Source organism: Ictidomys tridecemlineatus, unplaced genomic scaffold, assembly GCF_052094955.1.
Source record: "Ictidomys tridecemlineatus isolate mIctTri1 unplaced genomic scaffold, mIctTri1.hap1 Scaffold_40, whole genome shotgun sequence".
Classification (NCBI taxonomy): Eukaryota; Metazoa; Chordata; class Mammalia; order Rodentia; family Sciuridae; genus Ictidomys; species Ictidomys tridecemlineatus.
The window spans coordinates 314,839-459,017 of record NW_027522604.1 but is presented as its reverse complement, the minus strand read 5'-3'; the positions used below and the strand labels follow the sequence as shown (position 1 = coordinate 459,017).

At 40.7% G+C, this 144,179-nt stretch overlaps 1 protein-coding gene across 1 annotated transcript; it reads right to left on the bottom strand.

Moving 5' to 3' along the window:
* Window positions 1-65,877: 65,877 nt before the first annotated feature.
* Window positions 65,878-122,191, bottom strand: LOC144373456 (leucine-rich repeats and immunoglobulin-like domains protein 1). Its single transcript, XM_078036525.1, is given in 21 exon segments — window positions 65,878-66,182; window positions 66,789-66,904; window positions 66,906-66,933; window positions 67,880-68,005; window positions 68,621-69,034; window positions 69,686-69,967; window positions 71,401-71,724; window positions 86,860-86,928; window positions 86,931-87,022; window positions 91,513-91,584; window positions 92,329-92,400; window positions 94,093-94,173; window positions 94,610-94,753; window positions 97,281-97,424; window positions 100,443-100,586; window positions 101,800-101,818; window positions 101,821-101,872; window positions 101,874-101,943; window positions 104,569-104,706; window positions 113,880-113,954; window positions 122,082-122,191. Coding segments are annotated over 21 exon segments (2,877 nt in total).
* Between the last annotated feature and the right edge of the window lie 21,988 nt (window positions 122,192-144,179).

The following is a 144,179-nucleotide window of genomic DNA, read 5'->3' as shown; positions in this document are numbered from 1 at the left end:
TAATATATTTTCAGCCACACAATATATTGTTCAAAATTTGTCGTGCACATACTTGCCGATTGGCAGAGCCACCTGCCAGAGATGAGAACCTTTTAAGTTGTTGTCAAATGTCATAAAATACATTCCATGATTAATTTTGTGGGCACAGATTGGTTTTTGCATAGAGTCCAAAATTTGGGATATGACACAGTGACTAAATGGCACCGGCATGCTGAATGAATTTGGTATTTGTTTTGTCAAGTGTGGGAGCAGGCACGCAGATAGGCTTTGATCCAGTGATACTGCTTGGAATTCTCATTATAGCAATGGTGTCACTTGTCATGTGGAGTTGGTGATAATGCTGCCAAGTTATGGAAAAAGTACCACAAATAGGAAAGTACAAAGGCCAAGTAAAAGGGCTTAGATAGCACAGAAAGCTTTCACTATTAGCTGACTTTTGTTTAAAGGACATAAACATTATTTCAGACCTGTCAAAATAGGTATAGTAGATAGATATACAGGCAGAAAAGAAAACTTCCAATTGTCAGGGTCCTTTAAGAATGGTTCTTGTTAACCTAGGCTGAGAATATGAAGTAAAACAAACATATCCTTGATTTTTCTATTAGGCGATGAAAGAAAACTTTGAGCTGCAAAAGAATCTTTCTGCAATATGTAGCAATACCCAAGGTATTTTACTTTATAAGAAAAGCTTTGTCTATTCAAAAGGTCAGCAACCATTGGGAAGTAGACACACACACACACACACACACACACACACACACACAATGGCAAAGAAGTACGGCATAATTTTCACCAAATCTGCACATCAGAATTCTCCACAGGACTTTGTGAATGTATTTATGAGGCAGCTAAAGCAGTGTTTGGAGGAAAATTTATAGCTATATATGCCTATATTTAAAAAGAAACAAGATCTCCAACCTCCATAGAGGAAAAGACTAAACACAAAACTAAATATAAGGAAGGGAACACAAAGGCTACAGCAGAAATAAAATATAAGTAGTATAGAATAGAAAAAAGTAAAATAATTGAGGGAATTGGTGAAACCAAAATTTGGTTTTTTGGAAAAGGACAACAAAATGACAACACTTTAGCTAGACTGAGAAAGGAAAAAAAAAGATATTACTAACATCAGGAAGGTAATATCAAACTTAAGGGAATTAAAAGAAGTATAGCGAATATTATGAAACCCTCCCCCACATGCGTGCACACATATACACATTAATATGTGCAAACTATATATATATATATATATATATATATATATATATATATATATATATATATATATATATATAACACACACACACACACATATATGCCATTTAAGTTATCTAGTTTGCTGACACACGTAATGGTGTGTATGTATGTATGTGTATATATATGTATTTATACATGTATTAATGTACATATGTGTATATACATACACACATATTCATTATGTAAATTGTGATTCTGAAACTCTCCATGGGTATAAACCTTTGTATTTATAAAAATTTCAAAATTTTTTTGTGTGTGTGACATGCATTCTTTGTTGAGAACTACTGGCCTAGCACATAGTAAGCATTAAAAAAATGTTGACTAACAAATACTTATGTATCATTCAGGATCAGGTAAAGTTGCATATAAACACAAAAGTCCAAAATAATAGTGCAGTTTGTGTAGGAAAAGGAAATCCAGAGATAAGTAATTTGGAACAAGTATGATAGCTCCACAGTGACATCAGAGATCCTGGTTTTTGTTATTTTGTACCATTATTCCAGGACATGGCTTCCATAGTCAAATTTACTAATGAGTTGGGAAGTTTTCACGAGCTGCAGTCATTACATGTTAATTATACATGAGAAAAAAAGAATAAGGATTTGCAGAAGGGTAAAAATTGCCCTTCTCAGTTGAGTCAGCCTTTATGAAGCTATTTTCCAGAGGTTTCATGTAATATTTTTACCTTTATATCAATAGCCAGAACTTAGTTACATGACTCCATCTGCTGCAAAATAACCAGAAAATAAAGTCTTTATTTTTGTCTTACCTTATTTTATTTTTGGTTCTGGGGGTAGAATTCAGGGCTTGGATGCATAATAAGCTATACTCTACCACTTCCAGCCCTAAAGTCATTTGTTTATTTGACTTGGGGCACTAAGGATTAAACCCAGGGCCTCACACATGCAAGGAAACCACTCTGCCACAGTGTTATACCTCAGGCCCCTGGAAGTCTTTTGTTTCAAATGATAATAGATGCAGCTATGAAATCTCAACTCTGTCCCTAAGGAACAAGGGGGAAATGGACACTAGGATAAGTGCTTCCCAGCTTTGCCATATCATATCCCAACTTCTACAACTCACCGATAAACTTAGTTTCTAGAGCAATCTAAGTCGATGGATTGATTTTCCCTCACTGGAGTTTTTCAAAAAATTATCTCAAGAGTACTTACTAAGTAGGTGCTGTTTGAGAGAGGAGATATAGCATGTTTCTGCTCCAGGGAACTTTTAAACAGTTTGGGCAAAAGAAACCCATATAAAAGGAACAATCCAGAATGCTATGTACCAGTATGTTCTGGAGAACTATTTTGTGGTTTGAACAACTACCTTAAGCTTAAAAACTTATTTGATCTAAAAACAATCTCAAACTAACTTTAAATGAACCACATTACTATGTTGACCTATACTGAGGAGGAAACTTAATATTTGTCAACAATAAAGCATTCCAAAGTGTGAAGGTTAAAACAAACCAATAAAAAATGCTCCTCAGATCTGTTTTTCTTAATGCTTCTTGTAACTTTTCAGGTATAGATGAAACCTTGCAAAATGATATTAGAATAATTTTTAGTTTCTTAATCTTTCCACTGATGTAATCATCAAATGACTGGTTGGAGGAAAAACAGACCTAGACTATAACCTTATCAAATCAATTTAGCAAATATGTTCTTATTACCCAATAGAGCAAGGCACTATACTGGGCCCTAGAGATACCAAGACACTTCTGTCAAACAGCTCACAAACCAGGGGAGGAATCAAGTATACAAGGAGAGATGGTGCTAAAGGTTTTTCAAATTATTGCTGTTCATCTTGTTGCTTTAGTCATAGGGATTTTAAGAGAGGTGTAATGCGTGGTAAAATAAAGAGTGGGAAGAAATGATTCCTCACTGGAAGCAACCAGAAAACACCACAGAGCAGTGGTTCCCAACCAGAGGCAATTATGGAGCCCAGAGCACATCTGGCAATATTTGGACATATTTTTAATTTTCAGGACTGTGGACAGTGGGCAGGGGTGAGGATTGCTATGAGCTCTAGGGAGCAGAGGCCATGGATGTTATTAAACATTTTACAATGCACAAGACAACTACTCACAACAAAGAAAATATAAGATTCTTGTAGTAGCAAGGTCGAGAAATCCACTTTAGTAAGAAAAAAAAACATTGTACAGGGATGATTAGAATTTTCTCAAGCAGAGAACAGGAATTCCAGAGAGAAGGCTGTGCGAGCAAAGCTATGTGGGAAAAAGAAAAAAAATCATGTACTGTTTGGAAATTGCAGAAGGGTTCCATGGAGGTGTAGGGTACCAACTGGGGTATGGTAAGGAGAAAGAATGGTCACCTTTGAGATTGAGGCAGATTGTGGAGCCTCCTGCATTCTTGGGTTTCATTTTCTGGACTGGCGTAAGCCACTAAGGGTTAAAAAATTTGAAGCAATTAAATTAAAACTGTGTTTTAGAGATATAATCATAGGGAGAAGAAGCATTGATTCTTAGCATATAGTAAGAAAATTATTCTTGAGGAAGACAATCACCTTCATTTAGGAGTTGTCTGTTGTGAAGCACTGGTTGTTGCAAAGTCCCAAGGAGAAAGAAGAAGGGATTCTGTGTCATTGGACTGAGGTGAGATGGGAAGCGAGGAGATAAGGAAGGACAGTGGGTAAAAGAGGTACAACCCTGGAATTTGCACCACCACCTTCAGATCTTCAGTAAAGTTTACAAAAATCACATGTTCACTGTTTGGAATTCTTTTTTAAAATTTTTTTAGAGAATTTTAATATATGTCTTTTTTTAGTTTTCAGCAGACACAATATCTTTCTTTGTATGTGGTGCTGAGGATTGAATCCTTGCCTCATTCATGGCAGGCGAGCACGCTACCACTTGAGCTACATCCCCAGCCCTGTTTGGAATTCTTTTGGGAAATGATTGCATTTGGTTTGACTAAGAATTGGCAGGGACGGTGGTGATAATGGGGCAATGGCAGTTGGAGATAGAACACTGAATTGGGAGGTTTCTGTAATGGGCAGTTTCACCTCCCTCTACTTCCATCTAGGTGTTGTCCTGCTCCAGAAAGCTGCTGATGCTCTTTTGATGTGCTGTGTTTATGCACACCTTCTGCCTTCTCTTGTGCCTTTCTCTCAGTTTGGTATACTTTTCTTCTCTTTCCTTCAAACTTGTGTTCACCCTTCAAGGCCTACTTCAAACTTTCCATTCTCCATGCTATGTTTTATATCAATTATGAATATGTAGTAGTGAGTATTCATGAAAAAGTATTGGTGGGATAGGTACAGATAGAGAAAAAAAGTGCTGTGAAGGAAAGAGAAAAAGAATGACTAGCTCAAGAGTTCAGATTTAAAAAGTCTAATGGTGGATCAATGATAGTATGAGGGTAGGTAGAAATAATGTAGAAGTAAAAGAAGAAGGAAACTCTGGCACAGTCACCAAGAGAAAGAGTCAAATGAACACTACCTCTCTCTCTCTCTCTCTCTCTCTCTCTATATATATATATATATATATATATATATATATATATATATATATATATATATATATATACATAATGCAAACTTCTATAACATTAGATTAAAGTCAACCCGCCTCAGCAACTTAATGAGGCTCTAAGAAAATCAGCAAAACCCTTTTTCTTTATAGAATATTTTATTAAAGGCTGAGAGTGTTTTTTAGAAAAAAAGCATATATGATTTCAATTTGTCATATGGGAGAGAGAGAGAGAGAGAGAGAGAGAGAGAGAGAGAGAGAGAGGGAGAGGGAGAGGGAGAGGGAGAGAGAGAGATCTTGAAAAAATTTTAAAAAAAAGTAATCAGTGACACTGTTAGTGTCAAGGATGTAAATAGTAATAGTGAGCTAGTTGGAAAATTCATCTAGGTTATTAACTACTGCTTGGGAAGTTAGTCTCCTCTCCAATATATAAAATGAGAGAGAAATCCTTTATTAAAGTGTATATAAGAAAAAAAGAGGAGTTTTGACACAGCTTTTAGTTGACCCTCAATTTTAGCAGGTGATTTGGGTTCTGCAAAGATGATAAATACTTGAGTTATTTGGAATAATGTGATTTTATCTAGTCTTCATAAATGAAGATTGAGGTCTAATATAAATCAGGCTTGGCAAAGGAAAAACATTTCAATGAAAAGTAAATATATGAATAAACACATAAAAAATATTTAACCAAAAGTCAACATTCAGAATATTTATGCAATTATGTAATCACCAGTAATGTAAAAACAATGACAACTAAAAAAAGTGAATTAATAAAAAACAAATAAATAATGTAATGAATTAATTAATTAATGAATAGCTAACAAGTGCAAAGATGTAATGTGACTGGAATTGTCAAAGTCAGCTTGTAGCCATGAAAAAGTGTAAAGGTACATAGAAATGGTGTTTTGCTACTTACTGAGACATACCCTATGAAGTATAAATTCCACTCCTAGGTGGTAAGAGTTGAACACAGAACCCATTCACCTGGCTCTCTCACTTGGGAACTGTGCAAAAAATTACCTTTTTCTTTCCCTCAAATTTTATTGCTGCTTCCAAGAACACTACCATTTATATTCACACTATCATTGTAGACTCGTAGCATATGAACCCCTCTACTGTTCAAGTTTTTCTTCTTTTTTTCATTACTCTTTTTCTCCCTACCCCCATATCATCCACCAATACTTATTTTGTATAGCAAAATCTACATAATCAGCAATCACCAGTCTTATATCTTACTATATCCATTTCCTACCTTGTGCATGACCACTTTGAGATCCCCTCCATAAAAACATCAATAGTCCAAAGTGATCAGAATGGGGGTAAAGATTGCAGAATATTAAAGGTCAGTTAAACAACAAGAAAGCTATAAAAGTGTGCTTCATTTAAAGGTGAAAATAAACAAAATCTTTAGACTTCATTAGTTAAAATAAAAGATCAAAAATTTATGGGTCTCAATAATTTGAATTATACTTGTGAGTCACTTTTTTGGGGAGAGGGATATAAGAACATTGCTAAAGAGTTTAAAGTTCAAACTGTTTTTTTTTAAATGATACAAAGAATAGAAAAATTAAAAAAATATATTAAAGTAATTGTGATATCATTTTCATAAAAATATATATACATATTTATTCATAAATTGCTTTAACCTTATAAACAGTTATAAGTATCAATATATTTCTCTCTGGGCTAGGTCCTATTATTGAAAGAAAACTTTGCCTTATAATAACCCCATACAGAGGCATTTAATGCAATTAACAGGCCTCTAATAATAATAATAATAATAATAATAATAATAATAATAATAATAATAATAATAATAAGTGAGGTGGGGAGAATTTCAGGTTGTGAAGCATACCTGTAATATAAGTTACTTGAAAAGACATCACAGAAGAATTTTATACATTGTCTGAAGACATATATGTATATATTATTTATAAAAAAGTGTTTATGAGTTCTGTAGTGAGGGTGCACAAGTCCAATACAAAGTCTTTTTTTTTTTCTTGAATTTTTTTTGTTGTAGATGGACACAGTATCATTAGTAGTTTGTTTATTGGCTTTTTAAAAATATTTATTTTTAGTTTTTGGCAGATACAACTTCTTTGTTTGTATGTGGTGCTGAAGATTGAACCTGGGCCGCCCACATGCCAGGCGAGTGTGCTATAGCTTGAGCCACCTCCCCCTCTTGGGTGGCTTTTTAATGAAGTGCTTCGTATTCAACCCAGTACCTCATGCATGCTAGGGAAGTTCTCTACCACTGATCCATAACCCTAGTCCCCAAAGTCCTTTTGAAGCTAGATTTAAAGTTAGGTAGTCAGTGTAGTTGGGTAAATCGGGTCTAATACTGAGTGAAATCTAAAATGGAAGCCATACTGAGAATGACTCAGGGAAAACGGGACAACTCATGGAATGTTTATGAAGTCCTGAAAAGGCTCTAGGCCAAAGTCCACCTCAAAGAAGTGTAAACCAACAGCCCCAACAGATTTGGAAATAGCCCATCGCAGAGAAGTGATAATCCCATCCCAAAAGGTGATAATTAGGCCCACTTGTGTCCCACCCCTCGGACCTTTCAACCTACATTCCATCACCAAACCTATAAAAAGGGGAAACAACTGCACTTCCACGGATTCCACCTCTTGGGTCCCCTTCTTCCTCCGGGAGAAGTCTTTTCTGCTGTCCTTCAATAAACTTCTAATTTCTACTCTGACCTTGCCTCAGTGTGCTTCTTTGGTGTTATTCTTCAACATCGGGGAGCAAGAACTCGTCACCGGTCAACAGCAGTAACACTTTATTTAATCTTTTTTTTTTTTTTTGGGGGGGGGGAGTGTGTGCGTATAGTGCAGGGGATTGAATCCATGGCCTTATATCAGCAAAACAAGAACTCTACTGACTAAGCTATATTCTCAGCCCTGATCTGTAGTCGGTTAACAATGACAATGGAGCAGTCTGTCATTCAGACTTTGATTCTATGCCCACTTGGCTCAGGTTGGAGGCAGTGCCTGAAGCCTTGACCAATCAGTCACTTAGGTGAGAACTGTCCAATCCTCACGCAGCCAGTGATGAGGAGGAGGGCTTCCACAATCTTCTGTTCCCTTTGTGTCTGAAACCCGCCATTTTTTTCAATCATTTTGTAGGCTTCTGTCCTGGATCTGGAGCCCAGGTGTCTGTGTTATGCAGAATCTGAAAACAAACCACAGGGAGAACGCTGAGAACCCTGAGAGTCAGAAAATGGTAAGTGTGCCTTGTTATATTGAGACTGCTTAGGAAGGTGGCTTAAAGCTGACAGGAGTGGCAATGGTGGAAACTGGCAGTAATGGCTAGGGACTCCTCGTGGTCCTCTCCAGAGTCTTGTGGCCAGAGCGTCTCTCTGTGGTAGCTTAGCCTTCACCTACCTCTGACTAGTCTAGTGAGGCTTAGATCAGCAGTTGAAAACCTGGGCATTTTATTCCATAATTGTATGGTGTTTTCAGCTTCTTTCTAAAGCCCTTTGTGGGCTTCCATGTGCCATGAGTCCAGCATGTCTCCAGATTGCATAGTGAAGACTGAGATAATTACCAGGAGAGAACTACAAATCCATTTATTGTATTTATGCATGAGAGAGGCTGTTAATTTTAGGGGTTGTTACTCATGAGGGTTTGTTTGTTTGTCTAATTACTATTATTATTATTATTATTATTATTATTATTATCATGTGTATGTTGCTTTCTTTTTGGTACCAGAAATTCAACCCAGAGGTGTTCATCCACAGATTCACTTTCCCACACCTTTTTAAATATTTTTATTTAGAGACAGGGTTCCTTTGAATTTCTTAGGGCTTCACAAGTTTGATGATGCTGGCTTTTAACTCTTTTTCTTCATGAGTCCTGAGATTTTTAAATGTAGCAGAAGCAGTATCTCAAATCCAAAACAAAAATCTGAAATCCAGAACTTCAGTTTAGCTCTCCATAGGTCTTAGAATAAACCCCTAGTTTTCTAGCTCTCTGTTCACATATCTAAAACTAGGGTTCTCTGTTCACCGAAAATAAGTATAAAATAGAATAGATAGTATAATGACCATGTAATGTGGATAATGGGCCTCACTCAAACACACCTGGTGGCTAACCAAAAGATGTTAATGAGCACCATTAAGGCCTATTTCAAATGTAAAAGACCTTGAAGCCTACTTGTGGGAACATCTTCAACAAAGTCCTTTGTCCCAGGGGTGATTCCTGATTGAATTTGAAGAAAAAAGGATGGGTCATAGAAATAATGGAAGTGAACCCATATGGTAGTCATGATGCCTTTTTCAAAGCCTATTATTGAAAGACCCCAGCCCAACAATGTCAGGCCTAGTTGCAAAACCACCGAGGCATGTCACAAACCTACACAGGCACTAGAGGTGTTTTTCAGATAATCAGTTAGGTGTAAACCAGGTCCCAAGGCATGCCTGAATAAGCAGGAACAAGAGGACCAGAGTGCAAATATGTAGCTTTTATGTGGTTTTTCCAGTAACATAAAGTGAAAAACAACTTTGCCCTTTAGGAAGCCTATATGCTGGGTTTAAAATTAACTAATAAGAAACCTATTGCTTACCTTGCACGAAAACTGCCCCTTTACCCTATAAATATCTCTGTATCCCCAAGCCCGGTGTGCCAGCTCACCTAAGCTCTGGCTGGGGTTCTGCTGGGCACCCACAGGCGCCTGTGTCTTAATAAACCACCTCATGCTTTTGCAGCCAGTGTTTCGTGTGATTCTCCTTGGACAGGGAAACGGGGGCCTTTCATTATGAATGCATTATGCTTCCTGTTCTGCCCAAAACCATCAGTAAACTTCTAAGATGGCTCACAAAGATGAGTTTGTTTTTTTTCTGGTATCATTCCTCATACCACATGGTACGCGTTCTATTTCTTCTTGCTTAAATAGATATTTTTTTCTTCATAATTTATGAGACAAGCACCCAGACAAGCCCCCAACCAGAATAAAATTAGGTGACATTAAAAAGAATGAATCTCTCCTAAATGAGGTTTATGTGTCCCAATTAAGGATTTTTAAAAACTGTAATGGGTCATCAATTGAGGGTTTATTTATTTATTAATTTGTTTGTTTATTTATTTATGGTCAGACAATCTGGGATTGTGGCTCAGTGATAGAGCATTCACCTAGCACGTGCAAGGCCCTGGGTTTGATCCTCAGCAACACATAAAAATATGTAAATAAAAAAATAATAATAAATAAATAACCCACACAAACACTCCAAATATTTCAGGAAACTTTTATTCTGGTGTGGCAGGAAAAAATAAAAGTGGGACTAACTTGAATTTAAATTACATGCAATTTCAATTTCTCTCTCTCTCTCTCTCTCTCTCTCTCTCTCTCTCTCTCTCTATCTATCTATCTATCTATCTATCTCTCTATCTCTCTATCTCTCTCCCTCTGTACTGGGGATTGACCCCAGGGCCTCATGCTAAGAAGGCAAGCACTCTACAAGCTGAGCTATTTACTCAGCCACATTTTTTTTGGGTGGGAGACCAGAGATTAAAGTCAGGGGCACTCTATCACTGAGCCAAATCCCTACCCCTATTTTGTATTTTACTTAGAGACAGGGTTTCACTGAGTTGCTTAGTGCCTCACCATTGATGAGACTGGTTTTGAATTCATGATCCTTATGTCTCAGTCTTGTAAATAGCTGATATTACAGGCATGCACCACCATGCCTGGCCAACTTCAATCTTTTTTTTTAAAAAAAAGAGTGTGTGTGTGTGTGTGTGTGTGTGAGAGAGAGAGAGAGAGAGAGAGAGAGAGAGAGAGAGAGAGAGAGAGAGAGAGAGATTTTTTAAATTTAATATTTATTTTTCAGTTTTGGGCGGACACAACATCTTTGTTTGTATGTGGTGCTGAGGATCAACCCCAGGCCGCACATGCCAGGCGAGCCCACCACCACTTGAGCCACATCCCCAGCCCCAACCAACTTCAATCTTAAGGGCTAAAGTACATGCAATTTAGATCAAAGTCCATGTTAATATCTTGGTACTATATATATAAAGTTGTTGATAGACCTTATATTCCAGTGCCTCACATGTGCCAGACAAGTGAGCTCCACTGAGCCCCAGCCCCAGCCACCTAGTACATTTTTTTATGGGAAATATTGGAGATTGAACTTATGAACACTTGACTACTAAGACAAATCTCCAGGATTTTTTTTTACTTTATTTAGAGACAGGATCTCACTGTGTTTCTTAGCACCTCGCTTCTGCTAAGGGGGCTTTGAAATTTTGATAATTCTTCCTCAGCCTCTTCAGCAACTGGGATTACAGGCTTGCACTAACACACCCAGCCCCTGGTACATTTTTAATACCTGTTTTATGTAGATTTTAACCAGTAGCCTTAACTTTTTTTTTCTAATATATATTTGATTTTAATCCATAACCCAGAAATCAGTGAAACAGAATCTATTTTTTATCTGCAACTCTGCTTTTGGTTATGTCAGTGTCTGAGTTAATATTCCCCATTAAAGAATTTACTATGTCTTGTGTTCTCATTCTGACCTCCCATCTGACCTAGTTCTGAGTTTTAGAATATCTGAAACAAGGTGCCTAGAGATTCCAAATTTTTTGGAGTATTTAGAAAATACAACTCTCTGAGTCTTGTCTTCTAGAGACCAGTTTGAATTTTAAGTGTGTAGCTTCTGAAGGGACTAATTAGATGCTTTGCAGCTGGAAGGCATTTTTTGATATACTTTCTATCTAAAAGGTACTTTCTTTGTTTCCTTTTATTAGATACTGTGAATAAAGGTACAATAAAAAATAGATGTGTGGCAATATATTTAGCAAAAGGATTCCAATGTTTTTACATATATACCAAAGTTATTATTACTGGATTGTATGGCATTTTTTTTACCAACAATTATTATTTATTTATTTTTATTTATTTAAATACTGGAGATTAATCCCAGGGCACTTTACCAGTGTGCTACATACCCAGCCTCCAACACTTTTATTTATTTATTTATTTTTGAGAGAGGGTTTTACTGAGTTTCTTAGGACCTTGCCAAGTTCTTGAGGCTGGTCTTTAACTTGAGAATAAATCCCTAGATTCCTACCTCTTATTCTCCAAAGCCACTGGAAGTACAGACATGTACGATTTTGCACTGCTATCCGAAATTATTAGTAGTGGATTATGTGGCATTTTTATTTTGGGCTTTTAAAGAACCTTAACACTTTTATACAAATATATTAAATTTATATTGTCACCAACATTTTTACATATTTGTGTACCCTTGAATCCCTATTCATTATGAGATATTTGCTTGGTTTTGTATGGTTTGGTGCTGGATATTGTACTCAGAGTTGCATACCACTGAGATACATCCACATTCTTTTTTATGTTATATTTTGTGACAGGCTCTCATTAAGTTGATTGTAGCCTTGTTATATTACTGAGGCTGTCTTTGTACTAACAATTCTCCTGTGTCATTTTCTATAGCTTCTAGAATTTCAGGCATAAGCCACCACAAATGACAATTTTAGATTTTTATAATAGCCATTCCTACAGCACTGCATAGGCTGAATAAAATCTATTTTATTATTGCATTGAAACTCTGAGGCAAGTTTATGTGAAGTATCCAGTTTAGGAGTGTTATGTAAACATTAGCAAGGATTGTGGAATGTGATAGACATTATTATCTAAAGTACATATATGGGTCTCGGGATGTAGCTCAAGTAGAAGTGCACTTGCCTGGCATGCATGCGGCCGGGGTTCTATCCTCAGCACCACATACAAACAAAAATGTTGTGTCCACAGAACACTAAAAATAAAAATAATAAAATTCTTTCTCTCTCTCTCTCTCTCTCTCAAAAAAATAAAGTACATATATGAAGACAGGAATTGATGTGAACATACTTTATATACAAACAGAGGTATGAAAAATTGTTCTATATGTGTAATAAGAATTGTGATGCATTCCACTGTCATGTATTTAAAAAATAAAACAACAAAAAAAATCTTTATATGTATTACTGAGAATCAAACTCAGTGCTTTGCACATTCTAGCAAAGTAATCTACAACTGAGACACAACTCCAGCCCATGCACCTAGCTTTTTATACTCTTTGTAGTAATCAGAAACAACTTTAAAAATTAAAATTGTATTTATATCACTTTTCCTAGTACGGTAATGTATTACTAACTAAACATATTCTTAGTATTTTTTAAAAAGTAATCTAATGGATGACTGTTATATTTTCCAGGGATTATTTTATCACTTCTTTAGGCCTTGCTGAAGGGTATTTTTTTTCAGAATATAGATTTCTTCTATTATCAAATGGGTCCATGCTAACTGTGTTGAAAATAGTGATTCTAAAACTTCACACAATCCTCACATTTGCAAGACTATAGGGGAAAGGGAAAGACAATATTCACAACCAAGAAACCATTTCCCATTGAAGCATAGTATTAGTGTCCAACCTGGAGTGTAATCCAGATCTTTCAGTGGTAAGGTTGTTTAAGAACCACAACCATAGGTTTTTGGGATCCTCTAAAGTACACTGAATGGCTTTAAATCACTTACTCTTCTTCAAAATAAAATTTCTGCTACCTACTTAAAAAATAAAGCACTATGAATGAGAAAGGTGAATGAGACTTAAGTTCTTTGGAGGTACCAAGGTTGACGTTTAATTATAGTTTATAAATAGTCAAATAAGAAGGGCCTTTGAGTTGCCTCAAGTTTTCCAACACATGATGTAGAATATTTAGATGAACTGACATGAAATAATGAAAATGCATTTCAGGAATAAAAATGCATTTCAGGGAAGTGATATCACAGAAATTTTCATGGTAGAATCTTGGAAATGTGGGAAAAATATATTCATATACATATGCATTTCTATAGAAAAAAATAAGTGATAAGTACATGAGTATGAGGGTAAACTCCGTATGCCTCATGCATTGTAGGTTAAAGGTAATGATGAAGTAGTAATTGAGGAGATCCAAAATTCTATAATCCTGGAAGCTATTAATAGCAATTTAGAAAAAGAAAATATATTTAAATCCCTTTAGATTTACCTCTGTTCCTCTTATGAATTTGATTCTGTCAAATGAGATCATGTGGGTATGGTTCTCTCTGAATTTATGTTTTCTTTTATGTTTCTTTTATGTTTTCTTTTGTTTTCAGGATTTTGTCAGCTATGTCATGTAAAGCCCTGTCTTAAACTCACTTTGAGGGCTCTTTTACATCCTGTTCTGGACTGTAGAGCAGAGACTCACCTCACTCATTCTGTGCAATGAATTGACTTTTGTCAATCTTTTGTCAACAATGGTTGAAAGAACAAGCATATTGCAGGGTCTTTCATATCCTATAATATAGTTGTCAGACCCTGTGGGTTAAAGGGTAATTACTTGCTATGTTTGAAAAATCGTCTCTATGAGAAGGGCTTATCTATATTTTTTGTTTTGGAAGCCCCATAAACACAGAAGAGAAGCATTTATGGTCACAACAAAGGAATGCCAGAAGCCATTAGATATGAGAAAATAAAAAAATAAATAAAATCTTCTCTTAGAGCTTTTAGAGGTAAAAAGTTTATTTCTGTTTTGTGTAAGAAAACTAAAATTTCTCTTTGGCCTGACAATATTGTGATTTTTAAACTTGCTTGCAATTTCTTCCTGTGTTTTGAATTCATCTATGCCTGGCTATCCCTTACCAGATAACAACCCTCTCTAAAACCTTACTGGTGCCTCATAAATTCTGGCTCCTGCTGACCAAATAACAATTCTCTCTAAATCTCAGTGGCAACTTATAAATTCTAATGTCTGGAGCTGAATTTATTTTCCACCTTGAAATGTTAGCCACATAGATCCTTAACCTGCTATTTGCCTTTGTATTATGATTGTCAAAATCTTGTTAGCTGTAAGTATCTTAGATACCCACCTCCTTTGTAACTTTTTGTGCTGTAAAAACATTTTCCTGAAGATCAGGGGGATGATCTCTAGCATAGAATCTTGTAAGAGGCAGTCCTGGCCAGCTTTTGTGTACACAATACAATCTTGATTTAATTTGATTTAAAATTTGAGTTGGTGGTCTTTTTGTGTTTTGGTTTAACATTAACCTTTTTTTTTATGTCACTGTAAATAAAGCCAAAGAACACAACAAAACTCCTGTAAATGAGCCAGGTGCATAAAAATAGTCATTCTTTACTGAAAACACAGTATTCATTATAGAAATGATATAAGCTTAAAAATTAAGAGATATCTCAAATATCAAGTGAGTTTAGGAGTTAGAAATTTTTTTTTTCAGAATATAGGTAGTAAAATAGGACAAAAGAGAAAATGTGAAGCATAAATATATTAAGTAATATGCAAAAAATCACCAAAATATTTATTACAAAAAATCATATCTACAGAAATTATTCAAAAGAAGCAGTCTTTTTGTCAGGAATAAACATTTGGACAGGAATGGAAGTTTTGGTTCTCTTTTTAAGTAGTTTTACTTCTGGTGAATAATCTTTACACTATTTCTGCATTTTACTGGTTGGAATTAATTATAATTCATATATCTGCAAAAAAGGTACTGAATGCAGAAAAATATTATTGTTCATGTTTAAATCACCTCCATTATTTGATCTTTCCCTTTTTAAACCAAAAATCTGCATAAAACCATCTCTTAATATATATCTCTATTTGTGTATATTAGCAGCAACTGAGTTATAAAATTTGCTATGATCACTTGTCTCTTCATGTACTTAAAGACTATGAACTTCCTATTTAGCACTTATGTATAATTCTCTATGATGTTCTTTAGTTATTTATGTCTCTATGCCAAGTTTTACACAAAGCTCTTAGTATGTGCTTAATTAATCTGTGTAGCATTTTAGGATTTATGTCTTATTTGTGACACTTTGTTCCCAGAACTGTGTCCAAAGGGAAATACATACAAAATGATTATCCAGGAAAAAATCTAATATTATATTTTCTTTTATATTTATTTATATATTAATGTATACATATTTTTATTATTTAGAAACACCTTTGGTCTTAAACTACAGTGATACTAATGTATTTTAGCTTGAATTGTTTGTGAGAATCAAACTAACAAGACTTTTATCTGTGTTAGGTGGTGATTTCTGCAACCTCAGGAACCTTGTGAATAATAGCAGAAATAAATAAATAACTCTTTAGTTTGAGGCAGAACCACCAAACTAGATGATGTTTTGCTTCTGCTTTCTATTTTGAATATTAGAAACATACCTTTAAATTTACATGGAACACTTTTGGAATTCTGTTCTGTTAGTTCTTCTAAAAAAATCAATGAAACTGAAAAATAATGCAGGAAAGATAAATAATTAATTTCAAACAATTTATTTTTTAAAATAAATATTTTTTAAATCACCAGAAATTCTGAAAAGTTAGAAAAGTTAAAAGCTTTAGAAATATCCTAAGGCAATTTCTCTTTTGCTCAGGACAGTAGACTATATCTGCAACTCATTCATCTCTAGAATTGGACTGTGTGTAAATATGAAAACAAAGTGCTAAGATGCCCTAAATGGCTTATAAGTTTAAGAATCCTGAAAAGAGCTCGAATCTGCCATTTTTCTACTTACAAAATACAAAATCTTAAATTTGAATACTTAACAAACATTTGCAGAAGTGTAATCCAAAATCACCTAAAAAAAATGAAAAATATCATTGAAGGACTGACCCACTGAACATGAGGGACTTATAATATTGAATCCCTTATATTAAATGTATTTTTATCATTGTCAAAATTTTCCATATTTATATTATAAATATATTAATCAAAATTTTTATGCATTTAAAAACAAATATCTTAGTTCCTATTCTATTCAGTCTTTTAAAAATTAGTAATAATTAATATTAATAATTTAATTCTCATACTTGTTAAAGTATGAAATATATACTTTAAAAGCTATGGCTATAGCAAGTGAAAAATCTAGCCTAATTATCTTTTAAGATTGGGAGCTATGTCATCACAAAGGCATGAAAAGTTAACTTCTGCTTCATTATAAATTACTGTGATTTGCTTGGCATGCCTACCAGTGCCTTGAACTCACCCATGTCTGGCTTTCCCTGATGAGATAACAACCCTCCCTGAAACTTTAGTGATGACTCATAAATTCTGGCTTTCCCTGACCAAATAAAAACACAACTCTGAAACTTTAGTGGTGCATCATGAATTCTGATGGTGTGATCTAAATTTACTCCCTAAGTGCTAAACCATTTAGACCATTAACCTACTACATGTCTTTGTATTATGCTTGTGAAAATCCTGTTATTCATGTAAGTTCTCAAGTCACCCCCCTTTTGTAACTTTTTGTGCTGTAAAACTACAGTCCTAGAGAACTGGAGTGCTGAATTCTTTTTCCATGGGTTTCAAGAGAGACTGTTATGCTTAAATGCAGGACCCCAAAAGACCACTAGAGACCAATATCCATGTAAGCACCAAAGAGGTGTTTATTGCAAGCTAGCTCAGTCCTTCATGCACACAGAAACTGGTGGCATAGAGGCCCTGAGCCCGGGGTTTGCAGCAGTTTTATAACTCTTTGGGGCAGGCAGGAACCCCACATACATCATAGCATCTCGTAGCAAATCATCACACACCTTGGGAAAATCATAAACAACTCTAAAACATGATTAGCACATTCACTGGTGGGAACAAGTTGGGTAAGCATGATTGGTTAGTACAAATGGGGATTCATTTGAACAGATTGGCTTAGGCCTTGAGGGGATTATATGGTGAACTATATGGTTTCCCAAAATTTTATCAACCACCATAAACTACTGGAAGTTTCATTTGGAATTCCAGGAATTTTCCCTGTCTCATGCTGATTGGTGGCTGCTAGGGGGTTGCTATGGATCCCCACCTAGCCTGACTGAGTCAGAGACACCAGGCAGAGCAGATCTCTCCTGATATGTGTAGATAAAAAACTCAGCAAGTTGGGTATGAGCCTAGGAGTGCTCTGTGTGTCTTTCCAAGGACAAGAGTCATGCCCCCTACCTCAGCCTTTGTTCTGAAGTAGAGGCTGGTTTCTCACCTTGTACCTTATATTTTTTATGTATTTTTTTTAGATGTAGCTGGACACAATACCTTTATTTCACTTATTTATTTTAATGTGTTACTGAGGATTGATACCAGGATCTTGCACATGGGAGGTGAGCACTCTACTGCTGAGCCACAATGCCAGCCCCTTATGTGTTGTTTTTGTTGGGCATTTTTACTTTAGGGGTTTTCTTCCCAGGTCAAAGTTCAATCTGTAACCTAAAAAGAACAGAGATCAAAAAATAAAAAAAAATTGATAATTATTGTCATTATTTTATATTAATTCCTGAATAATATACAAGCATATATAATTCATAAACTGAAATGACTTTATACGTAAGTTTAAATGAAAATGTTCTGTTGGTTGGGTTAGTTCTCAAAAATGGGAAAACAAACCTGCCTTAAAATAATAGCATCCTGAGACTCTGGGGTACATTTCTCAGTTTAAAAACAACAACAACAAAAACAAAACAAAACAAAAAAACAACACTCAACGACCTGAGATTCTAGCCCTTATTCATGCCTGGATTGGATAATATTCCCTGTCACTCAAAAAAGGGCTCGCTTTTCTCAGATTCAATGTTCATGATCTGAAGCCCCTTCCAATCAAAAGCATTTTGTGGGAACTGTCCAATTGTGTGTCATCAGGGAGGAGGAGGGTGGGCTTACACTTCTTATCTCCTGAGTCCTCCATTTTTGCCATCTGTAGTCTCACACTTCAGAGTCACAGGTTGTTCTACTGTGCAGGAACTGAGGATCCCAAGTAGCCCTACTCCTGAAAACCAGGAAATGGTGAGTGTGCATTGGCCTAGCAGGCTGAGGGAGGAAGACTATTGGAACCACAATACTGGCTGTGTTGAAAACAGGAGCTAGCACATTGGGACTCCGGGCAGTCTCTGGAGTCTGCAGGCTTAACTCCTCCACTTGGCCACTATGTCCTCAGTCCTACTGGCCAACCAGGGGGGAACATGTCAGTGGCAGAGACTCTTTGTTGCCTTCCTTATGCTCAAAGGGCATCCTCAGAATATGCATAAAATACTATGTGGCAGGTGTGTTCCTGCAGCCCAGTGTCTTACCAGATGCTGGATATTGACAGGTGGAATAATTTTCAAAATCAAATCTTTAAGGTCCATTTTCCTGTAGGAAAGGAGCTGTCATTTTTGCATATCTAAATTCCTTTTGAGCTAGCTAATTTTCATTTTGACATTTTTTTTATTTTTACTTTCTTCATTATTATTATTTTGTAAAAGTTAGGTGAACTCAGGGATACTGCACTACTTAGCCATATCCTTTTTTTGGCAGTGGAGCCAGATTTACAGATAGGTAGTTAGTGTAGTTCGGTAAATTGGGTCTAATATCCAGTAAAATCAAGAAAAAACACCATATTGAGGATGGAGTCCAGGATAAGGGGAATTGAAAATGTCCCCAAGGCCCTGAGCCCATCCCAAGGAAATTTTAATGAAGCAGCTCACAGCAAATATGGAGATGCTAATCCAAAAGCCCTTCCCGCCCAGATTACTCCTTTAGCCCACCTGTCCTCCACACTTTGGCCTTCCCATCTATATTCCAACACTGCAAGAAAACAGAACAAAAGACACCAATGTGACAGGAATGCAGGATAGCTAAAGGAAGACCTTAGCTATAAAAAAGCTAAAAAGACCTTAGTTTTAAAAAAAATCCGTTTCATGGATTCTACCTCTTTGGTCCCGTTTTTCTTCTGGGGAGAAGTCTTTTCTACTGTCCTTTAATAAAGCTTCTACTTTCCGGTCTAAACTTGCCTTGGCGCCCTTCTCTGGTGATACCCTTCAGCACTGGGGAAGCAAGGACTCTTCACCAGTAAACAGCCCTAACAGGTTTAAATTTATTTTGAGAAAGGTCCTAGCTAAGTTGCTGAGATTATTTTTGTTATGATTTGATTTATCTAGAATTTGCTATTGCAATAAAGCATAGTGGTTTTACATACATATGTATTCATATGGGAATCTTATTTATATTGTGATTCTTTATTATTGTAATATTATATTTTCACAATATATATGAATAGTAGGCCATGATAAGTTCTTTTTTTGCTCTTATAATTGAAAAGGTTTTTGGCTAAAGTTACATATAACTTTGTAGATAAATTTTAAAAATTTATGCTTTGGTTTTCTACGTCATTTAAAGTAAAGCTTGATGATTTTTTTATTATTACATTATTGTTGTATTTAATAGTCAGGTTTATTTTGACATAACCATAAAACATGAAATATAATTTGCTCCCCTTCAGTATCCAGTAGTTCCCCTTTCCCTATTCTCCAAGTTTCTTCTATCATATTTATTTATAGTTTTTTAAATTATTGCTTTATAGAATACACATAAAAGTAGACTTCACTGTGATATATTCATATTTGTACATAGCAGTTTTGGTGAGATATATTGTTGGTTAATTTGGGGGAAAATTATCACCTTTGTAATGATGAGTTTTATTATTTACATGGGATGCATAATTCAGTCTTTTATGTGCTTTTTGTGACTTTTATTTTCTCATAAGTTTTACATATTTTGTTTCCAAAAATGTACACATGTGAAATACCACTTGCATAAGGCACGTATGTAAAATTTATACATAGTGTTTTATGCTCTTTTTTAAACTGGATATGTTATGAAATGTGACTGGCCCCAGTGATCATTTTTCCTACAGATTATTTTTTATCTCTTCCAAGATGTACATTGTATTGAGCCTTGCCCTTGGGCTTCAAGCGTTTGGATGAGTACCATTGCATACTTACATGTTATCATGATAACATATGCTCTAATTTCAGTAAGTCTCTGTGATGGGGAGTATCATGTATATTCAATAGCAAACTAGTTTCCACAAATAGATACTAATTTAAACTCCTTTTGAGTTAATGATTATTAATTTGTTTTAAATGTTCACCAATATTACTTAATTTTTCCCATGATAGGTTTTTATTTTGTATTTCTTAAATTTCTAAATATTTTGAATTTTTATAGTTAATTAACATATCTCATGTATAAATTTGAAGTTCAGTCTTCTGTCTTTTATATATATTTGGCTTAAAAGATGAGAAAAGGATCCAAAAATGCAGCTAGAGATTTATTTCAAAAAGAAAGTAAAAGGTTTAAATTATTTTTTAAAATTGACTTTTTTCTTTACTCATCATTTATTTTAGGTTTCTTGTATGATTGTAAGTGTAGGTTATTTAAAGTAGATTCTAGGGCTTATTTTTGTTAATTACTGGAGGAACAATAAATAAGACATTTCTCTTCACTATGGCTGCAGGAAAGTGAATAAATTTATTTAAAATCATATGGTAATAAAATTGTTAAATGACATACTTACTAAACGTCCACTCCTTAAAAATTTTTTTTCTGGGCTGGGGATGTGGCTCAAGTGGTAGCGCGCTTGCCTGGCATGCGTGCGGCCCGGGTTCGATTCTCAGCACCACATACCAACAAAGATGTTGTGTCCGCTGAGAACTAAAATAAATAAATAAATATTAAAAATTCTCTCTCTCTCTCTCTCTCTCTCTCTCTCTCTCTCTCTCTCTCTCTCCTCTCTTATTCTCTCTTTAAAAAATTTTTTTTCTGTAATATTTTTGGCAGTGAATCATGAATTCTATTATCTGGATTTTGGAATTTAATATAAAATAATATGGAATAAAATTTGGCCAATCCTAGAAATATTCATATATAATTTGTTGTTGACTTAATGACATGTTGTGGAGATAGCAAATAATGAACATATTTATTTTTAGAAATAGTTACTTTTTTTGCTTCTCAGTTTCTAATAAGCTTTTTAGATTTATTTCCTTCCTGAGTCAAGGGCCACTGATTTTTTTTTTTTTTTGTAATCTTCAGGCATTTACCCTTCTAAGAAATCTGTCTTTTGAGCTCTATTTCTGAAGAGTTTCTTAAAATGAAAGGAAAAAAAGTCTTTATGTTGCCCCTTAAATGTATTCTCAATGCACTCTCTTCAAAATGGAGAGAAAATAATATTTTCCCAGACTGACATCCCTGCGTAAGGAGCTAACAATACATTGATGGTCTTTGAAGAAATTTCATACAGTTCTGTCTCTGGGTAGTTTTCTGCTGGCTGCTGAATTGCCATTTAATATCCAGATACCCATGTTTTTTATGTGTACAGTGGGAATAATTTTAGAGGGCAAAGATGAATAATGCTCTTCATGAGGCTATGAATACCTGTATGTTCTGTAGTGCACAGGTGACAAAGGCCCTGGAATACACTGTGCAGATTCTGTTTGGTTAACCATTATCTGCCACTCACATGAATTTTCTTTCAAAAGCTTGTAATAACTTTTTCACTTTAGGCATCCATGTCATCCACATTCCCAAGTATAAAAGTTTGAATCTTTTCTGAATTTCAGGTTCCATTTCTCTTGTAGTTCAATAAGTGGTACAAATAACTATTTTTTTTCTTTCTTCTACACTGTGTTTCTAATAAAAATGTTCTCTGCCCCAAACCTATATTTCCCATGTCCAGCTATGTTTAGAAAATGACACAGATAATTTATTTCATAATTTATAAAAGAGAGTTGAGAATAATTCTTGCTCATGTTTCCCTTCCTTAGAAACTGAGCCAGAACTGTTCTTGGTCCTGAAATGTGAGGACCATAACCAATCAGATATATAAAAAAAATGTTGATTGATTGTATATCCTCTCCTAAGAACTCTCTGTTCAGATCCTTGGCTCATTTCTTGATTGGGTTATCATCATCATCATCATCATCATCATCATTATCATCAACATGACTATTATTATTATTTGTTTAGTTTTTTTGAGTTCTTTATGTACGCTAAAGATTGGTGTTTGGGCTGGGGATGTGGCTCAAGCAGTAGCACGCTCGCGTGCGGCCCGGGTTCGATCCTCAGCACCACATACCAACAAAGATGTTGTGTCCGCCGAGAACTAAAAAAATAAATGTTAAAAAAATTCTCTCTCTCCTCTCTCACTCTCTCTTTAAAAAAAAAAGATTGGTGTTCTATCTGATATGTGAGGGGTAAAATATCCTTCCTAAAATGTAGGCTCTGTCTTCACCTCACAGATTGTTTCTTTTGCTGAGAACAAACTTTTTAGTTTGATTCTATCCCATTTATTGATTATTTGTTTAAATTCTTATGCTTTCAGTGTCTTATTAAAGAAATTGGAACCTAATCCCACATGATGAAGATTAGAGCCTGTATTTTATTCCATTGGACACAGAGTATATGGTTTAATTCTTAGGATCCTGATACACTTGGAGTTGAGTTTTGTGCATGGTGAGAGATAGTGGTTTGTTGAAGAGGCTATATTTTCTCCAGTGCATGTTTTGACACCTTTGTCTAATATATAATAATTATAATTTTGTGGGTTAGTCTCTGTTACCTCTATTCTGTACCATTCGTTTGCAGTCTGGTTTTTTTTTTGCCAATGCAATGCTGGATTTTTGTTACCAGTGTTCTGTAGTATGGTTTAAGGTCTGGTATAGTGATGCCACCTGCTTCACTCTTTCTGCTAAGGATTACTTTAGATATTCTTGGTCTCTTATTTTTCCACATAAATTTCATGATTGCTTTTTCTATTTCTATGAGAAATGCCATTAGGATTTTGATCAGAATTGCAGTAAATCTGTAAAGTGCTTTTGTAGCACTGTCATTTTGATAATATTAATTCTACATATTCATGAGCAAGGTAGATCTTTCCATCTTCTAAGGTCGTTTTTGATTTTTTTCTTTAGGGTTCTGTAGTTTTTCTTGTTTAGATCTTTCACCTTTTTCATTAAGTTGCTTCCCAAGTATTTTATTTTTTTTGAAGTTATTGTAAATGGGGTAGTTATCTTCATTTCTTTCTCAGAAGATTTTTCACTGATATACAGAAATGCCTTTGATTTATGGGTGTTGATTTTATATCCTGCTACTTTGCTAAATTTATTTACTAGTTCTAGAAGTTTTGTGGTGCAGTTCTTTGAGTCTTCTAGGTATATAATCATATCTGCCATTTGAAAGTAAATGGATAGCATTAGAGAAGATAATGCTAAGTGATGTTATCCAATTCCAAAAAAAATAAAAGGAGGCTGACTCATTATGGGGTAGGGAGGGGGAGCACGAGAGAAATAGATGGATTCTCAATAAAGAAGAGGGGTGGGAGGAAAACAAATGGGGCAGGGGATTAGCAAGAATGGTGGAATGTGATACAGACCATCATCAAAAGTATATGCATGAAGACACAAATTTGTATCACCATACTTTATATACAAAAAGAGATATGAAAAATTGTGTTCTATACATGAAATAAGAATTGTAATGCTTCTGTTGTAATTTCTTTAAAAAAATTGATAGAAATATGAAAAAAAATTGTTCATAAATTATATACATTAAATATGTTATATATACTCATATATGTCTATGTATAGATCTAGGTAATGGCAAGTCTCTTTCCTGGATTTTTAAAAAGCATTTAAGTTATTAATTTGTTCTAACTTGCTAATAGAGCAGAATGCATTTCACTTTGTAGCACACAAATGGAGCACAAGATTTTATTTCTCCTGTTGTTCAGAAAGTATAGTTACAAAACCCATGTAACTCTACTTTGTGTACAACAAGATTTTCATCTCATTCCACCATCTTACCTACCTCTATACCGTCTCCCCTCACCTCCCTCCCCTTTGTTTTATTCAAAGTTTCTTCATTTCTTCTATGCTACCTCCCACTTCCCTCATTGTGGATCACCATCCACTTAGCAGAGAAAGCATTGTCTTTGGTTTAGGAGGATTGGCTTACTTGCCTTAACATGATATTCTCCAACTCCATCCATTTACTTCCCAATTCCATTATTTTATTCTCTTTTAATGCTCAGTAATATTCCACTGTGTAAATAGACCATATTTTTTAATTCATTCATCTAGGGAAGAGCATATACATTGGTTCTATAGTTTACCAATTGTGAATTGTTTTGCTATGAACATTGATGTTGATATGCCTCTGTATTATGCTGTTTTTAGCTCTTGTTGGTCTAAATTGAGGAATGGGATAGCTGGGTAAGTTTTGGTTTCTTTCCAAGTTTTCTAATAAATCTTCTTATTCTTTTCCAAATTGGTGTCACCAATTTAGAGTCCTACCAACAGTGTTAACAGTGGGCCTTTTTCCTCATATCCTCACCAACATATATTTTTGCTTGTATTTTTAATACTTGTAATTCTGATTGGAGTAAGATTACATTTTGGAGTAGTTTTGATTTGCAATTCTTTGCTAGAGATGTTGAACATTTTTAAATTTATTGATTGATTGTTTATCTTCTAAGAAGTGTGTCTCTTCAGTTCCTTAGCCCATTTCATTTAAGGATTGGGAAATTTGTTTTTTGTTATTAACTTTTCTAACTTCCTTATATATCCTAGAAATTAAGTTTCTATTTGATGTGCATTTAGTAAAAATTTGCTCCTATTCTCTGGTATCACTTTTTGCCTCACTGAGTGTTTCCTTTGCTGAGAAGAATCTTTTCAGTTTGAATTCATCCCATCTAGTGACTCTTGTTTCTATTTCTTGTGCTTTAGTACTATTCTTAAAAAAGCAAAATTTCAAATCCCCTACTTGAAATTACAGGTGTATGACATTATGATAGCAACACAATTCATCTTCATTTCAAGCCCACTTTCTTAAGGGACTTTCATCCTAGGAAGAAAAAGAAAATGTTATAGACAGGCCACTGGGTCTAAGGCCATGGCATAAAATAAGGAATATAGCATTAATCAACTTAAGTAATATACTCAAATCTTTGGATCTGGGGAAACACACACACACACACACACACACACACACAAATATATATATTATACACACACACACAGACCATAATACACTTTCTGGTTAAATCTCCTTGCCCTCACTCAGGGAAGTTTCTCTCTAGTTGTTTATATCTCAGGAAAAATATTGTTAAAAAAATAAGTTTATCTTTCACCTGTAGCATAAAAGAAGTGATCATGTCCTTCATCTTCTTGAACTCAGGATAAGCATAACTCTCAAATATGGTTCTGTGAACTGATATTTTCTGGAGTCTTGACATAGTTTTGAGGGTGCTGTTCCAAAAATATATATACTTTATTAGTAATAATATAAATACATAATGGTAATTTTCACATAGTGGAAATTATGGGTTATACTATAAAATTCAATTTTTACTATTTTTATATGAATTCTAAAATATAATTATCTTTCCACCTCATATAATTTTAATGATCAATCTGTTTCCATTCAAGAGAAGTTAACTGAAATTTTACAAGATTTTTCACTGTATTATTTCCATCAATAAATAACATATTTACATATATAATCTTCAAATTCAAAAGGCCTCATATGCAAGTTTAAATGCAAATGCTTTTCTGGGTTGGCTGGATTTTACTTCTCCAAGGATAACTTGCCTTAAATTTGCTGCAGCCTGAGGATCTGGGTTTCAATTCCCTGAGCCTCAAAAGAAAAATAAATAAATGTACAGACAAGACCCTACAATTGGACATCATTTATTTCTGGATTTGAGGTTATCTCCTGACTCACAAAAAACTCACTAGGCTCAGATTGAGCATATGAAGACATAAGTTGTGTCTAATCAGGATCCCTTATATAAGCATTGTCCAATCTACACATATTCAGTAAAGAAAAGCAAGTTGTGACCATCTGATGTGAAGTCTTCCAGAGTAGGTATCCATTTCTAGGCTTCCTCATTATATTCAGTGAACCTGATTTTTTCTCCTGTATCAGTACTTTGTGATTTATAGAGAGGACACATGGTTCCTAAAAATAGAGTAAATAATGAGTGTGCAGTAAAATCCTGAGACTGGATGGTGAGTCTGGTTGAAACTGGCTGCACTGACTATGGTGGAAACTGGCTACGGTTGGCTAGAATATCTGGTGTAATCTTTGGTTTCTGCAGTCCTGTGTCTTCTCCTGAGAAAAGTCAGCTATGAATTTCCACTGGCCAGTCAAGTGCACCATATATTAACAGTAGACACTGGAAGTCCTATAGTATCCTATAGAATATCTTCAGCCCCTACCTTAAATTCTGTGTGAGAACATTTGTGGCAATATTTCCGAATCTTCTCGGATTGTTTTGTGGATTCTTGAGTGAGGAGATCATCCCAATCACAACTCCATGTATTTTTTCCTCCAGGAGTGGGGTGAGATACTCTATAGGTATCTCAGTTTTTCTTTCTTCCTGAATTCATTCTTCTTCTTTTTGGAGATTGTGGTATTGTGAATTGAGCCAGAGGTACTGTACCACTTAGCTACATACCTGGTACATTTTAATATTTTTTAATCTTCAAACAGTTGCTGAGTGTGATTTTAAATTTATGCTCCAGTATTTTGAGTTGTATTTATACATAAATTTTAGCTTCCTGTTCAATGACAACTTCCTCCCTTCCCAGTATTATCAGTTACATTTTTGCAGTATTATCAGTTACTTTACCCATATTATATTTCAAATGAACATGGTATTTTCAATTGTTATACCAAAAACTGGATGGGACTTTAAAGTATTTTTTTTTCTCTCTTGGTGCAATGATACTTGCATATTAATTACAGAGACTCAAGTGGCTAAGTCAGTAAGATTGCAATTTCAAGGTAAACACCAGAAACTTAGGTAGACTAATTAGACATTTAGAAAAACCTGTCTCAAAATTTTATAACATGGCTGGGTATGTAGCCCAGAATTAACATGCTGCTGTTTAAAATCCCCAGTACCATAGAAAAATATCAAAAGCAAAATTTTTTGTTGTTGTTTATGAGCATTTTACATGATTGAAAAGTAAAAAAGAATCACTTGATCTTGGAAAAATCATGTGTTTCTAGTCTTCCTTTGTGTCTCCAAAGGCAGACAACCTGTCAGAGTGTCTTTATGCCCAGATTTCCTTTTGTGGAATGTATATGAGGGCATTCTCATTCCCTACTCTGGTATTCTCCTGGAACTGTGTTTCAGAACTATGTAATATGAGGATCCCACAGCTGGCACATCTAATGCCTCTCATAAGTCCAGACCAGTACTTGAGGCTTTTCTTGTTCAAGAGCAATATAAATGTAGAGAGCTTAGTTTCTCAAAGAAATAACTGAGAGAACTCTCAACTTCCATTTTTTAAATGTCTTCACTAATTTTATAGTCTAGCACACTGTTTCTTTCTTCCATATTTATATAATTGGAGTACTACTTACTATTCCACCTTTTGAGAGTTGCCATTCTAACAGCTGTGTTCATACAGAAGATCTTATAGTTGAATGGTGCACTAAAATTCTGATGCAAGCTTTTTAGATTCCAGGGTGCCATATGTTCACTGGAAAAAAAATTGATGTGCACCTATTTTAGAAATAAAAGGGATCTGTGATTTTAACCATTTTTCTTCACTAATATTCAAGATTTTAGCCCATTACAATGTTTGCACACCAATGTGAAAAACACTCCTTTTTGATCTAGGGAGATTTGCACCTGCACAGTTACCAGTGCTTTCAATGCTTTGAGGTTTCAGATGTAGTTCATTGAATGGAAAAATTTAATTTCGGGACAAATTACTTACAGAAAGAATTGGTTAGGTTTGGTGTTATTAGTAAAGTGAGCTGGGTGAGAGAGATCAGGAAGTGCTAAACTGCCACTTTGGCATTCAGTGGTAGTCTGCATTTCCCTGTTAATTTTTTGGTACTGTCTAGATAAAATTTCAACTGTCAGCAACAGCTATTTGCATTTTTAGAGAATGTTGACAAATCCCTCTAAAGGATTAAGGGATTGCCTTAAGATTTAACACCTCTTCCACTCTGGCCTAATAGAATAAAGCCCATGGGTCTTCCATGGCCATAGAAAACCATTTATCCCCCCCCCAATAAATACTCATGTATATCTTATTCCTTCCTCTGTGTGTACAGATAAATTAGCATTTAAACTACAGGCAATTTAGAGTTAAATAGTATATTTCAAACACAAATCAATCTTTCTTTATTTATATTAACACTGGATTTGGGCATTTTGTTCTAGTAATTTTACATATTGCTCAAATCAGAAAAGTCTTCAAGTGCATTCTACTTATCTCCTCCTGGTCGATATTTTTTTTTTCAGTTTTCCAATTTGTGTACCTCTAATTCCTTTACAGTTTTTAGAAGGACTCAAAACAGGAGTATATATATATTTGGTGTATCCATAAATGGAGGTAGGCTTGTATTCTGCTTTTATTTATTTTTATTTTATTTTTTAAAATTATCTTTTATATCTGCTCTTTTGTGGTTGCTTGTGTATAATTCCAGTGTCACACACATTCTGCACACAAGTTACTTTTGTAATCTATGCCTTTTATTCTAACATCTACCTTGAAGTTGGATTGTAGCATTCATTAACATTAAATATTTTATTGATATGTTTTGATTTATATACTTATAATAAATAACAATAAAAAGATATTTGCATACATATGAACTGCCCTATGTAGTTTTCTGTATTGTGATTTCTTTATCTTAAAATTACTACACTGTTGTAACATTATAGCATGCATTAGTGTCAGGTAATGATCACTAGTACATTTGTTCTTATATGTGAGAGAGTACTTGTCTAATTTTATATACATTCATCTTTCCAGGAAAATTTTTGAAGTTTTTGCTTTGATTTCTTCTTTAATATAAAGTAAAGAATGGTAAAATTATGACCAGTTATTATTAAAGGGTACCTTGGGAAAAATGATAATTTTTATAATAGTTCTATTCTTTGTAAATATGTTGAATATTAGAGTTTTTAATGTTCTTTTCTGTATTTTTATTTTCTCAAATACTGCATATTCCTTTTGTAAACATACTTGCATATGAAATACAATATTCATGTGACATCAGCATAAAACATACATGATATTTTATAGTATTTGTCAAACTGGATATAATACATCAACAAAAATTCTAGCTCCTAGAATTTATATTTTACAAAATTTAATATTTATTTTTTCCTCTTTAGCCATGCCCCTTGGTTTCAACTCTGGAAGAATATGGATGTATTCTCATGAACAGTTGCTGTAATTTTAGTCTCTGTTTCCTGTGTTGGTGTATCATATACACATGATTACAAAACAGTTTCTACAAATGGATAATAAAAGCTTAAATTATTATTTTCCTTTTTTGTGAATGCATTTATTCCACATATTCATCAATACTATTTAATTCATCCATATGATGTGATTTTATTCAATGTTACCTAATTTCTAAAGATTTTGAGTTTTTATGATTATTGAACACACACACACACACACACACATATATATATATATATATATATATATTTTAAAGCGACTCTTCAAGAATTTTTTGTTTTTCTTATGCATTCTATTTATTATTCTTATAAGTGTTTGATTATATGTGAGGCAATTAGGGTTTATTTTTAACTTGTCAGTTTTGCAGCTTTTAATGTAATCATTTGATGAATAGATTTTTTGTATTAATATTTTGTAATTCATAAGTTTAATTCTATTATATTGTATAATTTTGAAAACCAAAAATAATAAAACTTTTTTTTCTATTGTGATATTAGGGATTCAACCAAAGTGTCTTAATGCTGAGCATATTCTCAGCTCTGTTTTAAATTTTATTTCCAGATGGGGTTTTCTCAATTTATTCAGTTGGCCTTAAATTTTGAACTTCATGCCTTAGACTCCAGAATAGTAGATATTTCAGGTGTGCACCACCATATAAACACTATCTTTTGTATGTAAACTTTTGAGCTTTGTACTTTCTTATTATTTCAACATTATTTATTAATAACTTATATTCACCATTTAATGTGTCAAAATATGTTGTTAAGTTTTATGAGTGAAGGGATAAAATAGCATTTTATTATCATACTATTTTCCCAATATCCTGGCATGTTTTAAGAGTTTTGTTGTTGGTGTTTTCTGTAGTTCCACCATTTATTTTATTATGAGGCTTACCCTGATTGATTTTACTTCATAACATCAATCATGTGGCATCATGGTATTTTGGTCAGCAGTAGACTTTATGTACAACCATGGATCTAGCAAATATTTTAGCCATGTACTAGTCTATACCATCTAGATTCTGTCATTGCACTCAGAGTATTGGAAAATTGTAGAAGATTCTTAGGATAAATTTTCCAGAGTGTATTTCCATAAAGTGAGAAGTCATTATATATGCCTATATTTGCAATTATATACTGTATAATTGATATAATTTTTATAAATTGAATTTTCAAATTTGCTAGTGCTTTTTTAATTGTATCTGCTTTTTTAAAAATTTGTACTGAAGATTGAACCCTAGGGTGCTTAACAATAAACCCACATCCTCTGTCCTTTTTTATATTTTATTTAGAGATAGAGTATTACTGAGTTGCTAAATGCCTCACTAAGTTGCTCAATACAATATATATATATATGACAATATTACATATAATATTGTCTTAGAATTTATGATCCTTTTTTCTTATCCTCCTCAGTCACTGGAACTACAGTTGTCCATCACTAGACTGGGCTCATTTTCTTTTTAAAAGCACCAACATTGATACTGGTAACTCTGTGTTATGTTTATCTTTAATAGCTTCTAATTTTGCTCTTTTGCTTAAGACGTTCTTTACTTTTAGTTTTTAAATTTTACTTTTTATTGAGATGTATGATTTGATAATAAATTCTAGTCATTTTATGGCTTACTAATTTTTTTGTATGTTCTATTTTCACCTCAGGTATAGATGAATTCCAATTTTCCAGCTGTATGGAGGTCTAAGTGAAACATAATAACCTGTATAGATATTGTTAAATAAATAGAACTACAATTTTACCCAGTTTTTTGAATGCATTGTATATGGCCAAAGGACATAAAATCAGCATACTACATTGACACAGCCACATTAATGTTTATAGCAGCAAAATTCACAATAACCAAGATATAAAACCAACCATTCAATGATGAATGGGTCCATTCAATGATGACAGCATAAAAAATGTTGCTTATGTACACAATAAATTATGAATCGGCCATAAAGAAGAATGACTTTATGACATTTTCCAGGAAATGGATGAATCTGGAGATTTTATGCTAAGTAAAACAAACCATTTCTTTAAAATCAAATATTGAAATTATTGCTGATATGTGAAATCTAAATCTTATAAAGTGGGGAAGGGTAAGAAGAGAAGATCAGTAGATTGCACAATGGTAAACAAAAATAATTAAGTAAATAAATAAATAAAAGGGACAAGGATAGAAATATAAAAGATATATATCCATAAGTGAATCCTACCATTGAAGCCACCAACAAGAACAGAATTTTAATTAGAATAAGATATATCCCATGCTTGCATAATACCATAAAAATCAATTTACAGTCAGGTAGAACTAGAAAGAATCAATAAAATAATAATAAAAAAGTATATTTGTTTGAAGATCTTTATGTATATTGTACTTTACATATCATACAATATAAACATCGATCAAAGTTTGTGTATATATATATATATATATATATATATATATATATATATATATATATAATTTTGTATGTTAAAAAATGGAAAAAGGAAAATTCAAACAGGATTGTTGTTGCTATTTTTTATATTAATAACATACATAAAACCATAAAATGTTTGAACATAAATAAACTATTAAATATTTACATTAAGTGGTCTGCCTACCTTGTTGCATTTCAAAATTTCTCTTATACCATTGATATTGGAATTGCTAGAGATCTCACTACACATTCAGAATAGCTAGCTCTATCAGAAATAACAAATAAGATTCTACACATTAGTAAATTTCTGATTAGTGGTTGTACAATTAAAATTTGTGGATTCCCTTTCTTAATTAACATGATTTTCTCATCTGAAAAATATGTATAATTTAGATCAAGATATAAAAAATTACAAAATATATATTTTTGTGATAATGCCTGAGTTTTATATTGTGTTTCATAAATGTGGAGTATGTATACTTTTTTGAACTTAAATCACTTTTTCTGTAGATAATAGTATCATTGTGTTCCAAAACACTACCTACATGATAGTCTACTAACCCTAATTTCAACTGTATTTTCATTATAGACTGTGCAAATATTCCTGTGATCAATGTGTTATTTATTTACATATTCTTATTTTAAGAAATGTTAACATTTATGGATATAGCCATTGATTTTACTGAAGAGGAGTGGGAATGCCTTCAGCCTGCTCAGAAAAATTTATATAGAGATGTGATGCTAGAGAACTATAGAAACTTGGCCTTCCTGGGTAAGTTAAACTTCCCTTTAAAATTATTAATTACTAATTATTATTTAATTTACTTCTGTTGCAGAGCATCTTCTGGGAACTTCTTTATAAAAATGAGTTTCAGATTTGTGTTTCAAAGAAAAAATGACATTTTTAATACAGATATTTCTCTCTCTCTCTCTCTCTCTCTCTCTCTCTCTCTCTCAAAACTATTGTAGATTACACATAGCAGTGGACACAGTTGAGTCATTCAAATGTCAAGGAGAAAAACAAACTAAAAAATGTTGAAAGAGTAGTTACTCAGTAGAAGATATTTTCAGAAGCTTAGGTTTATTTATTTTGATTGTGATCATTGAACACATACTGCCCTATATTTATCACATTTTCAAATTCCTTGTTGTTCTCTGTTTTCTTCTTTAGTGATGTCCCAGTTTATTCAGATTAACCATCAAAACTTAGCTTTTGTTGTGAGGGCCAGCATGATCTGTTTCAAATATTCTTGTGAGGAAACCTTTAAAGGATCAAACAGAAGAGAGAGACACACACAGTGAAAAGAAAAAAAGAAAAAAAAACTGGCCACCCCTCTTAGAAGCTGCACATATAATATCCCAAAATTACACAGGTTCTGGTACCATGACTACATTCTAACCCAGTGTTTCTTTAACCCCATGTGCTAGCTAACCAAGATTAGGTCCAGTTAATACAAATATAGAGCCCCTTCTCCCTAAGGACATTACCAAAGAAACGAGGTAGTGCACCTGTAGAGTTGTCTTAATATCTTCAGTGAGAAACTGCTGGGCATTGCAATTGTGGGACTCAGGGTGCCAGTTACAATCACCCCCACACTTTCCTGTCAATTCCAAGATCAGAATACCTAATACCTCCCCTATTTTAAGGCCTTTTGAATAAATAATATTACTTATCTCCTTAATGCTGGTGGGGGCAAAAAATAGGTCAGGCATAGACAACAGCAAGTTCCAACATCAGTAAACATCCACCTATGAATATTTTTGACCCAGATGAAATTGAGTAAACATGAAGTTAACCAATCCAACAATTCCAAAATCCATTATCTTGTTGAACCTTATTAATGATATCTTTAAGGTAATCTAAGTGTTTTGAAATAAAATTACTATTATAACTTAAATTGAAGGAACATGTGGTATTAAACTTCTGATATTCTTTATGATGTAACAATAACAGACAATCAATTGCAGCATAATTGTCAAGTATGGCTTGACAATGTTGTTTTTGATCTTCATTAAGCATACTTACATCCATGGAGGCATGACTAATACGGTTTATGATAGCATAGGTTAGTTTCAAACATTTTAAAATGTTTTTACAAAAATCTTTATAGACATATATGTGTATATTTCTTAGTAAACTTTTTGTTCATATTTCTTTTTAAGAGTCCATTGCCTCTTTACCCTTGTTGAATATTTAAGGTATTATCATTCAAAAATCTATTAGTTATTTTCATGTCTCCATGTCATGATAGACAAAAACGATTTTTTGGACACTCTTTGAAAAAGCCAGAAATGTTTGTATATGATTTACATTTCTCTTATTCTACTGAGAGTGAAGGTAGCTGGTAGATATTTTCTAAATATGAAGGACAAAAGGCTGTTAATGATTCTTTTCTACACTTTATTATATTACTCTTTTTAATGATGTACTCCTCTTGGATACTATGGTCTCTACAAGAATTTGGATAATATTCTCAAGGTAATTTTTTCTGTACATTTTTATTGAACTAATATATTTTTTGGATTTATGGTGACTTTGGACTTACTAATCTGCTACACTCCTGATGTACTTATTTTACCTTAATTTCATGTTATGTATGCAAAATATATTTATCCCAGTCTAACAGGTATTTTTTAAAATTTTTGTTTATTTTAGCCATGACTTCTAATCATATCCAAGAATATTCAACAGAAAAGGGCCTAAAACATATATTACATGAAGTGATAAGTGCAAAATATGGAAGTGGTGATCTTGACTATTTACCACAAAAGAAAATATGGAAAACTACAAGTGAGAGTGAACATCAGAAATCATATAAAAAATCAGGCCTTGTTCATCACCAGAAAATTTATACTGGAGAGAAGTCCTATGAATATAAAGAATGTTGCCAAGCTTTTAGTAAAAAAAAAGGTCTTAATTACCACAGAGGAACCCACAATGGAGAGAAGCCCTACAAATGTAAAGAATGTGGAAAAGCTTTTGGTCAAAAACCAAACTTTATTCGCCACAGAGGAACTCACACTGGAGAGAAGCCATACAAATGTAAAGATTGTGGCAAAGCTTTTGGTAAAAAATCACACCTTATTTACCATAGAGTAACCCACACTGTAGAAAAGCCCTACAAATGTAAAAATTGTGGAAAAGCTTTTGGTCGAAAATCAAACCTTATTTTCCACAGCAGAACACACACTGGAGAGAAGCCCTACAAATGTAAAGAATGTGGCAAAGCTTTCAGTCAAATATCACACCTTACGTGCCACATCAGAACTCACATGGGAGAGAAGCCTTACAAATGTAAAGAATGTGGCAAAGCTTTCAGTCTAAAATCACTCGTAATTTGCCACAGCAGAACCCACACTGGAGAGAAGCCCTACAAATGTAAAGATTGTGGCAAAGCTTTTGGTCAAAAATCAATCCTTACTCGCCACAGCAGAACTCACACTGGAGAGAAGCCCTACAAATGTAAAGATTGTGGCAAAGCTTTTGGTCAAAAATCACACCTTATTTACCACAGCAGAACTCACACTGGAGAGAAGCCCTACAAATGTAAAGAATGTGGCAAAGCTTTTGGTCATAAATCACACCTTATTCGCCACAGCAGAACACACACTGGAGAGAAGCCCTACAAATGTAAAGATTGTGGCAAAGCTTTTGGTCGAAAATCAGAACTTATTTGCCACAGTAGAACTCACACTGGAGAGAAGCCCTATAAATGTAAAGATTGTGGCAAAGCTTTTCATCAAAAATCAATCCTTACTTGCCACAGCAGAACTCACACTGGAGAGAAGCCCTACAAATGTAAAGATTGTGGCAAAGCTTTTGGTCAAAAATCACACCTTATTTGCCACATGAGAACTCACACTGGAGAGAAGCCCTACAAAAGTAAAGAATGTGGCAAAGCTTTTGTTAAAAAATAGACCTTCTTCACCACAGCAGAACTCACTGGAGAGAAGCCCTACAAATGTAAAGAATGTGTCAAAGCTTTTACTCAAAAATCAGGCTTTATTTGCCACAAAGAACTCACACTAGAGAGAAGCCTTACAAATGTAAAGAATGTGGCAAAGCGTTAAGTCAAAAATCACACCTTATTTGCCACAACAGAACTCACACTGAAGAGAAGCCTCACAAATGCAAAGTATGTGACAAAGTTTTTACTCAAATATTACACCTTCTTTGCCACAGAAGAATTTACACTGGAGATAAACCTTACAAATATAAGGAATGTGGCAAAGCTTTTAGCAATAAAACAGGCCTTATGCACCACAACAGAGCTCACACTGGAGAATAGCCCTACAAAAGTGAATAATGTGGAAAAGATTTTAATAAAAAATAAAACTTTATTCACCACAGCAGAAGACATCCTGGTGAATTTGAAATGTGAATAAAGTAATAATACTTTTACAGAAACACTAAACCTTGGGGCTGGGGTTGTGGTTCCATGGTAGAGTGCTAGCCTTGCATTTTTGAGATCCTGGGTTCAATCCTCAGCACCACATAAAAATAAATAAGTGAAATAAAGGTATTGTGTCCAACTAAAATAAAAAAATAAGCATTAAAAAAAAGAAAGACTAAACCTTATTAACCACAGAATTTATACAGAAAACAACCCCTACAAATTGAAACAATGCAGCAAAGCTTTAAATAAGAAATCAATTCTTTTCACCACTAGGCTACTTATTCTGGAAAAAAAGACATCTAAATGTAGAGAATGCAGAAACATTTTAAATTATATATCATATATTACTAGGCATCAGAGAAAACCCACTGGAGAGAAGCTCTACACATGAGCCCATCGTACCATTACTCTAAGAAAGGGATAACATTTAATCCTCACCACAATAACCATAGCATAGAGAAAATTTTGAAATGTAAAAATTGACAATGTGACAATGCCTCTAAAGTTTATTCAGCAATACTCAGCACCTGTGGATACGTACTGGTTAAAGAAAATACAAATGGAAAAAAAATGTAGCTACATGTTTCTAAAACACTGCTTATTTTTGGAGAATTCATTGTGCCCAGAAACTCTAAAAAGTTAAATAATATTTCCAAAATGTATTTAAATTTTAAATTCATTGAACATCTGAAAACTCATAGTAGTAGTGAACATTGAACAGATTTTTTCCAAAATGTATGACATATATAACAATGAAACATTTTTAATAAATGTGAGAGTATAGTAAAGTTATTACCTATATGAGGATGAGTAAAATACAGAACTCATTTAAGTTTAGAAAGCAAGTAGTTGTATTTAAATTTTGCTTAAATTTATTAAGCATTGTCAGGTTATTTTGTAGAAATATCAGTCATAAATATCATATATGCATAGTGAAGAAACCTCATCTTTGAAAGAATATAATTGTTTTTCTAAATCAAAACTTACTATTTTCACTTTTGAATACTGGGAAAGAATTATATAAAATCTATTTTTGATGTTTAACACTCAAGTGTAATATTTTAAAGTTTTTGAATTTCAGTCTAAGTTTAGGTATTTTTATACACTGAGCCACATTCCTAAGCCCTCTCTCCACTTTTTCAAATTTTGAGGCTGTCTTGCTAAGTTGCTGAAACCACACTAAGTTGCTGAGGCTGAATTTAAATTTCAGAAATTACTCAGCTTCCCAATTTGATTGGATTACAAGCATGGGCCATCATGCCAGGTTTACAGTGCATTTTTAACCTATATTTAACTCATGTAGGCAATATGTCTTTATAACTGAATATTTGTTTATGTGTTAACACTCATGTATTGCATCCTGTTAAATGACAGACATCATAGTGTTCCACTTGACTAAATGTCCTATGTAACAGTAAAACATACTGTTGAGTGAATAATACTCTAGCATCTGTTAATACTTTTACACATTTTAATCAGACTTAATGTGGAACACAATTTGCATAAGTCAGATGATTATTTTTTTATTTATGGTGAAATTAAGAGTTAAAAGAAGGATATAGATATAGGAAAATAAGCCCCAGATTTTCATACATTCATTTATAAATTTTAATTTTTTAACATTTAACATTTCTTAGTGATTTTAATAGACTGAATTTCCACAAAATTAAAGGTAGCTCTTACATGAAAGAAGAGCTTTTTCTTTCTTGTGTGCATAATGGCCTTCTAGACTTCATACTCATTGGAGACATTTTATTTTTCATGGAATGAGGTCAATGATAATTTTTTCATGTATATTAGTAAATTCTGACATCCTTGTTATGCTATAGGTAGTGTTATTTCAGGGCAGGAATTAGAGAAATGCATGTGGAATCAAGGTTGAGTGAGGCCTTATACTTATGACAAAATAATCAATGAGCTATGTTTTATAGTCTAATTTTCTGAGGACCAAGTAGTAAGAGGTAAACTGAGAAGGTTGTTTGTAAAGATTAAGTTTCTTATCATAAAATGTTGGCTTTTCAGGTACAATAGGGTAAAAGCTTCTTATACACAGAATCCATACAAAAATCATATTGAATATCATTCACAATTTTATTAACATTACATATAATTTATGAAGAATGAGTTTACAGCAACATATGCCTAAGAACAAGGTCTGTGGACATTGTACACTCTCCAATATACGCATATTTATACCAATTTAATTACACATGAAAGTACACTAAATGAGAAGTAAAATCAATTGGATCAACACACAACAATATAAAAATAAAAACTTGTAAAGACTTAAGCAAGAGATCAATAATGGATGAAGTGTGGTTTCCAAATTTTAGGGCAAAAATTGACGTAATCAGTTAAAGGTAATTGAAGAATGATAAGTTACCCACTTTGAGCTACAAAAGCATTTGAATGAAAAAGAGTCACAAAGTAAGCAAAGATTATTCACTTCCATTTGTATGCTTTATAATATTTTCCAAAATTTTCCTGTATATTTTATTGCAGTCAAATTGGGAAACAATCCAGAAAGTTAAAAAAGACAAGTATTTCTCCTCTGGTTTTAAAAGCAAGAAAATAAATAGAGAGAAATTTATTGAGTTAGAAAAATTTACTAGTTAGAGTTAAAAAAAAAAAAACTGAGGTTACCAGAGTCTAAGTATAATGTATTTCAGCCATTCCTGGCTGCACAGGGCATTTTTGCTTAACAAAGATTTTGTTCACATATGTACGTACGCTTAAAGGACATTGCTGCTTTCAGTCAGTCTTTTTCATTAATAACAATGATGTACCATTCAACAGTTTCCAGCCACAAAATACACAATTTCAGAAATTTTCTGTTTCATCCTCCATATATTCTGCCACAATATTCACCAGGACAAGGTAATATAAACCTTTTGGAAGTCCTATCAAGGCATTTACTTCTATTAATTTTAAGGCCAAACATATTCTGCATAGAAAAGTATGATACATGGAACAACATAATTTTACTGAGTAAAATTTTTTTTTCATGAAAAATGTATCCCAACTACTTTGTCTTGGGATTACATTAGAAAAATATGAGGTAATTATACTGGATATAAGGACCTTAGGCTATGAGCCTTAAAATTACCTTAAAATACAAAGGAATATTAATGTTTATTTGTAAATATAGTTTTTATATTTTAAATGTTCAAAGTCCACAGCAATCAATGATACAAAAACATGAGAAAAACAACTGCAGTTTGATGTCTCATCATGACATTTCAATACCTGCTGAAGATTTCCTGTGGCTTCCACTTTTAATTTAAACAAATAATAATTTTTCCGTACAATTTGGGTGAAGTGGAGGACAAAATTTCCTGCATTGCTTTCCTGGGCAAGTCATAATACTTGAAACAAATCACAAATTAAAATATGTTTACTCTACATTCTAATTATATCAGTTCTTAACTCATCTACCATAAAACAAATCCACTTACTTTTGATTGAATATCTTGAGCTCAAAGATATGGAACCTGGGAGCTAAAAGAAGTATGACATAAATAATGAGGTCTTTTTTGCATAAGGCAAATTGCACTTTTTGTATTTGATTATTCTGTCTGTGAAGATCTACATTTCTCTTCCTACAATGATATTATTATTGATGGTGACTTGTGTGATTACAGGAGGCTTAAAATGCTGCTACATGTGTTTGAGTCCTTTCACTGGTAAGAAAAAAAATACTATAATTTGTACTCTATTAGGAGACTCAAAATGGTGCTAGACAAACCTATTTTATAAATCTGACTCTTTATTCATTGTTTTCTAATTGTTTTGATCTAGTCAGTTCAGACTATTTCTGATTAATGGGTGTCATCAAGATGTAAGTTCCCTCTATAATCATTAGCAATGAGACAATTCTTCCCATTAAAAATAAAAACATTCTCATAGAGCCTTTGCTATATTCTAAGGTACACACTCTTTTGCTTTACTAAACAAAACAAATTCCACATATTTGAGTCCCAAAGTAAATGGCAATACATTAACCTAAGCACCATGAGGAATATAAGAAATATAAGATATCACCTTTGAAATATAAAAACAAATAAGAATCAGAAATGCTAAGCCATTACAATCTAAACTATACCAGAGCTTTTAAAATGTAATCTTAGATGTTCTAGTCACTCTCATAGTAAGATGCCTTAGACTCAAATATATTTAATCACTCACTAAAGGTCACTCAGTGAATGCATAGCAGTTTTTATTCTAAAGCTTTTACAGAATTTTTTGATAGTACATTGCAAAGTCTCACCTGTCTTCTTTAGAAATAAGACACAGAGGTTGTTTTAGTCTGTTTTATAATGTTTTAGAAAAATACCAGAAGCAGGCCAATGTATAAAAAGAGATATAAATACATAAAAATATTTTCTGAGAGGCTGGGGTTGTGGCTCAGTTGTAGAGTGCTCACCTGTCACATGCAAGAAGCTGGGTTCAATTCTCAGCACCACATAAAAATGAATAAATAAATAAAATAAAGGTATTGTGTCCAACTACATCTTATAAATCAATAAAAATATAGTTTTGAGTACATAGTTCTGAAGATTTAAGTGCACTTTACCAAAATATTCTCAGCTCCTGTGACTGCTCCTTCACCAGCATTACACATGAGGTGGCATTATGATGAGGGCTCATTTGAGAGGTAGAGAAAACATAATGAGACAGGAAGTCAGAGAAATACAGAAAAATAAGCCATGTTGTAGGTGGGAAGTAAAAGAAGAAAAGAAGCAATAGTCCTCATATAAACTTGTATGTGCTGATACTACACAAGTTAATTCCAATGATGTCTGGTTTGAGATAGGGAAGCAACATTTCTTATACATTATGACACAAAGTTCATCAAATATGGTTGTTACAGACTTTTGGAGAACACCTAAATTTTTCTTAGTAATTTCTACATTGAAAAACTACTGTTACTTTTAAACAAAATTATCCACTGCAATAAATCTGAAATAGTTCTTTAATATTGCAAAACAGAAAATTGATGGCATTATTCACTGAATGCTAATATTTTCCAGTAACAACTCACACCACAATATATGTATCTTATATAGTTTAACACCTATAGGGGTTCTTAACACAATGGATAGATCATTAAAGTAAAGAGTGAAATGAGACTCAGAAACAACTAATTATAGTAAAAATTATTATTACCTTATTTCAAATACTAGTGCACCCTTTTGCTTTTTTCCCCAAAAAGTTATTTTTTAAACCTTTGGTATGATATTTCACTTTATTTAAATAACATAATAAATAGTACTGTTTTTTCATATGTACTCTCTAATGCATCTCAAATATATTTGCATACCCCAAGACCATAGCAGATTTCTATACACATTATTCACTAGAGAAACAGTAGTTACTTCTGAAATATATTGCTCTTTTCAAATGAGGTCTTGCAGTTTTTAAAATAATATCTGAAATAATTATAATGAACTTATTTCTAATTAGCATATAGTAAGTGCCTGTGGTATTTCATGATTTTAGCAACAACTTATTGAATATTATAACATTTTACTATGTGAGTAAGATATGGGTATGATGAACCAATAATAAATAAAAATTGCATGCTGCATTGTTAGTAATTCACCAAACAATTTTTTCAAAATCAGACACTCTGATGTGTGTTTTTTGTCAACTATTGTATTATGAATTAATAAAGCTTAGTAAATGAATAATGGGAACTACATACTTGCTTAGGGTGACTATCATTCATTGTTAAGAAACCTTTACCTATATAAAATTTTAATATTGTATGTACCATTGTGATATAGTGGAATTTTGATAAAATGTACATTAATAATGCTAAAGTCTTTCATTGAGTTTTATATCAGTTTATGAAATCAACTTACTATATGTGATTTCCTCAATTCAAAGTGTCTTATGTTTTCAGAAACTGTATGGACAATGCAAATTAAAGTTAACATACTAATATCAAGAGCAGAAGCACCACAGGAAAAATGAAAACAAAGAATTGGGAGATTCCACCATTATAGATGTAATTTTCTCAACATCTTTTCAATGTACCTAACCCACTATTGATACCAAAATTAATGAGCAAACTCTTCTCATGCTGATTGTGCATGATGCTATTATATAAAATGAAAACAAGCAAATGTGTCAGAGATGCCTTTTACAACATTAGTTGAAAATACAATTGATTGATCAGTATCTCACTGGCCCCAACATATACCTTCTCAGTGTGCAAGATAAATGAGTAAAAATTTTAAAATAAATCAAGTAAAATTTATGTTAAAGAATAACAAATATTTATTCTTTTTTTATTTTTTTTATTGGTTGTTCACAAACAACTATTTTTTTCATACGGAAAATGTTAATGTCTTTTTGAAACAACATGACAATAATCTGTGCCCTATCACATAAAGAAAAGCAACAATTCTGGTAAACTTCTTCATTTTATTCTTTGAATATGCCAAGTATTCTTTGGCAAAGTTCCACATATATCTTTTTAATTTCACAGGTGTAAATTATATCTGTTTTTCTCTAAATTGCTACTTATTTAATATAAATTTGTTGAGAAATTATTTCTGCATGTGCTCATAGTGAAATATAGTGAGGAATGAAAGTCATTTAAAGCTCTATGAATTGCAATCCCAGAATGGTGGGAGGAAACTGTATATAATCATGAGAACCATATTGAGTACTATGAATTTGTTCCAGATATTTATTTCCCTTAGTATCCTCTTTTCACATAAACTAGTGCTTTTAAGTGAAGCTGACTATTAAGTATCATAGAAAAGGCCAACAGAGTAATCAGAAGAAGAAATTTAAAAGAGAAACAATCAAATCATAAACATCTGGTTGAAACAAAAACTTGCAAACCGTTGGATGTCAGCTTTTGACTTTACTAAATTTTCTCCTATCATTTCTTTGATTATGACTAAGAGAAAGGTACTTCTATTAAAAGCATTACAAGAACAATTTATAGCAGTTTGTTTTTCTAAAACATGGATAAAATTGACTTGATATATCATGATAGAATCTAATGAGTGAATCTTGTTATGGTAAAAAAAAAAGTCTAACTACTCAACATAAATATTGGCCTTTTCAAGAAAAGAATATTAGGGTGAAAACCAATTTGTTAAGATAATATTGAATATTTTATATCAAAGAAAAGGCAGAATTATTTAAAATAATTTTGATTACTAGATGCATGTAAAAAAAAATAGTGTCCAGGCCTGATGTGGTGGTACATACCTATAATTCCAAATATCATAGAGGCTGAGGCAGAAGGATCACAACTTGAGATGAGGACTGAAATGTGTACTTTGTATATATATTAAGGATAATAGGTGTGATCAAGGGACTTATAATCAGAGAATAAAACAGACAGACTTGAATTGTTATCACAGTTGCACACACAACAAAGCTTGATTAAGTATTGGAAGGCAAAGTGCTGCATACATAAAGCACAAAATATCGTCTAATAAATATTTCACACGCTTAGCTGATTTCAATTTGGTTCTTACATTTAACTTCATGAAAGTCTAATCTAAAGAATATGTTTAAATGATCTCTTTTTCCTAAGACAAAATGATTCAAAGCTTTGTTAAAAACCACTTAACCACTGCATACTTTATCATACAAGAGAAAAAAAAAGAGATAAATGATTAATTTTTAACGTTACCCAGCAACTCCATTGCATCATCTTTGTTGTCAATGTCTTCTTGTGTTACAGATGGGGTAGGGCTGTGGATGGACTCAAAGGAATCCTGAGAAAGCATGGCTGCCAGAAGTTTCTAATGCTGCTGTTGCTGCTGTTTTAATCCTTTCGTCTTGGGCTCCATCTTCAAGCTGAAGAAATATTTACCATTAATTAGTTCTGGTGAGTAAAGAGAATTTACAATTTTTTCATTCATGTATTCTGTTATGCAAATTGATGGACAGATTAAGTAATATTTTCCCCAAAGATAACAGAGTTATAGAATCTCTCTGAAACAACCTGTGGTAATTCACTAACAAATTTCCAAGTGAGTGTGGGAAACCTGAAAACTCCAACACTCACTTAAAAGAGGAGGCACTATGTTCTGCACCTACCAACTGTTGCCATGTGAGAATTGATAGATTTTCTGATATTTTAAAATAAATAGAAAGTCCACACAATTATTTGCTGATTTATAAAACACATGATTGTCAAGCAAAATATAAACCATGGGATAAGTATTTTAACCTGACACAGTAAGATTTAAAGATTAAAAATAACAGCTTTAATTTCTTTTGAGTGTGTGTATACAGTTATCCCAGAACCATTTATTTGGAAACACTACCCTCTCCTCCAATCATCTTGCAATAATTAGAGTGATTTCAAGTCCACCCCTTTGCATAATTTCCTAGTTGACTGTTCTTTCTATTAATATATACATGTGTTTCCTCAAAGTCAGGAGACTGTTGTTTAAGTATCAACATTTACCACTTTGAGTGAAGTGTGGACACCTTACTTCTGCTTCAATTTCTTTACCTTTCTTACTTTTAAATATGATTGTTTTGAGTGTCCAGTAGCGCTGTAATTTTTGTTTCAAAAACCACTATATAAAATCCCTTGTATATACTCATATTTCTCCTTTCTATTCTTTCTTCCCAATGTTCCAAGATTCTCTTGTTCATCATTTCCTGTTTGAAAAACTTTCTTCCTTGTCTCATGTCCTGAGCTTTCTTTCTCCACCATCCACTTCCACCTTGATGTTCTACTTTACCTAGGGCCAAGAGCTTTGGAGTCAGCTAACAATGGACTGAACCTATGAAACCATGAGACAAAATAGGTTTTTCCTCCTCTAAGTTTTTCTTGTCAGGTCTTTTGGTCATAGTGATGCAAAATCTCTTTAACATTTGTTGTACTTGGAATCAATCTCAGGACCTTGTGAATGCTATAAAAGTGCTCTACCAATGAGTTGTAACTCTGATTTCTTAACTAAAATAGACACCACTTTAACCAATCAATCAAACTGAGTGTCACCAATTATGGAGCAAGGTGACATTATATACCTCTTAATATGATACCATGATGAAATATATAATAAAACTATAGAATTGATTCCAAAAATGTTTAATCAAGAAATAATTTGAGAAATACAGATATGGGAACATTTTTCAAAATAACTAACATGTAGGTAGTCTTCAAAATCCCAATGTCAAGAAGGAAAACAATGCCAGATGACTGTTCTAGATTTCAGAAGACTAAAGAGACCTGACAATTAAATTCTGCATACAGTCTTCATTGGACACTAGCTTAAAAAGTAATAAATAAATATACAAACAAAAGCCCATAAAAGATCTTACTGGGAAAATTTGAATATGTTATAAAATTATTATTAATATAAAAAGAATTTATGGCATCATTGTGAAATGTTTTGATATAATCATTATATTATAGCTATACAAGAATACATCCTCATTCTTAGGAAATGCACTCCAAAGACTTAGGGAATTGATAAGTGATAATAACTACAACTTGTTTTTAAATGGCTCAGCAAACAAAGATTGCAAAATTCTAATGAATATGAGTGGAATGTATGTGAATATTAATAGTCACTACTTTTAAACTTTCTATGATTAGAAATTTTTCAATGTAAAAAATTGAGGAGAAAAATATATGAAAGCACACACATGAATATTTATTTCATATCTGTCTTCTATTCCAATTAGGTTCCCCAACAAATAAAGGATTATTGCTGAGATATAAAAATGTACCCCTTTTAAAATAATTTTTACAATATCTTAATTACTATCCGTGTAACTTTAAATAATTAAAGAAAATTAGTCTTACTCAATAGTAGTATGGTTAAAACATAACTGTACATTTGTCAATTGCTGGAAGAAGTTTCTTTAGTCCCAATTTATTGTCATGGCATTGGTATCTGCATCATTTCTGTATGTCTTTTAACTGAGAAGTAATGTAATGATTTGAAAGTCTACCAGGACCAGTTTTATTCACTGAGAAGTAATACAAAAAAATCACACAATTTTAGTTTTGATTTCACAGTTGATAGATCTGACATGCAAATTGTAATTTACATCTGAAATTATTTTAAGTCAAATTATTTTAAAATAACAGTATTTGTGGGTTACTGTGGCCCCATTAGCTTTGGTTTAGGACAATGGACATACATATTATTTTGAACCAAATCTATTTTCAACATGAATAACATTGGGCAAGTTATTTACCCTTTCTTTTCTTGCTTTCATTGTCTGTGATGTAGATTATAGTATTGCCTACTATATAGACAATTTGACAATTTATAAGGGCTAATATTTGTAACACTATGGAAAGTAGCTAGATTAATATGTCTACTGAATAGAGCAACTGAAGTTCTCATCTATGATTTTGCATTTTATACTGTAAACTTAAATGACCACAAAATATTTTATTGAATAATGCCATATGCTTAACAAAATTACTTTGTTTTTATGCAAAAATACAATTATAGTTCCATAGAGATTTTCCCCTTTAGTAATAAATAATAATTCTCCAAGTATTACTGTTTGAAGCAGGTGTTTTATGAAGATTCTGACAAGTTTATTTATTATTATCTACCTAAATTATATACAATAACTAGAAATTACATGTTTCATGTAAAATTAAGATATATACTATCTTGAAGATGTTATTTGATATAAATAAACATAACGCCAATGTTTATTTTCATTCCCATAAAATAACATTGTTTTGTAAAGCTAATATATGATCAAAACATGCCTAGTTACAAATAAATTTATCTTCCTGAATGTAATCTTAGATTTATACTCCAGGTCCATAACTATTTTTCTAGATTCCTTGGGGCGGGATGTGCTCAGCTGCATAAACTGTATATTATGTAACACCTCCAAGGAGGATCTGAGGCATGACTTTGCTATCAATTACAGTAGTTTTCTATGTCATTATGTATCAGCATCACCACTGATTAGGTTAAATAAAGAATATACAGTGTTCAGATCTGGTTTTGCTGTCATAAGTTATGAAAACCATTTCAGTTTTCTTAGCAGCTTGAATTTAATAATTACAGATAAGGACTGTGAGGAACACATCTGAACACACAATTGATAGGTTCCCAAATGCTGCTGTTAGGTGGAGACTGAGCCTTGATGAGCCTTGATGAGCCTTGATGCTGGAATTTCAGAAGGCAGAAATTAAGTCATTGAAATGACAAGGGGAGACATTAAAAGCCTTCTGGTTGACATTGATAAAGATGGGTTTAAATTTTGGTGGAAATAAAATTCTATTGGGAAAAGATTACAAGTGGAGGGGGATAGTGAATAGAAACTAATGGCAGTGAGGAGCCTGGCTCTAAGAACAATGAAAATCAGAGCATTGACAGCTGGGGCCAGGGAGGAGGCTTCCTTTTGTAGAAAGGCATCCCATCAGAGTTTTATGCTGATGGGAATGATCTAGCAGAGAGAATAGAGGCGGACACAGGGAATAAGCAGCTTGCACAGTGGCTGAGACTAAGCATCTAGAACCAAGTGAGGGGCTTGCTTTGGGTGGGAGTGTGGGCTGCACCCACTTGGGCACAGGTGAGCCAAGCACACCCATGGTGCTGGGAGGGTGCTTGTGAAGAAAGAGTTTCTGAACCTATTTCCTCCATGAAACAGGAAGCAGCAGCATCAGTAGAGAAGAAGATGAGGAGAAGATTTGGGGATTTGAGGAGGGAAGTGAAGACGTGAAATCATTCCTGAGGAAAGTGGATATGTGGATTGTTCAGCCATTGGCAGCAACTTCACTGAGCAGCTCATCCCTCTTTTTCTTTGCATATAAGGTGCAATGCTATATTGTGTACAACCAGAGAAATGAAAAGTTGTGATGCAATTATATACAATGAATCAAAATGTGTTCTGACATCATATATACCTAATTAAGATTTAATTAAATAATTAATGAGAGAGAGAGAGAGAGAGAGAGAGAGAGAGAGAGAGAACACAATGTTGTGGGCAGCCAGAATGCAGAGAGCAGTGCTGAGTGAAATAAAAGGAAGAGAGGACTGAGGTCTTTCTAAGAGCATCTAAGGGTTCTCCGAGCCTTAATCTGGCCCTCCCTTTTTCACGTCTCAATCCTAGAACTCTTGTGCAGAGAGAGGCTGTAAATCATTTAAGGGCACAGAATTTGGAGCAAAAGAGTCGGGTAACCAACCTTGGAATAGAGAAAAAAACACTCTGGGACTTGGTTTCCTCATTGCTGCAATAGGGATAATAATAATGCTTTCATAAAGATAAAGCAAATCTTAGATTTCATCTCACTCCAATCAAAATGGCAGCTATTATGAAGACAAACAACAATAAGTGTTGGTGAGGATGTGGGAAAAATGATACACTTATACACTGCTGGTGGGACTGCAAACTGGTGCAGCCAACAGGGAAAGTAGTATGGAGATTTCTTGGAAAATTGGGAATGGAACCACAATTTGACCCAGCTATCCCTCTCCTCAGTCTATTCCCAAAGGACTTAAAAAAAACATACTAAAGGGACACAGCCACATCAATGTTACAGCAGCACAATTCACAATAGCTAAACTGTGGGACCAAATTAAATACCCTTCAGTAGATGAATGGATTTAAAAATGTGGCATACGCACACAATGGAATATTACTCAGCAATAAAAGAGAATAAAATCATGGCATTTTCAGGTAGAGAAGATTATGCTAAGTGAAGTTAGCCAATCCCAAGAAACCAAATGTTGAATATTTTCTCTGATATAAGGATGCTGATCATAGTGGGATAGGGAAAGGAAGCTTGGGAGGAATAGACGAATTATAGATAGGGCAGAGGGGTAGGAGGGGAAGGGAGGCAATAGGAGGTTAGAAACAATGGTGGAATGTGATGGATGTTATTATGCAAAGTACATGTATGAAGACACAAATTGGTGTGAATATGCTTTGTATACAGAGAAATGAAAAACTGTGTTCTATATGTGTAATAAGAATTGTAATGCATTCCACTATCATATATAAATTAAAAAATTGATTATAAAAAAAGATAAAGTGAATCAAGATAGAACACACAGAGCAGTCTCTAAGTGGTAATTTAATAGATCATGTGTTCAAAGAACACCAGGTGGCATCCTGAAGATTTGCATGGCTTCCAACATAACAAGAAAGAGAACATTTTGGGAGGCCTTATGAAAAAAAGCAGCAGTCAAAATTTCCGTTTGGTCTTAATATATTCAAAAAATCATTTTGCTTTGGTTTAGAAGGGTAGCTTCTAAACTGGAGTTAAATGAAAACATAAAAGTTTAAATTTAGTGGCCAACCTCCCCTACTTCAGCCCCCATGGGTCTATCTGTCCTGGTGAAACCCCTTCCAGCCCCCCACCCATCCCACCTCCTGTCTCCAGTCTCTCCCATGTTTCCAACCTTGCTCCACTCTGCTTCATGCTCTGTCCCTGAGCACAGATTGGTAAAATTCATTTAATCTGGCCCAGTGTCTCTGTGTGGTAGAAAACTGGATGATGTCTCTCGAGAACAAAATCCTGAGCTTGTAGAGTGCACCTTCATGGCATTTTAGAAAGAATCTATCTCTTTTCTTAACTACAATTAGAAATTAATTGGCTCCCTTCATATTAAAGCCCAGGGAGTTGAAGAGATCATAAAGTTTCATGCTTAGCTGTTGTACTTAGGTTTTTATGTAGAAGAGCTTAAAAAAGCTAAATACTATGTTTTATAATCAATTTAGTGAATGTTCACTTATTAAATGCTTATTATGTGCCTAGCAGTGTGGGAGCTGAATTGCATAAGTAAGACTCTTCTTTTTCTTTTCCTTCCTTTCTTTCCCTCTTTCTTTCTCATTTCCTGAATGTTAAAGAAGCAAATATTTTGAATACAGTATTTTTTTCTTTCACATTACTCTTACCCAGTATCTAGCACATTATCTGCTATTAATGTTCAATAAATATTTAGCAATTTGACTTTTTTCTTTTTGAACTACTTTTTTCCCTCTTACAAACACATTAAATAAATTCAAAATTAAAGGGATCTATATATCTTCAATGTGAGAGATAAGAAAATCAAGGTAAATAGGAAGATTGATAGTAAAAAGAAGAAAAAAACCCACATAGATTGTAATGTTGAAGATGAAGAATAAAAGTTAGATTATAAATGCATAACTTCTATGCATCAACCTGCAATGATCAAGATGATTTCAGGAGGGTTGAAACAAGTATTTTTTTTAATCTCATTAAAACACATGGTGTTGACATTAATATAGCACAGGTCTGGAAGACCTAGATATGGAGTAAGCCTCAAATGTTGCTTAATACACATGAAGTCTATGGATAACTAGTACTGTGTTTTGCAAAATAATTGTTAGATCTGAGACATGTTTTTCTACTCAAATAAATTAATGTATTTCTAAACACCTTAAAATAAATTTTAAGCCCTATGAAAATAAATTCATTGATATTCTAGAATAAGTGTGTGCTTTATATTTCTAGTTTTAAAAGAAATTTATTAGTCATGAGTTACAAATTTTGTATATTTTGGATATTAAGGCTTCTCTTTTGGATTTCTTTGACAGATTTACCACTATTAATCAATATTTTATGCCCTTAAAATTTTCATGTTAGAGTATATCCAAATTACTTAAGTTTGACTTTTCTTTGTCGTATTTTACATTTTTTGTATGATGTCCACAATAATCAAAATATGACAATATTAGGGCAATTTCTTTGCTCTTGGTCTTTGCATGTAAAAGAGTACCCTCTCTTTGATGTTATTTGTTCTTCTTATCCTGCTTCATTTCCCTTCATATGACTTAATGCCTCTTAAATTTATGTCACACATTTGTAAGTTGCCTGGTCTGTTTCTCTGGAAAGGAAGCATTTCCTAGCTTTATTCACTGGCATATCAGAAGTCATTTTGAACTTTAAAGAAAGGGAAACTTCTTAACAGGAAGTAATTTAGTTTCTATAGGGACATTTAACCTACATTTTTAAATAATAAGATTTAGATTAATTATATGGTATGTTTAAAATCAAATAGCAATGCTAAGTTACAAAGCCAGTTCACCAGATCTATAATATTTATGGATATTATTCTTGTTTTAGTAAGGTGGTTTAGCTTCAAAGGAGCCTCAGGTTTTTGAGGCTTGATGAGCCTATTTACAAATTCACATTAAGATTTAACAAGTAATTTTAGGAAATTCATTACACAGCTATTACAATGTCTAATTAAGATGGTTTAAAATAAGATTATATAGGATTATGAAAATTTTTGTTTACATTTATTTTTGTAAACATGTGATTATTTTTTATAACTCTTCATGTGCAGTAGGTATATATGCTTTCCCACTAACTGGCCAGACAAGCTACAGCTTGTCTGTAATAGGTGGTATCTGACAAACACAGGAAGTCTTGAAGCATTCCCCAACACATCCCCCTCACTTTTACAAACACCCTTTCTTCTCTTGTTCAGGTGTTTTAATTTCTTTTTTAAAGCTCTCTCAATTATGAATTTGAAAGTCAAAGAAAGATTAGGTGAAAAAAATGTCCATCAACACAAAATACAACATTTTGCATAGAATTTAAGACATTTACAGAGCTCTTGAGTCCCATCCAGAGACTGGCTAGGGGTCATGGATGTCATATTAGTGTCTCCTGTTCTTTTCTGTTAGTTTCTCCAAAGTTGTTAAACTTTGGAATGTGTAACTGACCTTTTTGTACAATGCCATACTTGGGGAAGGGAGGCTAAGGAAAAAAGTTTAATTGACATACATTATTTAAAAAAAAATCCTCTAGGAAAATATTTCTGGTAAGTTTCTACCCATAAGACTCTCAAGGTTTAGTATAACATCTATTTAATTCTCTTTAAGAGTGACAATTCAGCCTGTCATGTTTCTATCATTCTGCATGAAAGGGAAAGTTGGCTACTTGCTAAAGATGGAGTATTTTAATAACAACAATTCAGAGAAAAATATGAACAATAGATGGTAGAAAAAAATGTTTAAGGGATACGGGCAATAACTAAAGATAGACAATAAGTTAATAAGCTGGTGAATAAGTTTTACCTTGCAGATGTCTAGTAACAGTCCTTACCTCCATCACTCACTCCTTTAACAGATGCCTATTGACAACAACCATATGCAAGCCCCAGTGGGAGAAAGAAAAATGGATGCAGTCAGGCTTGAAAATCAAATTTTCTTTGAGGAGTCTAGAATATCATTCAGCCTGCTAATGTTTAAGACGGCTAAATTATTGTACATGTTCATTACTATTTAAGTGGAAAGACTAATATTATAGGTACAGACTCTACAGCCATTAAAAATTTATCTACAACACTTTCTTATTCATCCAAATCAAGCTTAATTCTGTGTGAGCTAGTAGCAAAAACACAGGAAATCCTGTCTTGAATTAGAAAAAGGGAGAAATGTAGTTTCTAACAGAATTTACCACTGTTTTCTACATGTAATTCAGATGTGCACATATTTTTTTCTGCTCTAATGGAACATCAAGGTAGAATTTCACTTTCTTATATTCATAGGTATGTCTGAACCCATAACTTAAACACAAAGAAAAATAAAAGTGAAAGCAACTTTCCAAGACAAATATTTGAAAGCTCTTCATATATTGCATGCCTGTAATCTCAGTGACTCAGGACGCTGAGACAGGAGGGTTGCAAGTTCAAAGCCAGCCTCAGTAACTTAATAAAGCCCTGAGCCACTTCAGGAGACCCTGTCTCAAAATTTAAAAAAATAAATAAATAAAAGAAGAATGGTGATGAGCCTCAGCGGATAAGCACCCCTGGTTCAGTCCCTAATACTACTACTAATAATAATGAGTTTTCTGAGGAAGGGATTCAATTAGGATTGCAGAAAATGATTCAATTAGGATTCCCCTTTGTTCAGCATTCCAAAGAGAGTAGGAGCCTCCTCACTGAAGCTAGGAAGAAAATAGAAGCAGTAAGATAGCCATGATTATTATTATGATTAAATAAAAACAAAATGAAAGCTGACATTTCTCTATTTTACATTTAAGAACTAAATATCTACCAATGAATAAAGATAAAGGTCTAGTGGGTGTTAAAAGTCTTATATTAAAAATATAATTACCCTCATTGATAGGTGAAATTGATCTGGCATTTTACAGAAGAAGATAAATGGATTTTTAAAATTGTTTTTCTCCTCCTTATATAGGACACTTCAACTATTTATATAATTTAAAAGTTATTTCTCATGGAAATAGAATCAATTTTCTATATGCCTGAAGCACATTAATGAGTATTTTGAACTTCTTTCCCTCCACCCAAGGTATAAGTCAAAGCAAAGAACCTCTGAAAGCTATTACATGTAGAAAATGGTTTTCTCTTTGAGAAAAAAAGTATTTATGGGCTGCTGCTAAATTTAACAGAGGCAATACCAAGTTAGTGTGATTGATCTATGCATAGGAGCAAGGTTTTTGTGGTGGTCAGCTAATGACATAGAAAGTTCGTGTTACAAGTTCCTGGTACATTTTAATTATGAATATTTAAATATGTTTTCTCAATTTGGTGTCAGCCAGGCCTCCCATAATGCTTTTCACCTCAACTTCCTTGAAGTTTTCATTTTGCTTTGAGTTGCACTCTCAAAATGGTATTACAAAAACAACAACAACAAAAACAAGATAATCTTGAATATGCTCTACCTAATAAATATGATCTGGACATTCCAACATTACTTCACTTGTACCATAATAAGGATGTTTAAGGCAAATTTGCCACCATTTGGGAATCAGGGCTCTGAGTAAGAGTTATATGTTCTTGCAAGTTTATAATAGTTTTAAAAATTAAATATATTATGGATAATTATATTCAATCATAGTTTTCAACTATAAACCTAAATAGTTCTAAAGCAAGATTTCTATTTTCTTATATTTCACATTTACTCTACTTCTTACACTATATTATGCATTTAAGTTTCTTTTTCCTGATGATGAACTACATCATTCTGATACCTCAGGAATCCCCTCTCCAAGTCTTAACAGCCAGCCACTTGCTGCCCAGTGTTATAGTTGGTCTTGACTAACAGCTTATAACCTTGAAATTATTTTCCATTTTGGTTTTAGTAGCAAAGAGATGGTAACCACCTAGATGTGAATCAAAACACCCAAACCAAGAGCAAGTCTAATGACACTCTAAGTTGACATGTAAAACTATGTATTTATTATGTGTGATGTGATGTTTTGAAGTACACACACACACACACACACACACACACACACACATCATGGAAAAGTTAAATCTAGCTAAATGTTTTATCCCACACAAAGCTTACCAGTTTTTCTATATAAAATTACTATGAGGTATCTCATCAAAATCCTGTACTTGGGTTTATTTTCGATTCGTCTTTTAGTGACCAGTTATAGAATCCTGAAAGGCATCTCTGCTTACCTTCCTGCAGGGCTAGAGCCACTGTCTTCCCTTTCCCATTGGTCATTTTTACTTCTTGAAACTGGGGGCTGCAGCATTCCAGCAGCTAGTGGATCAGCCTTGTTTTATTCTCTACCAATCCATTCTCAATCATTCGGGGCCTCAGAAGAGAAGAATTGAATTCCACTGTTACCTTAAGAGAAGAAAAGAATGTGCTGCTTTAGATGGCTTTTTCTTGTTCATGGACAACAGGAAAATAACATTGTCTAGAGGGTTGGCTACTCACTCAAACCAAAATGTTCTTTTCTTTCTTCTGAATTGACATAAAACTTCAGTTCTCCTCATCTCTACTCAACTTCTTGTTCTGTGGGGTTTATGCTGATTCCTGAGGGTCACTGTGATACAGGATTTAGTAATAAAATCTTGGATTTGGATTTAGAAGGCTACACATGTGTTCTAAGATGAGGAGTAAGACTGGCATCCCTGGTGGAAGGAGGAAGGTGCTTTAGGGCCCACAAATTGAGAGCATGGTGTCACTCCTGGGAAATGGTACATAATTTCTCTGGAAGAAATTGGGTTAGGGTCAACAAAGTCAAAAGGCAATAGGGCGGGATTCCACCTCTTGGGTCCCCTTCTTCCTCTGGGAGAAGTCTTTTCTGCTGTCCTTTAATAAACTTCTAATTTCTACTCTGAAAAAAAAAGAGACAATAGGGCCAGATGGGCACATCATCTCCAATTGTGAAGCATCCTGGACTTTTAAAGATCCAGTAGGGGTTTGAAGCAGGGCAATGTCAGGGAGAGGTATGTCATACTAATTCAAAAAAATGTTAATCTCTTCTCATAGATTTAAAATGAGGTAACTCACTCAATTGAATGACTTGAACATGATTCAGCTATAAAAATTGTATTCTTGAAGATACCGAATATATGTAATTGCTAGGAATATTTTAAGTGAAAAAAGGACAAGTTAAAAAGAAATACATATACATTGATCTAATTTTTGTTTAGAATTCATATGGATTGACATCCATCATTCATTCATTTTCTCATTTTATAATGTCCATTGATTCTTAGTATGTGCAAAAATCTACTCTTTACTAGGCAAAACATTGAGTAAAACCAAAGTTTTATAAAGGTTTTATTTGAAGGGAAAAATTGAGGATGATTTTATTTTGATTTGGTATTTCCATGTCTTTTCAATATTTTATGATAAATATAATCTGATAATTTTGAAAATATTTTGATCTAAGAAACACATGCTTTGTTTAAATTATGTCTAATAATAAGTTTTAGTATTAGAAGTGTCTTGAAAAATTTTGAAAATTTAGATCTTGTGTTCTGAGTCTTTACAATTCACAAATATATAAATTCAATACATAAAAAAATAATAATATTATATATATAATACAATGTGTAGATAACAAATATAATTTCAAAAGCAGCATATGAAGAATAATGTAGATAATATTTCATAAGAATTTATCAAATATAATTTCAAAAGAAGCATATAAAGAATGATGTAGATGATATTTGATAATAATTTTTCCAAGTGTGAATAAGTAATAAAAGGTAGTTGGATACCTAAATATTGTTTTAGCCTATAAAACATAGTAGATGTACTTTAATAAGAGTGTGTAATTTAACGAGTAATTTGAACTCTCTCTGCACTTATGTTCCCTGGGTTAGGAAAACAAAGAACTCCAATAGATTTCAACTGTGAAATCATGCAATTAAATTAACGTTTTGAAATAACTGGGAAGTCATATTTATCTGCCAAAATTGAATGTCATTTGAAGTAAAGGAATTAAAATTGAGTATATTGGTAAAAGTTAAGTTTGCATTTTCTTTTCAAAGCAGACCAGGGAAAATACATGTTTCAGAACTTAAAAATGAATGTATTTACAGAGGCAGAATCTAGTTTGGGCAATTTGAAATGTTATTCTCTGAATTTTATTTCATCCAACTATAAAATGTTGGTAATGGGAATTATTAAATCTACCATAGCAAATTAATTCATAAGTAAGGGTGGAATCATAAAATTCTGTGTATATGCTAAATATAATTATTTATGGACATGAACTCTATTCAAACAATTTCTATGCATATATGTGGAAGAGCAGAATTGCTGCAAGGGTTGAGTTGGATAAGAAGAGATGTTTGGTAATCAGTATGGGCATATGATCAGAACAGGAAATTGATGGTGTGGTTTAGCAACCTACAAAGTTTTATTTTATACGTGATGTATCAAAAAGGTTAGATAATGATTTCAATGTTACTCATGTTATTTACATAATGGGGAAGAATTTGGTTTGAAGATTTGTCCTGCTATTGGCTCATAGTAGCCTAAGGACTGGTACAAAGAAAGTAACAGAACAACAGAATGAATAAACTTAGGATCCATTAAAAAAAGAAATAATAAGGAAGAAAGAAAGAGAATTTAAAGTTGGGTATGATCAAAAACTTGTGAACTGCAGAGAATCAGAAATAACTCTGCAGTTGCTTGCTGGGACATTAAATAAAATTATAGCCTCCACTGCTGGTGGAAAGTAGAGTGCAGAGAGAAGGATAAATGGTTTGGTATCCAGGATATTTAACTCCTCTGGCAACAGAAATTTAATGAGAAATAGCTGACAAGCAAGGCAATAAAAACTCACAGAATCTTGGAGTGAATTTTTAGCTGGTAGTTATGTGAGATATGGTGTTTTTAAATAAAAGACTAAATTAATGCCTTTGGCTTTGCAATATCATGGTTGGTGAAAGCTGTGAAATGGTAAGGAAATTATCATGGGAGGCTTTTTTATTTTTTGTACTGTAATAGTTAAAGCTTTGTCCAAGGGTTTCATAAGCTGACTTCCAGACCACTCACATATAATCAAATTAAGCCTTGATTGAAGCACACCAGTGGCAGCTGACCAGAACATAAAGCTATTCCCCTGATCAGCCCCGAACAATTGCAAGAGCACTCCTTATAATCCTGAAAACCTCAAAAAGGATGTTCAGGTGGTCTAGCCAATGCAAGCAAGCCAGGTTACAGAAGCGGGACAGTGCAGTCAAGTGGAGGGAAGCCTAACCAATCACAGTTAGCCCAGTCACTCCAGTTACAGAAACAGAGCCCCATTACCCTGGTTACAGAAACAATACCTCATTAGGTAGTTCTGTGTTCTTAAAGGTTTCTATAGCGAAAGGAAAAGCACATCTTGCTCCAGTCATGACTCTCCTACTTTGCATGGTTGTTTTAAAGGATGAAGTCATAAAACAAAATGGAGTCACATTTGCTCCTACTATCACAGTACCAGGGATTGAACCCAGATGTAATTAACCACTGAACCACATCCCCATCCCCCTTATCTTTTTTTTTTCTAACTTTGATACAGAGTCTCACTAAGTTGTTTAGGGCCTTGTAAAGTTGCTGAGGCTGGCCTTGCACTTGTGATCCTCATGCCTTCACCTCCCAAAATTCTGGGATTGCAGGTGTGCACCACTGCACCCAGCAAGTGGCTGCATTTTGATTCTGAAAATTTTCACCAAAAATATAGGTGCAGAAACATAACATTCAATATAGAAATATAAAGGAAGAAGGAATTCAGGAGAACCTCTGGAATAGCCTGGCTCACATTCCCCAAAATAAACAAGAGGAAGCATTTCTGCTACAAACAATGGAGCCCGATCTGAAGTTTCCTCCACTCTGCTCTGAAGCATCTGGAGGTAAAATTAAACCATGCCTAGTTCTGCTATGGCCAACATTTTTCAAATTATTCAGAAGGTCTTATGTAAAATAGTGTTCAGAAAGCATTTTAAATGAAGGGACCTGGGCTTTTTCATGCTAGAAATTAATGTCTCTTGAAAGCACAGTTCATTGCAGACCACCCTTGGGAATGAATAAGGGAGACAAACAGACTGTTGTTCAAGTCATAGCTTTAGGCTACTCCAGCTAAGTTCCATTAGAGAAGAATTCAGTCTCTTCTCTGAGACAGGTGGCTATTTGCTCATAACCATGAGAAATCATAGTTCAATCTAAAGTGATTTCTACTAAGAAATCTTTACTTGGGCATTTCTTTTGGTCTCATTTTTCCATTCGGCCAGGAAACAAAATATTCTTCAGTTTTACAGTTCTACAGTTCTACAGTTTGTAAAGTGGCCTCTTAGGAATCCTGTGGTTATACTTCCTCACAGTGCAGATCTAAAAGGCCCAAATCTAACTTTCCAACTAGTTTCAGAGGTCTGGCAGTATTATTTCGAGAAACAGAAAATAATGTCTTGTCCATTCCAAAATGAATAGAACAAAAATGAAGCTCACTCATGGTTTAGTGCCCACAATATTTACAACAATACAGTGCATACACAACCTTCAAGGCACCATCTATCAATGACATGGCCATCCAACAGAGGAGCCAAAACAACTGCAGGGAGCTATCTGAGGTCTCCTGCCATAATCCCAGTGCTGGGGGACAGCCAGTTCTTTAAATTACCTTTCACAAGGAAACAGGAAATGTTTTTCATTGATTTAAATGAGCATTCCAAGTCCCAAACCAAATTATGTTTGGTAAATTTTTGTAGATAAGGGCAACATTGTTCTGTTTGAGTGTAGGACAAGAATATATACATGACGAAGAATTGGGAATGAAGGTGATGGGGCAGAAAACTCTTTGGGATTTTAAATGGGAGCAAAGGTCTCAAAAATGGTAATGGTGGGCTGGGGATATGGCTCAAGTAGTAGTAGTGCGCTCGCCTGGCATGCGTGCAGCACGGGTTTGATCCTCAGCACCACATACAAAAAAAAAGAGGCTGTGTCTTCCGAAAACTAAAAAATAAATATTAAAAAGAAAATTCTCTCTCTCTCTCAAAAATGGTAATGCAAGTGAGTCTATGCTTTAGAATGTCATTAAGATCCATTTGCTCACGTCAGAAATCAGCAAATGTGTGATGTGGTAAGTTTGAACACCTATTGCTGAGATCGGTGAGAAACTGCACAGCTCTGAAGACCAGAGCCTGTATACCACAGGCAGGTTATCAAGAATGTTGGACAATCTGAAGGAAAGCTGGTTCTTGTCTCCAGGCATTCCAATAGATGTCACAAAGAATCACAGACCAAATATGTAGCAGCAGGGGAAAGAAGAAACAAAGGAAACACTATATACATTCTTGGCTGAGCTAATAATGCACATTTTGTTGATTATTATTCTCTGAAAATCTCTACATTTTTAGTGTTTGATTGATGCTTGTGCATGAGGCATACTCACCTCCTGGCGAGTTCAATGTCATTAAATTGACTTTGGGCCCCAGGTAGGAAATTCAGCAGTTAGGTTAAAAAGTGTTCTATAGTATATTTCATAATTATTGAATGTGTCTCTAAGAATTACCAAAGAGTTAATTAACTAATCAGAAACCCCTTATTTCTAACAAGTTGCTAATTTATTCCAATTCTTCTTCCAAGATCAATTTATTTTTCCGTTTCTATACTTATTTATTCAATTTATTTAAGGCTTTCACTCCTTCTCTTTTGAGTATTGCCTTTAACTGTTCAAAGTTGGCCTGAAGTTGAGCCTCTGCCTTAATGCCAGATAAAGAGTCCTGAAATTTTCATCTTATTTCTCCTGCTCAAACACTCTTTTCTGTGTGCACTTCAATTTTAACAGAATAATACTCAAATTCTTTGGAGTCTAATTTTTAAAATAGATCAAAATGCCAACATATCATGCAGTACAGTAAGAGTCTACATTGAAGGAAAATGAAAAGCCAACATGCCTTTCACTCTGCTTGTAGCACATGAAGTTGCTGGATTCAGATGGACTTTGCTCATTATCACATTCCTGGTGCTCAGTAGCTAATCCTTTCTAAACTTTACATCTCCTTTAGCTTATATCCCACCCTTTGGGTTTTGTTGCAGATTCTGCTTTTTTTTTTTTTCAATTTGCCTTAATATTCCCTAGTGGAACTCCATAAAGATTAATATGGGACTGTAGGAAAATTTTGTACGAGCCATCAATGGTGTCCTTCCTTTACAACTTCTAAAGTTTTCTCTGTCTTTCTTCTTTTTTTAACATGTTTTAGTTGTAGTTGGACACAATACCTTTATTTTATTTATTTATTTTATGTTGTGCTGAGGATCAAACCCAGGGCTTAATCATGCTAGGTGAATTCTCTACCCCTGAGCCACAACCCCAGCCCTCTACAATTTTCTTTTGATATCTTAAACCCAGATGGTTGAAGGAAGCCTCTATTAGGCTTCCTTCTATTTGCAATTTGTGTAGACTTGACTTGCTCATGTCCTGCATGGGCGAGGAGGGTGGGTACCCCTAGCAGTGATGGGCTGGCTGTGCAATAAAAGTTATGAAACTAATATATCAAGAAATTAAAGACAAACAGGCAAGAATATATGTAAAGCAGTTGCATGGTCAGTTGAACCTACTAGAAGGGTCTAGCTTCTAACAAAGAAGAAGCCTGTGCCTGCTTTATTTATAGTGGTACAGATCAAAGGGGATCAGTATGTATAAGGTTTCCATGTGGGAGGAGTCTTTTCTTGGTTCTTGCTTCTCCAGGTGGCAGGGATGCCACAATAAACAGGTTATTTGTCCTTTGGCAGGCGATGCCCATCTCCAGGAGGCTCTTTGATCCTAAGGCTATCAGTTAGGACAGCATGATCCAGGCATTCTTGTGGTGAAGGTAGGGGGGGGTATTCCACCTAGGAGTTTCTGAAAGAGTGTCCTCTCTGCCTTAATGACTAGAACAAATAAATATTTATATATAATTATATATATATATATATATATATATATATATATATATATAGCCTTCAACAGATCAACAGACTTGGTCAAAGATGATTCTTTATCTCAATACTCTGAGTCTAGGAAATTTAGAATGTTACAATATTTGTTTTATGAGTTGGAATTTTTAAAGGAGTCATTTGACTGATAAGAAACCACTTGGAAATAAATTCAGTACTAATATATAGTCACTGTAAATGAAATAAAATCCACAATTATAAATAAACCCATGGCTATCACTTGGATAAATGTCCACCAAAAGCCTATGTCTTAAAGAATTGGTTATCAGCCTTTAGTGTTTCAGGGAGATGGTGGACCCTTTAGGAGGTTGGGCCTATTGGAGGGAAGTTAGGTCATTGGAGCAATGCCCTTGGAGGGTAATTGAGATCCCAGACCTTTCTTGTCTCTCTGGGCTCTCTGGCAAACTTGCAGGAGTGCTGCATATTCCCACCATGATGGACTGCCTCACCTCAGGCCCAAAGGCCATGGGGCCATGCAACCATCTGAAACTGTAAGCCAAATGAACCTTTCCTTATTAATGAAGATTATCTCAGTTATTTGGTCACAGCATTGGAAAGCTGACTAACACCTATTAACGTCAACTGATTCAGTTAATGCCCAAGATGATTCCACCTGGGAGTCCCTACATGAGATGGCACTCCTTTGTGTGCAAATATGTTTGTATGAAAACAGAAGAACTCTAAATGTGTCACCATGACTCTTACCTAGCTATGCCTACTTCTCTCCTAAGAGGCCTCATATTTTAAGGAAGAAAGTCAGCCACCGGGCAGAGATTATTGTCTGGCTTATAGAGCTGAGTACTGCTGTCTGCATCAATAGGGAAACATTTTAACATTCGAGCTCTAGAAAGAGTTTGAAAATCAACTAAAATCAAGACCTTTATCCCTGGCTTTCATCACCTTTTTCATTAGCCCGACCCTGTGCAGTTCCTTTTCCATTTCTATTATTCTCAACCAAGGCCTTGGGTTTCCAAATCTTTATTCTTTTGAGCCCCTAGATATTTCTTCCCATTTTATTCCACCAAACTCCACCTCATACTCAATCTGTCCACCCCAGGCTCACAAGTCCTTGCCTGAAGTATGGTCACATCTTTTTGATGAAGCCAGAGCTGCATCCTGTCTGCATTCCATCACTTCTAAGCAATTCCTTGTTCTTCCTTCTATAGGGGATTGTAGGCTGATTATTAAATCAGATTCTTGCATATACCCTGTACTGAGATTTACTTCCCATTTGATCCCCAACTGGGGTAATTTTCAGATATTTAAAAATATTCACACATGGCTTAAAGCTTTGACAGCACCACTAAACCTCACCATCTTCCACCCATGTCAAGATACAATCAACATCATAGACTCTCAGTTACTTGCTTTTCTCCATTTCTTTCATCCATCTACTCCCATGGCCACACCCTAAAACTTGCCATCCCCAAAACTATCCCTTTTCTGATGCTTTATATTTCAGTACCTCATTCCTTACCCACTTTCTTTGGTGATGTTTGTCACTCATTCTCTTCCCTTCAGTTTTTGGACATTCCCTTTTGCACACTCTATCAGCAATTCTCTGATCTTTCACCTTTTTCTATTGAGCCTAGACCTCTTCATAAATTCCACTTTTCCTGTAACTCCATTAGGCTTATCTCATTATATATTTCATTATATACTCCAGTTGTCAAATCTTGCTAAAGAAACCCACAACTTAAAATATATAGCATCCTACCTCTGGACTCTCATCAGATACTGAACATATAATTGGATGCTATTTTACCATCCAAGTGACATATATTATGCTAAAAACTGAACTTACTCTATCAAAATTTGGTTAAACCTGAGTGAAGAATTTGTTGTTGACTTTCACAAATTGCTGTTTGTAAGATGTTTAAAATCATTATCTTTTTTGCATTTAAAAATGAAGAAATGTCATGCTATATTTGGCATGTATCTTCTAGACCAGGAATGGAAAATATACTTCTTTGTCATGTCAATTTCAATTGCTTAGAGTACCAGTAACTCATTTGTATTGACTACTGAACATATAATGAATAATTTGGTTAACAGGATTTGGACATTAGAGGATTAGAGAAGGTAGACTGTTTTCCAAGCAGTGCTTAGATGATATGTATTCAACCATCAGGTTTCAGCTTAAACAGTATTTCCTCAAAGACAATTTATCTTGAAACTTGATCTAGATCCTTATCATAGCTCTTAACTAATATCCCTGCCCTAATAGACTAACAGGTTCCCTACGAGAACTTTTCTATCATGCTTACCATGGTATCCTATGCTTAAGTGTCTAGCAAATGCTTAATAAATATTTGCTGAATAAGCTGCATGGTTCTAGCCTGCAAACCTGCTTTGCACATACTTTTTCTAGCCAACAAAAGCCATTTGTTGTCTCCCTAAAGACACCATATATCCCAATTTTCATTCCTGCCATATGCTCAACACTTATAAATGAACTTTTATTAAAGATACTTCAATGCCATTTGTTAGACACTTTAATATTTTACATGTTTTCAATGTACATTGTACCAAAATTTCTATAAATAAATAACTTTGTACATAAAAGTAATACTTCCTCTTTCACATTGCCTCTCAGGAGCAGCAAATTCACATATTTTGTGGAAGTAACATTTATCAGTTAACAGTTGAGGACAAAACAATGGATCAATGATGACCTCTGGAACAATGATGACCTCTGACAGGAAAATCTGATATAGGCAGCCATTTGGCTAATATCTCCCTTCAGCTTTTTGGCTAAAGAAATGTACTTTGAGATTTTCTTAAGGACCTTATTTGTTTCAATGTAATTTTCAGTGAATTACATATTGGCACTCACAAGACGGTTAACTACAGGTCTCAAAAGTGCAAACACACCCAGGTCTAGGGCTAAATCTTACGTAATCCACACCCAGTCCCATCTGTGTGAAGGAAGGGCATGGGTGGGCCTGCTCAGGCTCCTCAGTAGACATGAGCTAGCCCTGGAAGGTGAGAACTTGATCTTTTTTACCCCCAATGTAATATTATATTGGCAGAATTAAAATGTCACTATTGAAAAATCTACAGGTACCAACACCAGCAGCCTTTGCTTTAATAAAAAGCCTCAGCTAACAATCTGGCAACATGGACAAGACCACATTTGCTTTTAACAAAAAGTGAGCTTCAGAGAAGGGAGAAAGTCCTACCATCCTAACCCATAGTTTGTGGTGGATTAGCAACCTTCACTCCACCCCTCAAATAAGCAAGCCTCCAGGGAAAAGCCCCTCACAGCAAAGACACATTGCAGGAGCCACCAACGCAGGCCAAACATGACTACAAAGAGCACACAACACCAAGGACTCCCTGTCATTCCAAACCCACAAGGAAACCCAGGAAACAAATGTGGTTTTTGTCTCTAAATTCCCGCCATGCACTAAGGCACCAGAACTCTTCCTAACCCCCCTCCAAGGAAACAGCAACCTTATAGGAAAATAATATTGTCAAAATTGTATAATTCTGTTGTTAACCATGCACTAAAGATTAAAATAGCCTCTGTCAAGGATATATAATATATAGGAAATTTCTGAAAACTCTTATGTACAACCGTATCAAATACTTTTTTCTGCCTTTTGTACACAAATAGCCTCTTGCATTTCTGTGCTTCAGATGTGAGTCCTCTGCCCGGCTTGTACTCCACACGGAAGTGACAACTATGTACTGCTCAGCGACGGTGACCCTAAGCTGCCTCCCGGGCTCTCCTTCCCGTGGACACTGGTGTGACAGGAGCTGAGGTAGACAGAGCCTAGCTTTGAGGGCGCTGACAGCAGTGGTCCCCTCCATTTCCCAGGGAGCTATCCTGTCAGTGGAGTGGACTCAGGACTGGAGTCACATGCATGGGGGAGGTGGCCATTGGAAAGGAGCTGGGCTTTGCTGAGTGCTGGGCTTCGCTGGGGACAGCAGGAAAGGCCAAGAAGGCCTCTGGGAGCTCCGTGCTGTCTGAAGGGAATGCAGGGCAGGGCTGCAGGTCTGCGGGGTCCGTGTCACACAGACTCACTATAGAGTACAGGCGGAGCCCCCTGGGGAAAGAGAAGGCCTTCAGAGCCAAGTTCCAGCATGACCATCTGTGGTGGCTAGTGCAGCTGCCAGGGAGGCCAGGAGGACAGTAAGGGATCACCTTTTACATCTAGGGACACTGCCAGCTTCCTCAAGGATGTCAGCATTCTGTCGTGGTTTCTGGGGTAGAGGGACCCATCCCTGGCCCTGCTGGGAGGCTGATGTGGAGAGTCTCCTTGGTCACCCTGGCTGGGATCCTGGCCACGCAGTGCACTTGGCTGTGTGCTGTCCCTGAATGTGGGCTGAGGGTGGGGGGCCTGCTCCTTGGAGTAACTGTCCATGTCAGCATTGCAGTCACTGCACACGAGAGGGCCACTGGGTTCTGAAGGAGAGATGGGCCAGGTCAGAGCCACCCCCACAGAACAGGCCACCCACGCGCACCCAAGTGGGGTCCTGCCCCTCGGCCCTGCAAATGCCTTCTCCCCAAAGACCTTCACAGAAAAGGCTGGGCACATGCCACACTGTTAGTGGAGATGGGGTCCTTCTTGCTCACATGCCCCAGATTAAGCAAATCTTTTACTTAGAGAATGTAGTCATGCTACTGTGATCAGAGGCAGGCAAAAAAAAAATAGATAAAAGAAAAACCCCAACAATTGAATTAGGTACCATGCAGGGTTAAAAGTTTTCTGAACAATTAGAAATTTAACCTCAAAACAGCCTTGGTGAACTGATACTAAAACCCCCTATGTTGCTTATTATTCTGGAAAATTCTTGCTCAGGTTTACTGTATCATGAATAGTAACTAACAGACACACTCCTCTAGAATTAAAAGGACACCAGGCAAGAGCTTCCTGTTTATATACTAAATCCCAAATTTAGAGAGTGCTAGACGGAAATGTAGGTGCCTCCCCTCTTCATTTAGTGAGTGGGTCAACCCAGATTTTGATTTCAAAAAGGCATTGTTTTTCCTGGTGGAAGCATCACCTACCCATCTTAGGTGGACCAGGTGTCCCAGTGGCTTTTTCTGTTACTTTCCAGGGCTCTTTACTGTATCTAACACAGAGCTTGGGCTGCCTCCGCATGATGCTGTGGACGTCAACCTCTGAAGAGGCCTGCATCTCTCAGACACACACCTGCAACAGACTCCCCAGGTTAGAAACTGCAGAGGACGTCTTAGTGAGCTTGCGAAGCAGGATGGGTGGGGCTGCTGCTATAGTCTTTCTATCAGTGGTGAGTTACTACTGTGCCACCATGAAGCTGGCAATGGGCCTGTTTTCTAGTACCACTTTCCCAGCAGTCCTTGAGCATCTGCAGCCATGTTAGAGGAGCAGCTCTCTCAGGCCCAGCCTACAGCTCAGCAAGCGCTCATAATCTCCCACCAACTGAAATAGCGCCCCCTGCAGAGATCTTTCCCTGCGAGTCTAGAATACAGAGCAGGTTTAGGCACTGCCCCTGCACTTGCATCCCTTGGTACCTTCATGGTGCCGGAGCCCCCACAGAAATCCCAAAATCCAGGGATGCTCAAGTCCCTTATATATAATAACACACCATTTGCACATAACCTAAATACACTGTCCCATGTAAGTAACCTGTAGATTAAGCATTGGGACTAATAAAATGTAACTTTGTGTGCACAGCTGTTGGACTGTGTTTTGGGGGAATAATGGCCAGGAGAAGAAGGCTGCATGTTCATGCACCTTCTCTGCCCTGGATATTTCTAGTGTGTAGAGACTCGAACCCACAGATACCAAGGGCCAACTGTGGAAGCACGGCTTGGTTTCAGGGCCTGGGGTTTCCCTTCAGCTGTTTCTGACAGTGATCCTACCTTACCCCGACTGGGAGGCTTACTGCTAAGCCCGATGGTGACCTTCCTGGGAGACAGGATGTTGAAACCTCTGCAGAGCTTTCACAGACCAGGACTGAGCCGAACAGCAGAGTCCTGGGCCAGCAGCTGCCTTGTTCACCTAATGCTCCCTCCCACCTAATGCCAGACACCTGAATAGGGAGCTAGAGGCCATCTCCACCGATGGAGGACAGTCACCTAGATAGAGCTCCATCTCACTGTGTCAGAGGCCTTACCATTGCTCTCAATGTGCTCTTTGGCCCAGTGGTGACCCTCAGTCCTGATTGAGGTTTCTTGCCAGTCAGAAAGGGTCCCCTGAGAAGAGAGGTAGCTTGGAACATCTTGTGGCACAATGGTTTCATCTGCAAGGAGATAAGACAATGAAGTATTCAGGATTTCGGTGACAACAGATGCAGATGTGCATTCACTGTCAGGCCCCGAACAGGATCCCCTGGCAACAGCCATCCAGGCTGTGCAGAGACCAAGAGTCAGTGCAGGTAGGAGGCCCTCCCAGACCTGAGCTGAACCTGAGCCCAGGTCAAAAGCATGTGAGACCACAAAAGATGGGGAAGAGTGACAGGAAGGGAGACAGAACTAATAAATCCACAGCACTGTGATGTTTCAGGGACAATCCACTTTCGCTTATGAAGAGGACATCAGCAGGAAGTTTTTTTTTTTTTTAATTTTTACTTGTCAATAGACCTTTAGTTTATCTATTTATATGCTGTGCTAAGGATCGAACCCAGTGCCTCACTTATGCCAGGCAAGTGCACTACCACTGAGCCCTAGCCCCAGCCCCAAGGCAGTTCCATTTCTGGCTCTGCCCTGAGTATGAACCCAGTGTCAGCAGGACCAAGGCTTCAGGTCTCCAGAACCACATTCCTAGAGGTCCTGAAGTTCCCAGAGCATGAGAGCTTTTGACAAAGAGTGTGGACCTGGCTTCTCCTGCCCTGGAAATGAACAGCCACCGTGCCCACCTGTGTTGGTGATGCTGTAATCCTCGTTCTTCTTCCTGGTTTGGTAGATGATGCACACCCACACCAGCGACGTCAGAACAATGCTGCACACCATGGCGATGGTGAAGATGCCATGGTGGTCCTTCCTGCAGCCAGGCATGGGCAAGATGCTCAGCTGGCTGTGAGTGTGCTCCGTGCCTAGCGTGTTGGACATCTCGCAGGTATACTGGCCCACGTCCTCCAGCACCATGTTCTGGACCACCAGTAGCTGGTTGCCAGGGGTGAAGTGGTGCCTGTCGGTGAGGCTCAGGGGGCGGTTCCCCTTGAGCCAGGTGATGCGGGCGGAGGGGCTGCCAGTCGCTGTGCACTGGAGGGCCACTCTCTCCCCCACAGACACGACGAAGTCTTCCAAGGGTACCACAAAGGATGGGGTCTCTGCAAGAGATCAAGAAATGGCATGCTCACTCTGAGGCCTCAGTGCTGTGGGTCTGCTTGTTTCTCTAGACATGGCATAATCCCACCTGAGGGCTTTCGTCAGTGTGGCAAGCTTTTCAGAAGATGGCTGATCTCTGGTCATAAAGGTTCCTGTTCTCAAAATGTCCTGTGTCCCTGTTCTTGACTAGGACCACACTCCTCCTGCATGCTCATTGGTCACCAGTTACTCAAGGCTCTGACACCACACTGGCCTTTATTCTTTTTAAAGAGATAGGAGCCAGGGTGGTGGGGCACGCCTGTAATCCCAGCAGCTCAGGAGGCTGAGGCAGGAGGATTGCAAGTTCAAAACCAGCCTCAGCAATTTAGCAAGGCCCTAAGCAACTCAGCGAGACCCTGTCTCTAAATACAATATAGGGCTGGGGATGAGGCTCAGTGGTTGAGTGCCCTGGGTTCAATCCCCAGGACCCCAAACATTTTTTTTAAAAGAGTAAAATACTCCTAAAAGCAGCCCCAAATTTCAAACAGTAGCAACACCTTCCCATAACCCCCAGGGTCCACAGAGCAACTCCGCAGGCCTTCCCCTCAGGGCCATTTCAGACTCATACACATGCACGTGCACACATACCCCCCAGAGTACACCAAGGGTCAAACCTAAGACAGTCAGGGTGGCATTCGCTGACACAGAGCCTGCTGAGTTCTGGGCGGTGCAGCTGTAAACGCCAATGTCATCTATTTTTACATTAGTGATGAAAAACACGTCGTCATCTCGCATGACATGCATGGGACACTCCTGAGCCACAGGGAAATATGTGCCTCCGTCCTTCTGCCAGGCAATCTGGGGGTTTGGGTGGCCGGTGGCCACACACTCAAGGGGAGCCATGGTGCCAGTCTGGATGGCAATGTTTCGGGGCATTTTGTTAAATGATGGCAGCACTGGAAAACACACACAAAGGGGGAGGTCAGAGGACAGCTGGCTGCAAATTCTGGGAACACCTCTGGGCAGAGACCCCCAGTGTGAGAGGGCCACTGCTCGATACCTCCCCGCACTGTGCCACCACCATCCCAGGACTGCTGCAGCCACCTCAATCAGGAGCAGTAAGCTTTCCAGAGAAAGTGGCAGCCTCCCCCCACCACGGCCTGGCACTTCCTCCACCTGTCCACTCCAGCTGGGGATGGAGTCTCAAGCTGTGGCTGACATTCTGCCTACTGCACCTCATAGGAAATGGGTCACACAGGTGGGACCATGGGAGTCGGGGACTGAGGCTCGCCTGCCTTTAAAAGCCACCAGGACAGAGCCTAGGGAACAGAAATACCTGCTCACCAAGCTGCAATCACAGAGAGAAGGTCCATGCATCCCCAGGGCAGCCTGAGGGCCATGCTGCTGAGCACACATAGGCAGAAGCACTGGGCTCACTGGCTCAGGCTCAGCAAGCAGTGGGACGCCAGAGTCAGAGTCCAGCTGAATGGCAGGCATCACCACGCTTCCTGTCCAAGCTGCTCTGGTCAGCCAGTGGCACTCCCCTGTCATCCCAGTGGCTCAGGAACCTGAGGCAGAAGGATAGTGTTCATAGCCAGCCTCAGCAACTTAGCAACTCGGTGAGACCCTGTCTCTAAATAAAATATAGGAAAGGACTGAGATGTGGGTAAGCACCCCAGGACCTCATTTACCTGGTGTAGATAACAAATGCCCTGGCAGAGAGTCACTTAGTTGCCTGAGTTTTGAGGTGGCAGTGAGGCCTCTCTCTAAGAATACGCCAAGACAACAGGAGTGTGGTCAAGTTTGTTCTGTGGTTGGCGGGACTGACTGAGCGCAGCCCAACAGCACTTCTGATGACCTTCGAGCCAACTCTGTCACTGGCACTTTAATGATTAGAAAAATCTCCCTGTGTTCTCAGGTTGCGGGGAGATGCCCACTCACACTCCTTCCGTCCCCCTCCCAAAATAGCAGCCCTGAAGAGAGAAGCTCTTTACAAGCTGGTTTCTGAGTACAGGACCTTGTCTCACCCTTCCCCACACCTGTCCTGCTCTCTGCTGTCTTGAGAGGTGGGGACCTGCCCCTGCCCGGGCTGGCCTGTGCTTCCACAGCAGTGCCACCCACTCAAGGGCACAGCTTCCCCAGGGTCTGGGATGTGGGACCTAGAAACTGGACTGCGTGGTTCCAGAGAAGTTTAAGGCTCAGCTCTGCCTCTCACCCGGCCTCCCAACAGTCACCCAAAGCCCAGGGAGAGGGTGCTTTAACCTGCAGAACCTGCCCTGGGCGAGCCCAGGGTACAGTGCGGTCTGATCGCAGATCTCGCCTTCGTCCTCTCTGAGGTGGGCAGCTACCAGGGCAGGGTTCCTAGGAGAGACCAACAGGGGGCACCTACCATTCACTGTGAGCCGGGCCTTGTTAGAGTAGGTGGAGCCAAAGTGGTTGGTGATGACACACTGATAGCGACTCTCATGGTCAAAGGTGATCCTACGGAGGTGCAGGGTGGTGGTGTACTCCATCACTTCCCCATCCTGCGTGCGCACTTGGGAGAAGTTCTCTGTGTCGGCGTTGGCCAGAACCTCATTGTCCTTATTCCAGGCAAAGGTCATGGGGGAGCTGCTGCTGCTGCTGGCTGCTGAGCACGTGAACCAGATGTCCTTGTCCACCACAGCTGTTGTTGTCTCTGGCTGGGTGAAGATCTGTGGCTTTGGGAAGTAGTCTGGGGAGAGAAGGGCCACCATGAGGAGATAGGGACCAACTGCTGTCACACTCACACAAAACCGGGCCAGGGACACCAGGCCCCACCCAGGTGAGGCTGTGTGCACGCCCCTGGACTAGAAATGAGCCACCAGTGCTCGGTCACCCAGCCCTCTGGAAGCTTCCTAGAAGCCCACACCCACTGCACCTGTTGACACAGCCACACAAGAGGTGCCACTTGTTGTGGCCACACAAAGGACTCTGGCACAATGGCTTCCAGAACGTTGGGACTCCCAGAAATCTGAACTCCCTTAAAATGATGAAAGTACTGCAAAAAAAAATGGTCAAAATCAATGGTTCCGATTTCTGGAAAATCAAACACAATGATCCACAGGGTGTGGACTCAAGGAAATGGAAGCCTCTTGGAAAGAGATAGGAGATCTCTGGTGTTATGAGTTACCTGAGTCCCACCTGCCTCCACCCCACTCTGTGACAGCCTTGAGACTCAGCAGCTAGCAACAATTGAGGAAGCAGGTGGAGCTTTCCCAAAATCCCCATCTGAGCAGTGTCACTGTGTGACCTGTCAGGCCAAGACCTGGAAAGCCCCACTCATGAGGAAGGCTCACCACAGGAAGCCCTGTCCCCAGGCAACTGATGAAAATAGTGGCCACTGTGTAAACATACCACTGTCCAAGGTGACCGTGCCCTTCAGGGTGAACAGGACAGTGGTCAAGAAACTGAAGGAAAGTCAGGTGGAGGAGATGCCAGCAGCAGGCCCTGTGAGGTCCACCAGAGTCCTGGGAATAAGGAAGTGCATGCCCACATGCAGGGTGGATACACACCCTTGAAAGACCTCGGGGGAGCCCTTGTTTCTTGCCTGGGCTGAGATGGCAGACATGCACAAGCAGGAAGTGAGAGCACATGCCAGCATATACATACCCGGCCTGGGTGAAGGACACAGAATTTGCTGATGGGTGTGACTTAAGGACTTCTGTGTCCAACACTGGCTACTCACTAGCAAGCCAAGCAGGAACTCAAGGGGTTGTACAGAGCAGGCTCCACAACACTCATCTAGGAGAGGCCCTAAAGGAATGTTGACAGGCCAGTAAGCCCTGGGGGAGGACGGGAAGGTATGACTCTGGACTTGCCATGTCATTTTACTTTTTTGTTTTTTGGTACTGGGGATCGAACCCAGGGTCACTTGACCACGGAGCCCCATCCCCAGCACTATTTTGTACTTTATTAAAGACAAGGTCTCACTGAGTTGCTGAGGAACTCCGCTAAGTTGCTGAGGCTGACTTTGAACTCGAGATCCTCCTGCATGGGCTTCCTGAGCAGCTGGGATGGGGCCTGTGCTATCACACCCAGCATATTATTTAATCTTAAATGTCTAATTTTCAACAACAAATTATGAAACAGGACAAAAAAATGTCAATACAAACTGTCCCTGAGGAAACTGAGATCTTGGACTCATTAAACAACATCAGCTATTATAACAATACTTTTTTTTTTAATTTATTTTTTTTTATTGTTGGTCGTTCAAAACCTTACACAGTTCTTAATACATCATATTTCACAGTTTGATTCAAGCGGGTTATGGACTCCCAACTTTACCCCGTATACAGATTGCTGTATCACATCAGTTACCCTTCCATTGATTGACATATTGCCTTTCTAGTGTCTGATGTATTCTACTGTCAGTCCTATTCTCTACTATCCCCCCTCCCCTCCCCTCCCCTCCCCTTTTCTCTCTCTACCTCTTCTACTGTAAATCATTTCTTCCATTTGTATTATCTTGTCTTACCCCTCCATTACATAGTTCTTGATATATCATATTTCACATTTTGATTCAAGTGGGTTATGCACTCCCATATTACCCCTTATACAGCTTGCAGAATCACATCAGTTTCACTTCCATTGCTTTACATATTGCCATCCTAGTGTCTGTTGTATTCTGCTGCCTTTCCTATCCTCTACTATCCCCCCTCCCCTCCCCTCCCCTCTTCTCTCTCTACCCCCCCTACTGTAATTCATTCCTCCCCCTTGTATTATTTTTCCCTTTCCCCTCACTTCCTCTTGTATGTAATTTTGTATAAACCTGAGGGTCTCGTTCCATTTCCATGCTATTTCCCTTCTCTCTCCATTTCCCTCCCACCTCTCAACCCTGTTTAATGATGGTCTTCTTCTTGTGCTCTTCTTCCCTAGTCTGTTCTTAATTACTCTCCTTATATCAAAGAAGACATTTGGCATTTGTTTTTTAGGGCTTGGCTAGCCTCACTTAGCATAATCTGCTCTAATGCCATCCATTTCCCTCCAAATTCTATGATTTTGTCATTTCTTAATGCAGAGTAATACTCCATTGTGTATAAATGCCACATTTTTTTTATCCATTCGTCTATTGAAGGGCATCTAGGGTGGTTCCACAGTCTTCCTATTGTGAATTGTGCTGCTATGAACATCGATGTAGCAGTGTCCCTGTAGCATGCTCTTTTTAGGTCTTTAGGGAATAGACCGAGAAGGGGGATAGCTGGGTCAAATGGTGGTTCCATTCCCAGCTTTCCAAGAAATCTCCATACTGCTTTCCAAATTGGCTGCACCAATTTGCAGTCCCACCAACAATGTACAAGTGTACCCTTTTCCCCACATCCTCGCCAGCACTTATTGTTGTTTGACTTCATAATGGCTGCCAATCTTACTGGAGTGAGATGGTATCTTAGGGTAGTTTTGATTTGCATTTCTCTGACTGCTAGAGATGGTGAGCATTTTTTCATGTACTTGTTGATTGATTGTATGTCCTCCTCTGAGAAGTGTCTGTTCAAGTCCTTGGCCCATTTGTTGATGGGATTATTTGTTATCTTATTGTCTAATTTTCTGAGTTCTTTATATACTCTGGATATTAGGGCTCTATCTGAAGTGTGAGGAGTAAAGATTTGTTCCCATGATGTAGGCTCCCTATTTACCTCTCTTATTGTTTCTTTTGCTGAGAAAAAACTTTTTAGTTTGAGTAAGTCCCATTTGTTGATTCTAGCTGTTAACTCTTGTGCTATGGGTGTCCTATTGAGGAATTTGGAGCCCGACCCCACAGCATGTAGGTCGTAGCCAACTTTCTCTTCTATCAGATGCCGTGTCTCTGATTTGATATCAAGCTCCTTGATCCATTTTGAGTTAACTTTTGTGCATGGCGAGAGAAAGGGATTCAATTTCATTTTGTTGCATATGGATTTCCAATTTTCCCAGCACCATTTGTTGAAGATGCTATCCTTCCTCCATTGCATGCTTTTAGCCCCTTTATCAAATATAAGAAAGTTGTAGTTTTTTGGGTTGGTTTCTGTGTCCTCTATTCTGTACCATTGGTCCACCCACCTGTTTTGGCACCAGTACCATGCTGTTTTTGTTACTATTGCTCTATAGTATAGTTTGAAGTCTGGTATCACTATACCACCTGATTCACACTTCCTGCTTAGTATTGTTTTTGCTATTCTGGGTCTTTTATTCTTCCATATGAATTTCATGATTGCTTTCTCCATTTCTACAAGAAATGCCGTTGGGATTTTGATTGGCATCGCATTAAACCTATAGAGAACTTTTGGTAATATCGCCATTTTGATGATGTTAGTTCTGCCTATCCATGAACAGGGTATATTTTTCCATCTTCTAAGGTCTTCTTCAATTTCTCTCTTTAGGGTTCTGTAGTTTTCATTGTATAAGTCTTTCACCTCTTTTGTTAGGTTGATTCCCAAGTATTTTATTCTTTTTGAGGATATTGTGAACGGGGTGGTTGTCCTCGTGTCCATTTCAGAGGATTTGTCGCTGATATACAGGAATGCCTTTGATTTATTTGTGTTGATTTTATATCCTGCCACTTTGCTGAATTCATTTATTAGCTCTAACAGTTTCTTTGTAGACCCTATTGGGTCTGCTAGGTATAGAATCATGTCATCTGCAAATAGTGATAATTTAAGTTCTTCTTTTCCTATTTTTATGCCTTTAATTTCTTTCGTCTGTCTAATTGCTCTGGCCAGTGTTTCGAGAACTATGTTGAACAGAAGTGGTGAGAGAGGGCATCCCTGTCTTGTTCCAGATTTTAGAGGGAATGCCTTCAATTTTTCTCCATTCAGAATGATGCTAGCCTGAGGCTTAGCATAAATTGCTTTTAAAATGTTGAGGTATGTTCCTGTTATCCCTAGTTTTTCGAGAGTTTTGAACATAAACGGATGCTGTACTTTGTCAAATGCTTTTTCCGCATCTATCGAGATGATCATATGGTTCTTATTTTTAAGTCTATTGATGTGGTGAATAACATTTATTGATTTCCATATATTGAACCAGCCTTGCATACCAGGGATGAATCCTACTTGATCATGGTGCACAATTTTTTTGATATGTTTTTGTATCCGATTTGCCAGAATTTTATTGAGGATTTTTGCATCTAGGTTCATTAGAGATACTGGTCTGTAGTTTTCTTTCTTTGAAGTGTCTTTGTCTGGTTTCGGAATCAGGGTGATGTTGGCCTCGTAGAATGAATTTGGAAGTTCTCCCTCTTTTTCTATTTCCTGAAATAGTTTGAAAAGTATTGGTATTAGTTCCTCTTTAAAGGTTTTGTAAAACTCTGCTGTATACCCATCCGGTCCTGGGCTTTTCTTAGATGGTAATCTTTTGATGGTTTCTTCTATTTCCTCAATTGATATTGGTCTGTTTAGGTTGTCTATATCCTCCTGACTCAATCTGGGCAGATTATATGACTTAAGAAATTTATCGATGCCTTCACTATCTTCTATTTTATTGGAGTATAAGGATCCAAATAATTTCTGATTATCTTCTGTATTTCTGAAGTGTCTGTCGTGATCTTGCCTTTTTCATCCCTTATGCTAGTAATTTGAGTTCTCTCTCTTCTTCTCTTCGCTAGCATGGCTAAGGGTCTGTCAATTTTATTTATCTTTTCAAAGAACCAACTTTTCGTTTTGTCAATTTTTTCAATTGTTTCTTTTGTTTCGATTTCATTAATTTCAGCTCTGATTTTAATTATTTCTTGCCTTCTACTTCTTTTGCTGTTGTTTTGCTCTTCTTTTTCTAGGATTTTGAGATGAAGTATGAGACCATTTATTTGTTGGTTTTTTCTTTTTTTAAGGAATGAACTCCAAGCAATGAATTTTCCTCTTAGAACTGCTTCAATGTGTCCCATAGATTCCGATATGTTGTGTCTGTGTTTTCATTAAACTCTAAGAATTTTTTAATTTCCTCCTTGATGTCTTCTAAAACCCATTGATCATTCAGTAACCTATTGTTCATTCTCCAAGTGATGCATGATTTTTCCTTGCTTCTTTTATCGTTGATTTTTAGTTTCATTCCATTATGATCATATAAGATGCATGGTATTATCTCCTCTCCTTTATATTGTCTAAGAGTTGCCCTGTGACATAATATATGATATATTTTTGAGAAGGATCCATGTGCTGCTGAGAAAAAAGTATAGCTGCTTGATGTTGGGTGGTATATTCTATATATGTCAATTAAGTCTAGGTTGTTAATTGTGTTATTGAGTTCTATAGTTTCCTTATTCAACTTTTGTTTGGAAGATCTGTCCAGTGGTGAGAGAGGTGTGTTGAAGTCTCCCATGATTATTGTATGGTGGTCTATTAGACTCTTGAACTTGAGAAGAGTTTGCTTGATGAACACAGCAGCACCGTTGTTTGGGGCATATATATTTATGATTGTTATGTCTTTTTGGTGTATGGTTCCCTTGAGCAGTATGTAGTGTCCTTCTTTATCCCTTTTGATTAACTTTGGTTTGAAATCTATTTTATTTGATATGAGTATGGACACTCCTGCTTGTTTCCACAGTCCATATGAGTGATATGATTTTTCCCAACCTTTCACCTTCAGTCTATGTATATCCTTTCCTATCAAATGCATCTCCTGTAGGCAGCATATTGTTGGGTCTTGTTTTGTGATCCATTCAACTAGCCTGTGTCTCTTAATTGGTGAGTTTAAGCCATTAACATTTAGGGTTATTATTGAGATATGGTTTGTTCTTCCAGCCATATTTGTTTATTAATGCTGCTAAACCTGATTTGTTTTCCTCTTTGATTTTTTTCCCCCCTTTACTGTCCTACCTCCCACTGTTGGTTTTCACTGTTGTTTTCCATTTCCTCTTCCTGTAGTGTTTTGCCAAGGATTTTTTGAAGAGATGGTTTTCTAGCTGCAAATTCTTTTAACTTTTGTTTATCATGGAATGTTTTAATTTCATCTTCCATCCTGAAGCTTAATTTCGCTGGATACACGATTCTTGGTTGGAACCCATTTTCTTTTAGCGTTTGAAATATGTTATTCCAGGATCTTCTAGCTTTTAGAGTCTGTGTTGAGAGATCAGCTGTTATCCTAATTGGTTTACCCCTAAATGTAATCTGTTTCCTTTCTCTTGTAGCTTTTAAAATTCTCTCCTTATTCTGTATGTTGGACATCTTCATTATAATGTGTCTAGGTGTGGATCTCTTATGATTTTGCACATTCGGCGTCCTGTAGGCTTCTAGGATTTGGGGTTCTGTCTCATTCTTCAAGTCTGGGAAGTTTTATCGTATTATTTCACTAAATAAATTGTCTATTCCTTTGGTTTGGAGCTCTGTGCCTTCCTGTATCCCAATGACTCTTAAGTTTGGTCTTTTGATATTATCCCATATTTCTTGGATGTTCTGCTCATGGTTTCTTAGCAGACTTGCTGAGCTGTCTATGTTTTTTTTTCAAGTTGAAATACTCTGTCTTCATTGTCTGATGTTCTATCTTCTAAGTGATCCACTCTGCTGGTAGTATTCTCAATTGACTTTTTAAGTTGGTTTATTGCTTCCTGCATTTCTAGGATTTCTATTTGTTTGTTTTTTATTTCCTCTATCTCCCTGTGAAATTGGAAATCCCTTTTACTTCCTGGATTTGTTTATGAAGTTCCTTGTCAATGTGATCTTTCATTGTCTGATTTTGCTGTCTCATGTCTTCCTTGAGACTCCAGATCATCTGAAGCATGTATATCCTGACCTCTCTGTCTGACATTCCATCTGTTGCAGCTATTACCTCTTCTAGAGTTGAGTTGACCTGCATTGCCTGTGGTCCTTTCTTTCCTTGTCTTTTCATACTGCTGGCGTTTCTTTCTGCTTGGTGAAACTGTTGTGTTTTTGAAATTTTTCCTCTATTTATTTATATTGCTCTTGTATAGTTGAAAAGTCTCCTTTGCAGGACAGATGGTGGCTGTGATCCTCCACCAATTGGTGCGATCTGTCTACCACGCTGGCGGGCCCTAGGTCTGCTCTGCTGGCCGGTCGAAGGTCCGCCTACCCAGCAGGCGCGAGGGGCACCTCTGTCTCTCCGTAGGTTGCTGGGCCTAATCTCCCCATGGGTCCCCGGTACACCTACCTTGCAGGCACTGGGGGTGGGGCCGGCTCCAGCCCGCAACAAGCCGCTGGGCCTGATCTGCCGGTGGTCACAGTCCCGCCTACCTTGCAGGCACTGGGGGAGGGGACGGGCCTGCCCCACAGAAGGCCGCTGGTGGGTCACAGGACCCTGTTCCCTGCAGGCGCGTGTGTCGGCTCTGTCTCTCCGCAGATTGCTGGGCCTTGCCTGCCCGTGGGTCGCTGGTTCTCCTACCTTGCAGGAACTGGGGGTGGGGCCGGCTCTGGCCCGCAACCAGCTGCTGGGCCTGCTCTGCCAGTGGTCACAGTCCCGCCTACCTTGCAGGCACTGGGGGAAGGGACTGTCCTGCCCCTCAGCAGGCCGCTAAGCCTGATCTGCTGGTGGTCACAGTCACACCTACCTTGCAGGCACTGGGGGAGGGGACGGGCCTGCCCCACAGAAGGCCGCTGGTGGGTCACAAGACCCGGTTCCCTGCAGGCACGTGTGTCAGCTCTGTCTCTCTGCAGATTGCTGGGCCTGACCTGCCCGTGGGTCGCCGGTTCTCCTACTTTGCAGGCACTGGAGTTGGGGCCGGCTCCAGCCCGCAACCAGCCGCTGGGCCTGCTCTGCCGGTGGTCACAGTTCCGCCTACTTTGCAGGCACTGGGGGAGGGGTCTGTCCTGCCCCTCAGCAGGCCGCTAGGCCTGATCTGCTGGTGGTCACAGTCCCACCTACCTTGCAGGCACTGGGGGAGGGGATGGGCCTGCCCCACAGAAGGCTGCTGGTGGGTCGCAGGACCCCGTTCCCTGCAGGCGCGTGTGTCAGCTCTGTCTCTCCGCAGATTGCTGGGCCTGACCTGCCCGTGGGTCGCTGGTCCTCCTACCTTGCAGGCACTGGGGGTGGGGCCGGCTCCGGCCCACAACCAGCCGCTGGGCCTGCTCTGCAGGTGGTCACAGTTCCGCCTACCTTGCAGGCACTGGGGGAGGGGACGGGCCTGCCCCACAGAAGGCCGCTGGTGGGTCGCAGGACCCGGTTCCCTGCAGGCGTGTGTGTCAGCTCTGTCTCTCCGCAGATTGCTGGGCCTGACCTGCCCGTGGGTCGCCGGTTCTCCTACCTTGCAGGCACTCAACAATACTTGAAAAACTAAAACTATGTCTAAGAGAATTAAAGCATGAGAACACTTTCTTACCTGAGAGAAATGATCAATGAACAGAAACTATAAAAATGAACCACATACAAACCATGGCATTTACAAGTATAGTAACTGAAATTAAAAATCCATCATTAGGGCAGATACAGCTCATTGGTAGAGTGCTTGGCTTGCATGCACAAGGCCCTGGGTTCAATCCTCAGAACCAAATCAAAACAAAACAAAATCCACCCTAGGGCTAGGGCTGTATCTCTCTGGTAGAGCCCTTGCCTAGGATGGGTGAGGCCCTGGATTCAATCTCCAGGACTACATAAATAAAAAACCTAAGTAAAATAAAGGTATTGTGTCCATCTACAACTAAAAATATTTTAAAAATCCATCCTAGAGGGCTCAGTAGCAGAACTGAGTTTGCAGATGAGTCAGTGAACTTGAGACAGGTGAGCGAAGATATCCAGTCTGAGAATCAAAGAGAATGAGGAAAATACACAGAACTTCAGAGATCTGTGCAAGAGCATCCAGTATGACAACACACAGATCATGCAAGTCCAAGCACAAGACACAAGGAGGAGGGAGAGTATGTTTGAAGCCCTGATGCACCCAAACTTATAAACTGGACGAAAAACAGCACCCACATATCTGAAAAGTTTAATTAACTCTAAGCAAAATTCATTCAAAAGGCCTAGGTTCATCATATTCAAGTGTTAAAGGCCAAAAACAAAGCATTTTCAAAACAGCACAAGAAAAACAACTTATCACATACAGGGGATCCTTGAAAATATTTGTAGCTGATTTCTTATCGAAAATCAGGAAGGTCAAGAGGGAGAAATATTCAAAGTAGTTAAAAAGTCTGGAAATCTCAGGTGCAGCAAAATTATCTTTCAAAAATAAAGATGAAATTAAAACATTCCCAGATTTTAAAAAATATCCAAACTGAGAGAATTTACTGCTACCAGACCCAACCTACAAGAATTACCTGTGGTGGTGCATGCCTGTAATCTCAGTGGCTCAGGAGGCTGAGGCAGGAGGATCATGAGTTCAAAGCCAGCCTCAGCAAAAGTAAGGCCCTAAGCAACTCAGTGAGACCCTGTCTCTAAATAAAATACAAGTTAGGGCTGGGGATGTGGCTCAGTGGTTGAGTGCCCCTGAGTTCAATCCCTGGCACCCCCTCCTCCAACAAAACAAAACAGTAAACAAATTAAACACTCTGATCAAAAGGCAAGCAGAACCATAATGGATTAAAAAACTATGACCCAGTATACACTACCTACAAGAGGCAGTTTAGATCTCAAGACAATTAAACAGTCACCCAATATGAGACAAAATATTTTATCATGCAAATGGGTCAATCCATCAGGAAGACATAAAAATTATAAATATATGCACCTAACAGAGCTTTACAAAATGTAGAGTACAACCTGTCAGAACCGAAGAGAAGAACAGACAATGTAACAATAATACTCTTATTTCCAATGAAAAGCTAGGCAGAAAAACTAGGCAGATGGACAAGGAGAAAGAAGACTTGAACAACAGTATAAACCAACTATTCTAATATACACCCGTGGAACTCTCCACCGAACCATAGCAGAATACTCTTTTGAAATGTACACGGAAAAATCTCTAAGATAAGTCAATATTTTAGGTCAAAATATAGGTCCAATAAGTTTAAAAAGATGGAAATCACACAAAGTATCTTTTTTGATGACAATGGAACGACTTTTAAATCCACAGTGAAGAGAGTATTTGGAAAGCAACTTGTTGAAATTAAGCAGTGCACTTCCGCACAGCAGAGAAGAAGTCACAGGGATGCTGGAAGATGCTCTGAGTTAAATGAAAACAATGTGTTTAGTTTTCAAGTCTCAGAAGCTGCGACTAAAATGGTGCTTGTGGACTTATTGCTGAAAATGCCTGTATTAAAGAAGTTTAGGACTAATAATCCAGTTGTTTAACCCAGAAAAAGAAGAATAACTACAACACCACAAGCAGGAAAAAGAAATTAATCACGATTTGAGCAGAAATCAAAGAAGGAGGACAGGAAAATGAGAAAATCACTACAAAGCAAAAATTGGTTCTTTGAAAATATCAACAAAATTTAAAAACTTTTAGCTCGACTAGTAGGCAGGAAGGATAAACAAAAGGCACAAAAAAGGGCACCCTACTACTGTCCTTCTTCCAGCCAAAGGAAAATAGGGAACACACTAAAAACTGTACCCAGCTAACCAGATCACCTGTCTGAAATGACAAACTTCTAAAACTGACTCAAGAAAAAGCAAATTCTGGCTCAACACTAAGGAGACACTTTAGAATTTAAAAATTTTTAAATGTAGAATTAAGAAATTCCTATAAAGAAAAGCTCAGACTCAAGTGAATTCTACCAAACATTTAGAGAGAGAACCAATCCAAAACTTCCAAAGCATTTTTTTTCCTCTTTCTTTTTTTGGACAAGTAGATGTAAAGAGAATATCTTCCAACTAATTTTATACAACTATTACTCTAACAACAAACACCTAAGAAAAACATCACACACACACACACACACACACACACACACACACACATCCCAACAACAACCTAGAAAACAACGTCTTTTATAAGTATAGATGCAAAAACTTCAGCAAAAATCCCAGCAAACTGAAATGTACAGCACCTAAAAAGAACCACATACTCTAATCAAGTTAGGTTGATCCCAGGAAAGCAAGGTTTACCATTCAAAAATCAATGTACTAGACCATTATCAATAAAACAAAGGGGGGGGACCCTATGCAATCATCTCAGAAACACACACACATAGATTTACACACAAGACAGAATCCAATAGATTTTCATAATAAAAAATTAGGGTTAAGAAAGGAACTTATTCAACCTCATAAAGGTCATCTTTGAAAAATCCACAGTTAATATCACACTTAGCTGGGCTCAGTGGCGTGCACCTGTAACCCCAGCAGCTTGGGAGGCTGAGGCAGGATTAAAGCCAGCCTCAGCAATGGCAAGGCACTAAGCAAATCAATGAGATTCTGTCTCTAAATAAAATACAAAATAGGGCTGGGGATGTGGCTCAGTGGTTAAGCACACCTGGGTTCAATCCCTGGTACCTGCCCCCCACAAAAAAATCATTGTAAATGGAATTCTTTTCTTGTTTGTTTATTTAGTGCCTTGCAATTGCTGAAGTTGGCTTTGAACTTGCAATACTCCTAACTAAGCCTCCCAAGCTTCCGGAATTATAGGCATGCACCACTGCAACTGGCCCTAAAAATATTTCTAAAAAATTTTTTGCACAACTGTCTAGAAACTGAAAAACCACCACCACAATTCACAGACTAGGAAATTTTATTTACAAATCATAGACCGGATAAGGTCTAATATTCTGAATATTCTAATATTCAGAACTGACAACTCATAACAAATATAGAATTCTGAATGTGCTAATATTCAGAATTGATAACTCATAACAAAATAGAGAAATGAATAAATGACTCGAGTAACTATTTTTCCAAAGAAGCTATGCACGATCCAATGAGCATCTAGAAAAATTATTCAACATCATAAGTCATTGTGGAAATGTTAAGACTACCATGAAATTCTACTCTGTTCCCACTAGCAAAATCTAAAATAAAAAAGATAGCAAGTGTCTGAAAGCACGAGGAAAAACCAGAATCCCATACATTGCCAGCAGGTGTGTAAAATCCTGAAGCCACTTTGAAAAAACAGTTTGACAGTTCTTTGGTCACACCTAGAGCTGCCACAGGACCCAAAGATTCCATTCCCAGGTGCAATCCCAAGAGAATTCACATAACTAGTGCATGAATGTTCACACCAACATTAATCATAAAACCCCCAAAGTAAGCACCATCAAATATCCGCCATCTGATGCATGGATGAAACAAAACCTATATCCATACAGCAGGATGTCACTGAGTCACAGAAAAGGAACTGATGCTTTAAAACTATGCTCAGGGGTTGGGGCTGGGGCTGGGGCTCAGTGGTAGAGTGCTCACCTAGCATGTGTGAGGCACTGGGTTTGATCCTCAGCACCACATTAAAAATAAACAAATAAAATAAAGGTGTTGTGCCCAATTATACTTGAAAAAAATATTAAAAATAAAACAAAACTATTCTCAGGCCCCAGATTCAATCCCCCCACTGGGGGAGAAGACCCAGCAAAGTGAGAAAAGGAGAGTTCCTCAGGCCACATGCTGTCCACCAGCACTCATGTTAACTGTCCAGAGCAGGCAGGTCACACACACCCATGGACTAGTGACCGCCATGGCTGGTGGCCAGGAGAAGAGGGAATGCCTGCTAAGGCATGGGGTTGTGGTTTCTTTTAGAAGTGATGAAAATGTTATAAATCAGTGATGACACAAATTTCGAAGACTCTAAATCCAAAGTTCATGTTTTAAAGAGACACATTTTTATGACATGTAAAAATTATATTTGTAACACACACACACACACACACACACACACAGAGCTTTACTGAGCAACAATTCACATACACTTAAGCTCACCCATTTCAAGTTCAAAACTGAATGGTCTGTGGTGCATTCAGGAGTAGGTGTCATCATGACAACAGTCAATTTTAAGATATCTTTGTCACCTCATGGAGAAGCACTTTGTAGCTACTCCCCTTCTCTCTCCATCTCTCCCCAGGCTGGAGCACCTCCTAGGGCACTTCCTACCTCTACAGATCTCCCTGTCCTGGGACTTCCCTGTGACTGGGTCATGGAATCTGCGGTTCTTTGTCAGTGACCACTTTCCCTTAGCTTATCATTTTCAAAGTTCATCCAGGCTGTGGGAGGGATGGGACAGGTGGCATTTTATGGCCTGATAATCCTGCAATGTCTGGCTATGCCACCTTCCTCTATTCATCCATCAACTGGTGGGCACTTGGGTGCCCATTTTTTGGCTATTATAAATAGTGCTGCTGTGAACACACATGTGGAAATGTTTCCGTGAAATGTGAATTTGTCCCAGGAGAGGAACTGATCGTAACTGTTAAAATGAGGAACTTCTAAGGCTGCCTTCCAAAGGAACTGCCCATCTTGTACTGTCCCCCAGCAGTGGTGGGACGGGGATTTCAGGTGTGTCCCCTTGTTTGCCAGTGCTGGCTCCTACCTGGCTCTACCTGCCATCTTAGAGGGTGTGAGCTGGTCATGCTTTCTATTTTTTGTTTTTGTTTTTTTAAAGGCATGGGAGAGCGTACAGAGGTGGAAACTTTGATCTCCTGACAAGTGTTTTCATGATTCCCATTAACACCAGATGGTTGGGGTTTTTTTGAAGTGGGGGTGGGGGGAAGCCTGAACTGAATCGAAGGGGTGGGCCTGAGAGAGGTGAAATCAACCACTCTAATCCAGAGTCTGCCAGTGCCTGAGGTAAGAGGCTGCTGCAGAAATCCTCCCTGGAAGTCCTCCCTGGATGGTCGGAGGGAAAGGCTGCCCTGTGTCAGGAGCAGGAGGAAGTGGCAGACAGTCTTGTTCCAGGGCGCTGTGGAACGAGATTAATGGTCTAGGGCTCCCTGAGCAATGGGTGATGAACCACGGATGGCACAGCCATTCCGTGCCTAGGGAACCGGAACTGGGCACAGCCTGGGACCCGTCCCCCCCCCAGGAGACCCCTAAGAAGGACCAGCACAGTCTGGAGCTCTGCTACCGTGTTCTCCATGCTTACTTCTCCCTGGTCTGAACCAGGCAGGAGGGTGGCCAGGAGGCCACACTAAGCAGGGGTTGGTCTCAGTGGGGTGAAGGGTGAACTCATGGACAGAGGACATTCCTCTTTTATTCCCAGCAGGGAAATGGCTACTGTCAGAGCTAAAAGTAGGTCACAGACATGGCCCAGCAGAAACCCTGTACTGCTAGGTGGGTTTCCGGTTAGGACTCTCCCAGCCAGGATCTGGCAGCAGGAGAGATGTGCAACTGCCCTGCAGGGCCTGATGGGCGTGGAATCCTGTCCTCTCTCCTGCTCCAGGCAAATGCCAGGAACAACTCAAAATCCATCTCAATCTTTGCCCTCGTGTGTGTGGCCGAGAGGCTGTGTCATTCCTGTCTGGGCTAGCCCGTGTGTGTGTGTGTGTGTGTGTGTGTGTGTGTGCAGCTGTTCAGCATTTTCTGTACTCTTTGCAACCACACTTGGATCCTGAGCACTCCTGGTCAAAAAAAGATGACATTCTAACAACCAGTAGGAAGGAGCCATCTCTAGCTACCCCTGTATATTTCAGGGGTTTGGCGAAACCGCCAGAGTGCAGGTGAACATGGAGGGACTGCTTTTACTAGAGCGAATGTTCTCCCCAGACCTATCCTTCCTGCGGTGAACCATCATATGGTGCATCAATTCCCAGCGACACCAGGGCACCAGATGTCTCCTGAAACACCAGAAATATCTTCCTGTGACTGATTATTCTGAGTGTCAGTGAGCCCTGCATGCTGCCCTCTAATTAAAAGCACATCCTCCAAGCGTCACAGGAAGCACCTTGTGGTAAATGCCATGTGTGGTTTCAGCGGGAGGTAAACTGCATCCAGGGGCCAATCTGCAGCTGTGGGCTGAGGTTTCCTGAGATCACAGCAATGACTACCACAAGCAGGAGGCCCACCTGGCTTCTTTTCCCTTCATGGAAAAAAAAAATCTTCCACGAGGTCTTACCACACACAAATCTTTTTGGTGGTACTGAGAAAATGCTCTGGCCCTTCAGTGACTCTAGTTGGGCACAATGGCTGTCACAAAGGCCTGCAGTGTTGTGCTTTCAAGCCATGGAGGCAGCCACTTGAGCTGGCACTCACACAGGAAGCTGTCACTGCTGATGTGGCTGAAAGAAAGAAAAAGACACTGAGTGTGAGACTGAGTGGGAACAGTGCAGCTTTAACAGCTGAGAACATTTATTGCCACCCACAGCGTGTGACACCAACACCCGCGAGCTGACTGGGAGATGTCTTCCCCACAGTTTGTTCCTCTCTGCTGGAGGAACAGCGCCTAGAACCTACCTGGAGATTCGCTCCAAGTGCAGCTTCTGACGGGAGTCCGTCAGGGTGGAGCCTAACTCTGCCCTTCTACCGAGCTCCAGGGGGGAGCTGAGACCCCTGGTCCAGAGGCTGCACTTGGCCCTTGTTCTCATACTCTGATTCTGTTACCTTGGGGACACCTTCTCACCTTTTCCTGACCTTGGATACACCTTACAGTGGCAAGGACACTTTCCTGATGAATTCCAAACTCAGTCCCCAGCCCTGGGACTTTGATCTCAACTCTGCAACAAGTTCTAATACATCTTCTTTTTTCTTTTATGGCTGCTACTTTTTGACTGGCCAAGCTGGGTTCAGGGATTGAACCCAGAGTCACTTAACCACCAAGCACATCCCCAGCTCTTTTTAATTTTTTTATTTAAAGACAGGGTCTCGCTGAGTTGCTCAGTGCCTCACTAAGTTGCTGAGGCTGGCTTTGAACTCGTGATCCTCCTTCCTCAGCCTCCTGAGCCGATGGGATTGCAGGCAAGCACCACAATACCTGACAAAGCTGCATGTTTTCTTACTTCTGAATGTCAGCCTCCCAGCCACATGTCCCGCCTGCCTGCCCCTCTCTCTACAAGAGCATCACTCAGGAGGTTGGGAGAATGCAGCCCTACTCCATAAATAGTGCTCATTAGTTAACTGCCTCTGCCTAGGGAGCAGGAGAATGTTCAACTTGGGTTTTGTGAGCCTCCAAACAAAACAGAGAATATTTTCTTTTTCATTTCTCAGCAACTGAGGATAAACTTTTCAAACAGAAATCAGAATGGCCATCGGAGCGGACATTCCTTCCTGAGGAGTCACACACCAAGATAAGTCACCCAGAGAGTCTAGGTGCCCTGGTCCTGGGAGAGCCCAGGCTTGAGCTGAAGAGCAGTGGCCAACCTATGAGAAGGGCAGACACAAAGACAGGTGGCTTCCCTGTCATGTCCTTGACACTCAGTGACAGAAATGGGCACAGTAAGCCTAGGAAATCCACACACGTGGTTCTGGCCAATAGTCCAGACTGTTTTTCCAGCTGCTGCATCCCTCAGATGAAAAAAGCAACCATGGGGACTGGCTTTCTGTTCTCTTTCACTCTGAATGTGGTTTTGTTTGTTTGTTAGTTGGTTACTGGGGATTGAACTCAGGGACTCTGGACCACTGAGCAACATCCCCAAGCCCTAGTTTGTATTTTATTTACAGACAGGGTCTCACTGAGTTGCTTAGGGCCTCACTAAGTTGATGAGGCTGGCTTTGAACTCACAATCCTTCTGTCTCAGCCTCCCAAGGACTTCCAATGAGCAAAGAAAGTGTCAAACTAGCAATCAGCAAGGAAGAGTGAACAACCCGTTTCCTCATCATTCCCAGAGGTAAGGTCAGAAGGTACTTCTCTGAAAACTGAAATGATTTATCTTAAAGCCATTATAATAGGGAGGCCAGGCCCAGGGCAGACCATAGAGTAGGCCTGCAGCTTTGGATTGTATTTATCAGGCAGCTGACTTTCTGCATCCTGCTAAGGAGTTACTCTAGGGGTGGGAGGGCAGCTGATGAACAGAAATGGCCCGCCTCACTCCTGTGCAGGGAGGAAAGTGTCCCAGGCACAGCTCCTGTGATTGGCTCGCTGCACCAGGACCTCACCTTCCTGGTGAAGAGCAAGCGGGAACTCCCACTATCAGAATCTCCTCAGGCTCAACCTCCAGGGGCACTTCTACAGTTCTCAAAGGCACTGCGTTGGAAAGCCTGCAGGCAGAGCCTGGGCCAGGGCCCAGGACAGCCTGGCCACACCACCCCATAAGTTAGAGACAAAGGCCAGGCTGAGTAGAAAAAGGGGACTGTGAGCTGCCCAGCCTCCACTGACTTCTGCCCATCTTCAGCACTCGGGCAAAGCTCAACCTCCGCAGCTGCCAACAGACACAACCACCTCTCCTGCTCCCTTTTCCAGCCACCCCAATACTTCACTGGCTAAAAGGGTGCATTTTCATGACTCCAACTAGAAGTGTGTTTCTAATCATTCCTTGTGGAAATTTACCCAGAGGTCCACAAAATGCACACCACAACCTGTCTTGTGCCATTGGGAAAAAAATGGGAATTAACTCTCTGGGCCCTCCATGCAGGGTCCATGCAGCGACTGATGGGAACCCAGGTGGGGACCAAGGCTCAGTGCCAGAGCCAGACAGAGTGGAGTTTTGTTGTTGTTTTTATTTTTCTTTGTGAGGTGGGGTGGGGATGGGTTGCTCAAACTTCCAAAGGGTTTAGTTCTCCCCACTAGACAACAGTCTCCTAAGAACCTAAAAAAGAATCTTTCTCCTTTCTCCCTTCTTTCTCTCCAGATACCCTTTTCCCATTTAATCAGTTATTTCGGACTCCTGACTCATTTGGAAGTTTCACAGAGAGAAAAGTTGTTACGAACTGCACAGATCATACTCACCCATCCCAGGAGATCTGGACTATTTTTTCTGGCATTGAGGATTAAACTCAGGGGCACTTAACCACTGAGCCGCATCCCCAGCCCTTTTTATTTTTTATTTAGACCAGGATCTCGCTGAGTTGCTTATGGCCTCACTAAGTTGCTGAGGCTGGCTTTGAACTCACGATCCTCCTGCCTCAGCCTTCTGAGCCCAGGAATCTTTTATAAACCAACATTCCCCTCTACTTGCTTTTTCAGTATCCAGCCCTACATCCAGTGCAGAATCATTTGTCAAGAAGAGGAATTGGGAAAATCTGTTCCTCAGAATCTCTCTCACTCACATGGACAAGAGAAGAGTAGCCATGGTTGAAAGTAGGGAAGAAGCCCAGAAGGCTCTCTCCCTGTGTGGCTCTCCACAAAGCCACATGGCCCCAGTGAGCCTGCCGTGAGCTCCCATTTGGAGGTTCTTGATCCTTCTTGGCAAGAGCACCCTTAAGTTCCCAGCACAAGCTCTTCATGGGACAAGTGCTCGAGTACCCCCTCTTCTCAGAGGAATGCTGCCTGCCCTCTTGGGCTCTTTGCCACGGGGATTGGGCCTTTTCCCCATTCCTACCCTCCCTGCCCCAATCAAGGGTCCACCTGGAGTGGCCTCAGGAATGGGATTAGGTCAGGGCACAAAGATGACCACCCTCTGGTATCTGACATCTCGTAGGCATGTCTCAGAATACTCACTCAGTGAGACCTGCAGGGGACTGACATTACAGATGGAACTTACTGGCCACAGAATCAGTGGCATGTGGCAATGGGAAAGGAGTCAAGGCCATCGCTCTGCCTGGGCCATGATAGTGGGGAGCTCCTCTAGCCCCAGTCAGTCACTTGGCACCCCACCTCTGAGCATCCATCAGTGCCCCTGCTGCTCGAACCCACCGGGCTCCTTCAATAAGCCCTTCTCCATGCGGGCTTTTCCCTTTAAGAAAACCCAAGTGAAGAGAATGTGTCCCTGGGGTAACTAAAGGGGTGATTACCCTCTTTTTAGAAAAGAATATACTTGACATTATATAAAACAGCTGTTAGCACCACAGCCTGCAGGCTGCTGCTGCTGTGCAGTACAAATTCAATGGCACATAGCCTCACCTGTTCCCTTATGTACTATTTATGGCTGCTTTATGCTTTAACAACCTTGCCAAGGAGTTTCTACACAGACCCTGTGGCCCAGGGTCCAAAATATTCATGACATCACCCTTCAAAAAAAAAGATTGTCGCTGGGTGTGTGGTGCACACCTGGGATACCAGCAACTCTGGAGGCTGAGTCAGGAGGATCTCAAGTTTGAGGCCAGAACTTGTTTTGTCTGCTTGGGGCGGGGGTTGCCCTAACTTCTGAAAAGGTTCAGTTCTTCCTTAGTAATACCCTGTCTCAAAAAGGGCTGGTGATGTGGCTCAGTGGTGTTGCACCCCTGAGTTCCATTCTCAGTACCGCCCCGCCAAAGGAAAAAAATAAAAGGTATTTTCTTCCTATTGATCCCAAGTAAGCACCACTTCTTTTTTGGGGACTGGGGGTAACTGGGGATTGAAATTGAACCCAGAGCACTTAAGCACTGAGCCACATCACCAGCTCTTTTAATTTTTTATTTAGAGACAGGGTCTCACTGAGTTGCTTAGAGCCTCAATAAGTTGCTGAGGCTGGCTTTGAACTTGCAATTCTCCTGCCTCAGCCTCCTAAGCTGCTGGGATGATAGGCGTGCACCACCAAGCCAGCTTCCCCATAGTATTTTTTTAAACAGTTTAACTTGCATCTACCCATAAACGATCATAGCTATTAAAAATGTGAGCGTAAAGCAATTACGAGGATTTGTTACTTGGAAGTTCTTCCTCATATTCACAAGGGCCCCAGGAAACCTCGGTACTTACAGTTCCTTAAGATTCCTCATCGTGATAAAGGTGTCCAGCTGCACAGACCTGATGGCATTCTCTCCCAGGTCCCTGAAACACAACACAAGGACTTGTGCCAAGAAACCCCAGGTGCCCTTCCAGCCAACCCCGAGTCTGAGCCAGGAGACGCGGAGGTTTTCCGTGACAGCCTTGGTTTCAGGTGACCCAGAGGTGATAACTCCACAGGAGGTGGCTCTCACATGTGTTGACACAGCACGTGCGGTGACACGGGGACCCAACCTGTCTGAAGGGCAGCACAGAGGTGGGTGCAGGCCTGCTCAGCAAGTCAACTGCCACAGGCTCTCCCAGCAGAACCGAGGTTGAACTTGGTGCAGGGGTTGAACTTGGTGCAAAGAGGAAAAAGACTCAAGCCCACCCACTCGAAGGAGCTACCCCAGAAGGATGTGAAGGTCTCAGGGCTGGCTGGTCCCCTTACTCCCAGGGCCAGCCAGAGAAGCTCCCAGTGGGGTACGGTATGTGTCACTCTGCTGGCTGACCTAGTGGGGGTGGCGAGGAGACCAGGGCCCAGGGAGGAGCGGGGGCAGCAGTGACACAGGGCAGCGGAGGGAGGAAGGTATTGTCCGCACACCAGCTGCATTCATGGGAATCACACCAACTGGCCATGTGTTCTGTGACTGCTCTGGCACAGGCAAGATAAGCACCAGCATTGAAGCAGCTGCCGCATCTAAATGGCCTGTTTCTCAGTTTACAAAGATGCCATTCAATCCTAGCTGACTTTGCGGTGGCCACCCTTGGCAGGGCTGGGGGTCAAGCAAGGTCTGGCAAGATACTCACAGGTGCTCCAGGCCTTCCAGCCCCGAGAACACTCTCTTAGCCACGGAATTGATCTTGTTCCCAAACAGAGTCCTGCAGATTCCAAACATCTAGGAAGAGACAGGGTTGGGGAAAAGGGGGGAGAAAGAATGCACGGTCAGCCTGTCTAGTGAAAGGCAGGGGAAACTGACCTGCACTGAGATCCCAGGGCGGACACACACAGTCCTGCCCCTTCTGAGAGGAAACACTTTTCCCTCTATTAGAATTCAGGAGCAATGACAGGCTGAAGGTGCATGCACTTTAGGGCCTACAAAGGCCCCCTGCAGACTCCATCTCACTTCGGTCAGAACAGTGATCGTTAAGAATACAACTAACAATAAGTGTTGGTGAGGATGTGGGGAAAAGGCACACTCACACATTCCTGGTGGGACTGCAAATTGGTGCAACCACTCTGGAAAGCAGTCTGGAGATTCCTCAGAAAACTTGGAATGGAACCATCATTTGATCCAGGTATCTCACTCCTTGGTATATATCCAAAAGACTTAAAATCAGCATACTACAGTGACACGGTCACATCAATGTTTATAGCAGCCCCATTCACAATAGCTAAGCTATGGAACCAACCTAGGTGCCCTTCAACAGATGAATGGATAAAGAAAATACAGTATACATACACAATGGCATATTACTTAGCCTTAAAGAATGAAATTATGGCATTTGCAGGTAAAAGGATGGAACTAGAGACTATTGTGTTAAGTGAAATGAGTTCATCCCAAAAAAACAAAGGTCAAATATTCACTCTGATTTGTGAATGCTAGCCCAAAACAAGGGCGGCTGGGAAATAATAGAAATCCATTACATTAGAAAAAGGGAAATGAGGAAAAGGGAAAGGATGGGAATGGGAAAGACAGTGGAATGAATGGGACAGAACTTTCCTGTGTTCATATATGAACACATGACCAGGGAAACTCCACATCATGTCCAACCACAAGAATGGGAAGTTAGACGCCAAGATGATCTGACATATATATGATATATCAAAGTACACTCTACTGTCTTACATAACTAATACGAACAAATAAAATCCATTGGACACACACTTATCCCACCTGGCCCTCTGTCTCCAAGGGCCCCTGAAGGGGGTTGGGGGTGAGGCAGGCAATAGCATCACAAGAGACAGGCTGGGTAGTCTCTCAGTGAGGAAAAACAGAGAAGGTAATGAAAATACATGGGGGTGTGTGGCAGCCACCTGGGGTTCACGATACTGTTTTGTCTTGTCTGCTGTCATGTTGTGCGAAGGTTTATGCATTAGACGGGAAAGAGAAAAGCGGATCTTGGTGCGCAGCTCTAGGTTGACCACCTGTGCTTGGTGTTGAGTGACCACTTAAGGAGGGAACCATGCTGCTTGGATCCCCTCCTCTGCTGGGTTTTCTCCCAGCATCACTGGGAGCTCTGCGGCATGGCTGTGCTGGAAGATGTGGCCATCACACTGCATTGCCCCATCTGGATGGGCTGGCCCCAGTCTGTGGGACTCCCCTGGGCAGTGTGGAGCATGCCAGCACAGAGGAGCCATGTGGAGATCCTGCGAGGTGGCCTGGGGCTGCCTTTGGAGAGCTTGAGAGGCTGGTCTTGCTGGATCTACCTCTGAATGGGGAGGTGAGCTACTCCTGAGGTCCTTCCTAGCTCACCACTGGCCAGGCCTAAATGAAGGTATTTTCCCACTATGAGCAGCAGAGCCCTCTGTGACCACCCGGTGGACGTTTCCCTTCCTTGTTCCAGGTTTTGAGCTCAGATAGTCCCTCAAGCCCAGCCATTGATAGTTCTTCAATCTAGCTCTTCCTGGTGCTGCTGGAGTGTTCCTTTCCCCTAGGTGACCTGTCTCTAAATAAAATACAAAATAGGGCTGGGGACATGGCTCAGTGGTTGAGTGCCCCTGAGTTCCATCACTGGTATACAAAGAAAAAAAAATGATTGCAGGGACAGTGTGGCAGTGGCTGCCCACCTGGGGATGCTCACTTCAACAGCAGGACCCAGTGTCCTGACAGGCACAGTGTGCAGCTTCTGCTTGGTGACACCACACTATAGGGTTGTCATTCCCTCAGGCACCATCCCATGGGAAGGAGACATTCAACATCAGCTATGCACACATAACACATCAGCTTGGAGTCCAATTCCCACCCAAAGCCATTGGGAATGGAGTTCATAGAACTCTCAGAGAGGCCTTTGGGGCGCCGGCTCTGCCCTCTTCTGCTCTCTTGCCCAGGACGCTGTCGTTCTGTCACTCCCACAGTGAATGCCGTACAAGATGCACAGGTTCTTGAGTCCCTTGAAGGTGCCTTCAGTGATGTGGCTGATGGAGTTGTGGCTGAGGTGCAGGATGCTCAAACTGCCCAGCTTGGCCAGACTCTTCTCATCCAGCCACGTGAGGTTGTTGAAGGACAGGATCCTGGGGAGGTGGAAGGGCTGAAGTCATTATCAGGCCTCACGGAGTTGCTTACAACAGCCCATGGGATCTCCGTGGGCAGGAAGTATCTCACAGTGAATGTGCAGCTAGGTCATCCACCTGGTCTAACAACGGGAATGGCCATGCAGGTCCTCGTGTGGTTAAACTGTGAGGACGGCACAAGGTCACATAATACAAAACCTCCCTGCTGGTGTCTAGGCTGGTCCTGATTCAGACCTTTCTTGGCAGAGGCCCGACACCATAGGTCCCTTGTGGATCAGATGCTGCCACTCCACGCGCTGGACAGCAGAGGGCGCCATGCATCCCTGCCTGGGACAACCACTGCAGGGCCTCAGCCTCAGGCTGGAGGCTCTGGCCTGAGTGTCACCTACTCTCCCTGTGAGCAGGACAGGACACGCCCCAAATCACCCATTTAGCCTGCATGTGAGACTCCAACCCTCCTCCCAGACACCCTTACATTTCTGACACAACCCTGGCGCTGATCACTTGGCATATGGGTCACCTCTGGTTGAAAAATGGGAAGTTTGGGCTGGGTCAGGAAGAAGAAAAATAGTATCAGTGAAGATTAATGGGTTTTTAAAGGGGGCAGCAGGCAGCCTTCTTTCCCTGCTGGAGAAATAAGTCACGGTGTCTGTCAGTCACAGGACCTGGCAGGAGACCGAAATTATATCCTTACCTGCAATTAAGGAATTTAGCTTAGGGGAGGGGTGGGAAAGCAACCCTCAGCCTGGCTCTGAGGTGACCTGAGAACACGGCAAGCTTCTAGAACTGGTCAAGGCACGCATCAGTGACCCCCGGCCCCTCTAAAGGGCACAGCAGACAGCGGTCCACAGCCAGAAAGGGGAGCAGGGAACTCAAAGCCCCATCAAGGCTCTGAAGCACAGCTTCTCCAAGGAGGTCACACACCCTCTGCCGAGTCGCAGGATGGTGGCTGCTCACCCTAGGAACTAGACAGGTTCAGGACTGTGGGACTCAACACCTGCCCTGCTTCCCCAGGGCTTCTGGCCGAGGACAACAGAGAACCACGCGTCCCTGGAGTTCCCTCATGCGGTCTCTGCCTGAGCAAAGAGCTTGTCATCCAATACCACAAGAGAGACGAAGCAGCACCCTAAAGCACCAGGAGGGCGAATCTAACACCCTAAGTCCAAGGGCAGTGAGCAGGAGGGAGAGGCAGACTGCTGCATGGCACACACTCTGACCACTGACCCACAGAGACCAAAACGCCAGGTCACCAGAGGGATGCATATGAGCTCTTGATGCGAGGGACACACAACGGGAGGGACCGGGTAAGGACTCTGGCAGTGAGCGCAGCATGAAGTTCCGAGGCCCCCGTGAGTGTGCCTGGAACCCGTAACGCTTGCTCACATTAAGTAACAATTTGTATAGGCCAAGCCTACAACAAGTGGGAAAGGAGAAAACCCTCCCAAACTCTCCTGAAAAATAAAGAAACCCAACCAGACTAAACTAGAGCATTGTAAAACTGAAAATTTCCACCTAGCAAGGACCTGTTCCCCCAACACAAGCAGAGATCTAGAAACGGGTGCAGACACGGAAACATGGCCACATTCTCCAACCCTCGGCTACGCAGCTCCAGCTGTGCATGCAGGACAGAGAGGGGACCCAGGTTCCCTCTCCAGGGGTCACCACTGTGGCTGTCAGCTTGGGCAACAGTGACTTCAGGTGCTCTCAGGCCCAGCCTGGGTGTCTCGCCTGGGGATCTTCCAAAGGGATGCGGGGGGGGGGGGGGTCTGTGAGCCTCCATTCACATTCACCTTCTCCACCAGGCACGACAGGTAAAGAGAAGAGCCAGGTCCCCGGGGAAGCTGACCGAGATACAAGCGCTGAGGACACACAAATTTTTTTCACAGTCAGCGGTTCGCCATTGCTCTGTTCATGCTCCCAGTGTGGTTCAAACACACTGTTTCTCTCTCTCTCTCTCTCTCTCTCTGATACTGGGGCTTAAACTCAGGGGTGCTCTACCACTGAGCCACATTGCCAGCTTCTTCTTCTTTTTTTTTTTTTTTGAGATAGGTCCCACTAGTTTACCGAGGCTGGCCTCAAACTTGTGATTCTCTGACTTGGCCTCCCAGGTCACTGGCATTACAGGTGTGCCACACCATGGCCCAGAGGCCTAAGGTACCATCTCTCTCCAAGAAGCTACAGTGAGAAGGGTTCTTTAGGTTGCCCTTCCCAGACAGAGCCCTTGACTTCAGGATATTTTTCCATACCCAAGAAATCCCTGGGGACAGAGGCTCCTCATGGGGACCGACAGGTTACACCTCTATTAATCCAAAATTAGGATGTAGGAAGGGCCTGGAGCTCAAAGCCCTGACAGTCCTGCTTTGGGCCTGGCTGGCCTGGACATCTATCCTTCTTTCTGCCAGAACAAGGCCACTGGCAGGCCTGCCTCTGAGCTGCCTTTGCCCCCGAGGCCTTCACCCCTTTCTAGTCTACTGCTCTCTGGGCTCTGGAGGATCTACCTCCACACACCAAAGCCGAGAGCACTTACAACTCACACAACTTCTGACAGAAGTTCCACCCGCCTCGGTGGATGTGCAAGATGGAATTGTGGCTGAGGTGCAGCTGGTGCAGGGCCATGAGGCCAAAGAGGGAGCCGCTATTCACTTCCACCAGGCTGTTGTGCTCGAGGTGTCTGCAATGACAGCGCCAGGGTCAAGGGGTCCGACCTTTACCCAATACCCGGAGTGTGCCTGGTCAGCACTCCAATTAGACATGGCGGTCACACTGAGGATGTAAGAGCACAAGGGAAGCTTGGAGACCCCCTGCTGTGCACACACATGATGGAGAGAAGACGGGCAGACCCCAGTGGAGGGTCTGAAGGCCAAGACATACTCAGAAAGTTCGGAAGGGCAGGGGACGTTATCCATAAGTCAGTTTTAGCTGAGTCAAAGTGAACCAGACAGATGAGTGGGCAGAGGAGCTCTCAGCAAGGGCAAAGCCAGGAGAGGAACAGAGAGAGAAGGGGAAAAGGGAGGCAGCCCTTATCCTCATCCAACTGATAAAATCTACTGTGCCAGGAGACATGGCATTAGCTCTGGGATCCAATGACTGTATGATTTTTGTTTTTCTGGTACCAGGGATTGAACCCAGGAGTGCTTAACCACTGAGCCTCAGCCCCAGCCCTATTTATATTTTTTATTTAGAGACAGGGTCTCACTGAGTTGCTTAGGGCCTTGCTAAGTTGCTGAGGCTGGCTTTGAACTCATGATCCTCCTCCCTCAGCCTCCTGAGAAGCTGGGATTACAGGTGTGTGCCACTACTCCTGGCTCCATGACAACAAGATTTAAATCTTGATTTTGCCATTTTGATTGCTTAATGAGTCTGAACACCTGTGAAATGGAAATATCCAGAAGAATCCACCTCACGGCGCTATATGGAGAGGGAATACAGAATGTACATCGGGGTTGTGGGCAGTGTGAGGATCTGGCTCCCAACAAACTCATTAAGTATGTACAGTAGGTCCCTGACTTACAATATTCCAACTTGTGATGTTCACACTCTATGAAGGTATGGAGACTAACACACATTCTGCAGAAACTCCACTTGGAATTCCAAATCTAGATCTTTCCTACCTGGTACAATCCTTTCTCAATGCTGGGAGTGGCAGAGAGACGGCTCCCCGTCAGCTCTGTGGTCACCAGAGATAACAGCTGACACTCTACCATGTGTTGTGCTGTAAGCTAGGATGCCCTGGGGACTAGAAATTAAGTGTATTTTCAACTTATGACATCCTCAGCTCACAGTGGGCTTTTCGGGATATGACCCCATTGAATGAAGAGTATCCGTGTGCCATTCCCTCACGTCTCAGAATCCTCACCAATGACAACTCTGCCCAGACACCTGGTTTCTCTCATGGAAGTTACCGATGCACATTTTGCTCTTTTTTTCTTTTGGTACCAGGGATTGAAGTCAGGGATGCTTAACCACTGAGCCACACCCCCACCCTTTTTTATATTTGATTTAGAGACAGGGTCTCGCTGGACAGGACCTTTGTAAGTTGCTGAGGCTGACCTCAAACTTGCAATCCTCCTGCCTCAGCCTCCTGAGCCACTGGGATTACAGGCACACACCACCATCACCCGCCCTAATTTGTATAAATTCATTCCACATAAAAAAGAAATGGTAGAGCCTCACACTGTTTTCTTCTGAAAATTCTCTTCATCCTCAGACCATCATCAACTTAGAACTTCAGATTCTAAATGACAGGCTTGATGAAGGAAGAGTGTTCTGGAATATGCACCACAGAGCTCCAGCCCAGCTGAAGTGGCAAAGGAGGAGAAGCCACTGGCATCCTGGTCATGCAAAGCAGAGATGCTTCTACACAGTACACTGTGGGGCCTGGACCTAAGCTTCTGGGCTTGGTTTAAGTTATAAAGACAAGTAGTGAAGGAAAGAAGTGGGTAAAGATATTGGTGCAGGTGTGTCAACTTGGAAGTAACCAACCACAAACAGGAAAACCAATAGGAACTGCTGAGACCCAACTGTCTCCTGAGAGAAGAACAGGGATGGGGAGGGAGGTGGAGGGAGGGGATGGACAATGGGTGGGCAGCAGCTGCTTTGTTTACTATCTGATTCATTCACGCAGAGGCATCACCTCTGATGAAAAATAAACAAATTTAAATGTTGAACGACAGCAGATTGCGTTCCTCTGCCTTTTTTTTTAAATGTTGCCTTTGTTTCTGGCAGGCCTTGGCTCTGATATTGGACACATCTGGCCAAAGATAACGTTCTCTTGATAAAAGCTGCACATCTTAGGCTGGGGATGTGACTCAAGCGGTAGCGCACTCGCCTAGTGTGCGTGCGGCCCGGGTTCGATCCTCAGCACCACATACAAAGATGTTGTGTCCGCCGAGAACTAAGAAAAAATAAATAAATATTAAAATTCTCTCTCTCTTTCTGTCCCCCTCTCTCTCTCACTCTCTTAAAAAAAAAAGCTGCACATCTGCACCAAGTGCCTTGATGAGCTCACAAGACAAAAATAAATCTCCTGTGATGAACTATATATTTTGGGTCCACCTGCACATCAAGGAAGACTGTCAAACCCAAAATGGGGAGGGAAGGAGCTTCCTGTGGAGTGTGGGAGTGGAGAGGATGTGGGGAAGGATCTTTTCCACAGCGAGAAAGTGGGGGGTGGGAGGAGGCCCAGGAATGGGGTTCCTTCCTGCAACACCTGACCTGATTCACAAAAATCTCCTCCAAGAGATGTTCCTACTCTGCTATGGAAACACCAACAGATTTGGTTGAGTCTGCAGAAACACTGAGTTGGGACCACAGCAAGGCTCAAAGGACAGGTGGCCTTCTGGGCGCGGTGGAGCAGGACTGTCATCGAGGCAGCTCAGGAGGCTGAGGCAGGAGGATCATGAGTTCAAAGCCAGCCTCAGCAAAAGTGAGGCTCTCAGCTACTCAGTGAGACCCTGTCTCTAAATAAAATACAAAATTTATTGGGAATGGGGCTCAGGGTTTGAGTACAATCCCTGGTACCAAAAAGAAAAAAAACAAAAAAGAAAGAAAAAGGAAAGGTGGCCTGCTCTCCACCTAGTGCTCAGCTGAATGGACACACACAGGCTGCCCCACTCCCCACAGAGGCAGGTTGCAGAGGCCATGGCCTCACCCTTGGGCTGGAGGCCTGCCAGGGCCCGCCCACACTTACAGCACATGCATATTGGACAACCCCCAGAAAGCGCCATCAGTCAGCTTGCTGATGTTGTTTCTCTGGAGCTTCAGCACCTCCAAGCTGTCCAGGCCCTGGAATGTGAGGCCCTGGATCAACGGAATCTGATTCCGATTGAGGTCCCTGAAGAGAAGAAGCCCACAGGCTCGGAGCCTCCCTGTGCACATTCCATACACACACACACACTCCCATGCCGAGTTTCCCAGCCAGTGAGCCAGCGGGTATCGAATGCAAGAACATTTGCAGTCAGGGCATCTGTCGGGATCTCCATGTATGGGGCAGAGTGAGCAAGAGCAGTGGGGGACACCCCATGAAGCACACACATTCACTTGCTGGCTCTAGTACTAGAGAGCCTTGGGGGACCAAAAGGACTCTGGGTGGCCTGGAGGGGCAGGGAAGGACACACAGAGCTAATGGGAAAGCCCTGGTTTCCCTGAAGTATTTCTGCAGCATCTTGTGAACCAACCTCCTCAGCATCATGGAGACCTTCCAGGATCCACACCTGCTGAGCCTCAACAACTGTTCTCATCAATTTAAACCAAATTTCCACTACTGGCTTGTTTTCCTGATATTTACTCTTCTAATATTAAAAGGAAGCCGAAAATCAATCAATCAATCAATCAAGAGCCAGGCGTGTTGGCACAGGGCTATAATCCCAGTGGTGTGGGAGGATTGTGAGTTCAGAGCCAGCCTCAGCAACTCAGAGAGGCCCTAAGCAACTCAATGAGATTCTGTCTCTAAATAAAATACAAAATACGGCTGGGGAGGTGGCTCAGTGGTCGAGTGCCCCTGAGTTCAATCCCCAGTACCAAAAAGAAAAAAAAAAAAAAAAGCAAGAGACAATCATAAATCATCCACCTTCTAAGATTTAGGAGATAAAAATTGCCATATTCTGCTTACTGCCTCTAGCCATGCTAACTTCCTGCTAAATTCAAGAAATGTCAAGGATACCATCAAGCCTGAGGTACATATTTTACGGGTACCTTAAAAAACAACACTAAAATCTTTGAGATAAATAAACAGAATGCATGCAGCCTAAGCACTAGCCACATTAGCTAACCAGCAGGATTCCTTATGTCATCGAGGAGGACACCAGCATGGACCTATATTCAGTGGACCTCATCCCTGCAAGATGAGGTGGGCCACTGGCACCAGACCCAGCTCCAATCTGCTTTTACTAGGTGTTGCCATAGGGGCATTAATTACGGTTCATGCAGAACTTTACTGGGGGCGGGTGGGGGAGTAGGGGTTGCATTTGGTGCTAGGTCCTTGAGGAAGTTTGGCCCCCATAAAATTGGGCTACAACCTTAATTGAAGTGCTGATTTCTGTACTCACAGTTGTGTCAGCCTGGGTACTTGAATGCTTTTATAGGAAGCTGGGTGATCCTGTTTTTGCTCAGGCAAAGAAAAAAGCAGCGACCGTGACAGGTCATCAAATGCTCCCAACTCCAGGATACCAATGTGCTTGCTGTCCAGGTTGCTGGATTGAGTGAGGAGAGAAAATGTCACAGCCATAGGAGGCCTTCCTCGTTCTGTTACAGACACCAGACCCAGCTGGATCTGAGCTGGGAAAACACGCTAAGACACACCCAGAGGGACAGGTTTCCCGAGGAGATGTCTGTTATCATGAGGCTTCAGAGCCTGCCCTGCCACTGCAGGTGGCAAGACTGTCCAAGGTCAACCTCCACTCAGCCCAGAGCACACAGCACCTGTGGCTAGTGGGCCCAAGAAGGTGGGAATGACCATCAGACACCTTCACCCCCAGCCCTGCTGCAAACCTGCCAACCTCGGGCCACACCTGACCCACCACCCTAGGCCAATCGAGAAAAGCCCTACACAAAGCACAAAGTCAGCTCAGAGGCCAGGTCAGATTCCATTCCACAATTTGGGGAATCAGTCTTTAATCCTGAAGTGGGTCTCATTTTTGGACTTACATAATAAGTGTGTACAAGCCAATTCCTTAAAATGATTTTAAATACCTGAAAGAAACCCTCTAGTTAAAGAGACCTAAGCCAAGTTCTTTTAAAAGAAAGCCATACCATGCCTGTAATAACAGTAGCTCGGGAGGCTGAGGCAGGAGGAATGAGAGTTCAAAGCCAGCCTCAGCAAAAGCGAGGTCCTAAGCAACTCAGTGAGACTCTGTCTCTAAATAAAATACAAAATAGGGCTGGGGATGGGGCTCAGTGGTTAAGCACCCCTGGTTCAATCCCTGGTACCCCAGCCTCTGCCAAAATAAAAGAGAAGAAATACTTTTTCAGGGCCATCTCCTTTGACCATGCCGAGTGGATGGACTGCAGTGTACAACACAGACATGTGCATCACACTGTGTGCAAAGCATAGCAAGCAGTGGAAAATAAAAGGAAAAAAAATAAATGGAATAAAATAAATCAGTATTCCTATGGGAAGTTACCCCTCAACACCTTTTTTACTTCTTTTCCTAGACAAAATTTTGGTTTTTTTTTTTTTTAAAAAACAAACAAACAACAATAACAACAACAACAAAAAAACAGCACCTAAGTGAAAAAAAAAAGAAAGCCCAGGGATTCTTCTACCCTGGGGGGAAGGAACAAGGCTCCTCTGGATTCTTTACCAGGTAGAGCCCCAGCACAGGGCACATGAGGATTCTCTAAAAATGGGGCTGGACTGTTTGTTCTTGGCATTCCAGATTAGAGAACAGCCTCTGGGATGAAGATAGAGCAGCCACAAGCTGCCAAAAGAGAAAATCCCTCCTGCTTTCTTGCAGGGACAGAAAGTCAGTGCAATTCTGTTTAGCAGTGGTGATTTCTTGGTTCTGAGAAAGGGAGTGTTGGGCAGCAGCTGGACACCTCGGGACAGTCTCCACTTGAGACTTAACAAAGGCCAATTTCGGCATCTTGATGCAGCCTGAAAATGACTTGGAAAATCTAGGGGCCAAGGTTCATCTTCCCTGAAGGGATTGTTCATGACCACCTCTAAACAGGACTTGCAAATGAGCTCCAAAATGACGCCGAAACAGTGATGACAAAGGGAATGGAAACTCACTCAGATTTGGAAATGTCTCTTCAGATTCTTCCCCAGAGAAACACTTTCCTACCCACAGGCCAGGGGTGCTGCAGGTTTTATCATTTTTACTCCTGTCTACCATCCACACTGCAGGTAAGATGGGGCCTGAACACAGGTAAGAGACACATCAGCACAGTCCTGAGAACACACAGAACCAGGAGCCGCCTTCCCAGACAGATCCTGTGAGCTGTCTGATCACTGTGTGACTCTAGGAAGAAAGAGCCTGGAGAGTCTGCAAAGCACTCTCTCTGCAGTGTGGGCCTCTAAGCTCCCCTGAGCCTTCTCTCCGAGCTCTGCTGGGAAGCAGCCCAGTAAATTGGAGTAAAAGCAGGCTCTATGGTCAGGGCAGACCTCAGAGTCTTGAACTCTTCTGTCTTAGGGGTGAGCTTCCTGGACAGGAGAGTCCACCTCTCCCTGCCCAAGGTGTCCACCTTGGGTGTAACACAGACGAATACTATGGGACTGGAAATGTTCCATCAGTGGGCATCAGAGGCCAATCCCTCCTGCCTTGCACCATCCCCAGGGCTGAAAAATTGTTATGGTTTGGATGTGAGGTATCCCCCAAAAGCTCACGTGTGAGATGGTGCAAGAAGGTCCAGGAGAAATGACTGTGTTGTGAGAGCCTTAACCCAACCAGTGAATGAATTCCTGATGGGATTAACTGGGTAATGGCTGGAGGCTAGTGGGTGTGGCTGGAGGATGGGGCATGGGGGCATGGCTTTGAAGTCTCTTTTTGTCTCTGGAGAGTGGAGTCTCTCTCTGCTTCCTGATCACCATGTGAGCTGCTTCCCTCCACCACATTTTTCCTCCATGATGTCCTGCCTCCCCTCGAGCCCTGAGGAATGGAGCCTGCTATCTATGGATGGAGACGTCTGAAACTGTCAGCCCCCAAATAAACTTTTCCTCCTCTACAATTTTCTGGTTTGGTTTTTTTTAGTCACACAGTAGTGAAAAAGCTGACCAAAGCAGAAGTGAAATATGCAGACTGTGTACAGACCTGGGCAACGGAGGCCTCCAGCTGATCTAGAAACAGAGGGACAGCCCCAGCCACAGAAGTACTTACAGCTCACTTATGTACAGTCCAGGGGGAAAGCTTCCGCTCCGGAATTCCATGATATTACTCAAACTCAGATCCAACACTTCCAAGGAAAGGTAGGCCTTCAGCTGGCTCCCATTCATGCTGTGGATCCTGTTGTGTTGCCTGAAACACACAAGTGGAGGTGACTCGTGCATTTCTTTTTGCAGAGTAACTACAAGAGCCAGGCATACTGGCGGAGGCCTGTAATCCCAGTGGCTCAGGAGGCTGAGGCAGGAGGACCTTGAGTGCAAAGCCAGCCTCAGCAACTTAGTGAGGCCCTAAACAACTCAGTGAGACCCTGTGTCTAAATCAAATATAATAAGTGTAAGAATTCTCTTTCCTATTTTACTAGTTGTTTGCTCTTTCATAACATGATCCTCTAGTGACACTCAAAATGAGTTTTCCTGTTGTTCTTCCCATCCATGATCAGCTGCTGGCTTCAGAGAGTATGCTGGATTTTCTCATATGGGACAAGCTGTTTTCAAAAGTAGGGGGCAAGAACACAGGGTTGATCTCTAAGTACACAATCATGGCATGACCTGCATCTACCTATATACCCACCATAAAGGATGTACCAGTGCAATTGGGCAGCTCCAAACCAATAGCCTTCTGCAATCTTTAAGACCCAGTCCACTGCCATGAGATAAAAGGCTTGTAGGCATGAGTCCATGTTTAGTCATATGGCTATGTGCAGTATTGGGGATTAAACCCATGGTCTCATTGATGCTAGGAAAGTGCTCCACCACTGAGCCACATCCTCAGCCCTCTCTGGTCAGTTTAATCCAACTTCACAAATCACTACGCACTTTCACAAATCACTACTGACACCTCCAATGTTCCAGGCATGGACACATACAGGAGATTAAACACACACTCAACACACACACACACACACACACACACACACACACACACACACACACAGAGATAAAATCATGGTAATCCTCATACTTTGCTGGTGGGACTGCATTTGACCCAGTTACCCACTCCTCAGTATAATACCCAAAGGACTTAAAATCAGCATACTACAATGACACAGTCACATCTATGTTTATAATAGCTCAATTCACAAAATCTCAGCTATGGAACCAACCTAGATGCCCTTCAAAAGATGAATGGATAAAGATAATGTGTTATATATACACAATGGAATATTACTCAGCCTTAAAGAAGAATGGAATCTTGGCATTTGCTAGTAAATGGGGAGAAATGGAGACTATTATCCTAAGTGAATGAAACACATCAATTCCAAGAAAAACAAAGGCTGAATGTTCTTTCTGATATGCAGGTGCTAATTCAAAATGGCAGGTGAGTAGGGAAGAATAGAGGTACTTTGGATTAGGCAGAGGGGAGCAAAGGGAAGGGAGGGTGTTTGGGGGGTAGGAAGGATAGTAAAAGAATGGGACATTATTACCCCGTGTGCATACATAATTACATGACTGGTGTGATTCCACATCATGTACAACCAGAAGAAATTATACTCCATTTATGTTGGATATTTCAAAATGCATTGTACTGTCATGTAAAACAAATTTTAAAAAATAAAATCATTAGAAAAAATTTTTAAAAATAAAATCCTGGCACTCTGCAAAGGGAGAGAGGAGCTCACTGCTGGGTCTCACTGGAATCAAATCCCCTGCAGCTCTAATGGTGTTGTTCCTCAGTTTTCTCATCTAAATGATGCAGCCGAAACCTGTCATTTCTGGAATATGGGCAACCCAACTTAAAACCATGCTAAAGGGATAGCAGACACTAAGGAAAGTGCTCTGAGGGTGTCCTTCCCACCTAGGAAGGCACTGTCCACTATGATTTATTTTCATCTTTAACCCTCGAGGCCTCTGACAAACCCCAAATCTAACCAAGGGACCAGCAGCCATTAATCAGGACAAAGGTAACTAATGCTAAGCGGGGCAGGGCCATGGGCCTGTTGTGAACATGGCTCTGCCTCTCAGATTCAAACTGGGTCAGGAAATGCATGAGAATCTGCTTGGTTGCCAGGTGCAGTGCTGCCTCTCATCTCAGTGGCTCTGAAGGCTGAGGCAGGAAAATCACAGGGTCAAAGCCAGCCTCAGAAACTTAGTGAGGCCCTGAGCAACTCAGTGAGACTCTGTATCTAATTAAATACAACATAGGGCTGGGGATGGGGCTCAGTGGTCGAGTGCCCCTGAGTTCAATCTCTGGTACCCACCCTCCTTTCCCCACCTTAAAAAAGAATCTGCAAGGTAGCAGTGCTGTCCTGAGGGTTCTAGGCACACACTTCTGCCAGGTTGAGAAAAGAGGGGCAGCTGTCCAGCCAATCGGAGCCAGGAAGCCTGCCGTCGCTTACCAAGTGGCATCTCCTTTAAACCAACACTTGAACATTGGTTCCAACAAGGCAGGAACGAGGACCTCTTTCCCTGAAGTTTGGGGGCCTCCCTCAGCTCCTTTTGTTGTTGTTGGTGTTTTTTTTTTCTTTTCACAAGTCTCCCAGGCCCTAAATTCAAAACTAGATTTACAAGGGCCCAACTCTGCTGACAGGGGGAGCCTCCTTCTAATGAAAAGACCCTTCCCTCAACCTCCCCTCAAAGTAATTGCATTCCTTTGTACAAGGAACTTGAGGCTCCATGGATTGGAATTGTTTTTTGGGGGGTGGGGAACTGCATAACTGTATATATAGAATCCCTAGAACTGACAACAACAGAGAACAAATGTCCTGATCAAAACGTGGGCAAAGGGAACCTGGGGCTGGGGCTCTTGCCTAGTATGTGTGAGGCACTGGGTTCGCCTCAGCACCATATAAAAATAAATAAATTTTTTAAAAATTGGCAAAGGACTTTATAGACATTTCTCCAAAGAGGACCAAGTAGCCAACAAACCCATGCAACCATGTTTGATGCATGTTTGGTGCATGCCTGTCACCCCACTGGGATGACAGGCATGCACCACCATCCTTGGTGCCTTTCTTATTTTTTGAGACAGGATTTCACTAAGTTGCTGAGGCTGGCCTCAAACTTGTAATCCTGGGCTGGGGTTATAGCTCAGAGCTTGCCTGGCATGTAGAAGCCCTGGTCCAATTCCCAGCACACGACATACACACAACTTGTGATCCTCCTGCCTCAGCCTTCCAAGAGGCTGGGGGGAGGGTTATAGGTGTGCACCACTCCACCTGGCTCATTTCCATATTTCCTAACACATTTGCTTATTGATTAGTCTTCTTTTAGTCTGGCTGGTGGATGGTCCAGCAGGCAATTCCTCCACCAGAAGGAGAGTATGGTTCTTTATCGTGAGGAAAAAAAACATACCCACCTCAACTCTGGCCATAGATTCTACACTGAATACAGACACAGAGCTCCACCATCTGAGAGTACCACTCAATTTTTGAAGACAACTATTATTTCACACTTCCAGGGATAAATAGCATGCTCAAGAGATGATTTTTCACCTGAATCTTCATGATGTCTGAAAAGGCTGGGCCTTCTGCTACATATTAGGAAGTTTTAACAGCAGGGGAGTGAAGAGAAAGGAAAAAGGCCTCATTTATTCTCACTCCTTAGGCAAGAATAAATAAATGCTCCAGCCCCCACACAGGCAGGCACACGTGTGCATGTGTAGTCATTTTGAAGAATGCTAGCAACTATTTATTACTCAGTATGATTTCACCTGTGCCTCAAGACTAATTACCGACAGTCCCAGCTCAGGTCCCAAGGCCAAGACTAATTTTCCAAAATTAAAGTCTAGGTCTCTTTCCCCCCTTGCTTTCAGGCTGATCCCTTAGGGAGACTTTAATTATTCACCCAGCCCCGGGGGGTAGAGGCTTTGGCTGCCTCCCCTACAAGACCTGCTCTTAAATTACACTTTAATGTGAATTGATCTCTGCACTATGGATAGTGTAAAGAAGATTGATCTCTTCTCTCTCTCTCTCTCTCTCTCTCTCTCTCTCTCTCTCTCTCTCTTTCTTTTTCTAGAGGGTTTGCTAGAGAGTTAGGTATTCCCATTTATTTTATGTCACTAGCAGATCCAGCCAGGAAGAGGGCTCAGGCTGTTGCTGCCAGTGATCTCTCCAGCTCCTCACTTGCCTCACTATGAGAGAGGTCACCCACAGGAAAGCAGGTTGCTTTCCTCCCAGGCTGTGTTCTCTGGGACTTACAATTTATCAGGATGTTAAATATCGCATCCCTTTTATTTAATCAGTTTTTCTTCAGCTAAGAGTTCACAGAAAATTAGAGGACTTAGAACCATCTTAGGTATTTTTATTTAATTTATTCATACTCTAAGTCTTCCAGGTACATTTGTTAATAGGAGAGAAAAATTTTCCTCAAAAGCAAATGACAGCCGTGCGCAGTTGCTCATGCATGTAATTGCAGTGGCTGGGGAGGCTGAGGCAGGAGGATGGCAAGTTCAAAGATAGCCTTAGCAACTTAGTGAGACCCCAACAACTCAGCAAAAAATATTTAGACATAAAATATTTTTTTATGAAAAAGGCTGGGATGTGGCTCAGTCATTAAATACACCTGGGTTCAATCCCTGGTACAAAACAACAACAACAAAAAGCAAATGACATTTTCAGATATGTGGACACCAGAGGCTGAAAGGAAGGGAATAAAGGAAGTGAATGCTGATGGGTGGAGGGTGTGAAGAGGGTCTCTTTTTGGGGTGGTAAAAATGTTTTAGCATTAGATACTGGTTATGGTTGGACACCATTGAGAAGGTACTAAAAGCTGAACTGTATATACCTCAAAGTAGTTAAAATGTTGAATTCATTAATTTCATCTCAATAAAAAAAATCCAAAGAGCCCAAGTGCAGTGGTGCACACCTGTCATCCCAGGCTGAGGCAGAAGGATCATGAGTTCAAAGCCAGCCTCAGCAACTTAAGTGAGATCCCCTGTCTCTAAATAAAATACAAAAAAGGGCTGGAGATATGGCTCAGTGGTTAAGGGCCCCTGGGTTCAATCTGCAGTAACTGCCCCACCCCCCCAAATTTTTTTTCAAGATTAGAAATATTTCAGCGTGTTTAAACACACACACACACACACACACACACACACACACACACACACACACCTAAGGATTTTTGACAGCAATTTCACAAAGTCACAAGTAACTGTGTCAACCTGGTTTTTGTTTTTATCTCCCACCTGGTGGACACAGGTCGGGGAGAGCAAAGGAGGTGGCAGAGTGAAGAGGCAAGTTCTGACAGGTACCATCACCACTTGGAGAGGAGGCCGGGCAGACACAGCCAGGGTGGCCTCTGCATGGGGTTCAGAGTGAAAATCAGTTTTCAGCCTGCTTTCCTCCCAGGACTGAAAACCAATCAGTCCTCCACACCACAACCAACCTCCTCCATGGCGTAAGTGCAGAACTGCCGCAGGAAAAGCAGAAATGTTTCTTTAGCAGAAATGTTGCTTATGCCTCAGACAAAATTACTGTTGCCATGGAAACTGTAACTTGAGTTTCCTGAACTTCGAATTTTAAAAAAAAAAATCTCAAATGTGAAATTCGACTGACAGACACTGCTCCCAGTTAACAAAAGGCTGTTTCTTTTTCTGAGAACTATTTTTATGAAATTAGTGACCTCGCTTCAACCCAATCCTATTAAAAGCTTTCCTGGAGTTTTCTTCTTCCTGTTATTAAGGATAAATGGCTCTGGTATCATCCTCAGGACAAGATGCAAATAAATCTGCTCTCTGACAAATACTTTAATTGAGTTAGATCCCTTTAATCAGAAAGTATTAACCAATTGAAATTGTGCTGTAGGACCCAAGTTCCCAAAACTCTAGAACTCTATCTCTCTGTCTCTCAAAGCCTTGATATTAAAGTCAGGCACAAAACAAAAACCTCTTCCCAGGAGACCCTTCCAAGTGTGACATCCAGCAAAGAAGGAAACTGGAGTCTGAGAACTCAGGGAAGTGTGACCAAGATGAAGAACTCAGCTCCAGAGGTCAAGTCTAGGATGACAGGTGTCTGAGCTGAAAACCACAAATCTGCTATTTCTGCTGAAATACACAAAGTACCAAGAGCAGCTACTGGACAGACAGACCAACCATGTCTTCAGTGACATTGCCCCTGCCTTTGACTTCTGGGTCACCCAAGAAATTGCCGCCTGATTCAACAAAAAAGAAAAAAAGGAACTTGTCCCAGGTCACACCTGCATCGGAGGCAGAGAAGGATACACACCAGGTCTCCACTTCTCCTTTCTGCATTAGCCTATAAACTTGTCGAAACAAAGTTGTCTCCTCGAACTCACATGGCTCACAGTAAGCATATTTTGCTTACTTTTCTGATCCTCCACCTACTCAAAAAAGGGAAATAAACAGGGTGGCACATGCCTATAATCCCAGCAGCTCAGAAGCCTGAGGCAGGAGAATTGTGAGTTCAAAGCCAGCCTCAGCAACTTAGCGAGGCTTTAAACAACTCAGGGAGACCCTGTCTCTAAATAAAATACAAAATAGGGCTGGGGATGTGGCTCAGTGGTGAGCTCTCCTGGGTTCCATCGCTGGTACCAAAAGTGGGGGCGGGATAAAATACTGAAGGACTAAGGACTCTTAGATGTCAGAGTACAGCTCAGTGGTATGGCACTTGCCTAATATGTGAAAGGCCCTGCGTTCAGTTCAATCCCTACTGCCACAAGCAAGCAAAAATGAAGTTTGTAACTATTAGCACATTTTGTGTCATTGCTCCCACATCACCTTGGAACAGCCTCTGGGACACAACTTCACGGGGCACAGGAGACACCTAATAAATACTCACAGAACATGGGACACATTTTAATTCTAAATTTCTGCAAGGCAACAGTACCTATCAGGAATACATGTTCTTCTAAGCTGATCAATGGTCACCGCTTCATGGATGGAGATGCTAAAAGCCTTGCTGGGTCAGAATGGGAAAGATGTCCTTTGGCTACAAAGTGACTCTCATCCACTCTCTAATCAGACTCTGTTGTTCTCTCCTCCATCCTTCACATAGACCACAAAGGAAACCCAGAAATGCATGCAGGGTGACCGCAAAATCATCTAGACTCCTGCTCCCCAGAGGTCATGCTGCTAACCTAACTGTCTGCAGACACTCGGTCCAGGCATCCAGTCTGAAAACCTCCAAAAAGATGAAAATAAAGACCCTTCCATTTCTGTTGTCTCAGAGAAATCACTGCCCAAGTCAGATGGAGACTAACTTCAGGCCAGAGAGGTTGCCAATGCTAACCTGCATTCTCCAAAACTGAATCGGAGTGAGAAGGGAGCCCTTTCCCTTCCCCTTCCCCTTCCCCTTCCCCTTCCCCTTCCCCCTTCCCTTCCCCTTCCCCCTTCCCTTCCCCCTTCCCTTCCCCTTCTCCCTTCCCTTCCCCCTTCCCTTCCCTTCCCCCTTCTCTTCCCTTCCCCCTTCCCCTCCCCCTTCCCTTCTCCCTTCCCTTCCCCTCCCCCTTCCCCTCTCCTTTCCCTTCCCCCTTCCCTTCCCCCTTCCCTTCCCCTTCCCCCTTCCCTTCCCCCTTCCCTTCCCCTTCCCCCTTCCCTTCCCCCTTCCCTTCACCTTCCCCCTTCTCTTCCCTTCCCCCTTCCCCTCCCCCTTCTCTTCTCCCTTCCCTTCCCCTCCCCCTTCCCCTCTCCCTTCCCTTCCCCCTCCCTTCCCCCTTCCCTTCCCCTCCCCCTTCCCTTTTCCCTTCCCTTCCCCTCCCCCTTCCCCTCTCCCTTCCCTTTCCCCTTCCCTTCTCCCTTCCTTTCCCTTCCCCCTTCCCTTCCCCCTTCCCTTTCCTTTCCCCTTCCCTTTTCCCTTCTCTTCCCTTTTCCCCCTTCCCTTTTCCCTTTCTTTCCCTTCCCCCTTCCCTTTTCCCTTCCCTTCCCTTCCCCCTTCCCTTCCCCTTCCCTTCCCCCTTCCCTTTTCCCTTCCCTTTTCCCTTCCCCCTTCCCTTTTCCCTTCCCTTTTCCCTTCACTTCCCCCTTCCCCTTCCCCCTTCCCTTCCCCCTTTCCTTTTCACTTCCCTTATCCCTTCCCTTCTCTTTTCTCTCTCTTCTCTTTTCTCTCTCTTCTTCTCTCTTTCTCTCTCTCTCTGGTTCAATACCCAGTATCCCTCCCCTCCAAAGAAAAATGTCAGAATTACATTTTTCTTTCATGACATTCAGAGATGACGTCAACTGTCCAGGTTAGGGTGAGCCACCACCCAGCCCCTCCCCAGGCTTTCCTGAAGAACCCTCAGCAACCTTGAAAGGGTTTAGCTCCAGAGCATGTTTCACAAGGCTGCTCCCTGAACACAGGGCCCGCAGCCAGCCAAAATCCAAGATCGACACACTAACCCGAGATCTTATTAATAGTGCCTTCCTGCCGAATCCCCCTGCTCAGCCTGTTGAGTTCCAGGGTTTCAGAGAAAAGGACGCACGCAGGTGAGCAAATTAATTATAAAACCAGCAAAATCAAGATAAAGTAAAAATGCACAGGGCTGGACAGGGAAGGGAAGGAAATTCAGTAGGAAGGGGGTGCTCTGCTCGGGAAGCTGCCAAAAAAATCTGGTGGAGCACATGGCTGGACTCCCAGCTAGGAAGACCTATCAGGCTGCAGGAGTAGGGCCAGGCTAGGTGCCTCGTCCCCAGCAAAGGCAAACGGCTCAAATGATCACAACCCGGGGCTTCCTCGCTGTGTTTTTTTGGTTAAAACCTTTTATGTACTTATTGGTTCCCTCTGTAAGAACACCCAGATTTCAATTCAGTCTATGATTGACCATGACAATGAATTCCTCTTTTTCTGCTGATTTCTGAGGCCAGGGGGCACTTTATTATTATATATATATACACACACATATACATATATATATACACACACATATACATACATATTATATGTATGTATATGTGTATATATATTAGAGCCCTAAAAGTAAACTGAGTCTCAGTCCCAAATTCACTGGCACAGAGCTGAGCCTGCTATCTTATAATTCACACAGCTTCCTTTAATTCCAGTTTATTCACCTGAGCTGCAACTTCATGGGTCAGAGAGCAAGTAGAAAAGTCTTAGTGTCCCCCAAATGGGAGACAAGTCAAGGGCTGGAGAGTGGCTCAATGGTAGGGTACATGCCTAGCTAGCATGTGTGATTCCTGAGGTTCCATCCCCAGCACTGCCAGAAAAAAAAGGGGTGTGGGGGGCAAAACCTCCAGCTTTTGATTCAGCAAAACCCCAGAACAGCAAACAAGGCATTTTCTGTGTTGAAGGTCATTCTTCACCAGTGAGCAAGCACGCCACCACAAGTTCTCCTGTTCACCACAAGTTCACCAGTGTCAGAAAGCCAATGCCACGGCCCCACCATGGCCCAGAGCCCCCAGATGGCACTACTCACAGAAAGAGAGAAACCACGTGTGGAGAGGCAGCACTCAGGGACGGTATGGCTATCAACTCATTATTATGGAGGTACCTGTAACAAAAGCAAGAGGGAATGGATCATATGGAGCACTTAAGTTAAGGGTTTAGAAACACAAATATACAAGGCCAATCGAAACCACCATGAGCCAGGCGCGGTGGTGCAGACCTGTCATCCCAGCAGCTTGGGAGGCTGAGGCAGGAGGATCGTGAGTTCAAAGCCAGCCTCAGCAACTTAGTGAGGCCCTAAGCAACTTAGTGAGGCCCTGGCTCTAAATAAAATATAAAAAGGTCTGGGGATGTGGCTCAGTGGTTAAGTACCCTGGGTTCAATCCAGCTACCAAAAAATAGATAGATAGATAGATAGATAGATAGATAGATAGATAGATAGATAGATAGATGATAGATAGATAAATAGAAACCCCCTGCTGCATTCACCACAGGAGGTGTGAAATAAAAGAATCCACAAGTGAGTTTTAAAAGAGAAAGAAGTTCTACAAAGTCACAAAGCCTAACTATTCCTCACACCCCTGGTATGAAATTAACACTAACATCAAGTTCAGAAAAGAAATAAAAACTTACAGACATTGAGTAGGGAGAATAGGCCCAGATACAGGTTCAGGTCAAGTGTGGCCCCAAGTCCATTCTGGTTGGCTCAATCAGTCAGGAACAGATCTGGGGAGGAAAGACTGTCCCCTCCTGGTTGCTCAGTGCTCTGCCTGAACCACAGGGCAACATGCAGGAACAGAAAGCTGCAGCCCAGTGGCTCACTCCTGTGGGGTTCTGAGGTGCTGGTGACATATGGGACCGATTATTTCAATGCCTTCACTATGAAATAACAAAAGGGATGGACTCAGAGATGCTCATCCATTTGAGGTTCCAGCTTCCCTGGACTCTGATGAATTCTCTGGATGGTCTTCCAGGAAAACAAACATATACACATGTTTTCTGCATACAGACATTGTGAAAACCCTCTGCAGACAGGATGTGCTCTCCAAGTTCCCTTCCTGCTGGAAGGTTCTAAATCTCTCTTTCCACCATTGATAACTCTTAATGAAAGGGAAAGCCCATGGACACAGCTTGCCTTGTCTGCCCCCAGAGGCTGTACAATCTGGCCTCCTTACATAGACATGTATTTACAAATCTGGGAAGAGAATCCAAAAATCAGACTTGCAATGTGAGCCCAAGAAACCTCAGGAAGGCAAAGCAGTGTCCAGGCATTCTGCTGGGTGACAAGCTGGAAAGAAATTGTACTTGAGATGCAAAGTCAAGGGAATAAAACTGGATTATCTTGTTCTCGATTTTTTAAGGGAGGTACATCTTACACACAGGGCACTCTCTGAAGACAGGCCACTGGCATGACAGCTGTATTCATACGAGTCGAGAACCCACATTTGTCTGAACAGAATAATCTGGTTTTCTGCCATCTTTTACAGATATGAATAGCAGAAGTGAAGAAGAAAGACAGAAAGAAAGGCCTTGAATTATCCCATTTGCTTTCTTCAGTGCCAAAGCCGGTTAGGAATGAGGCTTGACAATTACTGGGCCGTAGGACACAGAATGCCTGTTTCAATAACTTCATGACTGAAGCATCTGGCAGAGAGAAAGCAGATCTGTATCATGTGGCAAATCCTTGTTTGTGTGTTGAAATAGGCAATTAATTACTTTAACAGTATGTTATCTGACGGCCCCCTGAAGCAGATGGTTTCTCTTCTACCTTTTATCTCTCCCAACTCTGCTTCAAGATCCATTTCTCACTGTGGTACTGAAAACTCTCCATCAGTCTTAATCATGACCAGGAAAACTTCACAGTACCTATGAACACACTTTTCACGAGAGGACACCCTCCGTTTTTACCTGAGCAAGAAAAGCTCAGCTCAGGAGCCTGCTACCACCAAGGTGTCTCCTAGAGATTGACTCTAAAACAGAAGAGGAGGTAATAAGAAGAGTAGCAGATAACTTAACCAAAGGCTTACTATCTACCAGATGAGCTCTAAGAGGTTTTCAGCCTATGGACTCATCTTTTGGACCCTAGAAGTGGGTACCAGGAATGTTTCCATTGAAATATGAGGTGTTAAATAATTGGACCAACATCACTAGCAGAAAATAGCAGTGGCTCAAGAAATCTGGCCCCAGAGTCTGGGTTCTTATCTACTATCCTCTGTTATACTATCATTATCTCCCCAGGGGCACTCGACCACTGAGACTCATCCCCAGGCCTTTTTTGTATTTTATTTAGAGACAGGGTCTCACTGAGTTGCTTAGGGCCTTGCTAAATTGCTGAGGCTGGCTTTGAACTTGCAATCCTCCTGCCTCAGCCTCCTGAGCTGCTGGGATGACAGGCATGCATCACCACGCCCAGCTTGTTTCTTTATGATTGTAGCGAAACCCCTGTATGAATTATGTAAAGTAATCATCACAACAACTTTGTGTTAGGTTCCAGGCACTACTGCTGTTTCCTATATGACACTCATTTCCCAAGTCAGTTTAAATAACCGGCCAGGGGAACATGGCCAAGAGATGAACAGTGACCTCAAATCAGAGAAGAGCAAGGAGCAAACAAGCCAACAAGCATGGAGCTGGCCAGAAAGCTCCTAATACCTTAGGTAACATTGAAGTCGTTTTTCTGCATTGATTTGAATTTGAACCTAAAACTGAGTATGTAAAATCTCGGGCTAATGAGCCTTGTCTCAGGCCACCTAATATACATAAGACAAATCACTCCACCCCAATTTCACAGAAATAAAGGAACATGGAAAAAGGGTGTGATGACATTTCCCATCTTGACAGAACTGCTATATGTAGAGTACGCAGGGACAGTGGGGCAGGGCTACCAATTAATGGGGCATCCATCTAGATGAGTATCCCCAAGTCCACAGGCTGGGTCAGAAATAGCAGGCTCTAATCTCAACAGGGCCACCCAATGTAGGAACAAGACAGTTGAGCTCAGAGGAGGGGAACTGAACAGATTGCTTATTTTGGGATCATTTCTACTTAAAAAAAAAGAAAAGAAAGAAATTGCTGGTGCAATGCAAGTCTACTTGCTCCACTGAGCACTGGCTCACTCTCCGATTGCTCTATCCATCTCCTATTGAAAGGAGAATGAGATCCTCCAGAGGCCACAGAGGCAAAACTCAGCTTTGAGACTCTGAGAGCTTCTTGCCAGACTGAAATAGAGACTGATCAAAAATAGGACACAGCCGGAGCTTTGAGGGAAAAGACATTTTCCCTCAAAGGGATTTTTAGCCGTCTCCATGAAGTTAGAAACTTTCGGGATTAAGGAGGGTATCAGATGCAATCTTTTTACTATCTAGGGCTATGCAGTCTCACACCCAATCCCCTAACCTTAACTTCTTCCCTCCAGCCTACAAATGAAGCTGATTTTCATCAAAGGCCCTAAAATTCTTGCTGAGATATCTGGCTTCTATAAAACTTTTCCTGATGATTCAGAACCAAGAAGTGCCTCAAATGTATCAGACAATGAATCACGGCCCAACCCAGGAGCTGGAAGGAGGTGTAAGTTAGGTCAGTGGGGGCTGCGAGAGTCGCCTGACCCCAAGGCAGAACCTGGACAAAACCTGACCCACTCAATTCTTAAGGTCAGAGGGGACTTGTGGGTCCCTGAGTTTTCTCTCCAAACTTACACTCACTTAGCTCAGTTCAAGGGAAAAGTTACATTTAAATGTTACAAAGTACATTTCACAGTACATCATCATTTATTATCTTAATGAAGTTTGGCCTTTTATCCAACAATATAAAACCCACCCAAGGAGTATCCTGGGGTTATAGCATTTTTTTTTCTTGCCAGACTTATTGATTGAAGAGCTGATAGAGGCACACAGTAAAGATTTCAAACCATTTCAAAAAAGAATACATGGAGTATACAGTGAAAAATAAAGTTCCCATATCTTTCAGTCTCCTGGCCTACCTCCAAGGGGAACCTCCTGCTGCAGGCTATGAGAGATGTGCATGTGTTTTTATTTTACACAAATGCTTCTATCTTGTGGGCTGTTCTGTACTTCTCTTTTCCCCTCAGTAATATATCGTGAGGAGGTCTTCACAAGTCTTTCAGCCAGCTGCAGAGTAGTCCTCTGCTGGTATGAGTGGTTTAAAAATTTTTTTTGTTGTATAAAATTTACTGGTTTATTTCGCCAATTTGTTCTTGGTAGGCAGAATGGTTGTTACAATTGCTTCCAACTAGAGATACAGATCCAACTACTAATAATAGAGTCAGGAGGAGGGCTGGAACTTTGGTTTCCCTTCTTTTTTCCCCCCTTACTTATTAATCTATTTATTTATTTATGGTACTAAATAAATGAACCCAGGGCCTTATGAACCCAGGGCCTCATTTGTGCTAGGCAAGTGCTTTACCACTGAGCCACAGCCCCTGGTTCTTCTGTTTTTAGCTTATTTTGAGACAGGGTTTCCTAAATTTCCTAGGATGGCCTTAATCTTGCCATCCTCCTGCCTGAGCCTCTGGGGCAGTTGGGATTACAGGTTTGAATCACCACATCAGCTTGGTTTTGTTTCTTAAGAGGGAGAAAGCCATCAGGAGCACACAGGTACATGATTTCAAGAGAATTAATAACTGAGGTTATGCTTTAGCTACTGGAGAATAATGCATACTAAATAATTGCTTTAGCAAGACTTCATGATACATAATTTCTAAAATTATTTTTGTATAAATACAAAGAATATATAGCTCTCTCTTGGTATCTGTGGGGTTAATCGTAGAAAACCCCCTCAACCAAAATATGCCCAAGACCTTTACAGAAAACTGTAGCAGTATTTGTATAAATCCTATGCATCTCCTCATATATACTTTAAATCACCTCTAGGATACTCTGAATGTTATCTAACGTTGCATAAAGGCTATGGAAATAGTTGTTACATTGTATTTTTAGGGAATAACTACTAGGAGAAAAAAAGTTTGTATATGTAATTTTTCCCTAATATTTTCAATCAGAAATTTGTCGAATCCATGGCCATTAAACCCATTGACATGGTGAGGACTGGCTGTGGTCACTTTAACAAGTGCATACAATAATCAGGGTGAACATGGACCAAGTGCCAGAGTCTGTTGCAACCCTAAATGGCAAGCCAACCCTTTCAGGAAAATAAGAATTATAATCCCACCCCAAAAGAAGAAACTGAGACAGAGTGGCAGAAAAAGAATTTTTTCAATATGATTACACAGCTTGCATTTTTTTGTTTGTTTTTGTTTGGTTTGGGAGTTTTCTTTCTCTTTTATTTCTTTCTTTTCTTTCTAGTACTATGGATTGAACCTAGTACTAGAACGACTACACTGAACGACTGAGCCACATCACCAATCCTTTTTCTATTTTATTTAGAGACAGGGTTTTTCTGAGTTGCTTAGGGTCTTGCTAAGTTGCTGAGGCTGGCTTTGAACTTGCGATCCTCCTGCCTCAGCCTCTGGAGCTGCTGGGATGACAGGCATGAGCCACTTAGCCCAGCCAGCTTATATTTTAAAGTCAGATCTCCTCCTCCTCAAAACTTGCAGTACCTTTGTTTCGCTTTTCAATCAATGAAAATAATACAAGTGCCAACCTTATAGGGTCTGGGCAGGTTACAGCTGAAATAATGAAACATAAAGGTTTAGGATACAGATATGTGGGAAATGCCTAGCAGGTGGTAGTGATTCACAGCCAAAAACAGTGCCTCAGAGCAACCCCTACCCCACCTGCGCCCAGCATACAACCACCATGTGCTCTCCTCATGCATGCGCATGCACGTGGGGAGGCAGCAGGCAGCAGCCTTAGATGCTGGCAGCACAGCGAGCCATAAATACCTAATAGCAGACACAGGCTAGGCTTCCTTGCCCCTCAGAACATTTTAGGTCAGTGGCTCTGGTGAGCACATAGGGGTATCCATAGCAAGAAGTTTCAGCCAGGCAGCAGTAATGTGAGTTGAGCACTGTTTTCATGGAGGACTGTATAAATAGCCTTCCTATTATAGAAGAGCCTCAGTGTCCAGCACTGAGGCCCTCCCTGGTGAGCCCTCAGGGCTGTGGGCAGTGCAGACCATGTGGCTTCAAAGCAGCTGTCTAAGCGCCCCCATCCTCCAAGAGCCTCCAAATGGATTTCTCCCTCTAACCAACCCACAGTATTATGTGGTTCGAGGGCCTCCAAAATTAAACTGCTGCTGAGCCACCCCATGCTCCTTTGCCAGCCCTGGCTCTGACACTCCTTGGGGTTTGGAAAAACTGGCTGTCCCCTGGGAAACACTCAGGCCCAGCTAATTCTGATGCAACAGGGTATCAACTGTGATCCTTGAGGGTTTTTTTTTTTTCTTTTTTTGGTTTGTTTTGTCTTTTCTTCCACATCCTTTCCCATCTCCTACCACTCATCCTGACACCTCTTTCAATCTCCAGGAGTATCAGAATTCCTGCAGGAAAAGCCCCACAGGCTTTCAGTGAGGAGTTCTGCTGCTCCAGGCACCATCTCCAGAGAGTCCAGGGAGTGGCACCAGGGAGAGAAGGCAATCACAGTAGGTAAAAAGTTCAACCTGTCAGTCTCCAAAAATGTGTTTCTAAACTAGCACTCAGCCAGGGCTGCCCAGTTCCAAAAGTAGCAAAAGAGAAATGATACTCAGTAAGACTTTGCCATAGCCAGGGCCAAAGCATCATCTTCAGTTAATAACTACAATGATACTGATTGTGTGTCACTGTGTCGATGGCACAGAGGAGGCAAAGGAAACACTGAGGAGCTGTCACTTGTCCAGGGACACAGACTCAAAACGAGAACCCCAAGGGGCAGAACCAGAACTCAAATGTCAAAATCCAGTTCTGCTTGCCACTAAAACGAGGGTTTCCACCCCCACTTCACCCTACTGTGTCTGTAATAGATGACCTCGGTTTTATAAGGCCCACTCAGGAAGGCAGTGCTGGGGGTGGGGGGATTCCACTCTTAAAACAAGGAAACTAGAGGTTAGTGGTCAAGAGAGCCAAACTCAATGGAAGTTGAAAGCCTGTGTGAGCAAGGAATAAGAACTAGGGAGCTAGCAAGATCAATGCTGAGAGCACCGTCTGAAGCATCCACAAAGAATGTGTTAAAATAATGTTTCTTTTTTAAAAAATGTCAAAGTGATGGCAGGGTTGGGAGACTGAGGCAGGAGGATCACGAGTTTAAAGCCAGCCTCAGCAACTGAGAGAGGCCCTAAGCATCTAAGTGAGACCCTGACTCTAAATAAACTATAAAAGAGAGCTGGGGATGGGGCTCAGGGGTTAAGCTCCCCAGGGTTCATTTCTAGTAAGGAGGAAAAAACATAATGCAAAGTAAATTCCATTATGAACAAAATATCAAAAAAGTTTAAATCCAGACAGGGTCAGCAACAGTGCTATGTCAAGCCCTGCTGGAGTTTTGGGCAATAGGAAAATGATCAGTACTACTGATTCTGCCTCAGTTCAAAGTTTTTATGTTTTGCTCCTCGTAGATATTTGAGGAAGGGGGATTAACTGATTTTTTCTTAAAGCATTGCATGAAAATAGCCATTACCTTGATTGCTGAGTTTGGGGTGCCCTCAAAATTTCTATGCCAGAGTCAAGCACCCCACCTTCCCCATTTTCATGTCTTATTCAATCCTGTCCCTCCAGCACCCAGGACAGTGCCTGGCATAGAAAAGGTGCTCAAAGAAGTGTTAAGTAGAAGCCCAGATGATGTCAGAGAAAATGCCCCAATTTTAATTTTTGTTCAACTCTAAAAAAAAAACCACAGCTAGGCTTTGGGGCCATTATTAGGTACATAAGAATTACTTGAACTCAAGCACTTGTAGTACCATGACAGTCAACCTGAAAAGTGAGATGACTACCGAGTGACAAATGGGAAGGTAGGATATACAGCATGGATACAATGGGAAAAGGGGTAAATCATGAACCATGCAGAGGAGCACAAGATTTCAGCACACTACTCATAATAATTTATGTCAATTTAGAACTTATGAATTGTTTATTTCTGAAATTTTCCATTTGATATTTTTAGACTGTGGTTGACCACAGACAACTGTACTGTCATTTGTCAGTAAAGGCATAATGATGCAAATACCCCTTCGCAAGGGCTTACACTGCCCATCTCGGAGAGTAAGGAATGCTGCAAAATGAAAGGATTTTCTCCAAGATCTCTCCACCCCTCTACCAACCAAACAGAAATTTAGGGAAAGCACTCACACTTCCTGTTGATTTGGCAAGTCCTCAAAGCCAGCAGGGTCAATCTCAGAGAGTTTGTTGTAACTCATGTTTCTGGTAAAGAAAGGAAAAAAATAATCTATACTTGGCATTGTGCCCTAAATTGAAAAATTTTGTCCTTCCCCACTTAACCCTTCCCCCAAAAAATCCAAACACTCTCCCTCCTAATTCCCATTGTCTCATGCATTATTTTAAGTAACATTATTGCTACTGAAATTAACAAATATACCTCTCCTGCCCACTTGCATCCATAAACAAGGCACTGAAAGCCAGGCAATGAACATTCTGACCACCTAAGGCAATGGATTCAAGCAATATGATTTTATCACCTAACAACCTGTAAAGAAATCCTAAAGTGAGACAGACCCCTATCCACATTAAGGTGTCCTAGTCCAAATACTGTGCACCAAATACTTTGAAAAGTCCAGGGCTATTCTTTTATACATACATGGAGTCTAACTTCCCATTCTTGTGGTTGGACATGATGTGGAGTTTCCCTGGTCATGTGTTCTGTCCCATTCATTCCACTGTATTTCCCATTCCCATCCCTCTCCCTTCCCTTCATTCCCCTTTGTCTCATCCAATGAACTTCTATTCTCCCTCCATCCCTTATTGTGAGTTAACATCTGCATATTGTAGAGAACATTTGGCCTTTGGATTTGGGGGATTTGCTTATTTCACTTAGCCTGGTAGTCTCCAGCTCCAACCATTTACCAGCATATCAAGGCTATTCTTAATGATATTTTTTATAAATGTTTGACTAATGCATCAACATCAAACAGCAGTAAAGAAATGAAGAAAAGGTGGTTCAAGCCTTTGATTGTCTAAGCCAGTGGTTCTCAATCAGGAATGATTTTACCCCGGCACCCCCCCATGCCCCCCCACCATGGGGAGACAGCTGGCAGTGTCTAGAGACATAAAGACACAGGCAAACAGGTGGTTCTGGTGTCTGGTGGGTAAAGGACCAAGGCTGCTATTCAACATCCTACTGTGCACAGGCACTGTCCTACAACAGAAATATCCAGCCCTACGTGTCAATACTATCCTGAGATTGAGAAATCCAGGTCTAAACAAGAATTCAGGACTCAAAACTGCTCAAACACAATTTGAATGGTTGTTTACAAAAAGAAACTACAAGATTTGGAATTATAAGGCTCTTTATGAGCACAGTATCCCCATGCTGCGATCATCACACAGAAGAAGAGAACCAGGTGTTAAGACATTCACACTGGTGTGAACCCTAGGCAGGGAAAGCCAGCAGAGCAGCCTTCTTGGGTGATACCAGCTGTCTCACTAGCTCAGAATCACACCTTTCTTCCCATTCACCCCAGCTGTACCCTCCAAGACCAAGAAGGGGTTTGGGCAATGCTCAGCTGAGCTTCTTCAACCCAGACCAGCTTCATCTTTTGGGGACAGAAACTATGTGATGTGATCTCCAAATCAGCCCCAGATTCTCACTCTGTACTCCTGCTGCCAAAGTTAAGTCCACCCAGCCCGAGCAGGCCAAAGACGTTGACATTTCTCATCTCAGCTATTCATTCCACTGACATTCCTGCCAATGAGCAGCCCCAGTAATCAGGAGTTTAAAGTCTGCCTCTGAAAACGTCACCTAAGTGGCAGCTATCTTTTAAGGTTACTCCAGAGACATTTCAATCAATACTAACCTAGAACTGGAGCCATTTCCCTGTGACATGGAAGACATTCATCTAAATAAAAGTCAAGCTGTGCTGGAAACTAACGGTACCTCTGTGTTTGTGGCACAGCCTGAATTAAAGGCCATTTTTTCCAGAAATTAAGAGCCCGTAAAGATTGAAGGTGGTAACTTAAAAAAAAAAAAAATTCAGTTGTAGATGGACAAAAAATAAATAAATAAGCAAACGTGTTATGTGGTGCTGAGGACTGAATGCTGAGTTGCACACTTGTTAGGCAAGCGCTCTGCTGCTGCACTACAGCCTCAGTCCAGGTGTAACTTTTAAAGCCAGATACTGAAGTCAAGTGCAGGCTTGCCAGTACTCGGGGGTATTTATCAATGGGTACATAGAAACCAACAGGCTAGACCTGAGAAAGAAAACCCACAAAGGGATAATTTCTCATGTCAGAAAAAGGACTGAGATTTTCTTCTACTCTGAGAGGATTATCATGGCGGATGAAGGGGATGGTGGCTACCATTTCTACAGGTAAAGATACTGCAAGCTTCAGGCTATACTTCATGTCATCACAGGTAATATGAGAGATGACCTGGATGAGACATGAGAGAAGGGCTCTCAGAAACCATGGAAGCAAGAGATGCAAAGAGCAGGTGCTTCATGCAGCTGGCCAAATGACCAGGACACCAGCACACTTAATGGTTGACATTTGCTCTCCATTTCAGAAACAAAAGCCAGCATAGATGAATCTTCTTCATTTTCCAGAAAGGCTCAAAATATGAATTCTTACGGGAAATCCTTTGTTTTTGGTGGTGGTGGGGGGGACTGAACCCAGGGGTGCTTACCCACTGAGCCCCATCCTTAGCCCTTTTTATATTTTATTTAGAGACAAGATCTCACTGAGTTGCTTAGAGCCTCATTAAGTTGCTGAGGCTGGCTTTGAACTCACATCCTCCTGCCTCAGCCTCCTGAGCCCCTGGGATCATAGCCAAGTGCCACCATGCCCAGTAGAATCTTTTAAATACTTGGGGTAAGGGATAGGCCAAGCAACACCTGTCTTCCAGCCACATCTGGCAAGAAGATTGCCAGTTTTTTACCTGATCTGGGCCACTGGCTCTTGAGGAAGTAGTTCTGAGTGAAGGGCTTGTTTCTGGCTCCCTATGTGGCCAGGAGTAGAGCTGGGACTCAAAAGGTCTTACATCATCCCCTGATGGATCTTCTTTGAAGTCACTTCCCTCTTTCCTTCCTAGAAAGTGTCTACCTACATCCTTCAGCTACTTAGAATAAAACCATCCACATCCCCACCACCCTCTCTGATTTCCCTTTAAAGAATCAACATCATCTCCCTAAAGTCCAGAAGTGCTGTCAACATTCTGTTTTCTGGACCAGGCTACCTGAGAAGAGAGTCCTCCCCAAACATGATTATCCAGAGGCCAAGCAGCATCAGGATTGACAGTGAGATTCCAGGACAGAGCCCCAGAGAAAAAGACCGTGTACATGGAAACGTGAGCTCCCGCTGGGTCAGCCCAGAGGCAGGGAATATTATGAGTTTCAATGAACTGGAAAAGGAACATATGAACAAGTGTCAGGGCTGCCTGGAGAGTCTCCTGTTGGACGCTTGTGGGCAACATAGAGAAACCCAGGGTGGAAGCTCATGTCTCCTGAACAGCCACTGCCTCAGGATGGAACTGCCCTAGCATTCAAGTTCGAGAAGTAACAGGTACCTAAACCCAGAACAAGCCACTCAGCCTCAAATGCTCCATCAGGCAATGGGGAAAATAATTGAATGTGTTCTACCTTTTACAGACAAACATACAATCCTCACAGGCACTATTTTGGTGGCCCATTTCAGGGAGAAAAACTCCCCATGTGATTTTTTATTTTTAATTGTGGGAAGATGTGTACAACATAAAGTTGACTTCCTATTTTAGCCATTTCTCAGTGGGCTGTGTGCATGCCTACATTCACATGTCAGGCAATCATGACCACCACCCAGTTCAAGGACCTTCTCAAGATCACTAGCAGAAATTCCACACCATTAAACCGGGACTCTGCCCCATGTGTCCACCACCCTTGGAAGCCAGCCACTCTAGGTTCCTTGTGGAATTGCAACCAGATGGTACCTTTCCTCCTGTGCCTGGCTGATTTTGCTGAAATCCGTGCCTTCGAGGTCTAGCCATGCCCGGATAGTGGCACACACCTATCATCCCAGCAGCTCCAGAGGCTGAGACAGGAGGATCATGAGTACAAAGCCACTCTAAGAACTTAGCTTGACCTTGTCCCAAAACAAAATGTAAACAAGAATGTAAACAAGGCTGGGGATGTGGCTCCATGGTTAAGTGCCACTGGGTTCAATCACCAGACCCAAAAAAAAAAAAAAGTACACCCATGCTGTCATACATGTAGAGTTTCTTTTTAAGGCTCAATAGTCTTCCTTTGTATGGATGTCCCACATGGTGTATATCTACTCATCCACACATTTGGGTTGAACACTGGTGTGTTTTCTTAAAAACAAATGTTAAAGAGGTTTTTAAATACGATTTTTTTCTTTTATTGTTTTTTTTTAATTCTTTGATCAATATGCTTACTGTCAACTCATTTCTCATCAATTAAGAAAAGATGCTCTACATAAAGGGGTGTGAGTTCTCATCTCAGGCCCCAGGAACAATCAGTGAGCTAAAAAACCAGTGGAAACCTTGGCTGGGGCTCTGTTTCCAGGTGGCAGCTGACATGACACACATCTAAATCATCTCACTTATTTTTAGGACACGGTTGCCCCTTCCCAGGCCTGACATCTGAATGGGTCTTCAGTTGAAGGTTTTAGATTCTCCTGTCAAAACAATTCATCTGTCAGCAGGACACATGCCATCCAAGGCATGCTGTACCTTTCAGTAAGGAGCCCAGAGCTGGAGGGGAAATAAACCTCTGTGGGGGGGGGATTTAGTTCCTGCCAATTGTAGCTTTCATTAAACATTTTGTCAGCCATTGTCATAACACACATTTTCCCTGTTCTTTGCACAAAGGGTGCAGAGATCTTGGAACAATGGAGCCCAAGCCCAGCCATAGATATTCTTTCAGCTAATCTGCTGAAAGAGGACCTGCAGCCCACCATTTGCAGAACACACAAGAGGCACCTCAGAAGAGAACAGCTCAGGTTTTACCCAGGCATATCAGAAAGGGCAAACTGTGTAAAGGGTAGAACAAGAGTGTGCTCACAAAGCAGGCTTCCTTGCAAGATCCCACAGAGCCACAGAATGTCAAGAGTTAAGACCTCTATAACTGAGAAATCCCATCTCTCTCTAAACCTAGCCAACTAGCCACGTGGCCATGTATACTTAAACTACCTAACAGTACACAAAATTATGAATTCAGAGCCAGGCATGGTGGTGCAGGCCTGTAATCCCAGCAACTCGGGAGGCTGGAGCAGGAGGATTGAAAGTTCAAAGCCAGCTTCAGCAACTTAGGGAGGCCCTAAGCCACTCAGTGATACTCTGTCTCTAAATAAAATACAAAATAGGGCTGGGGATTCAGCTGCATGGTTAAGCACCCTGGATTCAATCCCTGGTAACAAATATGTATGAATTCCTTTTTTTTTTAAGTTGCCAATGGATCTTTTATTTAATTCACTTATTTATATATAGTGCTGAGGATCAAATTCAGGGCCTCACACATGGCAGGAAAGTGCTCTGCCACTGAGCTATAATTCCAGTCCTTACTAGCCATATTTCAAGGTTTCAGGAGCTGTGTGTGACCTCATGCCAAGATGCAGACGGGGCTTTCCATCATCACCATCCATCCAACTGTGCTGGATCTAAATCATAATCAAGCAGTATTTCTAAACCCGGGGATAACCAATAAATGTTTCAAGTAAAACAGCACCTACAGGAGAAACTTGAACTTTAAAAGTAAATCTCAAGGGTAGGAGGGTGTAGTTCGGTGGTAGAGTACTTGCCTGGCATGCTTGAAGCTCTGGGTTACACTCCCCAGCAGCACAGAGAAAGATGATGAGGGGGAGGGTTAGAGGAAGAAGAGGAGGGAGGAGGAGGAGGAGAAAGGAGGAGCCTGGGGTGTAGCTGAGTAGGAGAGCACTTGCCCGGCATGCAGAAGGCCCTAGGTTCAATCTGCATCACTGCTAAAAACAATGATTATAATGATAAATATTCATTTCCTCATAACTCAAGAGATTTGTTGAAAAGGGTGATGAAATACAGTGGGGGTGGGGTGTATACTGATGCAAGCCCTTTAAAGCACACAACAGACCATCCCGACAGGGGAAAGGGCCTCAGGAAGGCTTAAGTCTCTTGCAAGATGCTCCCACTTGGAACTTCCCTGAGCATAATCCTATAGGCTTAATAGGTATTTACCTAATCTGACCAGAACTTTCCTGAATTACGGCCTGAACCACATATTATAAACTTGGCAAACACTCTTTGGAGCTGGCAAACAATAATTCATTGACTTCTTGGAAGTGGAGGGACAAGAAGTTCCATTGATTTTTGAGTAACCGGTGGCAGGGAAAACAAGCCCACTTGGTCCCCACAAACCCATGCTGCCCATGGACTACTGCCTCTGTAGCAAAATGATTGGTCAGATCTTGGACAAGAATGAGATACTAGCTCCCCGTGGAAGGACTGGTTTCCAGTCTAGAACCAGTTATTCCTCTTCAGTCTCGTTTCCCAGCTAGCCTATGCCCATTTCTCAATCCCAGATGGACTCCTGAATGTCATCTTCCTTTGCATAGTTGAAGCCTCCAGATGTTTGCTCAGCTGAACACCACAGCTGGACTAGACAACCTAGTGACCCAACTCCTGAGCACCAGTGGGCACCCAGAGATGGCCTGGGAAACGTGTTTTCTGGGGCATCACAGGCTCCAGTTGCCAATCTCTTCCACCACCTCAGAACTGCAGAAGGCACATGCTTTTAAAGAACTGGGGAAGAGCGACTGGCCCCTTCAAGATTTCAAGGGGTGCCAGTGAGGAAAACCATATAACCTATTAGTTGTTTAATCCTTTAAGCTTGTAAGACTGTTTCTGCTGTTTTTACCTTCTGAGGAATTACACACAGTACACACTAAGTTCCAATGAAATTACCAACACAACCTTACCTACACCCATGCCATAAGGTTTTATGAGAATGGGACATTTTTTAAAAAATTCTAGACTAAACTGGGCACCATGGCATACACCTGTAATCTCAGCAGCTCAGGCAGGAGGATGGTAAATTCAAAGCCAGCCTCAACAACTTAGTGAGACCTAAGCAACTCAGGGAGACCCTGTCTCTAAATAAAATATAAAAAGGGAGGGGGATGTGGCTCAGTGGCTAATCACTCTTGGGTTCAACCCCTGGGGTCCAAAATATAATAATGATAATAATAAAATAAAAAATCCTAGATTACCAGATGTTCTTTTTTTTTCTAAAGTGATGCTTTCCTGTCTTTAATGAAAACCACAACCGAACAGCCTGAGAATACATATTAAAGGATTATTATAGAATGATAAAACTGCACCTTAAACTTGATCTTCTCCTAGCATCCTCACCTCAGGATTCCTGCTTAGGAGGAGATGCTGTACTTGCTGCCACTCTCTTAAGTAAGGCAAGCAGCGTATATTCCCTGCCCTGGGGTATGGAGACAGATGGCATCCCGTGTAATATCAAGCAAAAGAATGAGTTCAGCCAGGTGTGGTGGTGTATGCCTGTCATTCCAGGAGCTCAGGAGGCTGAGGCAGGAGGATCACAAGTTCAAGCCAGTCTCAGCTACTTAGCAAGGCCCTATATAACTTAGTGAGAACCTGTCTCTAAATAAAAAACAAAAAAGGGAGGCTGGGTGCTGGGGATGTGGCTCAGTGGTTAAGCATCCCTGGGTTTAATCCCTGGTACCAAAAAAGAAAAGTGACTTGAATCTCAACACCATTCATACAGCTCATTTTGTGAGCTTTGGGTCAGTTACATTTCAGAGAGTTCAGTAGAGAGTCATGATTATTTCAATTTGTGAAAACATGATGCAGGCCATTCTCTGCGGGAATGAGGGAGGTGACTCAGGAGGATATAACACATATCAGCCATATAAGGATTCAAAGCCACTGCCTATTTTCACTCCTTAAAATCTCCTAAGCAAATCAGTGTGGGCCTCTGAAGTATAACACCTTAGACATTAACTGCCTGTGTAACTCTGTGAGGTCCAAGGCTTCTCCACCCTAAGTTCATATCTCTCTCCCTGTCCTGTCGGACAGACACATATCTTCTTCCAATAAAAGCCAGACTGGACAGATATTTGAGCATGCACTTACCATGTATACTTACACGGTCAAAAATTCTGATATAAATTAAGGTAAGATCAAGTCCCTGACCTGAAGGACCTCATAACCTATGGGTCAGGTAAAGACTGCTAACCAAATAACCATAGCCAAAGGCCCTCGGGTGGCAAGCATAGGGTAAAATGAAAATAGGTAGCTCTTAGACCAAAATCAGGATGCAGGGAAATTGGTTTCTGATTGAACATGAGTTGAAAACACATGAAGTTTCCCCAAATAAATCAATAAATATTTCAGTTTCTTTTAAAAACCACAGCAGCCCATGTGCCAAGACCTCACCACTCCTTACTGCCTCTCAGCCAGGCCCTCTGGGATCACTAGCAGTTAGTTATCCCAGTGGCTATTTGAATTTGTCATCCGTGGTGTGGATAACACTGAGTCCAGGTGGTGACATCCAAAGCAGGGAAGAGCACTTGTGATGAGAAAGGCTTATCAGAAAAAAAAAAATGCAAGACCTCTCTAGGCTGACCCTGAAAGAAAGGAAAAACAGAACTGTTCTCTCCAGAAGAGAGCAGGGAAGGGTAAACCAAGGCACGGAACCTAGGAAGTAAAACTAACAAATAAAACGACGAAGAAACCAGGACCTCCTAGAGAGGGAAGAGCAAGACACACAACCAGCATTAAAGCCAAGAGAGAAGAGGAGCTCATGCCCCCAGACCCTCAGCCAAAGTGGCAGGTGATCCAAGGGTGCTATGAACTCCCACCAATGCCAGGGCCAAGTCCCTCATTAGCATTCATCTATAGGGCCATTAAAGTTGACTTCCATAGCAACAGAGTATCTCCTTGTTCATCTACCTAAAACCTCCAAACTAAATAATCAAGAGGCCCAGACCGTTTTTCTTCCCATCACCAAAGGCAGTAGATTGTACCTTAAAACAGGAGCGTATAGGATCTGGTTTTCCTACCAAAATTGTAGTCTGGTCCGTGAAGCCATTAAGTGTATCATGGATTCTGTTATTTAGGTGGGCTTGGTGGAGGCTGGACATGGAGGCATGCGGGGGAGCCTACAAATCTCCCTAACAGTCACTGATTTACATGGTCCGTGCATCATTGGCTCCTAAAGATTAATTAATTTAATTAAGAAGAGGCACCCTGGCACACTGGCCCTGCAGCTGGTGAATACTAAACAAGCAAACGGCCTTTGGGCAGAGAAGAGCTAGCTACCTGCCAAGATCTGACCCTCCCAGGGCCTGACCCTCCCAGGGAACGTCCTTGGGATCATCAGCAGTAAAGATGCACATAAAGCTGCCATTTGGGTTTGGCATTACAGGGAGGCTCGGTAGAAATGGCAAAGGAGAGCAGAGGGTCAGAAGTGAGTCCTGATGCTCAGGACTGCCTCCCTGTTCTACAGGCTCCATAAAGGAATCCCAAAGCTATTCTTTCAGAGTCTTTAAGCTCTACAGGACTTTGCAAATCTACCATGCACAGCACAGTTTCCCCATCCTGGGCCTTGTCCAGCAGAACTGAGGATAGCCATGCCTCCCTGTCCCCAAGGAGGCCATGCAGGCCCAAGAGGCGGCACCCATGGAGCCAGAGGGAAGCCATTCTGATCCCGGGAGCACAAGGTGCTCAGCTCTGGCTCAGAGGCTGGAGGTCCTCCCAGTTGAGGGATGGAGGAGTCTCCTACATGAAAACCATGCTCAGGAGGCAGGCAGTGGAGACTTTTGCCTCTGAAGTAGTGAAAACAACTCAAAGTGGACAGGAAGCAAGAGATGGATAAGGCTGAGGAAAAAGATGCTTCACCCAAGTAGATAAATTTGGAATCTGAGGTTCCCCAAGTGCTTCTGCTTACAGATTATAGTTCTTCTTTCTTAACACTTCTACCTGTACCCTCTGCCCCTATAAATGTGCACTTTCGGGAGTCCACCTACCTTCACAACCACCAGAGTAAGATTTGGTCTGTTAAAGACACGTTGCAACTTTAAAATCATTCATTTGGGGTGCATTCAGAAAGGATGCAGACCAATTATCCAGAATACAAGCAACAATAATTGTTGGCAAGGATGTGGGAGAAAAGGTACATTGCTGGTGAGACTGAAAACTGGTGCAAGCACTATAGAAATCAGTATGAAAATTCCTCAGAAAACTTGGAATAAAACCACCTTTTGACCCAGTTATCCCACTCCTTCGTTTATACCCAAAGGACTCTAAATCAGCATACTTCAGTGACATGGACACATCAATGCTTATAGCAGCTCAATTCACAACAGGTGAGCTATGAAAACAACCTAAGTGTGTTTCAAAAGATGAATGGATAAAGAAAATATGGACCATATACACAATGGAATATTACTCAGCCTTAAAGAAAAAATGAGATTATGGCATTTGCAGGTAAATGGATGGAACTGGAGACTCTCATGGTAAGTGAAATAAGCCAATCCCCCCAAAAAAACAAAGGTCAAATGTTTTCTCTGGTATATGGATGCTAATTCACAATAAAGGGATGAGAGCTAAGAAAGAACAGAGGTACTCTGGATTAGGCAGAGGGGAGTAAAGAGAAGGGAGGGGATAAGGAGGTGAGAAGGGCAGTGAAATGAATCAGATATTATTACCCTATGTGCATATATGATTAACAATCAGTGTTATTCTACATCATGTACAACCAGAAGAATGAGAAGTTATACTCCATTCATGTAGGATGTGTCAAAATGCATTCTACTGTCATGTATAGCTAATTAGGGTAAAAAATGCAAACCAGTAACCTTTGGGAAGACTTCCTGGTACCATGCATCAGAACTGCATACATTCTGACACAATCACCCCCTAGGAAATCCTGTGATTGAGTTCTTTCTCCAACACTAGCACAAGTCTGTATGTAACACTCAGGATTTCTCACACTCTGAGCCCACACCTGAGGCACAGGGAGGAAAATAACTATTTTAACATAGCCTCATAAAAGTACTCCTGGCCACAGGAACAAGGTGGCAAATGCCAAGCCTGTCTTTCTGGCAGAAGGTATACCCCAGGATTTCCCTGGGATAAAAGGATAACAAAATCCGATGCCACTAACTGGACTCTTCAGGAATTAAACCCCAACCATGTATTACTCCTCCTCTGGGTGCCAAGATGGAGACAAAAAGGTCCAAACAAATTAAAAAAAAACACTCTCTCCCTCTGAATCCTTAAAAGTCACTGTCACCCAGGAGTTTTTAGGAATCAGGAAACAGTCAAGGCATTTTGTGCCCTTTTCACTTAACCTCCATTCTGACAAATTCACCAACATAATCCAATCAGAGGAAATATCAGTGTAAAACCCTCCTATGACAGAAATGTGTTCCAAAAGATTAAAAAAGTAAACTTGGTGGTGACTCGATTCTGGACACACCAGTGATCAGAAGCTTTTGTTCTTGTTAGTAAAGTAAGTAGTTACGTGGGGATTCTAGCCAGATCTACTTCTGGATTACAAAGGGACCAATGTATCATAAGTGGCCTGTCTCCCTCCCTCAAGCTGACAAAGAATGAAATGAAAGTGGATTGTCTTAAGCAAATACATTTGTACAAACAACAGCTTACCTTAATGTTACTGGACTCTCCTTCCTCCCCCACCTCCATACCAAATTACAAAAAAAAATTAAAGGACAAAAGAGTGAAGCCATTCATAAGGAATCCCTTGGACAAGAAAGCCCACAGGCCAAACAGGTGGCCCCAACACTTCCATTACTTACCCAGGTCCTTTATCTTTAAATGGAAATCATCCCTACAACATCTCCATGACCTCTCTTCATGCCTGTGTGAAGCCTGAGTGTCTAGAATCTATAAAGCAAATATAAAATTCATGCTGTCCTGCCCTGGATGAAGCGCAAGGTTCCTTCAAACATTTTCTAGGCTTAGCCTGTCTCCCTTTTCTGGACTCTCCCACAACCAAAAAATGAAGGCCACTTGAATCCGGAGGTTCGAGTGACCTTCAGCAACTCAGTGAGACCTTGTCTCTAAATAAACATAAAATAGGGCTGGGGATATGGCTCAGGGGTTGAGTGCCCCTGGGTTCAATCCCTGGTACACCCCCCCAAAAAAAAGTGGATCTTAGCAGTAAATTCTACTTCCTAAACTGTATCTCAGCCAATAATTAATACTGTACCTACAATAATTAATACTGTACCAATAATTAATACTGAAAGCTCTCAACCAACCAAATGAGAAAACAGAATCTACCCACACCATTTCAAGAGCTGCACGAGTATCTCTGGCTAAGTATTTTAAAGAACATGAAGGGCTGGGAATATGGCTCAGTTGGTAGAGTGCTTGCCTCACATTCACAAAGCCCTGGATTCAATCACCAGAACCAAAAAAAATAAAAAATAAAAAAAAGAAGATGCAGAGGTCTGCAAGGTCAGTTGCCCAGTGAGTCACAGACTTTAGTGGCTGGGTTATCAAAGTGGGATCTCATGCTGCCCATTTTTCCATGGGGCTTTTTAAGGTTTATGTGTACTATGAAATGCTCAGCTGGAGCCAAAAAGCAAAAGTGTTTCTTTCTATAACACTATGACATAACCAAACACTCACAACCTGAAAGACAATTTTCCCCACCATGGTGGGGCAGTGGCAAGACCTCAACTGCTGGGTGTTAAAATGCTGAGAAGATATGAAATCGGGTTTGACAACACGGCATTTCAGCAGGCACTATTTTACAGACTGGTTTTTGATTAAAATATGAACTTCAGCACACCTGTCATCCCAGCAGCTCAGGAGGGTGAGGCAGGAGGATCATGAGTTCAAAGCCAGCCTCAACAACTTAGTGAAGCTGTAAGCAACTCAGTGAGACCCTGTCTCTAAATAAAATACAAAAAATGGCTGGGGATGGGGCTCAGTGGTTGAGTGCCCCGGGTTCAATACCTGCCCCCAGAAGAAACTTCACATGCCATGAAATGACAGGGATAAAGCATCAGATAATCTGTGCGACCTCCATTATTAAATACAGTCAATTTTTATGTCAATTGGAAACCTGGCTGTGGTTTTCTTTGGAGTTCTGTTTGTTTGGACTCATTCATTCATCAAGGCCTCTAAAAAGATGCCTCACCTCTTCCATATGTCCTGTATCTACACTCAACAACATTCGTGTGCAGTTCCAGGTCATTTACTCCCAAGGCATTTGTCTTAAGAGTGGATCCTGTCGGGTGGGCATGGTGGCACACACCTGTCATCCCAGCCACTCCGGAGGCTGAGGCAGGAGGATCACAAGTTCAAAGCCAGCTTCAGCAACTGTGAGGTGCTAAGAAACTCAATGAGACCCTGTCTCTAAATAAAATATAAAATGGGGCTGGGGATGGGGCTCAGTGGTCAAGTGCCCCTGAGTTCAATCTTGGTACCAAAAAAAAAGTGGATCTTAGCAGTAAATTCTACTTCATAAACTGTACCTCAGCCAATAATTATTACTGTACCTACAGAATGTGTGTTGTATTTTTTTTTAAACAAACCACCTTACCAAAAGACAGTCCCACTTACAGAAACGTAAAAAACACACCCTTACCCTGTGGATCTGTAGATACTCTATCCTCACTGTGCTGACTCAGTCCACATGGCTTCTTCACGTCTGAGCAGGAAATCAAACCCCATGGTTCACACCAAGCCCAGACATCCATTGCGGTAGCTGCCCTGGGAACACTGGGAAGTCTCTGCCCACAGCTTTCTATTCAATGAACACAGTCTCCAAGACTAGCCATCACCTTTGCAAGAAGACAACATTAAGTCCGAGTTTGTCAAAGCTCCTGCTCATCTTGTCCTGTATCAAGAAACTCTTACACAACTTTGCTCCCACAAGAACAACAGCCTTGGGGTGAGTACCGATTGCTGCTGCATACTTCACAGGAACAAATCCAGCACCCTCTTCCAATGTAGGCTGGTTCTGTTCCATGCCCCCAAAATATAGGAGATGAAAGCATGGTTCAGGATGCAGGCCCAGTTGGCTCAGAAGGGCATCCAGATATCAGATTCGACCCTTATTTCAGCCAAGTCTCCAGGACTGGCCTCCCACTCTGAAGTCCCCCCACACACACACTCAGAGCTCCCACCTCAGATCGGCATGATTTTGTATGACTTGGCAAAACTGTGCTGGCAACATTTACTTGCAACAAACACAACTGGGATCAATAAGCCAAAGCAAGTTTAGATCTGGTTAGGCTAAAGCTTGCACAAGCCCAAGGTGAAAACCACCGACTCTCAAACCCCGAGTGGCAGCACAGAGTGCACCTGCACCGACTTGTCAGGGTGGTTTATAAGGTCACAAGCACCTGAAAAAAGAGCTTTTCTTCCTAGGAAAAGAAGACAAATGGTAGGCCTGTCCTGTCCCACCATTGTTGTCAATATTTATCTACGGCCTGGGCATTCACAGCCATATAAAACCAGGCACCCTTTTCAATCCACTCATTCACATCATTTGCCACTACAAAGCCCCGAAACAAAGATTCATTTACAGCTTGAGTTTCCTCTCTGCCACTGCCATAGAGGCTGGCTGGTTGGCTGTAGGGCCCGAGGTCTATGTCAGCTGTAATCCTGGCAGTTTGAGAATAATGCTCTCCAAGTATTGCAGAACAGCCAATATCAAATGGCACTGCACCTGAGGACAATCAAGAGGCAGGGAAAGGAGTTGAGGCATCTGCTCTCTCCCTTCCAAGGTCAGGCATGGCTCATGCGCTGGAAATGAGCAAGGCTTAGACCCTGCAGGAAAGTAACTGAACCCAGGCATTTTTGAGTGTCACTTCCTCACCCAGCAGGCAACTCCAGCCAGCATGGAAGAAGCTATAAAGAAGTCTTCTTTATGCTCAGCTCCAACCTTCCTCAACATCTTCCTCCTTCCCCCTTCCCCTTTAACCTCCCATTTTCTGCCCCCCCCCACACCACCACTAGTACCACTCCCAGTAAAGGTGAGTCGCAATTCGTCTTTCCAGGTAAACATCAGATGAAATAATTAGCCCATTAATCTCAACTGTTAACTCAATTCACAATAGCTAAACTATAGAACCAACCTAGGTGCCCTTCAACAGATAAATGAATAAAGAAAATGTGGTACATATACACAGTGGAATATTACTCAGCCATAAAGAAAAAACAAAATTAGGGAATCTGTCGGTAAATGGATGGAACTGGAGACTATGATGCTAAGTGAAATAAGTCAATCCTCCAAAAATCAAAGGCCAAATGTCCTCTCTGATAGGTGGATGCTGACTCACAATAAAGTGGTCAGGTAAAGAAGAATAGAAGTACTTTGGATGAGACAAAGGGGAATGAAGGGAAGGGAGAGGGATGGGAACAGGAAAGACAGTGGAATGAATGGGACAGAACTCCCTGTGTTCCTATGTGAACACAGGACCAGGGAAACTCCACATCATGTCCAACCACAAGAATGGGAAGTTAGACTCCATGTATGTATGATGCCAAAATAAACTCTACTGTAATGTATAACTAATAAGCACATATTAAATATACATCAACGGTACGAGGCTCTGGGGACTCTGGAAATATCTGTGCATAGTGGAAACCAGGTTCACAGATGGATTTTTCTCCAAGTCTCTCCCCAGGACTCAAAGTCTTCAACAGGGTGCTAAGCTGGAGCTCTGTCAATGAGCTTTCCTGGCTTCCACCAAGGGGACACCCTTCTGTGTAAATCAAAGCCTTAGTGGATGTCTTTCTGTGTAGTGACAAATTAAAGAAAGACCTGCAAGCCCAGGGCAAGTGACAGGACAGATTTCTCAGGCTAGCTCTCGCCAAGTTGCTACACTACTCTTCTGATGACACAACCTTCCCCAGCAGACGGGCAGCCCTCCCATGTCCCTGTCCAGGACTCTGGGCACTGGTAAGGAACTTATACCACTTTCACCTTTATACCTTCCAACAGGCTGCAAAACACTTCCACTGCCTTCTAAGCAAAATGTGAGTGCGAGTGATGAGCTGACATGATGCCCGTGTGCCCATGTGCCCGTGTGGTCTGCCAGTGGCCAGCCTCCTGCCTCTGCTGAGAGCAGGCCCACAGCCAAAAAAGGTAGCAGCTGAGGGTGTAGTCAGCTTTCATTTCTTTCCTTATATAAAAACTATGTATAACATTTAAACAGCCAGTATTTCCTCATGTACACTCCTGTTAATAATTCACAAACCCACTGACTTTCACCAGGGATCAGAAATTTTAAAGGTGGTTTGTGCAAACACCCCTTTTCTTGCCCTCACTGAACAACTGGTTCATTTAACCGATGGTTTCTGTGGCCATTAGGAGCAGGCAGCACTGCAAGCATATGAAGCCAGACACACCACAAGCCCAGTCTCTTGGCCTCTGGGTTACACAGTCCAGATAGGCAGCTTTGGCAATGCAGAGACGCAGCACCAAGGGACCCCGCTTTGCTTATAAGACATAGTGATCATGCATTTCCCATTTCTCATTTGGCCCCCCCTAAACAGAAGACCTCCAAAGATGCCAAGCCATAAGGCAGCCTGTCTCAGTCCATGAAGACACACCTTGGCATCCCAGACACACCCCTGCATTCTCTCTCCCCACAGACCATCCATTCACCACCTCTCTTCCTTGAGCCAGAGACAGAACCATAAAATCCTATCTAGGTGTACTGGGGACAAGGTAAGGGGAAAGGGGGACCCAATGCAGTCTTCTCCAGCCACTAGTTGAGTGCCTCCAATCTGCTGCTTGTAGGAGGATTACCCAACAGTCACTGGTTGTTGTTTTAACCAAAGGGAATTAAACCTCAGGGCCTGACTTAACTCCAAAGCTGGGGACTTAGTGTAAACCAAAGCACAACCCAGGTTCAGGAATCCAAAATAGCAACAAGGCCACATAAGTCCGTGTAAGCCTCACTAAAGAAGTCACATATTAACCACCATACACCTCAAGGGACATTCTATCTCTTGCACCATCTCCACACATTTTCCATCATGCCTCTGAAAGGACTTTTCTGCAAGTTGTGATCATGGAGTTTGAAATTAATGGAAATGAGTGTAGGTTTTGGTTTTGTTTTTTTGGTTTTAACCAACTACCAATCTCAATGTGTACAAGTGTGTGGTGAGCCGTTCCTGCGGACTGTGTTCGCCATTACATGATGGCGCTGGCTCCACTGTGGTCTGTGAAGGACAACTCCATATCAGAGAGAGTTGGCGTGTTGTCAATTCCTTATCAGAGAGAGTTGGCGTGTTGTTTTCTAACACCTTGTGAGAAGGGTCCACGTGGCAGCTTCGCATTGGGGTTCGCGGTGCTTTATTAAGGCTGGGAGGGGCATCCGAGAATTATTAGAAGAATTATTAGAAAATATCAAGGGCCTGAATAAACTGCTGAAAGAAGATTCCTGAGTTGCGTCTTTCTTGCGGGTAAGGGGGTCGTGACACAAGTGGTCCTGAAAAGGCAAACAGTTAACCCCAGGGGCAAAAAATGTAACAGCCAGCGGAGTACAGTGGCCCATGCCTGTAATCCCAAGGGCTCAGGAGGCTGAGGCAGGAGGATTGTAAGTTCAAAGCCAGCCTCAGCAAGTTAGCAAGGCCCTAAGCAACTCAGTGAGACCCTGTCTCTAAATAAAACACAAAATATGGCTAGGGATGTGGCTCAGTGGTCGAGTGCCTCTGAGTTCAAACCCTGGTACCCGCCGCCCCAAAATAATCAAACAAAAGGGCAGATGTATAGGGCAGCCAACAGCAGGACACCTTGAGAGGTGTGCAGAGGCAGGCACTTCACGGACAGGAGAAAAGTGTCCAGCAGAAAAGCCAAGGGCCGTGCACAATTGGTTTAAAGGTCATTGAACACAAGACCGTGTCTTAAGCACCTGATATGTGCCAGGAGTGGTGCTGGACTCCAGAGTCACTCAGGTAAACAATATAGGTTCAGCCCTCAAGGAATTTGCAATCAGAAGAAACCAGGCCAAGCCAGGAAGCAGAGACACGTTCCAGAGGCATTCTTGATGAAGACATTAGCAAATCTCACACCTAGGTGTTCTGGAATGGCCCTCTGTGGTGAAAGGAGATTAATCTGTGACCTGAAGGGGAATACAAGGCACACCAGAAAAATCTCTGCAGGGGAATCTACCCAGTCCTACTTGGACCAGATCTCAGAAAGTTGCTGGTTTCAAGAAACCACAGGAGAAGGCAGGGCTTAGGGGATACAAGGACCTGTAGCTGAGCCCAGGAAGTGTAGGATGGGGGCTCTTGCACACAAGACTCCAAAGCAAAGTTCCTAATAGGTTTTAAAATGCAGATTCACAGGGCTGGAGTTGTGATTCAGTGGTAGAGAGCTCGTCTAGCATGTGCAAAGCCCTGGGTTCAATCCTCAGCACCACATAAAAATAAAATAAAGGTATTGTGTCCAATTACAACTAAAATATTTGTTAAAATTCAGATTCCCAGTTTCTAAACATCATAAATGAAACTTCAAGGTCTATTCAGGAGTTTTAAAATGCCTACTATTACATTCTGGAAAGCAGTATGGAGAGTACTCATTAAACTTGGAATAAAACTACCATTTGACCCAGTTATCTCACTTCTCAGCATATACCCAAAGGACACAATGTCAGCACACTACAGTGGTGCAGCCACATCAATGTTTACAACAGCTCAATTCACTATAGCTGAGCTATGGAACCAACCTGGGTGCCCTTCAACAGGTGGATAAAGAATAGGTGGTCTCTATACACCATGGAATATTACTCAGCCATAAAGAGATTATGGCATTTGCTGGTAAATGGATGGATCTGGAGATTATCAGGCTAAGTAAAATAAGTCAGTCCCCCAAAACCAAAGGTTGAATGCTCTCTCTGATGTGTGGACGCTAACACATAATAAAGGAGTGGGGGAGGGAAGAAGTTCACTCCATCAAACAAAGGGGAATGAAGGGAAGGGATGGGGGTGGGAATGGGAAAGACAGTGGAATGAATGGGACAGAACTTTCCCATGTTCATATATGAACACACGGCCAGGGAAACTCCACATCATGTCTAACCACGAGAATGGGATCCTAATAAGTTATATTCCATGTGTGTAGAATATGTCAAAATATACCCAATGGTCATGTATATCTTTAAAACAAGAAAAAAAAAGGAAAAATAAAGTTAAAAAAAAAATTGAAATGCCGCCTGTAGGGCCAACCAAGGGCTACCTCACTTGCCTGCAGAGGTCAGCCTAGAGAGGTCAGCCCAATGACCAGCCAGCTCACTCAGCAGTCCCCTAAGGTGAGGCTGTCAGGATCCATTCAAAGTGTGCCTAAAAGGTATTCTTGCCAGTTTACCACTCCCTAACCTTCCCACCATGCTCTCCACTCAGTTCTAAAATGGGACTACAGAGTAGAAAATCAAAACCAAAACCAGAGGGTCTGATCATGCACACTGAGGTCAGAGGTTCCAAGTGTTTTGCAGAAATTCAGTGCTGACCTCCTTGAGGGACTCCATGAGGTACTTTCCCTCTGGTTTCTTGCTTTCCCATTAATAGTCACCAGGGCCATAGTTTTCAATTAGCTGCATCAGCCCACCACCCTGCAGCCACCCGATTTTAAGATGTCATCCCTCCCCTAGCTTCCATTCTGCACCAAGCATTTCACACCTCCCTATTGTAAACCTGTCCAGAGAAATTACCCTGCCCGCCTTCAGACAGCCTCGGTGCTGCATTTCTAATTTATAGCTGCAAAGCTCAGGGGGCAACACAGGCAGGCTCGCCCTGGAGTGGAGACAACAGTCAGATGGGGAGATCAATAAATGCACACACACAGCAAATCTCCTCAAGTTAGAGCAGAGCAGATTCTCCCATTCTCCTACTAGCAAACACTGTGATAAGCACCCCTGAACAATCTGGAATTGTGGATTCACTCCAAGAATCACCACTGCTGGGGCTGGGGCTGGGGCTCAGTGGGACAGCACTTGCTTAGTTTAGCCCATGTTAAGACCTGGGCCCAATCCCTAGTACTGCCAAAGAAAAAAAAAAGAGAGAGGGAATAATGACTGCTCTTTTCAACCACATCTACTACCCACCTTACTCCCAAAGATATGGGGCCAGTTAATAGACAAGGATAGTCATAACATATTTTTTTTTACTTTTTTTTTAACTTTGATACTGGAGATTAAACCCAGGGGAACTTAACCTCCAAGCTAGGTCCCCAAACTTATTTTGTATTTTATTTAGAGACAGAGTCTCCCTGAGTTGCTTAGGGCCCTGCTGATGCTAAGGCTAGATTTGAACTCACAATCCTCCTGCCTCAGCCTCTGGAAGTGCTCGGATTACAGGTGTGCACCATGGCACCCTGGCCACTTAACTATTTTTTGACTTTACAGTCGTTCAACAGCCAGGTACATTCAGGAGAAATAATACTTGATCTGGAACAGAGGTAGAATCCCCTCTGGGTGGTTTGTGGGCAGTGGTATGTACAAGGGGGAGCCTTGTGACTACAAGGGGAAACAACCAACTCTGCTGACCCCCCTTTGCCCCTGTGATGCTTGGGAGGTCGGTCCTTTTCGATGCATCTCAGACTTACAACATTTTTAACATTTTTAACTCTGAAGGGTTACAGGGCTATGACAGGGCTATGACCCCTTCATAAATTGAGAAGCATGGGTAATACCTATTTACAGTTCCACTGGAAGATCTCAGAAGTCTGAAAAACCTTAAGAATAAATCTCTTCTCACCTGAGGAAGGTAAGCTGGAGAGGAGAAGAAGAACTATCTGGGGTGTGAGACTTGAAACTGGAATACCTGAGTCTTTTTATGCTGAACTCTGCCCACACCAAACAAGAGGAAGACAGCTGATCCAATTAACAATTAAAGAACTGTCTGAGTAGACAGTTCTCCTATTAAGACATGCATCTAGAGAATAAACACAGGAAAAGAGGCTCAGCCTCATCAGTCAACAGAAAAATGCAAATCAAAACTACCTCACACCCTCTAGGATGGCTGAAATAAAAAAAGGTAATACTGAGTACTGGCCAGGTCAGGGTGAAATGGGTCACTTCATACAATTCAGGTGACAGTGAGAAAAGGTGCACACAGCCTCATCAGGAACAGCCTAGAAGTTCCTCAAAGTTTAAGAGTTGCCATCTGCCCCACCAACCCCATTCTCACTAAGTACCCAAGACTGAGGAAAACATACACCCATGCAGAACTTGTAGACAAGTGTTCACAATAGCATTGTCCTTAACATCCAGGAAGAGAAAACAACTGAAATGTCCACCAACTGGTAAGTGGATACCTGAAATGTGGTATAGCCCAACAACTGCATATTATTCAAACATAAAAAGAAATGAAGAGCTGGGCACGGCGGTGCATACATGTAATCCCAGTGGCTCAGGAGGCTGAGGCAGGAGGATCACAAGTTTGAGGACAGCCTCAGCAACTTAGAGAGGGCCTAGGCAACTCAGCCAGACCCTATCTAAAATAAATATTTAAAAAGGGCTGAGGGGGGCTGGGGCTGTAGCTCAATGGTAAAGCATCTGCCTCGTGTGAGGCATTATTGAGTTCCATCCTCAGCACCACATTAAAAATAAATAAATATATTGTGTATTTATCTACAACTAATTAAAAACAAAAGCAGGGTTGAAGATGTGGCTCAGTGGCTAGGCACCCCTGAGTTCAATCCCCAGTACCAAAAAAAAAAATGTTTTTAAACAGAATGAGGACTGATACACACTACACCTGGAAAAATCTTGGAAACACTTATAGTTAAGTATGAAAGATGCCACACACTGTAGGATTCCACTTATATGAAATGGCCAGAATAGGTGAATCCACAGACACAGGAAGTAGGTCATGCTAGAGAATGGGAGGAAGGAGGAACAGGGAGGGACTGTCAGCAGGTACAGAATTTGGTGTAGTGATAAAAATATTCCAGAATGAGTGGTGATGAATAAATGATTCTGAATATTCAAAAAACTCAGGGTCTCACCTGTGTATAATAACAGTGACTTGGGACACTGAGGCAGGATTTCAGGTTTGACATCAGCATCAGTGACTTAGCAAGTCAGGGGCTCAGGAGGCTGAGGCAGGAGGATAACTAGTTCAAGGCCAGCCTCAGCAACTTAGTGAGGCCCTTAGTAACTCAGGGAGACCCTGTCTCTAATTAAAATACAAAAAGGCCTGGGGAAATAGTCCTGTTGTCTTAGCAGGCTTTCAAAAGCCCAGACGGGAAAAAGTTGTCCAGTTACTTCTGTACCACGAAAATGCAG